The sequence below is a fragment of the Macaca nemestrina genome, chromosome 5 (genome assembly GCF_043159975.1).
Source record: "Macaca nemestrina isolate mMacNem1 chromosome 5, mMacNem.hap1, whole genome shotgun sequence".
NCBI classification, from domain to species: domain Eukaryota; kingdom Metazoa; phylum Chordata; class Mammalia; order Primates; family Cercopithecidae; genus Macaca; species Macaca nemestrina.
This window is the reverse complement of record NC_092129.1, coordinates 135,722,423-135,841,703: the sequence shown is the minus strand read 5'-3', so window position 1 is coordinate 135,841,703 and position 119,281 is coordinate 135,722,423. Positions and strand designations below refer to the sequence as shown.

The 119,281-nt window shown below is 42.1% G+C and overlaps 1 protein-coding gene and 1 long non-coding RNA gene across 6 annotated transcripts; one reads left to right on the top strand and one right to left on the bottom strand.

Moving 5' to 3' along the window:
- Nucleotides 1-11,664: 11,664 nt before the first annotated feature.
- On the bottom strand, nt 11,665-114,274 carry LOC105490916 (adhesion G protein-coupled receptor F5). Of its 5 annotated transcripts, XM_011756893.2 has the most exons (23): nt 80,444-80,732; nt 65,511-65,636; nt 58,827-58,881; nt 47,789-47,950; nt 43,198-43,374; nt 42,659-42,765; nt 41,180-41,238; nt 40,593-40,735; nt 38,940-39,161; nt 37,346-37,549; nt 31,170-31,340; nt 27,979-28,098; nt 27,608-27,817; nt 25,657-25,869; nt 23,773-23,928; nt 21,479-21,687; nt 19,317-19,496; nt 16,742-18,136; nt 15,484-15,525; nt 15,335-15,394; nt 14,595-14,679; nt 13,584-13,650; nt 11,665-12,938 (listed from the first exon to the last, which is right to left on the bottom strand). In XM_011756893.2, exons 2-22 carry the CDS (start codon nt 65,610-65,612, stop codon nt 13,586-13,588), a joined length of 4,137 nt encoding a protein of 1,378 aa, XP_011755195.2. In that variant the 5' UTR covers nt 65,613-65,636; nt 80,444-80,732; the 3' UTR covers nt 11,665-12,938; nt 13,584-13,585. The 5 variants fall into 5 exon arrangements, with proteins under 5 accessions (XP_011755195.2, XP_011755194.2, XP_011755196.2 ...); XM_011756892.2 differs by lacking the exons at nt 13,584-13,650; nt 80,444-80,732 and adding an exon at nt 114,038-114,274; XM_011756894.2 differs by lacking the exon at nt 13,584-13,650 and having other exon boundaries at nt 25,657-25,788; nt 80,444-80,731.
- On the top strand, nt 80,840-93,035 carry LOC139363395 (uncharacterized). The gene is made up of 4 exons (XR_011623687.1): nt 80,840-81,175; nt 81,370-81,510; nt 91,455-91,587; nt 92,708-93,035. It is a non-coding gene; the product is annotated as an uncharacterized lncRNA (long non-coding RNA).
- Nucleotides 114,275-119,281: the final 5,007 nt, after the last annotated feature.

Below are 119,281 nucleotides of genomic sequence, written 5' to 3'. Positions count from 1 at the left end.
ATTAACAAGAGTTTCTTTAATGCAAAGGTATAAGAACAGTTTCTAGCAAGTGAAAACAGCACCCCTGAGGGCAATAACTCTCAAACTTGAGGTACATCCATATCCCAGGGAGGGCTGAGTAAAACAGATTACAGGGCCCCATCCCCAGAGTTTCTGGGTCAGTAGATCTAGGGTGGGATCTAATAATGCGCATTCTTAAATGTGCCAGGATCTAACAAGATATAAGAATGTGCCAGAATCTAATAAGTTCCTGGGCCATGCTGCTACTGCTACTGACTGCCCCACAACCCCCACCTCACAGACACCTTGAAAACCACTGCTCTAATGGATAGAAAACAGGTCTAGAAGCCAAGCGTCCTGGCTGCAGGCTTGGATTGCCCATCCAGCTAGCTGGGTAATTTTAGTAAGAAATCATTTAAGCTCTTGGTCTTAGTTTACTAACTTGTCAAATGGAAATAATAGCTGACTATCTCCTTCCACATGACTTTACCACCTACAGAGTAGCAGAGTAATACAATGGGATAATGAATATGAACCTATCTCAGAGTTCAATATGCATGAAAATATTACTATTCAATGTTCAGACTAGATAGGAAGCTATCCTGTCACCAGCCCAATTGTATTATCTCCAAAGACCAGCTTGGAAATGGATTCCAGCTTTGTTTCTTGCTGTGCTTCACATTCCTGCAAACCCTCCACTAACCTCACAGTTAGGCCTAAAGAAAGCCGTGCCTTTAACACTCTGCTCAGTATCTGACCTCAGAAGTGAACTCTAGGCTTTGTTGCTGCTGCTGCTGTTATTTTCCTTTTGTTTTATTAAAAGGAGCATGCTGTGGTCCATCTCATGTGGAAAGGCCCCAAACCCAAACCAACGACAACATTTCTTAAATACATGAGTTTCTCTCTGGAGGTAGCAGAAGCTCAAATTTCAAAGACAACGTAGTATTTTCATCTAGTACTGCAAATTAAAACCGCTAGGTCAAAATAATGATAAGGAGGTACCAGAATGGGGGGAAAGCATTTTGATATTTATTTCTCTCTAGATTCTCATCCAGCACCATGCCTACTATCTATGTTCATCAGTTTTGGTGATTAATGGTCACCTCTGTTGATTGATTAATGATCTGGCTCACCATAAATCTGATATGGTATTCAGCTTTTCTTTGAGCCCAAAGCCGTCAGTCATTCCAGAAGGACTAGCAGATACTTTATTCTTTTAAGGTGTTGGCATGGTGATGGCAGAGTGGGCATGTAGGATGTGGAGTGGGTAGAAATTAAGCATTTCATAATCTGTAGGCAGTGTGGAATTCGGGATTTAGATGAGCAACATGAAACATGTGGGAAATCCTCCCTGCATCTGAGTTCTGACTTCTATAACCTTACATAGTGAGAATAAGTCATAGTGGCTTCAAATTTTGAAAATGTCTCATGCTTCCACCACGATATCCTTAATACATCCCTATCTGTATCTTTTCCTCCTGTGAACTGACTTGAGCCAATCTGGCCATTCACAAATGTCAGGTTCTTTCAGTAATATCTGGAGCCTCTGATAATTAGAAGTGGGTGGGAACTCTAACCCCCTCTCTAATGATGTTAAAATGAATCAAGATTTGAACTAAATTCTGCTACACATTCATATTTGTTAACCATCAAGCACACAAATAGCCATCCAATCTGTTTCATATGTGTAGGGAAGCCTCTGCTCTGTCCTTTTAAGTGCTCCACCACCAAGCCTCTTGGTTTAAAGATTCATTCTAGACACATGCAGCCAAATAATCTGAAGACCAGGATCAGTCAACTCTCTACCTTAGGGTTTCCAAACCTCAGCCCTGGTGATATTTTGAGCTGGATATTCTTTTCTGTGAGGGCTGTTCTGTGCATTGTGATCTGTTTAGCGGCATCCCTGGCCTCTACTTACTGGATGCTTGTAGCACACTTCCCCAGTAGTGACAACCCCAAATCTCTAAGACATTGACATATGTCCACCTGAGGGGCAAAATCATTACTGATTGGGAGTCACTGGTCTAGTTGGGTCAGCCAATGAAACCTTGTATTAAGTAAGGGAAAACTAGGACCAAATAGAGTTCTAGTCTAAGGTTCTACCCCAAAAGTTAGTTCACTGGGGCCCTGCCAGAGTATTGTACCTATAGCTATCTTGATAATTGTATTTAACCAATGCAAAAATTATTTCAAGCGTCCTTTATACTAATAACAAACCCTCTGGTATGGCTTGCTATATAAATATTTAAAGTTTTGCAACAGATATTTCTCCAGTAGAGACTTTTGATTAGGATCTTTCAAATACTAACTAACTGCTCTTGGAGTGTGTGTTCCTTTTCAGAATACTTTGCATAGTATTTAACCTCCCCAGGGTATGGATTGTAGTCCCCCTGCATGCTGTATACAGTGTAATACCTATATGGAGGCATTTACAAGCAAATTACAGATGATCTTACACCTTCCCTTCTTGATCTCCTCCTTTCTCATGAATTATATCATTTGTTTTATGGCTTGATGAAATTTTTGAGATTCTGTATTTGAGTAATCTTGTATTTGGGTAAACTGAGGCAATTCTGGAGAGGCTAAGTTGCAGAGCCACTTAATAGCAGAATATATTATTCTTGTTTGACTACAGAAAAGCTTAATAAGATCAGAGGTTTGGAAGGTGCTATAAAATATAGGCTAAACTATATCGAACACTATGTAAAAGTCTTTTTTACTTGGTTTTCCTTATTAGAGATATCAGTTTTATGGATGATTGGTCACCTACTCAAATTTCTATGGGTTTATAAATATGGCTAAAACACCTTTCTTATGTCAGTTTTAATATAAATATGTTTTTCAAAAGTCTCTAAGCAAAGAAAAGTTTGAAAGGATTTATAGTTATCCTGTTGCTGTGACTATCATTTAGAAAACTCTTGAAAACCCTCATGCATGGGGGATAGGAGATAATGGAGTCAGGTGCCAGTGACCTCTAATGAGTACTGATGTGAAAAAATTCGATAGGAAAGATTTTATATGGGTAGGGCAGCCCAATAGGATGTATGTGTGGATGTGTGTGTGTGTTTGTGTGTGTTTGTACGTGTGTAAGAGCTGCAGCTAACAGTGATATCAGAGTAAAGACAGGACCCATCTCTCTTTGCCTTCCACAGTTTTGCCAAGGACTAGTCCTGGAATCCCAGAATGGATTGAGACATGGGCCTCATCTGGGTCACAGCATCCCTTAGGGCCTAGACAAATTTAGGACAAATTGACCCCATGTGTGGCTCACCAACTCAATGAAAATCATTAAAAGCATTTAAAGATCCTATCTGGTCAAGAGAATAAAAGGAGAATACAAAAATGGGGTCTTAAGAAAGGTATGAGAAGAGAGCAGGAGGTACAGGAGATGTTCAGATGATTAGCCCCCAACAAAAATGGTCACCAACATCCATTCTTCTTTTCTCAGTAGTAGAATCTCCAAACTCCAACTGGTCAAATGGCTACTCAGAGTCTGGTTTACATTCTCCTGCTTCCTTTGCAAGTAGATGGGTGATATGGTTTGTCACTGTGTCCCCACCCAAGTCTCATCTTGAATTGTAATCCCCATATGTGGAGGGAGGGAACTGGTGAGAGGTGATTGGATCATGGGGGTGGTTTCACCTATGCTATTCTTGCGATGGTAAGCGAGTTCTCATGAGAGCCGATGGTTTTAAAGTGTGGCACACCTCCTTGCTCTCTCACTTTCAAGTCTTGCTGCCATGTAAGATGTGCCTTGCTTCCCCTTTGCCTTCCACTATGATTGTAAGTTTCTTGAGGCTTCCGCCGCTTTGTGGAACTGCTAGTCAATTAAACCTCTTTCCTTTACAAATTACCCAGTCTCAGGTAGTTCTTTATAGTAGTGTGAAAATGGACTGATACAGTGAGGTAGTGTGACCAAATTCATGCCAATGGAATGGAAGCAGGAATGTTGCATGTGAGCTTCTGGGAACCTTTCCTAAAGGAGTCTTGGTGCACACCTGCAGTCCCTTCCTCTATCCTAATGACTGATAAGGTGACGTAATGGCCAGAGTGAGAGCTGCCAAATGGGGCCATGCTGTGACCTTGGGAAAAGCAGATTAAAATATAGAAAGTATCTGGATTTCTGAGAACTGCATTGGGCCAGGCTGCCACACTAGTCTTGGGCTGCTTATCTGTGTTAGCGAAATAAACTTCTACTTTAAGTTACTGTTATTTTGAATGTCTGGTACTCATAGAAAACATTATCCTAATGGATATAATTATTTCTATGGGGCCAGCATATGGCTCAGACTACGCCAATCATGATACCCTGTACTGCCATATATACATGCACATTTGGAGAAGAAAAGGGTTGGTCTTCTTTTTAAACTTCAATCTATGGGTCTAAGGACCTCATAAATTTCTCTCCCTGAAGATCTACCTTGGAATGAAATAAATACACAAAGAGAGACAACAACCCAAAAGGAAGAGCCAGAACTCTGAGAACACTGTTTGGGCACCTGAATTTAGCTGTACCTGAAGGTATACTAATCTAGTATCTTTCCCTATTATATGGTAAGTGCCTACTTTTGCTTAAATGAGTTTGAGTGTGGTTCTATTACCTGTAACTGAGAAAGCCTTAATTAGTACCACTGCTATAGAGCATAATTGGTTCATCTGTAAAGAAAAGAAATAACAAAATTAGTTTGAGGATTAAATAAAATTATGTAATATGTAAGATCACCAAACCTGATTTGAAATGCAGACATGAGGAAGTTAACCAGGCTCACACACTTGTTATGTGAATTATTCACCAATTCTGGCTTCATAATGAGCAAGATTTAAACTCAAACTTTGGTAAAGTTATGATTGAGGATATCATATACCTTTGACGTTATTCTCAAAAGCTCTTAACCATGAATTAAATGTGACAATGTGAAAGGCATATGTAGTTTGATTCTGAATAGAGCTGGTGTCTAAATCTGAGTTCTATCAAGATCTATCATGTATTCTGAGTGTTGGATATTATTTAGACACATAGGAAGAAAATATGACTTCTCAGAAATGAAATGTGATTCTGAGACTGTCTTTAAACATATCAAGTGGAGAATGGAGATATTTGCCCTAATAAATTTGGCCAAGTTGTGATGCATGTTTTATATATGTGTGTATGATGCATATCTACTGTAATGTTTATGCATACACAGTATGATGTAAAATAATAAAGACTAAGTTTATTCATCAATAATTGCATGCCAGATATGATTTTGTAGGCTTTATAAGAATTTTATAACAACCCATGGAGCCTGTGCCATTATTATCTCCTTTCACATAGTGCAAATTGAGGCAGAAAGAGTTATTTTACCAAAAGTCAAACTAAGAAGTGGTGAACCTACAATTGAAAAGCACACAGTTTGGCTCTAGAACCAATGCTCTTAACCACCATACCACATTTGCCGAACTGGCTGTCAATCAATGCTGAAGAACAGCCCAATACACCTGTCCATGCAAACTGAAGCAAAGAATGCAAAGCATTCAAGTAGCAAATCAGCTGCTGTTTCAGTCTGCATGTCATAAGGAAAATTATGACTTAGCTAAACGTAATAGGGCAAATGCTCCAATTCTCCACTTGATATGTTTAAACGTAGCCTCAGAATCACTCTTCATTTCTGGGAAGCCATATTTTCTTCCTACGTATCTAAATGCCATCCAACACTCCCAGAATTCTTGATAGATCCGAGACGTAAATAAAAACAACAACACTGGTGATTGAGACCTTACAGGAAGCTCACTTAAATGAAGACTGAAGCTGGGGGGTCCACTAGATAGCTAAGTTGATATCTACCTTTAATAAAGCAGCACAGCAGGAATTCTTTGATGCTTCATCAGAGACTTAAAAAGGAAGTAGGCGCACTCTGAAGTTTGCTCAGAGCATTGGTCATTATGTCCTGGGCTGACCCAAGGTAGAATTATAAAGCGAGATGAAGCCTTAACTCCTCCACCCTCTCTGTCACTGTTGTCTTCCCTCTCATTTTGTGCATTTGAAACTCTTCCTGCTATGGAAGCCTACTTTTAAGAAAGTAACTGGCATCAGGTTGCACAGAGAAGCAGTATAAGGTGGTGGATACATGTCCATGTTCTAGGTCAGACACTGCATTTAGATCCTGGTTCTACTGGTCCTCAGCTGTGTGACTGTGGGCAAGTTATTTACCTCTCTGTGCTCAATTTTTTTCCTCTAAAAATGCGAAGAAAAAGAATCTTTAGTTACTTTTGGTTTGGTATACTGTTTAAATGAGATTATATGCATAAAAATCTTAGAACAGCATCAGGTACACAGCAAGAGCTCAAAAAATGTTGGTTAACATAGTTACATAGTTACCAGTCATTTTCATTCGATGGTAAATTTAAGTTACTGTGTTTCTCACCCAGAAGTATATTTGCGTACATTTTCTCTCTTTGAGATTAACCTGAGATTAACCTTGTTAATCTTATCTGTCCTTCAGATTTCGGTTTTTGTAAAAGGAATGTCCAACATGAGGGAGAAGGTGTGAGAGCTATTTCGAGGGGATGGGAGCAACAGGCCAAGGTGTGTGACATCCCCCTCAAACTGGGAAGCTGTCTGCCTCATTACTTAAGGCCAGTTCAGTTTGTCCCTCTACTCCAAGGACCAACCCTGCTGGCAGTTGGCCCTGTTGACTTCTCCTGGGTCTTCTCGGATCACATGTTAGCAATGTGTGCTCAGAGGCTAGGGTAGGAACTTGCCATCCAGCCTCAGCTGCCGGCTGGACTGTCAGATAGCCCTGGGATAGCTGCAGATTCATCTGCAGATTCTTCATAGATTGAAAATGAAAATCCAGGCCAGCAGTGGCTTTCAATGGATGAATTAGGAAAGGGAATAGGAGACCACCTATGTTAATCCTTTTGCAGCTGCCTTGATGGAAAAAGTATTAGGTTCCCATGAAACATGGAAGGCACCCATTTTTCTTCCTCAAACGACCTTCCAGCAGCCTATCTGGAATGGGTGAACTAGATCATTTTCGGGGCTTTCAGCTTTGCTGTTAGTGCCATAAATGAGAGTCAATCAGTGAGGGGGGACAGAGAAAGGAAGGAGCTATCCCAGTGAGTATGCCTCAGAAATGTATGCCTGCCTGTGGATGTGCTAGGCACACTTGTAAACCAGTCTCTGAGACAGGTCTCAATCAACTTAGAAGTTTATTTTGCCAAAGTTAAGAACAAGCCTGGAAGAAAGGAACACAGAATCACAGAGACAGTCTGTGGTCTGTGTCTTTCTGCAAAGATATTTTGAGGGATTCAGTATTTAAGGGGGAAAAGTGGAGACGAAAGAGGGAGGGTATGGTCACATCGCTGAATCTATGCCTTGTAGGAGAAAAGGAGCAGCTAGGGGAACAGCCAGTGATCTATGCATCTCAGTAAACTGGCACTTTACATAAAAGGTGAACCTACTGTAGCCATCTGTGGAGATATCTGGCCTTTCATCTAATAGCTATTTGCTTAGCAACAGAAGGAAAAAGCTGTTTCTTGCTTGACTCAGCTTCCATCTTAATTTTTTTCCTTTTTGCATAGTGAATTGGGGGCCCTAAATTTCCTTCGCCTTTCACACACTGAAACTACGTGTGTGAAACTCCCTCCACATTCCTACGTGGCTTTCTGACTACCCTTTCCTCTGCAAGGATCATAATATAAAAGTATTAGGAGGCGGGAGTGAAAGAGATTTTTTTCATTCCTGGTTTCTGTTATCCACTATGCCTTGACCTTCGCTCTGTCCATGTGATCATACTACTTCCTGAACGTAGCTCATTGGGCGCGTCATCCGCGGGACTGATTCGGCCTCCCACGCGCTTCCTGAGGCCGGACCGCAGCGGGGACACCTCCTTTCAAGCCCACCAGGGGGCGCGCGAGCCTCAGGAGACGCAGGCGGTGGTTGTGGAGCTGCAGTGCTGGAGGCCAGCTGTTACTCCCGCCCAGCTGGAGATTCCTGTCGGGAATGCTTGGGATAGGACAGCTGTGAGGGAGCCCCTGGGGCATGGGAAAACCCTCACAGTTCCAGGAAAAAATAAATAAATAAAACAGAAAACGCGTGCACAGTTTTTCTCGGTTAATCAAAGTCAAATTCCTCTTCCCACAACTGCTGCGGTGCCGGCTGGCTGGCAGGATGGAAGACTCAGGATAGCACCAATCAAAATCCGAAAAAGGCAGGGCCCAAAGTCATTCCTGGGTTTTGTTGTTTAATGTCATCAGAAGTGGGCCGTGACAGCAATTTGCCCACCACTTGCCCAATCAGGTCCTCTTGCCTTTCATGCTGAGAATAAAGCCATTTCCCCCTGTCCAGGATCCTGGGTTTGTTCTGTTTAGGCTTCAATAGTCACTGGCATCCTTCACTTGGCTCTGCATGAGAGAATAAAAACCCTGGGGTGGGAACAGGCTCATGTATCTCCTAACCATGCCCGATGTGTGCGGAGGGACCTGTTGTGGACACTGGTGGCTTTTCAATGTCGTCTCAAAGTTTACAGGTTAAAAGAGAAGGATGCGTGTGTATAAAATCATTTAAGAATAGACAGGACGGCTGTGTCTGAATCGTAGGACACCACGACCAAGGCCCCCACGCCCACCCCTAACACATACAGATGGTATTTGGAGATAAGAACTGGTGTCTGGCACAGAGCGGGCTTCGGGAGTTGTCCCATCTCCCTTCTCTTCTTCTTCTGTCCACTCCATATTCACTAAGAGTGGGAAACTTGGTTTCCATCGAGAATGTGCTAGAGGATAAATAGAGCCCTCACATCCTGTATATTCATCTGTAGGAAATGAGGGCTCTATTTTCAGCTGTCAATGAAAATTCCAAGCCATCCACACACAAATGTTGGAACAGGCATCTCTTTGTTTGCCAGACAATTTGTTTCTGAAAACTTTACTTCAAGGACCCTTGTTTAAACCTTCTATAACGTGATGGATCTTTGCACACGGCTTGGAAGTGCAGATGGCGTGAGGGAAGCCATCAGCCCTGCCAGCCAGTTGAGTTCAGCAGTGAGCTGCTGGCCTCCTCCATGCCTGGAAGATGGAAAGGATAGTTTGCTGTTTGGAAAATGGAGCTGCATTCTGGGTGACATGCAGAAGACTGAGCAGGGCAGCACCACATTGCAAGAAGACACACAATTACTACAAAGATAGCTCAAGAGATCTCATTAGATATTTCATTGTTATAGTATGGAAAGGAAGCATAGCTGTGTGCTGGCATACATGATGCAATTTTAAATCCCAAGTCATAATTTTAGAAACCAATAGAACCTAATATTAACGCTAAACTACCGGGCTCTTGAAATGATGAAACACTATTCTGATTGCCCTTTTAAAAACACAATCAGAAGGTATGTGCCCGGTAAGTTCCACCTTCATTTTGGACACTTGAAGAATCACACTTTTACTGGCCTGGGTCACTGGGTTTCCTCTTTGAGATGAGGAGGCCTTATTTGACTTCACCATCACATGACACAAAATAAATGCATTCCACCTACCTGGCATTTCTAGGACCACCTATTTCTTTTTGTCTTCAAATGATTGTGATTTCCTGCTCCATTCACCTCAATAACTCGCCCACACCTCCTTTCTATATGTACTAATTGCTGTAATCTTTCTCATCTCCATATAACTTTTTTTTTCGGAAACATTCCAACATGGATCTTTTTGAAATTCTCTATACAAACCACAAAAGGCTGTGACTTCCCACAGTCTTTCTTAATTTCTGACCTTAGCAACCTACATCCTGAAAACCCCACAGACATTTATTTAACTGTTTCCCCATGTAAACAATAAGAAATGGGGGAGGAGGATGGCAGACATCTGGCTTACTCAAGAAATGATGTGTTAGTCTGGACTTAGAATATTCCCAGAGAATATTCCTGTAATCTGTATTAACTGCTCATTTGTGAATGTTCTAACCTCACAGACTCTGACGCATTAGGACAGAGCCCTTTGCAAGAAACTGACTTAATGGAAAGCTCCTAATGCAAGAAAGTTTAGGCCCAGGGAATGGACTTTATACACTGAGAGATGTCAGAAACACAGGGAAGCACTGGGCACCTTACAAACAAAGTAGATCGCACAACTCAATGTGCCTTCATTCTCAGAAATCTGCTACTAATAGCCTTGTAATCATTGCTGATTGAGAGATGGCAACCTCAGGGCCGAGCAAGGTTCCTGCATTCATAAAATTCTCAGCTTCATAGCTGCTCTTCTACAATTTTGAATTCTACTGTTCATTTTAGGGTGTTCTTGGGAAAGGGTAGTGGCTGGGCTAATGCGTATTGCAGTGGGCAGAAAACCAGCAAGTGTTTCTCCAATTATTTGCTTTCATAGCTTTTCTGGAATTTGGACCCAGTGCTGTGGCTTGAAAGGGTGAAAGCACATGCATGTATGTATGTGCACATGTGCGCATGTGTGTATTTGTGTGTGCTGGGGATAAGGGAATATGCCCCAGTTAACGAGTGGAGCAGTGGGGCAGATCCACATCCTGTGTAACTCCCACAGGCTCCTGCTATAATGAAAGTTCCCTTCAGAGGGTTGAACACAGTGATTCCCCGAGGGATCTTGGCTGAAGTGGGTGGAAGTTCAGCGTTTCTTGTCCCACTGAATTTTTGAGCATGACAACCACATCCTGCTCCCAATACTGTGTGCTTTCCTTGATTGATCATGTCAAGATAGCCCTGCTAACACTGCGCTCCAAGCCTGGCTCGATTCTTCTTGATATAACTCCAGGAACCAAATCAGTCAAAGGCCTTCTTTCTCTAATTCTAATTCTAATTCTAATTCTAATTCTAATTCTAATTCTAATTCAAGGGATTTCTCCCAACCCAACCTCTGTCTCCATCTTCTTAGTACCAAGCTCTGCCCAAAGTTGATCATTCCTGAAGAATGTGGCATGCACTTACAGCATAACAATGATTTCCTTTAGGGACTTTTGGTAATGCACCATTCATTTGGGACAGGGATGTGACAATTCTCAGGCAAATGTGGGAGTAGATGTCTATGTCATTTGTGAATATGTAGAAATAAAGAATTCATTTACGTTAACTGTCCCACCTCTGCCCCATGCCTCTCCTTCTCTATGAAGAAAAGAGAGGCAGAAGCAGAATTTAAGTAGAATTTAAAATTAAAAATAAAAAGAAGATATGTTAAAGGATTAAAATATTAAAAGAAAACTCCTTTGAACCTCAATAAAGAAATGGCTGTTGAATCTCAGCCTCTGTTGCCCCATCTTCCTAATGGCTGTGCCCATTTATGTTGCCACACAGCCCACATATCCTGAGTAGTCCCACATCTCTATTTTTGTCTCATTTTCCTTTTGGGATAGGACTTCTATTTGCAATGTAGGGTTGCTGTATCAATAGCACATGGTTATTCACTCTAATATGGATGCTATTAATTCTAATATGAGTTAACTCTAATATGGATGCTATTTTCATAAATATTTATATTTTTTAATGAAATACATACACACCAAAAAAAAAAAAAAAGCACACATGCAGATAATTCACAATCAAATCCTTGGGAAAGGTTCTGCCATTTGTTCAACAAGGTCAAGTGTCATTAGGAGCACAGAACAGCCAAATGTAAAATTTCTTTCCAGAAGCTTTCTGAGTGGTTGGAATAAACACAACTTAGACCATGCAAAGCTCTTAATATATATTGGTCTGGGAACTTAAAGATGGAAACAGAGAATACATAGGGAGCTATACAACACACCAAGGGCCATTATCCACAGTAACAATAACAGTGACAACAGCAATAATAATGTACAATGCTATAAGATTATTAAAATCTATACTGCACAGAGAAGTACCTGCTTAAAGCCATTAACTATATGACAGGGTCTGTCTTCAGTGCAATATATCAAATTTGGCAATTGAAGGGTATATAAAAAATATATTTTTTGCTTTCAAAATGTGGAACAAATATATAAGGCTTTTCTGATAAACTATAAAAATTTAATCTGCACTTGGATCTAATGACGTATCTTTATAATACTTCCTCTGCAGATACATTCACTTAGTTCAAACTTTAACATACAAAGTATATATGCATGTGTTTAGCCTCAGGAGAATCATATTTCCTTCCATTCATTTCTTATAAATATTATTATCCACTTGAAGTGGTTCTGATGAAGGAATTTCCTCCCTATTTTTTCAGCCTTTTTTCCCTCCTCTTAGCTAAGAAGACATCAGGAAGACACCGCCCAAAGCATTCATTCCCTGTGGCTGACTTTCAGTTTCCATTTTTGGGCCATTAAAAAAATTCTCAATGTTGCACTACCTGAGTGATTATATTAGATCATTAACATGGAAATCTTAAAATGTGGCCCTTAATGTTGTCTTTATTTGTTCCTATTTTCATCTTTCTCTTTTTCTTCTTTTTCCCTTTCTCCCTCTTTCCCTCCCTTCCTTCCTTCCTTTCTTCCTTCCTTCCTTCTTAGAATTCACTGAAGTATTTTCTAGGTAGCCTTTTACTTACTACGTTCATCAAAGCTTATCTTTGTGCCCAATGTGTAAAAAGTGAAAATGTCTCTTTGAAATTCTATATTACAATATAGACAGAGAAGTTGGGCCTTGGGGGGCTTGAGTTTCACTTAAATACTATACACATGTGGTATCACACAAGGGGGAGGGGGAGGGAACAAACATAAACATAACAATTACTTTTAGTCTGTCTTTACAAAAGAAAGCCTCTTCTCTCTGAAAAAGTCTTTTTGGCATCTGCTCCCGGAAACCTGCCCCAAGAACACGTTCCCCATTGCTTTGCAAGGATCTCTTTTTAAAAGCACATCCACTGTCCCCAGGAGGTCACGTAGGTTGGATTATCCTGTTCTTAGTTGAGCAACGAATAAGCACTGGATGAGTTTTCCAGGGATGAGCTGGTTGTTTCTGGGGTGGAAACATTATACGTTCCTGAAAAACAGAGCAGCAACTCAGCCTTGAAGACAAGCTGTCATGAACTTTGGGCTGTGAACATCTCCTAAGGGACCCAGGGGAGCAGTGGTCCAGGCACCAGGTAAGCTCGGCCATACCTGGAAACCAACCCATACCTGCCCTCCTCCCATGACCCAGAAATGCCAGAGAACTAACAGAGCTGTCGTTCTCATGCATGCGTGGCAGCCAACAAGCAGTCACTACTTCACATCACACCAGCAGCCAGGTTTCTACAGAGGACAGGAAGATCTCAAGGTGGGAAGCCCTCCACATGCCATCACATGCATGGTCTGGGAACATCTGCATGATGGAATCTCCCTGGTCCACTTGGGTTGTGGTGACTTGGGGAAGCTCTTGGGAGGGACCTGGACGCTCTACCAAAGGTGGAGGTTTGTATAGAGAGTAAAGGGAAAGAAAAGAGAAAATTATAGCGGGAGAAAAGGCAGGACCAGAAAAGAAGCAGGAGTCAGGAATGTCAACAGAACTGCTGAGAGTCAGTGCAGCAAGGAAGGCAGCCCCGGAGCAAGTGCACAGGCTTGTGTCTGCTGGGCGGTGGGGACTGTGCACGGGGAGTGGGTGGAGAGTGGGTGTCGGGCGAGAGAAGGGTTGAAGTGCCCACCCTACCATCAGATTGCTGAACTGCCACCGCTAACAAGGTTTCCATCATGGCCTGGGGGGATCTTAGAGGCTGCTGACAACATAAACCAAAGTGACAGTGCTTACAGAGCCCCCAGACAGGCCCCATTGGGACTTTCATAATCAGAAGTGAAGGTCCACTAGTTTCATGAGTAATTCATCAAACTGAAGCGGAAAAAAACTCAAGTCCTCTGGAGTTTTAACAGTTATAGGCATTCACAAAATTTGCTTGCATATGAAAAGCCTTCATCTGGAATATTGACACATTTCTCAACTCTGCATTTGTGAAATCTATTCAGTTTCAAAAAGCTAGAAGAAATCCTGGGGCTTATTTTCCTGCGGGGGAGGGATGGTGGCCTGGGACAGGGGTTTCAATTTCCTAGAATAACTGAGATCTGTTGCCCAAAGTTATTAGTTCATTCATTTCATATCTCCAAGGTAGAAATTTAACCATGAATATTTCTAATAGAATAGCTAACTTGGGTGATCCCTTACGTAACACATGCACAGTTCTATGCTTCAATGTTTAACATAAGCCCACTTTATAAAAAGAACAAAAAAGGAAAACAAACCTACATAGTGAGATCCTGTAGTAAGATTTTCTAAATATATTATTTGCTGCCCTATAACCCTGAAACATGACCTATCTACTCTTATTTAACATAATTTGAGAAGAACTCTGTGTTTGACAAGGTCAGCAATTTACAGTTCTTATTTTGATGGATGAAATTTTGACAGACAGCTCTCCAAATCATTGTCTAGATTCTCCAAATCTTATTCCTTATGAGTTATTAAAAGTTGCCCAACAAAGGCAGCTGCCCTCTACACCCACTTTTTGGTGATTTGTGAAAAGGTAAGTTCCTCTATTTAACTTCTACCCCAAAAGAGGACATTTCAGGTAAATGCCATGAGCTGGGTGAAGGAGTAGGGGTGTTGAGGCTCCCCATTTGAGCAAATGTGTTCTGGGTGAGCAGGGAGAACCTAGAGGCCACTACTCACCTGTTTTACCAAACAAATTGTTAAATCTCCTTGATATTGGAGAACTCATAGAAAACACAGGTGTGGATGAACCCAAGGATGTTGACTAGAAGAGAGAAAAAGAGGGACAATCACAAGGCAAATTTGTGGGACTAAAGTTGTTTCTATCTCTAGGAGGATTGATTTTCCACCCTCTATGGTCACTGGCGGCATCTCTAGTCCCACTCCCAGAGGTCACATTAAAATACTGGAATCTTATCATCTGTATTAGAACAATAACTGTCAAATACAAGTTTTATTGTTTGTTAGGCTTCTAGTATTTTCTGACATGTGAAAGACAGTCAAATATTCCAAAGGCAATAGTTGTGTTGGAAAATGAACTATAGAAAATTCTATCCATTATTATTCTTCAATTTGTTTTCTCTAATACCTTGAATCCCCCCAGAAGATTGCTTCTCATTGAACATTTGATTTCAACCTTAAGTTTAGATCATATATTATTTTAAACCCTATTTAAATATGTGGAGTAGCATCTCAACGACAGTTCTGTGGCTCTGTTTAATAGGCAGAATGACTTGAGAAGCAAAAACAATGGAATGATCTATGCCTAACATAGCTGTTGAGGGAGACGGGTTTGAGGATGCAATATATTTAGCCTAATTGATCAAAATCCCAAAGAAATAATTTAGTACTCTATACTTCATACTGCTAGTGGAATACATGAGGTTACAAAATGAAAAGTCTGCAGAGAAAAGGTATACCTTTGAGTGCTGTGAAGACCATCGTGACAATGAAAACTTATTCAGCAAAGCTTCCTGTACCTGCAATGTTTAAAAGAAGCTATCGTAACTTCAACATGCCACAAGCACTTCAGGCTTTTCTAGAAACAAGAAACTGTCATTGCTCTTACCTTCAGATCCCAGAGGCATCCAAAGAGTAAAATGAATAATCCCTGAGAAAAAAAGATTAAAAAGAAGTACATTTTAATTATAGTCTATTGTCCAGCAAAAGAGAAAGTACTGTTAACCTAGTGCTAAATTTGTATGACTTCTTTTTCCATCTGAGTTCATGGAATGAGTCCAGTAGATGATACTGTTCAAAGAGGCAGTTGGTTCACACCAAAGGACTCTAAATGTTATGATGTTAGGAGGATATTTTCTATTTTCCCATTTTCCTTTAGTTGAGAACTGGAGGTCCTGTTGGTTATGCTATTAGTACACCTCTTGTGTCTACAATATTCCTCACATAGTTATGATAAGAATCTGGGCTGTGGGGTGGGATAACTAGTTCCTTCCAAATGAGGCATATCATGAAGGTCATTACATATGAACTTTATAGCTTGGAGACACAGGCCCAGTAGCAGAAATCAAGGTTCATATGTTCTTGGCACAAGCATCCTGAAAGCAGTATCTCAAATGCACCTCCAGCCTCGGCCTCTTCACAAGCTCACAGTGGCCTCAATCCTTGGGCAGGTTTTTTCCTATGCTTACCACTTCTCCAATGGGTGAAACAGAATTAATCACTTCTTTCCTTGTCCTTTAAAGGCTTGCTAACTATACCTCTGTTATAGTTCTTCTATCAAACTGGCCTGTATTATAATTAGTTGTGTGCTGCATGAGAGCGAAGAAGATTTTTTTCATTATAGTATAATAAAGCAGATTGTCTGGCATTCAAAGGACATTCATTCTTTGATTTTTGATGTTTCCAGAGAAGCTGCTATGTGATACATAGGATTTATTTCATTCAAACGATTATTGAGAACTTACTCTGTACCAAGGTCTCTATCAGGCATAGGGGTATAGTGATGAATAAGAAAGGGGCAATCCCTGTCCTCACAAAGACAGGATTTTCATCTAGGAGATAATAGACTGCATCAAGATAATCTTAGACAAATGGGGATTTTCCTTTTACTAGTGTAATCAGGGTATCTAGCAGAGACTGGCAAATGACACTAGGTTATAATGTAGGAGATAAAAAGTATGAGGTTCCATAGGATCAGAAGAATGTGTCCTTTCCAACTCATTGAGTTCTCATTATTACTGCTCTTTAGGGCTGAGGCTTCCTCTGGACTGAAATCCTTCCCCATTCCTACTCTTGTTTGTGTTTATATCATTAATTTGTCCTACAGGAATAGAATCTTCCTGAAAGCCCTGCACTGTAAAACTCACCTGGAAGACATTGAGGACGGCAAATATGATATGGAACACAAGGTTGGTCCCTGGGAACACAGTGGTGAGACCAAAACCCCAAGTAAGGCCCAAGAGTGGCGTGAGAACCCCAATGCTCTTGCTGATCTGAAACAAGCTGCTCTTCTCCTGCTTGCATGGCTTGTCTCCAATGGAAGGCCTCAGGATCTTGGTGATGACCACAATAGTGATGGTTATGTTCACCACCACGATGATTAGTGCTGGGATGGCGAAAGCCAGCAGGGCCTTGGTGTCCTCCCAGTTGAGCCAACAGACATTCTTCCTCGTGTAGACTTCTCGGGGCTGGGTGGCTCCCAGCGTGATGACCGAGATGGCAAGCGGGCAACCATAGCCAAGACAGAAGGCAATGGCTTTCTGAGTGGACCTGCTTGTTTCGTGCAGAATGAAAACCAGGCGATAGAACAGCATGAGGCCCAGTGTCAGCATCCAGAAGAAGACGCTGAGGTAGAAGAAGTGGATGAAGAAGGTGGCAGCCACACAGGCTGTCTTGCAGAGTATGTAGTGATTGCCCTGGATGGCAGCGACCACAATGAACCAGGTGTTGGCGATCAGAAGGGAGGCAGCAATATTCACTATGCAGGTGTGGCGCATATAGGAAGTCCGGTTCTTGGTCACTGACTTCCACACCACAGCTTCCACAACTAGACAGGCCGCCAAGCTCAAGATGGAAAAGCCCACCCCGACATAAGAAATAATATCCAGTAGTATTCCCAGGAGAGAACTAGGGTCTGGGGAGTCAGGAGACATGAGGATGGAGAATGACGTTAGGTGGTCACAGATACAGGTGACATTGTCCCCATCACCTTCTTCAACATAGCACCCATTGCTGTCCCACCCTCCTGTGTTGTCGGCAAGCCGGAAGTTCCAGAAGACACACTGTGTTTTGCCACCTGAAGGGCTGTTGTTCTTAAAAGTCATTGAAATCCTGAATGGCATAGTTATATTGTGGTTGACAGTGGTCGTCATCACTAAGCTATCTGCAAAGTTATTTTCCTGGATATCCTGGGCAAGGATGGCTTGGAGAGTTGGGAAAGCCATGGTGACAATAGATGAATCCGACTGCAACTTTTCTAGATAGCTCTTGTCAATGACCACATTGCCCCAGAGGTCAAAGTGTGGGAAAACAAACCTCTGTTGATAGGTTTTTGGGTGGCTGGACTTGATCACCATGCTGCTCATCTGCACATTAGTTCGGAAGAAGGACAAAGGAGGGCTATCTCCTGACTGCAATGCCTGGGAAAATCTTTCCACTGAATGTAGTAGCTGTGAACTCTGATTGGTCCATCGCTGTTGTAAAACCTTCCATGTGTTCAAGACAGGCTTTCCAAGGATGACATTAACCGTAGAGAGCACGTGCTGAAAGTGAAATGGTATAGGGTCAAACTAATCAAATTCTTTCAGTCATAAAAAAGAAAAAAACAACACCTTCCTAGAAACTGACTGTATAAAGGTAAGAGGAAAAGAGAAGACAAAAATGAGACATCACAGGTGGTGGGGATTTATGACCTTCTTACGACAGACTTTAGCAGAGGATGGGTCCCCAAGACTGAAAGATGTCAGTAAATGTTTAGCAATGGTGACAGTGAGAGTCACACCCACTACACACCCTACTCTGTAAGGTCAATTCAGCAGGCTGGCAGGGATATTTACTATTGTATTTTATTTTAAATCTTAAGTTTGTATTTTTAGTAGAGATGGGGTTTCATCATGTTGGCCAGGCTGGTCTTGAACTCCTGACCTCAGGTGATCCATCAGCTTCGGCCTCCCAAAGTGCCTGTAATCCCAGCTACTTGGGAGGCTGTAGCAGGAGAATCGCTTGAACCTGGGAGGCAGAGATACATTTTTCCTGGTGCTCACTGCTCTCCCCGCTCCAGTCCCCTTTGTCCTCAGCACATGTCTGGTTATAGCTCTGGCCTTCCAAGACTAAAGCTCCTGCTGACTGGTCCCACCTCTAAGGCTTCAGTTCTCACTGGGCTCTGTTTGCACTATTTCCTCTTTTACCTAAGGGGTGATAATGGCTTCTAAATGTTGCTGGTCTCTGAGTGCTTCACCACCCCTTGTTTATTTGTTTGTTTGTTAACCCTGTCTTTACCTCTGTAGGTATCCCTTCATTAAAGCCTCTACATTTGAACTCTTGCGGGTGAATTCTCTATTCTCCCAGAACTGCTACGCTTCCAGAACCTATCCTCCCACGATTGCTTTAAAGTTCACATTTAGTGCTAGACCTTCGAGAATCTCATCTTGTATATTCTGAAAACATTTAATTCCTAGTTTTTCTGGAAAGCAAGTACAAATTTATTCCATTTTAATGAAGAAAATAAAGCAGAGATTCACTAAGAAATATTCCTAAGGTCGCAAAATGAATACTGGAAACATTTCCTAATATCCTAAAAGCTGTAGCTGGCAGAACTATCCTAAGCATTGCTCTGGAAAAGACAGAGAAGCTGCAATGGGGAGGAATTATGTTTCTTGAACACAAATTCTGAGGGGTGAAAAGGTAAGACCCAAAACTCCTGCAAAGGTTAGGCAAACTCACCATCATCGTTTCTGAATTTACTTCGGTTGGAACTGTCGAGAGCAGATCAAGGATGTTAATAATCGCTCCCAGACTCCCAGGAGAAGAGCTGATTTCATGTTCCACTTTGTCTATGCTAATAGAAAGATCCTTCAGGTATGTAGGGAGCTTCTCATCCTGAGAGGGGCTCTTGATCAAAGCCTAGCAAAACAAAAGTCAACACAAAAAAATTTACCAGTCAGTTCAGCTATCGAATCCCGCTGATCCACCCCTGGCAAAATCTCTCACATCTGTAGTTTCCTTTTTGCTCCATTTCCATCAATATGTCCCGTAAGATGATGCGCTTATCTCTTAAGCACTCCATGCACGCTCTTCAGAACAGAATATGACATAAAGCCACACAGAGAAGGGGAACAAACCTATGTCAACCTGATAGCTAACTAAAACAAAAAAGGGAAGCTAGATGTGATTGCTAGAGAAGTAGGTTAAGGTTGAGTGCAACGGTCACTTGGATAGTTGGCATGGAAGCACAGTTGCCACTCTTTGGTTTTCCTCATATCGGTTACCCTGCCAGCCATTAAAGTGACTGACCCTTCCAATTTTCCAGGGACTGGTCTGGTTTATACCTTTTCTGCTAGTGTAATTATTAAGAGTGCCCTCTTATATTCTCAAAATGTGTCCCGACTTGGATGATAGATTATATGGTCACCCTACCTATAATGATTACACTTCTGCTTTCTAACTCTCTCTTCCTTATATGCATAGAATAGCTCAAATTCTGTCTTTTATGAAAAGCATTTGTTGAAAGTTCCAACCCAGGAAAGTTCCTTCCTCTGAATGCATAAGTATTGGTTTTATATAACATACTTTCATTTGTGGCATCTCTAGTAGTGTCATCTTGTGTTCTAATTTCAATATTGCTCCAATTAAATTATAAGCTCCTTAACAACATGAACCATGTGCTACATTTCTTTGCATGCTTCTCATTCCCATAATTCCTAACATAGTACAAGTCATATATCTCAGCACACAGTAAGTACCCAGCAAGTATATGCTGAATGGATAAATCAAAAGAAGCATGATAGAGCAGCATGATCCTTTTCCATTGAAAATGTGTGTAGGTATCTAGAATTGGGACTTGGGCCGACATCGAGTTCAGATTACAATTTCTATCTTTCTTTATTGGGATAATTTATAGCCCTCATGCCTCATCCATCAAGGTCCAGCTCTGATGCCTTTTTTTCTTTTCAAGCAGATCTTCTTAATGTATCTTAGCCAAATTAATGTGTATGTAACTACCCAATTCGATTATATTCTTTATCAAATCAGAGACCAAGATCTGATTTGGCCCATTTACCTTGACAGCACCTATAATCATGCTTTGCACATAGTAGATATTTTAATAAATTTGGTGTGAGATAAGAGGCGAGATAGAAGTTAATTAGACAAAACACAAATAAGTATTACCCTTTTTTTTCCAATTATTTTCCTAGTGGTGAGAGGATTTGGAATTGGTTGTCTGAAGATGTCATCATTGGCTATAACATCACCAGTTGTATCACCAGAATTTTTTAAATGTAATTCATGGAATTTTAGAAGTCTAACAGCAAATCAAGTGTGGAGGTACCATTTATTTATGTTGACGGAAAGAAAGTAACTTCTCCCCTGTTACATAGCGGTAACCTCTATAGTAGGTAAGAGAGGCAGGGTAGTTGCTTCTTCAAAAGTACAAGTTATTTCCAAGTAGTGAGAAAATCTCATACCTGTAAGAGCATCAAGTCCAGCTATTTTTTTTTTTAAGAAATTGATGAAGTTTGTTTTTTTATATTGCTCCTTTTCCTGAAAGGATTATAGCAATTTTCTTGATACCAAAACTACCCAAAGGAGAGCAATAAGAGAGAGGATAATACTGCTGCCCCCTGGAGGTATGGAACACGTGGTACTGAGAAGTCAAGGTTAAGGTATCTAGCAGGTCTGAGAGCAGAACACATACTTAGTTGTCTTAGTATTTGAATCGAGGCATTTTGTCGTGTTTGTGTGCGTTTTATTTGGAAATACACAAATAAACGTAGTTTCGGAGCAACACAAAGCAGCACCAAACCCATTTTCCTAAGTGCTGAGAAATATGATCAGCCAGACAGATTGCCCCACCAAGAGCTCAGAGTAGAAGCTTTAAGGATCACCTTAGCCATCTGGAGCAGACTGTTTACTGGGGCAAAGATGCAGTCATTTCTCTTCTCCTCCCACTGGGAGCCTACACATTTGTAAGTGATGATCCCACCAACAGGACTGTCAGGGCTGCTGGGAATGTTCGAGAACCGGCATAGCTTCTGGATGACTTTCCCGGGCTCTCCGACACCTATTATGGGATCTTGGCATGTGATGTTTTCCCCTGTGTTGGAAACATTGAAATAAAAGGGATAATTGCAAGGAAGAGACAAGATAGTAGAAATACGGTCAGGCCAAGGTCAAATTTTGATGTTTGAATTCATATTTCTCTTTACTTTCAGTCACCTTTTCAGAGCCACCCAATTTCTTAATTTTGCCCCTGATTTTCCAAAGCCCCTCTCTGCTTTCCACGTGAACCTGACTTCTCTAATCTGAATTTGCTTTTCCTAATAGAATTTTATACCTTAATCTGGAGATTCTCAACTGTGTCATATTAGAATCAGTGGGGGAGCTTTTGAAAACACCAGTGTCCGGGCTAAGTAAATCAGAATTGTCAAGGCTGGGATTTAGGCATCAGCAGGTTTTTAAGCCTCCCTGGTGATTCCAGTGTGCTGTCAAAGTTGAGAATCACTGCCATAATCCAAAGACATAATTGGTGGTAGGAACACCAGGTACCCATAACCTGAATATTCTAATCTATATGTTTAAGCATTTGTTCCTTCTGGTTTCCCTTAAAGGTGATTCTATTTCATCTCTTCTTATGACCAGGCAAGGATGGGGAAATGACACTTGCTGTGGAATCTCTCACGTCCAGTGGACCCCATGTGGAATCTCTCATGTCCAGTGGACCCTGACACTGATGAGACCCCTCCCTCACCAACTTTTTTTTTTTAACATTAATTAAGATCTTAACCACTCTATACAAATCTTAAATAAGTAATGTTCTACAAGGAAAAAGAAGCAAAACCATATCTGGTATATAGAAAGAGGAGAAGAACAAAGATAAGTGAGTAAAATGTGTTGGCTAAGATGAGTGAGGGGGAAAAGAAGAGGTGACATTTGTTGCACCCTGGAGGGGCTGTACTTGTGCGAGGCAAGGTCGGGGGATAGTGACTCTAAATGGTTTCCTGTTTTGGTGTCCAGGGGATAGTTGCCAACATATGAGAATGACCACAAACCATTCAGTAAACTCAAACAAACTTGGTGATAATGATCCTTTGTCTATCACAAGTCCTATTACTGGGATGATTTAGGAGCATGAGGAGTTGCTTATGGTAGAAGCCCAGGAACATCATTTATCCCTTGCCTTAACATAAGATCCTCCCTGAAGATGACCTTATATTAGGATGATCTATCCCTCTCTGCTGCTGTGGGGAGCTCCCCAGCATGGGCTAGCATAGCAATGACTCCATAAATCATGACCTTTCACCTCAAAGATACTATGCGATGTCAAGTTGACACAGTGGTGGCAAAGGATGGGAAAGGCAGTCGCCTATTCTTGAGATCAATTGGTTTTATGTAGCCCTGTCTCAGAAATAAAAGAAAAGAAAATAAGCCATGTCCCCTGACCTCAAGGGGACACCTTCCCTTTACTGAAACTTCAGAGGATCTCAACCATGTCCAGATACTGTCCACTGCTATCTGCCTGGTGAACTCCTTAGCCTCCTGACTCAGCTGAAGTCTCATTTCACCTGCAATGCTTTCCTGATCCCTTTTTCCCCACCTGCCTTCAGCAGAGTTAAGCCACCCACAACATTTATATTTAGCTTTTACCATATTACATGTAAGAATATATATATATATATAGAGAGAGAGAGACAAAATCTCTCTGTCGCCCAGGCTGGAGTGCAGTGGCACGATCTTGGCTCACTGTAACCTCCACCTCTTGGGTTCAAGCGATTCTCCTGCCTCAGCCTCCTGAGCAGCTGGGACCACAGATGCATGCTACCATGCCTGGCTAATTTTTTGTAGTTTTAGTAGAGACGAGGTTTCACCATATTAGCCAGGATGGTCTTGATCTCCTGACCTCGTGATCTGCCCATCTTGGCCTCCCAAAGTGCTGGGATTATAGGCGTGAGCCACAGCACCCAGCCAATAACATTTTTTATCACATAGATTTCTCCCCCAGGCTTGAGGTCAGGGGACATGGCTTATTTCTTTTCTTTTAAATACCCCCATGGTGAGCCTAGGGCCTACCACAGTGAGGGTATTTAACATGTTTATTGAATGGGGATGAATGAGGGAGTGAATAAATAAATAAATCCCTGCCCTGACTATAACATCTTAAAGTAATTTAAAACGTTCTTACCAGGAACCAGATTCAGCTTCATAGATGGGCTCCAGACTGAATTATTAGCAGCATTGGTAAAGTGACAATACACATCAACAGTTTTTGAACACCAGGAAACTGAGTTTGCGCTGAAATTGTGTTTGTAGCACACTTGTTTTTTGTTAACTTCTTTTTCTAAAGACAGAATTATTGAAAGAATTAAGTCACAACATGAGTCTCTAATGCACAAATTGTGTTAAGATAACCTAATATGAATAAACCTGTCCAAGCTTTCCCCAGGAATGTGCCACATTCATTTTTAACAGGTTTTACCTCTGACTCTTAGAAGTATGTAAGCCCACCTTTGCATGTGTGCTAGCCAAAACTTCTCTACTCTTCATGACTCCAAGTCACACATTTTTGACATTCAGAATGACTTTTCAGCATCCCACAAATCCTTCTTTCTATCTAAATTTCATCATGCTCTGAGTATTTATCCTATTCTGCCTTTACCATATTGGTACATAGTCACCTATTCGTGAGTTTGTCTTCTCTACTAGACCACAAGCTCCTGGAGAGAAAATACCTTGTCATATTTATCTTTCCATCTCCTGGTGCTCAGCTCAGTATCTGACACATAGAAAGCACTGAATGTATGCATATTAAACACAGAATGTTGAAATGTTGCATATGTCAAAATCCAGATTGATTATATCCCTCTACCATGCAGCCTTCTTTAAAGACTACAGTGTTTATTGAGTCCCCACTTTTCTGAACTTCCACTGTTTTTTCAGTCTGTATTATTCTGTTTGGATATTTTATATTATATGCATTGCCTTTTATGGCATGGGCCCTTCTAGATATTAAAATATGTGCCCCACTTCTTTTTTCTCCCTTTCATTGCCTACTATGGTGTCTTGCGTTGAGTAACTCCTCCAGAATAGTTATTGAAAGAATGAATGAGCTTGTAAATCCCTCATGAAGTTGTCTGTGTTTTGAGATTTTGGGTTGTGAGCTCATACTGGTTGACCTTAATCTCTGGGAATCCCTGGGGATCTGGATTAAGGTCTCCATCTACCAGAGAGACTTTGATTTTTTTTTTCTTCTTTAGCTAGTTGACATAGGGTGCTACCAATGGACAACTTTAAACTTAGGTTGGCACTCATGAACCACATAGGAAATATAAATTCAAAGCCCAAACCCGGGTGATGGCAGGACAACTATATTTCTGGGGGGAAACCTTTTGTCCACCCAGAGATGAGGCCAAGGTCTCAACTCTGGCAGATGAATTTTGTTTTCCTAGCTTAGTCTTTTACTGAACATGTCATTTTTGAAGGTCTTGACATTGTGTCAATGGGGTGGGAGTGCCCAGGTGCAGTTTAGGGAGCACAGTCTTTATTTTTATGCCCTCTGGAGCCTTAAAATCCAAGGTTCTGGGTTTCTGACATTGGCAAATGCCCACAGGGAAGCTCCAGCATTAAAGCATCATTTCTATTTTATTTTCCTTTACTTTTTTGGCACTTGGTTATTTCTCATACTTTCTTACATGCTCAATTATGCCTTTAAAAGGATTTTCATGGCAGTTTTGTGGCATGCAACTTTACAGCATGGAGGAAAAGACTGTCAGAATGTCTAGTCTGCCATATTCCTTAGAAGGTATCTCAATACTTTTTTCAACTTCTCCCAGTTAAAAAAAAAAGGGGGGGGGGCTCCACCATTGCAAACTCCCAAGACTGTACTACAAACCAATGAACCACCAGCCACATAGCAAAATAGAAGATAACAAAGACTCATGGGATTCTACTCTGTTAATTCTATCTCTGATACAGTCATATGTCTCTTGATCCCTATTTTAAGAGTAAATTTTTAGACTCCACATATGTGAAATAATATACTCTAACAATTCAGCAATCAGCATCTTACCAGCAGGAAGGGACAAGGAACCCATATGGAAAGTAACTTTGTAGTCTCCATCCTCCTCTATGCAGCACTTGATGTGATGGGAACCACTGCATAAAACTGTAGCTTCCAAAGGATCAACCATGATGTTCAGCTCTAGAGGCAGCGGGTGAACAACGACGTCTTTGGTTGCAATACTGTATGAATTCTTATATCTAAATATGCAGTGATAGGTTCCTGAGTAGAAGACAGCAAAAATGAGACGGAATGAAATAATCGCCCTTCAGGCGATCTGCTGGGAAGGTTAAGAAGAGCCTTAATTTTCCCTCTCAAGCTTTAGTAAAGGAATACCATACCTTCCTGGACACTGGAGGAAAAAATGCTTGATTGACTCCTCTCCTGGATTCTCCATGCATTTGAAGGACTAACCAATGACCACATAAATATGCACTTACTTTCAAATAAAATTAAGCAGCTTATTCAAGGCCAAACAGCCTGTTAGCGGCAAAATTGGATTTCAAACCAGGTTTTCAATTACTACTCTAAGGCTTTTCTACCAACCGAAGGAATAAATGGGAGCTTTGGCGTGTGCAGGGGTGGGGACTTTTTTGAAAATAATTGTTAATCTGATGGAACACTGTGGTGTTATGACGCCCCTGTCTCCCATCTCTAAGTGAGCAGGCCCCTGCTCATCATGGCCCCAGAGGACAAGTCATCATTTGGGCAGCTGCCATGGAGACACACAGCAAGATTACAGGGCACCTACAGTGAAGTAAGGCCCTTCAATTTTCTTTACATTGCTTCCCTTTGCCCCAGCTCTGGAAAAGTCAGAAGCAGCAGCTAACCAGAAGGCGAACAAGGAAAGAAAGGAAACTCCTTTTAATTTCTGCTGGAGGGAAGAGGGAATTTCAATTGAATATAAAATGACAGTATAGTAGATTTAGGAGAGAATATGACTTTTCAGTAACTGATTGTGGGATTGTTTGATAGATCAATGTGACTGGAAAAACTAAAATTATTCGTGGGTTATTGGCTTTTAGTAGGAAAGAGTAATTGGACAGAGCAGGATTGAGTCAGTCTGGAAGAAAAGTACTTCCATTTCCTGACTGTATACTATCAAGTCCAGCCCAAACAATAACTAGCTATTTCTACAATGTTGCCTCGGCCTTATATGAAAATATGAAGAAGACACAGGACTCACGGAATCTAGACTGATTAATCTCATAGTTAATGAAAGGCTTCAGAGTGGAGTGGCTAAGAGTTGGCCACTAGAGCTAGTCAATCTGAGTTTGCATCCTGGCTCTGCCACTTGCCAGATGTATAACCTTGGGTAATTTACTTAACTTTACTGAATCTCAGTTTCCTCATCTGTAAAATGGGGTTAATAATAACAGTATCCTCTAGGTTTATTTTTCCACATGAATTAACACATTTAAATACTTTGCATAGTGCCTATCACATAGTTAAGTGCTCAATAAATATGACCTATTATTGTAGCAGTTTTGTCTACCAATTTCTCTTTGCTTTCAAAGATTTGCAGTTCCTCACAAAACAAACAATGGATAGAGGTAAACAGGAAATTAAAATGTGTTCCTTTTTTGGGAACCAGACTTATAAAATCTTTACCTAGCCATCCTAAAGCACAGTTGGGTCAAACACTCACAAGTGTCTAGTGAAAGTACTTTTAAAAACAATCCTCATAACTTCATGGCAAGAGCCCAGGGTCTGGAATTAGAGACACTAGTTCCATTCCTGGCTCTACAACTTAAGTTGTTTGATCATATTTACTTCATCTGTAAATATGGAAATAATGGCATCTTCCCTCAAAGGACAGTTGCATTAAGTGTGAAGACATATTGAATTTAAAGTGACTGGCATAGGCATGTCTCAGAGCAGACCCCACACAGATAGTAACTATTATTGCGTGTTTCCAAGAGCCCAGGCAGCACAATACGGTTTCCGGCCTTCCACTCACCATTCCACTCCCTGGTCGAGGTCTTGACTGTCAGTACTGATTCTGCTCCATCAGGATACCTCCTCGTGGTATAAAATCTTTGGTATATTTTAATTCCAGCAGAAGTATTCCAATAAACCTCATCATAGTTACTCACATCACTGATGCATTTTATAGAAAAGTTTTGTCCCTCAGAAACAGAAATTGTGTCCGGGGTCATTGTTAGATTGGCTAAAAAAAGGCAAACAATACAGACAAAAGAACACTGACAACAAGTTCAATGTGTAGTATCTCTGGGGACATTAACACATGAGTGAAACTTCAGAGAGGGACAGAAAAAAAAAAAAAAATGAACCATCCTGACTCTACTCATGTCAAGGTAGGATTGGTACCTTGCTGCTCCTGGGCTTTACTTGTTTCTAGGCTGTTCCTGGTGGTGCTCTGCACTGTACTCATTTCCATCACATGCCTTAGGACCTCGTGCACTTCACTTTTGTGGCTGGAATTATCTCCTGATGATTAGCAGGGTAAAAGGTTGCAAACTTAGGAGTGTCGCCTTATCCCAAGCTTCCCTCCAACCTCCTCTGTAACATCTCAAGGGAGAACAAATGGCCGGGTTCCTCTAATAATCTCAACCTCTACTCTTTTAAAATACTTTTTAATAATGCCACATTGTGTATTATTTTCTCTCTTTTAATATCTCTCCTCCATAAAAATGTGAGCCCTCAAGGGCAGACCTGTAGCCTCTGTGTCTTTGCATCTCCAGTACTCAATACTGGGTCTAGTACACAGTCAGTGCTTAATAAGTGAAAGAGTGGGCCGGGCGCCGTGGCTCACGCCTGTAATCCCAGCACTTTGGGAGGCTGAGGTGGGCGGATCACGAGGTCAGGAGATCGAGACCATCCTGGCTAACACGGTGAAATCCCGTCTCTACTCAAAACAAAAAATTAGCCGGGCGTGTGGCGGACGCCTGTAGTCCCAGCTACTTGGGAGACTGAGGCAGGAGAATGGCGTGAATCCGGGAGGTGGAGCTTGCAGTGAGCGGAGATCGGAGATCACGCCACTGGACTCCAGCCTGGGCGACAGGGCAAGACTCCGTCTCAAAAAAAAAAAAAAAAAAAAAAGTGAAAGTGAATTCTGGAACTACATTTTAAGTACAAGAATCATAGAGCGTATTGCCCAAATATAAGTTGGCTGAAAAGTAATGGCTAAGAACACAATTACTTTTGCACTAACCTAATAATTACACCTGCACTGTCTCAGGTAAACTGGGATGTATGGGTACGTTAATTATAACTATAACTACAGTAATATAAGTCTTTATATGTAATTAATTTCACTATATATATACTCCTCTAAGAAGCTTCTCACAGGTTCATGGAAAATTACTAATCAAAAATATTAATAAGACTATTACAAACATAAAACCTTGTATGAACCTCCCACTATTTTAGTCTAACTGTCCACTTCTCTTTGAGTATATCTTTACATGGTTGATATTTCAAAACACCATTCACTTCAGTCTTCTGTAAGTCAAAAGCTTCATTTTGTGAGCCCACTGCTGCTGGCCTACTTTCCCAGTCAGTGTGAAATCTTATTATTAATATTATTATTATTATTTTCTTTTTTGAGACAGGGTCTCATTCTGTCACCCAGGTTGGCACAATCATGGCTCACTGTAGCCTCAACCTTCTGGGCTTAATTGATCCTCCTGCTTCAGCCTTCCAAGAAGCTGGGACTACAGGCACACACCACCATGCCTGGCTAATTTTATTTTTATTTTTCATTGGTAGAGACAGGGCTTTGCCATGTTGCTAGGGCTAATCTCAAACTCCTAGGCTTAAGTCATCTGCTCACCTTGGCCTCCCAAAGTGCTGGGATTACAGGCACGAGCCACCATGACTGGCCTAAAAATCTTATTCTTAATCATAATCCAATGACATCAGGGCTTTTCACAGTTACCATCAGAAGCTGGGATTCAAATGTTCAGACACAGCCCAAAGCCACTCAAGGAAGGCGTAATGTGTCCCTGCATTGCCTTTCCCAGCCATAGGCATCTTGAGATGGCTCTCTAAGGCTTAGCTATTTCTGTGAGTAAAAAGAAGAAGGCTCATGGAACCATGAATTTGGTCCTCTTGACTCTCTGATGAGATTCCAAAGGACCAGACCAGTGATTTTCAGTAAAGGCTTAACACGTCCCTAAGACAGGCCCCAGTTTTGCGGATAGAGGTAAAGTTATGTTAAATAATTTGGAGAAAGATTAGTTTTATCTGAAAGCATTATTTCCCTAGAAGAGCTCATGAGTATTTTGAGCAATTTGCAGTTTTCTATAGTGAGAACAGTTTTGATTATTTGAACATAACACAACTCTTTGTGTTAAAACTAGGAATGCAAAACTGCTCTACCTGTAGATATATGATTATTATATAGCTATATATTATATATCATAGATATATATTAGATAGATAGATAGATTATGCCCACATAAACATAATCTTGATCTTTGTAAAAATGCTAAGTCACAATAGCAGAAAACATTTAAGTATTGCTTATATCAGTCCTTTCTCTAAACTTGTTCAAAAAGGGCCTAATGATTAATCTAAATTGTTGATTTTTTGTAAGACAGGTGGAAAAACAAGTCTGAATGTCCTCTTTTTACACGTGGGGTGAAATCATAATGCTTTGATATAAGGAGAAATGACAATTTTAAGAAGCCTACCTAAACAATTAATTTAGAGACTAACAAATCATTCATTCCAACCACAAAATAACCAGAAAGAATCAGATTACTATCCCAGCACTTTGGGAGGCCGAGGAGGGTGGATCACGAGGTGAGGAGATCGAGACCATCTTGGCTAACACGGTGAAACCCCGTCTCTACTAAAAATACAAAAAAAAAAAATTAGCCGGGCGAGGTGGCGGGCGCTTGTAGTCCCAGCTACTCGGGAGGCTGAGGCAAGAGAATGGCGTGAACCTTGGAGGCGGAGCTTGCAGTGAGCCGAGATCGCGCCACTGCACTCCAGCCTGGGCGACAGAGTGAGACTCCATCTCAAAAAAAAAAAAAAAAAAAAAAAAAAAAAAAGAATCAGATTACTAAGGCTTTCTGCAGCATTGTCTCTGGAACAGGTGAAATGGGAGAGGAGGAATGAGGGAGGGTGTTGAGGGGTAGCGGGGAGTAAGCCAGGATGTTGGAATTCAAGAATGGGAGAACCAGGTAATGAGGGAAAAGGGGAAAATTAGAGACATTATCCTCATTACACATTCAATGATAATAGGGATAACCTGAGTGAGAAACCCTACTTCCCACTCCACCTCCTGCCTTACTCAGAGAATGCCCTGGGGTTCCTTCCTGGGAACCACTGTGTCCTACCACAACCATCCCCAATTGTTAAAACACTCCCTCTGAATTTAAATGGCAGAGAGGGAAATCCTTTTCTATCTCCCATTGTGTGATTTGCCCTAACCACACTACCTCTCTGTCCATTATTTTACTCATAGATATTTCCATAGCTCATAGTTCAGTGGCAGCACTTATTTAAGGTGGGACTTATTCGTGGCTAAAAATTCTAGGGAGAGTCCTTACCCACAGAGATGAATGTCACTTTTATGTTTGCACTGCCTCTGGCTCCGTAGGCACTGATGAACTCGCAAGTGTAGACGACTGTTGTTCCAGAAGACCCGCTTGGGCACTGGGTTCCATCAGCCTTGAGAGTGTATCTGCTGCAGCTAGAATCTATGTCTGTCTCAGGGGTTCCTGTAATGAGAAGCAAATTGTTGCCATCCCAGCGGGCTAACTCCTTTATTTAGTAGCAAAGAGGTCAAATCATTTTTTTCACAAAAGGAGTTACTATTTAAATAGATTTCTTCTCTGAATGGAGAGGAGGGGTTTATGGTGATTAGGTCTGCAGACTGTATCCAGGTTGCCTGGCTTCAGATCCCAAACTCCATCACTTACTAGCAAGATATTGTTGAGACAGTCACTTAACCACCTTGTGCTTCAGTTCTCCAGATATAAAATGAGGATTAATAATATCACTTACTTCCCAGGACCACCGTAAGGTTAAATGAGATAATATACATAAACTCTTAGAAAAGTACCTGACTGAGTCCTGCTCTAACAAAGACCATGAGCGATGGTTTTTAGAATGTGAACAATGAAAAAGAGAAGCAAGCTGTTTGGGTGTGATTTAACTGGAAGAACACATGACAGATTATTTAGAGTACTATGATCATTAAAAAGAGGAAGAAGCAATACTGGGGCACCTGATATTCATATTATTTGAGCTTTTTTCACAGCATGTTCCCTGTTTAAATCTCTATGTTTTAGTGAAATCTTCAACTTCAACTTCATGCATTCTCAGTTACCAGCAGTTTCTCCTTCAAAATAGCTCCCTTTCCATACCCTTCTTTCCTTTCGCAGAAATACCATGCCCTCCATGCCATCTTTCCTCTTGCCTCAGGTTCTACAACACCTTGTGGCTGATTTTTCCTACTCTAGTCCCTTTACTCTCCCTCCTCCCACCTTGCCTGCAGTCATGCACTCCTAAGGCAATCTTCAAACACTATCAATTCTTCTGAAAATGAAGGAAAAAGAATAAGCCTTTTGATTAGTTCCAACCTAAATGTGTCTTTTTCAGCCCTGGCTGATCAATTATATTTGACATATTTTGATCAACATGTAACTAGATTTTCTCCCTAGACCCCAGAAAGGTTGTTTGAAACACCAAACTGATTTCCCTCTTTATCTATCTTGACTAAAGTACCTCCTAGCTCACAGACACGAGTGTCTGTGCCCATCTCTAAGGCTCACCCCTCCACTTATCTTTTGAAAATCCACTTCTTCCAATTCTTCCAGGACATCCCTTCATCCTTTGCCCTTCCTCACCCCGTGTCTTTAATCTTTCCTCCCAGATTTCCTCCACTTCAACCCCCAGATACACGCAAGTCTCCCTTCCTGAAATGTTCTTTCCCCAGTCTGAATGCTCCCTAGCCACCACTGCATTTCTTCCTCTCTTCATACCACGATGCTTCTGCATTTTCCACCTCCAATTTTTCACTCCCATTTCTCATCAAGTCTTTGCAATTGGCCTTCTTCACCCTCTCCTCTACCAAAAGTGTTCCTTTAAGGCCAACAGTGGCCTCCCCTCATGCTACTTTGACTGCAGCATCCCATTCTGCTGACCCCTTCTCTCTGATTTGGCGTGCTTGAGTCCTAGATGTCTCCTGCCCCTCTTTTCTCCTCATCCCTCCTTCTGGGTCTCCCTCTCAGGCTCTTTTCCTTCATCCCCTTCTTAACGTTGCCCCTTTCCTCATCTTTTTCTCTACCGTCTCTCCAGGCAATCTCATCTATACCTATTGCTTCTAGAATAGCCCAAATTTGGATGACTCCTACTCTATTTCTAAGAGCAGCACTCTTGTTGGAAACTTTAGAAGCAAATTCCCAAGTGTTGCTCTGACATCTTAGGTACCTTCAACTCAATTGGTCCATTTAAGAACTCATCTTTTTTCTCCCCAGATAAAACCTGTACATCTCCCAACGTGTCCTTTCTTTGCTCTTGGCATTTCCCCAAATAAAAATTTTAAATTACTTGCATGCACTCACCTTTTACCCCTACTCAATTGTAAGAAACTTTTAGATTACTCTTCTGAAATATTTCACTATTGTCTTACCCACTCCTACCCACGGTAACTTGCTCAGGCCCCATTATCTGTTGTCTGCCTATTGCACATGATTGTAGCTGGGTCTCTATTTTCAGTTATTTGCCCCTGCAATCTATTGGCTATAAGACCTTAAAACTTATTTTTCCTAAGTTCGGCTCTCACCATCTGATGTCCTCTACTTTTGAAACCTTACCATTGCCTACGGAATACAGTAAAATCCCTCTTCGCCTGGTATATTCAATTATTCACAGTGTGATTCCAATCTGCTTCTCTTCTCTTTATCTTCTTCTATAGCTCTCTCTGAAAAATTAGATCATCTCCTGGGCCTTGAACACGCCCTGTAGCTTTGTGCCTCTATACCTGTATTCACACCTGAAATATTCTCCTTCCCTCTCCCTCCTGCTGACTCTTACTGATCCTTAAAAACCCATCTATCTCACCAAACTAATGTGCAGGACAATGATCTGTGCAAGAAGGAGTGTATAAAGAGATGTACAGAAATAATGATAGTGTGCAGTGGGTAGGTTCCATGAGAGAGAAGTCAATATATTATGTGGATTAAAGGAGGGATGTTTTAGTTGAGAGATTAGGGAAGATTTCAGAGAAGAGGAAGATTTGCTCTAGGCCTTAACAGACATTTAGGATTTTAATAGATAGAAATGGGGGCTGTAGTTCTGGTATGTGGTTGTATGTGGGTTGTGTGTGAGTAAATCCGTACTCCTTGGAAAACTTGGCATTCCATCAAGCTGCTTCAGGGGCTGGTACTGTGTTGGGTGGTGGAAGGATAATAAACTGTGTAGGCTCCAATCCCTTCACCCTTCTTCTAACGAGAGCAGCTCCACTTTGGTCTGCTCTACACATTAGATGTGCTGTCAACGACGGGCAATTTTGCCTCCCTGGAGGACATTCGGCAAGGTGTGGAGACATTTTTGGTTGTTGCAACTGAAGATGTTACTGGCATCTTGTAGGTACAGGCCGGGGATACTGCTAAATATCCTACAATGCACAGAACAGTTCCACCAGCAAAGAATTGTCTGACCCAAAATGTCAATAGTGCTGAGTTGAGAAGACTTGCATTAGACAGCCATGCAAGATTCTGCTTGAAAAATGGATTCTATTGTTAACTCAGAAAACCACTGCTATAAGCAAAAACACAGAAGCAGCAGCATGCAGGTCTTGTTCAGAGAACAGTAACTACTTCTGTTATGCTGAGATTCAGAGAAAGAGTGAAGAAAGGCTCCAAAGAGATGGTAAACTCAGAAAACACAACCAGGACTTCCAAATTGGCATCACTCACATCGTGTTTCCTACAACACCCTGGGGCTCTGCAACCAGGGGCCCTGCATGGGAGGTACTGAATATAGCTAATAAGTTGGCACTTTGCTTTCTGGAGAAGAGAAGGTATGCAATTACAATTTTGTTATTCAAAGTTAGATGACATCCCAGACCTTCCTCTATAACATGGTGGTGATGGTACCTACTTTGCAAGACTTTGGGTGGGGAGTGGAGAAAAACCAAGATGATAAATGTAAACATTGAAAACAGAGTTGAGGCCAGGTGTGGGGGCTCACACCTGTAATCCCAGCACTTTAGGAGGCCAAGATGGGCGGAGGTCAGGGGTTCGAGACCAGCTGGGCCAACATGGTGAAACCCCATCTCTACTAAAAATATAAAAATTAGCCGGGTATGGTGGCAGGCACCTATAATCCCAGCTACTCAGGAGGCTGAGGCCGAGAATCTCCTGAACCCCGGGAGTGGAGGTTGCAGTGAGTCGAGATCGTGCCACTGCACTCCAGCCTGGGTGACAAAAGCAAGGCTCTGTCTCAAAAAACAAACACACAAACAAAAAACAAAACAAAACAAAATAAAAAACAGAGTTTAATACATTGAATCTGCCACAATAACTATTTTGTGATCATGGTGATACCCTTAAAGAATACTCCTTCGCTTTTTTCCCATGTGGGAGGAAATCTTCACTGAATTTTAGTCTCTTAAAGTTAGAAATTCTGCCATTGTTGATTATTTCCTTTCTGTGTCATCCTTTTCCAGAGTGCTTTGAATATGCAACGATTTCTGAGAGGTCACTCATTCAGTTCCAAATGCTTTGGGTAAATTCTTTTGCTTGATTGTGTTCTGCAGACCTGGAAGAATGGTTGTTAGTAGAACTTGTGGAATTTGGAGAAGATAGTTGCAGAGAGGAAGCAGCAAGGGCAGGAGAAAGAAGGGCAGGGTGCCAGGGCAGAGGCTAAATTCATCAGAGAAGCCAGGTCCCTAGGCGGCCAGCCCTGAGGCAGGAAATCCATTGTTCTGCAGTCATTCATCCCGCTCTAAGCATCTGCGCCACAGACTTCCTGGTTCCTTTGCCAGAAGGCCAGGTTTTTCACCTTTCGGGGTTGAAAGCTTCTGAGCCAGTACCACAGGAATTGTGCAAGGTCTTTCTTCCATCTGGCAGTTCCTTCAGGATACCTACACCTCCTCTTCCTTAGAAATCAGGGAAGTGACTGCATGTATCATGGGTTAATATTTTCAACAGTTACCACGTGCCTTTCTTCTGAGTACTTTAAAGTCTAATACAAATGCTTGCAGGTGAAACTCCTTTGGAAATTACATGTGCTTAGGAAAATTTGCCTGTAAATTGATAGTTTCGTTGTTGTTGTTGTTGCTATTGTTGTTTGAGACAGTCTCACTCTGTCACCCAGGCTGTAGTGCAGTGGCATGATCTCCACTCACTGCAACGTCGGCTTCTCGGGTTCAAGTGATTCTCCTGCCTCAGCCTCCCGAGTAGCTGGGACTACAGGTGCACACCACCACACCTAGCTAATTTTTTGTATTTTTAGTAGAGATGGGGTTTCACCGTGTTAGCCAGGCTCATCTCGAATGCTCAACCTCAGATGATCCATCTGCTTTGGCCTCTGAAAGTGCTGGGATTACAGGCGTGAGCCACCACCCCTGTTCTGATAATTTTTTAAAAATAATTTAATCTATTTAAATAGCTAAGGCTTTGTAAAATGAAGGTTCCCCACACTAACGTATTTCATGGGTAAAGCTACATTTTACATTAAAGACTTTTTCTTTACAGATAAGCACATTATACTGTTGCTTCTTAAGAGAAGAGTTGGATCTTGCTCTATGCAGTTTCTAGGTAGAATACTGTGCAAACTCTGCTGACTAGCTCATTCCAGTGCTGGCCCACCAGGCATGCACAATATAGTTTGGCCAAGACGACACTGGTTTTGTGAAACAAGACCTTTGGTGAGTCCTAATTCTTTCTTTCTTCTTCTTCTTCTTTTTTTTTTTTTTTTTCATATTTTGACAACCTTGGATAAGTCATATAATCTGAACCTCAATTTCCTTATTTGAAAATTGGAAGTAAAATGTTTCAAATTTGTGGTCAAGCATTTAAAAAGCAGTAACATATTTTTTAAAGGGTTAATCATAAACTGTTATACAAAACAGAGTGAGTATTGCTGTTTTAATTTATTACTATTATTATTATTCATCAATATAAACTGGAGGGTAGGGAACTTTAGGTAAAATTTCAGGTTGAAAACAAAAGCTAATAGGATCAGAATTCATATGAAATGACTGAGAGACAAACAGATCTGCAGAGAGAAAGGGATAAAGCTGGAGGCACAGAGATAGAAAATATTGAGGCATGTATAGATACAAAGGCAGAGAAGTGAGAAGGACCAGACACCAGGAGAAGACACACAGAAAGGAGAAGCTCCAAGTCAGACCTCAATGACAAGTGACCTCATCCTTAGCTCTTTGCTGAAGATGAAAGGAAGGTGAGCACAAGCTTTTCTTGTCTTTTTTTTTTTTTTTAGATCCAAAAATGCCAGGATCCTTCTGTCTTGGGTCTTCTGCTGCTGGGATCTCATCTACAACCAAAGCATGACACTTGTGTGCATATGTTTTTGGAGTCTTGCTCTAGAGTGGCTAAGCTGGAGCTGGCATCAAACCTAATGCCTTTTCACAGTCTGAAATCCAGAAAATAGCAGCCATCTGACGTTTCCCGTTCCACACACCACATCTCCCATTTCTACTTGGCCAAGAGGCAAAAACCTATTTACAAAAGGGCTTATCTAACATTCTCACCTGGAATACTTATTTTTCCTTCCTGCTTCCATTCTACTTTGCTCCAATTAACATTACTCTGACTGCAGCAGTTCAAAGATACAGGATTGTTGTCACACATCACCTTCATTTCTTCATTTGCCAAAATTTGGATGGGCATAACATCTATTTTCTTCTTGCCCTCATATTCAAAAATATCTAGTATCAGTTTGCAAACATATTCACCTGCATAAAATACATGAAATCATGCATTATTACAACATATGTGTATTTTCTTAGAGGAATGGTACCCTAATTTCATGGATCATGACAGTAATGACAGTCCTTGATGAAGCATCATTTTCAAAAGCATCTGAGACTTAGTCTAAAAATGCCTAAATAACCATTCAGGAATTCAGGAAGTGCAGATATTTTTGATGCCACAAAGTGGAGTACAGAGATGTTCTAAGGAAATAGTAGAAATCTTAGGGACTTTGCTAATAAGGAAGTAGGAAAGAAAAATTGAAAAGCCTTGGAGAATTAGAAGAAGATAGATAATATTGCCATAGTATTTAACCATGTGGTAAATCAAAATCAACAACTATGTGATAGGAGCCATATGTCTATAGCCCACCTCATCATGTAGAGAAAAGGAGATGGCCCCGTTGGCATCTGAGTTACAATGCAGTTATTACATTCCAGAATATGTCAGGTACACCACTAGTCTTAGGGAAGAATTAAGCTTTATGCTTGCTTTTGTAGTTGCTTGGGGTGGGCAAGAGGACAGGAGAAAGCTGAAGGGAGGGATAATAGTGGAGAACCAGAAAATTTGGTGAGGGCAGGGAGAATGGTGGATATGTTCACTCTCCTGACTGTAGTAATGATTTCACAGCTGTACATGGGTCAAGACGTTTTAAATATGTACAGTTTATTATATATCAGTTCCTTCCTCAACAAAGCTATTTTAAATTTTTTTTAAATCAGTTGAAAATTAAATTAATAATAAAGTAATATTATATACTAAAACAAAATAATGACAATAATTATATATGATGATAAAACAATGAAAATAATTAACTTTAAAATTAATTAACAATTAATACCATGGTGATATGGTTTGGCTCTGTGTCCCCTCCCAAATCTCATGTCGAATTGTAATCCCCACGTGTTCAGGGAGGGCCCTGGTGGTAGGTGATTCTCTCATGGGGGCAGTTCCCCCATGCTGTTCTCATGATAGGGAGTGAGTTCTCATGAGATCCGATGGTTTAAAATCAGATGTTTGACAATTCCCTAGACCCTCTCTCCCTCTCCTGCTGCCATGTAAGATGTGCCTTGCTTCCCCTTTGCCTTCTGCCATGATTGTAAGTTTCCTAAGGCCTCCCCAACCATGCAGAACTGTGAGTCAATTAAATCTTTTTTCTTCATAAATTACTCAATCTCAGGTAGTTCTTTATAGCAGTATAAAAATAGACTAATATACATGGGATTAATTTTCGGTTTTGAAAGGCTGAAGCAGGAGACTTCTTTGGGAAGAGAAAAACACTATCTACACGTCTACATAAAACACTATTACATATTTGCTTCTTTACAAGCTCTTCATTCCATTCCTCACACAAGTTATTGAATGGAGACCTACCTGCATCACCCGGAGTGATGTTGCGGATGGTGAGCTTGGACACCGAAGTCATGTTGTTGAACACGGCAGTGTAAATCGAGAATTTACTGCTGTTCTGGATTTCCAACTGCTGTTCTTCATAGCGCCAAGACACATTGGAGGACAAAAGTTCGTTTTCACACACCAGACTGACTGTGTCCCCTTCAAAGATGATTTCTGGTGTGACAGAGAACTTAGTTTCATCTGGAAACCCGAAGAAAAGGTAATAAGATCCCAAAGCGAATAAATGTCATTGTCATTGATGCTACTCACCAGACACAACCACCACAGAGCTCTCGGAGGTCTTGATAGCATCTGTGGTGCTGAACTGGCTGAGGCAATGTGTCTCCTCACTCAATCCCCATGCAGCTGGCATCTGAGCCCTGAGGAAGTGTGTCCTGCCACATACCAGGGACAGGGTTTCCTGATTGGGGTCTTTGCCCTGTGGCTCCTTAATGGCAGTAATGGAAATTTTAAAGCTATTTTCAATATTTCAAACAGTGTGGTGGAAAATTGCACATTTACTTATGAAAAAAAAAAACACAAACTAACTTAAATACAAAGTTTCTGTGCTACAGACTGGAATCATATCAACTGCTTCTTATCAATAACTGATATCTCATGCTTATTGAAAGCTCTGACCTAAGTCTTGAATGATTTAGAAAAGTAAAAACAAATTAATTAATTATAATAAAGTCTGCTTGAGAAATAAGAATTTCCTAATACTCATGGACCTCTGTAGGAGTGGGAGCTTCATAGATAGTAAGTTTGGATTTGAATCCTGGTTCTGTCCCAACTGTAACTGTGTGGCCCTGAGGAACTTGCTTAGACTGGCTGGGCCCTTAGTTCCCCTGTCTGGAAAACAGGAGCAGTGAGAGTTACATTTGGGAGGTAACTTGGAGAAACTGTAGCTATTATTATTGTTTTGGCAGTAAAAATCCATGGGATCACTGCCTTATCATTTCACAAATAAAAATAAAAACACAGCCAGGCATGGTGACTCATGCCTGTAATCCCAACACTTTGGAAGGCTAGGTGGGAGGATTGCTTGGGGCCAGGAGTATGAGACCAGCCTGGGCGATGTAGTGAAATCCCATCTCTAAAAAAAAAGATAAATAAAAAGTAAAAAATGTTAGCCGAGTATGGAGGTGTGCACCTGTGGCTCCAGCTACCCCAGAGGCTGAAGCAGGAGGATCACTTGAGCAAGGAAAATAGAGGCTGCAGAGAGCCATGATTATACTACTGCACTCCAGCCTGGATGACAGAGGGCTACACTCTGAGGCCTACTGCTCTAAAGTGATGGCCCTCTATTTCTTATTGGTGCATTTTATGAATATTTAAACCTCCACTGCAATATTGGTTTTACTTTTTTAACTTAGTTTTGGATCTGTTAATTTAGAAAATACACAAACCCAGATGGCTCTGTGACCCCCTTGTGCCCCTCTTCCACAGACCCCAGGTACAGTGGCATTAGTCAGATTGGGAGGCGCTGGCATAAGAGGAGGAGGTGGTACAGAACCCCTGTGTCAGGAAGTGGAGTGTCTAGCTTCCCAGAGGACATTGTAACATAAGCTAATTTCCTAGGTTTACGCATAACCGTAAATAACATGACCATATCTAAACAATTTCACTTACTGCTAGTAAGTGCTTGAAAGGAGTTGTAGTCCATTTTGTAGGTCTGATTGAGGCTCTGTACAACTTGTTCATTGGCTTTATCTATTAACTCAAGTGATGGTGCTGTAGTCTTGACTTCATATGTCACAACCACACTTCCAGACCTGGACGGAGAACACTCAGTTCAGTAAAACAATAACTGACCTGGAAGAGTCTAGATATTTATGGCTTATTTGCTTAGGAAACAAAATGGCACAAACTGCCTGTTGCAGCATGAAAATCTATGGTCCTCATTGGCCAGCAGGATCTTCCAGTAGAAAGACATCATTGCATGGCATTATTTCATTTCTGTATTTCTGAACTATTTGGACTACAAACTTATCCCTTATCTTTGCTTCCAAAATTTTTGCACATGTATAGAATGAACACAAGTCTTTTTCTCTTTTAAACAGGTGCATCTGTAAGGGGTGAGATACTTTTTTCTCCTCTACCAAACTGCTCCTGCTGAGAATTCCACATGAACAATGCCTCTCTAGGGGGTTTACCTCCTTCACTACCATATGGATCCCAGCCACAAAGTAGAAATGACCAAATTAAAGTATTCTTACTTGAACCCTGTCACAGTCACGCCCTTGAAGCCTGGTAAAATTCCGTAACCCTTCCGGAACTGAAAAATAAAGCAAGATGAGTGTCATATATCAAAGTCTAGAAATAGGTGTATCAAAAGATCTGAAGCAGAGTAAAAACCACATATTCCCAATCACAGTAGGTAAAATTATCTTCCATTTTGTTAACTGTAGGCATTAGATTTCTGAAGAAATAATTCCTATCTATGTCAGTCTGGGTCCTCCAAGAAGTAGACACTAGATGAAATGGGCAAAAAATTTACTCAGGAAAATGCCTAGGAAAGAAAACGTGGAGGGAGCAGGGAAGATAGAGAGAGCCATCAGACCCCCAAATGAAAGAGAGGGAAGGAAGGTTGGATAAAAGCACCCTAGCCCGAACCTGGAAAGGTTCAATAAAGCCTTCCAAGGAGTCCCAGTATCTGCCAGACACAGATGTGCTGTGCCCCTTCATTGGTAGGGAGCAGCAGTGATGGTCGTGGATTTCAGAAGCAGCAGCTGCAACCCTTGCTCCATTACATGACCTGTACTTGGAGGTCTTGGAGGGGCATCCTCATGGCTGCCATACTGCAGGATTGGTTGGTGTGCCAGGTACCTAGGTGGTTGCTATGTAACTCTCTCTTTCAAAGCATATAATTTAGTGTAGTGTGTGTGTGAGGAGGTTCTCCTGCTGTGCAGACATATTAAATGCCAGAAATGTAAATCAAATATCCAAGAGCTCTTCTGAAGCGGCACTTCATCAAGGCACTCATGGGAGATGACAATATTTGGGTGACATGTTGGGATGAGCAGGAGGCTGCTAACAGCCTAAGGCAGGGCTCAGCTGCCAGGAGAAGGGAAGTCATTATCTCAGCCCACCTGTAATAATCTGTGACACATCCATTGGGAAGCTCTGTTCCAAATATGATAACTCCAGCAAAGTGTTTAGGTTTAGATGAATCAATTCAATGTGAAGCACTTAAGACAGTGACTGGCAGTTAACACTGGTGGAATAGTCTCTATTTTTATGTGAATAAATTTATATCTGTCTTAGGTATGAATGCCTAGCAACCTCTGGTGTAGAGTGGTTTGAAACCCTCTGCGCTCAGCCACAGGTTTGTCTGCCCAAAAGTTAGGAGTTTCATTCATGTGGTATGTGAAGAATAGAAATGCACCAACTGGTGCTTGTAGGCTATAGGTTCTTGGGGCTTTGAATAAGTTTTAGTGAATTGATGCCACCAAATCTTATCTGAAACAGTTCCACACTGGGAAAAATTTATACTTATAGGTCAAGGTGATGCCACACTGTCCCCTAAACATGATTTGATTTGAGCACATATTAATTCACCATCTCAGAGGTAAAAGAATAATAAATCCACATCCGTAAGTTCTGACAGATCCAAGCCACTGTTCACTGTGAATGCTATAGACTCAGTTCAGTCCAAACACTTTGTTGGTTAAGAGGCTCTCGGGGCCAAAACCTACCGCTGTTTCCAAGTCGGTCTTGTAGGACCTATAGAGGGCAGAGGAAGTGTTCATGAGGTCTTCTTGAAAGCCGACATTTAGTCTGACTCTCATGTTCAGGGTAACATCTGTTGAAAAACACAGGGCAATATTTACAAATATTATGTTAGTGTCTGAGTATATACAAACCAGAAACATTTGTAAGTTGTTTTTGTGTGTTCGTTTGAGATGGAGTCTCCCTCTGTCTCCCAGGCTGGTGTGCAACAGTGCGATCTCAGCTCACTGCAACCTCTGCCTCCCAGGTTCAAGTGATCCTCCTGCCTCAACCTCCCGAGTAGCTGAGACTACAGGTGTGCACCACCACACCCAGCTAATTTTTGCATTTTTAGTAGAGGCAGGGTTTCACTGTGCTAGCCAGGCTGCTCTCAAACTCCTGACCTCAGGTGATCCACCCACATCGGACTCTCAAAGTGCTGGGATTACAGGCATGAGCCACTGCACCCAGTTGTAAACTGATGTTGAATAACCACTGAACGCGCATTTAATGAACAGTTACTTACCTTCCTGAAGCAGGCAAAAAGGTCCCTTGGTAGGCAGTTCTTTAAGGCAACTGCAATGGTGCCCCGGGAGGAAGACGTCATGCTCTTGACAAGTGAGACTGTGAAGACACCTTTCCCGAGGCCACCCATAGCCTGTCTCGCAGGAGCACCAGATTTCATTCCCAGCGGGTCTGCAGACTATCATTAACCAGAATAGCAAGGAGAGACAAGGTGGAGAAGGCAGTCACCACATTTGTATTTATAGCCTGCAGGTATTCATTCTTGAAGAAAATCCTAATCTGACTTTCTGTTACCTTTCTGAGAACTTCAATAGCATAAAATTGATGTTTGCATGTATGCATCACCATGCTATTAGCCATGACAATCTGAAAGATGACTGCTGTGACAGTTGAGTGATGAATGGCTAAGTCATCTTTTAGATACTCATGTCTAATAGCTAATAGTCACCAGATGTCTATGATGATAAGTATAAGGTAGCCAGCCTCCAAGATGGCCTTTGCCCACCCCTACCACTAGGTATTCAAACCCTTTTGTAGTACCTTCTTATGTTGTACTAGGATTGGTCTATGTAATCAATAGAGTATGGCAGAAGTGATGGTATGGCACTTCTGAGATTAGGTTATTACAAACACTATAGCTTTCCTCTTGGTTAATCTCTCTCTTTCTCTCTCTCCTCTCACTCCGGGGGTAGTTGACTGCCATGGCATGAAGGCACATCATGGAGAGGTCCACATGGCAAGGAACTGAGGTCTGCAGCCAATAGCTAGTGAGGAACTGGAGCCTGCCAACAACCACATGAGTGAGCTTAGAAATAAATTTTCCAGGCCAGGTACAGTGGCTCACTCCTGTAATCCCAGCACTTGAGAGGCCGAGGCGGGTGGATCACTTGAGCCCAGGAGTTTGAGACCAGCCTGGGCAACATAGTAAAACCCTATCCTACAAAAAATACAAAGACATTAGCTGGGCATGGTAGTGTGTCCCAGCTACTCAGGATGCTGAGGTGGGAGGACTGCTTGAGCCTGGGAGGAAGAGGTTGCAGTGAGCTGAGAATGCAACCACTGCACTCCAGCCTGGGCAACAAAGTGAGACCCTGTCTCAAAAAGAAAAGAAGAGAAAAGAAAAGAAAAGAAAAGAAAAGAATTTTTTTTCTCATATGCCAGTTGAACTTTCATATGATGACAGCACTAGTTGATAGATTACTTACAACCTTACAAGAGACCTTGAGCCAGAACCACCCATCTAAGCTTCTCTAAGATTTCTGAGCCTCAGAAACTGGGTCTATCTTCTAGTAAGAGAACTAAACTTTTTTTCCCATTACCATAAAAACCCTACTTGGGACACAAAGATAAAAAGGAAGAAGTGTCTTTTTACATCACTCTCGTGGAGAAAAACAAGAGGTCTTGTCTTGATGGAAACCCCAGTGAGGAAGAATAAGCATTCTCAAATTTCAGTGAGAGCCTCTGGCCTGGGGCTGGTTCATCTCTGGGCCTATGTACCACGTAAAAAGAAGGGTCAACCTTGGCATGGCAGTGAGTGACTTTCATGGCTTTAGTGCATTTTCATCTCGCAGAGTGAGCAAAAAGGACCAATGCTTCCTTTCTATGTTAAATGCAGCAGGATGTATGTTAGAGCATACCTCTATTTGTAGACTATTGTAGATATAGTTTATAGGGCAAATAAGTTTATACCTGTATGGAAGTTTATTTTTACGTTACTGTTAGTACCAATACTTGTCAATACTTCCACCTTCTACATCTTAATTCTTAACAAATATAAATACAATGATTAAAAAATCTCTCAGATAATAAATGTTTGTTATTTTATGATGCTAGGTTTTAGACTTTGTTATGCATCAATAGATAACAAATACAGAGTGCAAGTAAATTTGTGCCTTTTACATATCAAGTCAGGTGTGAACAGCCTACATGAACACTGCTCTCATGGGAGACAGTAAGAAATGTTCTGAAATCAGAGTGCTTTGAATCAGTTTCCAAAGCTGGACCAAAGTCACATCTTTGAGAGCTGTTTTTTCTGCAGATGGGTGCCCAGGAAAAGTCCCACAGAGTGACTACCCAAAGGGAAGTTATCAAATAGTTATTTCAGAAATAGGAGGGACAACACGTTCCAGTTAATTCCTTGGATACTGATGCAGTCTGTGTCCCAGCAGTGGGTGGCAGTGGGGCAGGAGAATTAGGAACAGAAGAAACTGGAGTTGCTAACAAAGAAGCTGAGTGCCCACTAGAGGTAATTTGAGGATAGCCAACAGGATCCCAGTTGTTGAAATCTCTCTCTTACTGACATGAAATTCCAGTGCTAAAGCAATTTTGTTGTTGTCTTCTGTTTTGTGAGGGAGCATTATGGGAGCAGTGGTTGAAGAACTTTTGAGTCCCACATAAATACAAACATGCCTTAGGAGAATGGAAAAAGTTACCACCTCCAGACCACCTGCCATATCCCAGGTATTGTCCGGTGCTTTATGCACATTGTCCGGTTTTAAATATCCTCAGTTTCATTTGCCATTACTAAAAAGGGATCATAAGGCAGACTGCTGGAAAAATGAGGTGAGGGAAGGATGGAAAAAGGAAGATGGTGAAAGTTTGGATGCTTAGTCATTAGTGCCATGGTCAGTAGGCCTAACCTTCATTGCCCTGCTGCATTTAACATAGAACATACATCCTGCTGCATTTAACATAGAAAGGAAGCATTGGTCCTGTTTGCTCACTCTGCGAGATGAAAATGCACTAAAGCCATGAAAGTCACTCACTGCCATGCCAAGGTTGACCCTTCTTTTTACGTGGTACATAGGCCCAGAGACGAACCAGCCCCAGGTCAGAGGCTCTCACCAAAATTTTAGAATGCTTATTCTTCCTCACTGGGGTTTCCATCAAGACAAGGCCTCTTCTTTTTCTCCACGAGAGTGGTGTGAAAGGACACTTTTTTCTTTTTGTCTCTGTGTCCTTTGGGTTTTTATGGTAATGGAAAAAAAAAGTTTAGTTCTCTAATTAGAAGATAGACTCAGTTTTTGAGGGTCACCCACCCCATTCACTTCCTCTTTTAGGCCAACTCCTCTTAGCTCTTCCCTGCTGGTCCTGAGGTCCATGAGCCTCAGGCTTTCTCTGCCACACTGAAATATTCACTTTTGTCAAACCTGTTTCATAGTTCACTAGCAGGAAAGATTCACCCCCTCTATGTGTGAATGACCAGTCTTTCTGGAAGGATAAATTAAACTTTCCAAGGTCAATTGCATTTAATTGAGAAGCTTGTTAACCCAAGTTTTTAAGATGGTGAAGCCTCTTGAAGTCATCCCATCTCTAGTAGAAAAAATTAGAGAGAGTGTGTTTATATTCAACATATGGAAGGTAAACTCACAACTAAAGCTCAAGGGTCTATAATCATTAGTTGTTCAACAAAAAACTATTTTTGATACTTGGTCAGTTTTGTTTACTGGATTCATTTACTAGCACCTACAAAGACACCAAAAGGTTTCTGTTAAAAAATTTGGGAAGAAAAATTGACTAAAATCTATGCAATAATTTATTCTAAAGGCAAAAGATCTGTGCTGGGTGGGAACATAGAAGGGTATTTCCTATGTATTTTCCAAAGTACCCTAGTTTGGTGAGATGTTCTATGGATAAAGAGTGGGAAACACAGAAGAAGCTCACTGTTCCTGAAGGACTTATAATGGACATTGGCATCCAACTGGAAAATCACTAACTCAAGAAAATTAGTACTAATGGTAGGAATCAGTGGGAAATGGCATCCAAAAGGAGTGGTAAGGGAGCTATGACTTCGAGTAGCATATATTAAGAATCAAAAATTAAAATGCATGTACCGACATCAGGATGGACTATTTGAAATATGAGAATTCAAAAAGAATTTCAAAAACAAGAATTTTTTCTTGCTCTCATTTTAGAATAATAAAACCCAACATCTATTAGTGCTTTCCAGTTTAAAAAGCAATTCCCTTTTATCAGATAACTGGGAGCCTTATCTCACAACTTCTACTGTATACCAGCTCTTGGGTGATGGTCTCTGGAGACATAGGGAAGCTAGCATGACATTGAAAAAGAGTTTGCAACCAGAAAGTCCAATCTATGGCCTGAAAGGTTCTACTTAATGCCTTGCTTCTGATGCAGGCATGTACCTCATTCCCGTTTCCTGACCTATAATGCCAAAGAGAAGGGTATCTGGTACTTACTAATATCTTGAACCAGTCCTTTCTATGTTCATTGATATACCAAGGGAAGAGGACACAGGGAAGAGGATCCAGTAGTTTATCTGCCCAAGGGAAGAGGACCCAGTAGTTTATCATGAAGGACCCGGCCATATCTTGGGACCACTTTATGATAAGCATCACATAAACCACCAAGCAAACCTCTGGTCACCATCTAAAATAAGAAACCTCTGACTGTAGAGTTTACTGATAAAGGCTTCATTCAGGAAGGCTATGAAGTCATAGAATCACACATCAGTCTCGGTGAGTCATTTCACTTGCCTACTAAGTAAAAGATTGCTCTGATAGTCAGGAGCTCAGACAGTCTTTCTCAAGACATCCGATCATTTATTCTGAAGCAATGGGTCTCTTACTCACCTGTTGTCACATTTATGCTCAAAATTTGGTCAGTGTTATTCCCATGAATTGGAAAACTGAGGCTGTTCAAGTAGGCTTTGATAGGATCCAGGAAGGATGCATTTTCAAAACTGATCTCAATATTAACAGTGTATTCTTCAGCTGTAGGACTTTTCGTGGCAACTGCAATGAAAGCACATGAAGGCTGAGAAAACTTACCATGGGAGATGGAGCAAGATCATGATGGATTTTTCAGCAGTTAAAGGTAATGACAGGTACATGTGAATGGTTGGTCTATCAACCCTTGGGAATTTCTAGTGAAACCTTTCAGAGAAAAAGAAGAGTTTATCTACTCACCACCTTGGTGTCCAAGGCCAAGCACTGCTGTGTGAAGTATGGACTGTAATGAGGCAAGAGTAGAAGCAGAGAGAATAGCAGGGAGGGTCTGGAAACCATTCGGGCAAAATATGTCACAGTCAGCACTCAAAGGAGTGAGTCAGTGTTTCATCTGCAGTATGCATCAGTCAATAGATGCATACTCTAAAGGCTGAACCAAGCATGGCTTGAAGACATCCGGGAAAGGTCACCCAGTTAATTCCCTTTGCCCTTAGCCTATGGAAAGAGCATATATTCTTTGCTCTTCCTCTGAATTTCCAGTGTTCAGAACATGACAGGTGCTCAACAAAATTTGGCAAATTGGAAAGTAAAATAAAATAGATTTTCAGCTCTTCATTGTTTTTCCAAATTGTCTCCAGGTGGTTAACTGGCTGGCATTCAAGATGGATCTGTTCCCCAACACACAGCTACATCAGGCAGGCTAATATATATGTATATGTGTGTGTGTATGTGTGTATATATTATATATAGAGTACATATATAGTATATACAGTCTATATATAGAACTATATATAGACTACTATATATGCTATATACAGTATATATAGCACATATAGTCTATATACAGTAGTCTATGTAGAGTAGTCTATATACAGTCTATATATAGAGACTATATAGTCCCTGTATATAGTCTATATAGAGTAGTTTGTGTATAGTCTATATACAGTACTGTATATAGTAGTCTATATAGTCTATATAGTATATCTAGCATAGCATATATCCTATATATAGTCTATATATAGTATGCTATATATAGTCTAATCTATGTTTATATATAGACTATATAGTCTACTCTATGTTTACATGGAGACTATATATAGATAGATAGATAGATAAAGTCTAGCCTGCCTGATGTAGGTGTGTGTTGAGGAACAGATCCATCTTGACTATAGTAGTCTATATTGACTACTATATATATAGAGAGACTATATATATATATATACACACACACACACACACACACACACATTCTGGGAATTGTTCTTTCATAGTTTTCTATAACACACTGTGTCTGGGCCACTAATTTTAAGCTTCCCAAGAGCAGGAACTGTTTCTTTTATGCTTCTTTCACTTCTCGTAGCCTTACTTACTCCATCTGGCAAAGAGCTTACCATATTATAAATATGTGACCAATCAATTCTTGTTAAACCTGAAACTCTCCGAGTCAAGTCACAAATTCACCTCTCTGTCACTGACAGAACCTTTGGCCTAATCTTGGCTAGAATATATAACCGAAGCCATGGGCACAGTTAATACTTAATAAAGAACCTTCAAGGAATAAGAAGGTTTTACACAGATAGATTGAGAATATTTTTCTTTTTCTTGGGACAGGGTGTCTCTCTGTCGCCCAGGCTGGAGTGTAGTGGCATGATCTTGGCTCACTGTGACCTCCACTTCCTGGGACCAAGTGATCCTCTGGCTTCAGCCTCCTGAGTAGCTGGGACCACAAGCTCATACCATCATGCCCAGCTAATTTCTGTGCTTTTTGTACAGATGGGGTTTCGCCATGTTGCCCAGGCTTGTTTTGAACTCCTAGGCTCAAGCGATCTGCCTGCCTCGGCCTCCCAAAGTGCTGAGATTACAGTCATGAGCTGCTGTGCCCAGCCATTGAAAATATTTTATCTTGTCAGTCAGATAAGGAAAAAATTAGTGAATACTTATAAAATTATTACTTTAAAATTTACCTTGTATCTGAGAAGATGAAGTTTATTATACCATAAAGTTAACATTCTATGTTAAAAGGGCAAAAAATTTCCCCATAATATTGTAAGATCTAAATATTCCAAGGACTCTTGGTGTGAAATACTAAAGTAGAGTAAGTTTATGCTGGGAAACTCTAACTGTTGAATGTTTATTTCGGAAAGCTGTAACATTTGTCCATTGAGCTTGGTAAACTGTTTGTCTTAGGTCTTTGGTTTTACCCATCAACCTTATTGAGAAGAATTTCATCCTGGCATCATTCAGCTTCTGCAATTAACTCAGCCTATAAAAAAGGTCTGTGCAGATTTTCCTAAAATTAAGAATGGATATTAAGGTATATTTCTTATTTATAAAAATCTACTTAACAAATACAATAAAGTGACTTTTATAAGAATGCAGAAACTCAGTCTGTCACGATAGTATGGCATTGCCTAAAATTTCCTATTGACTTTTGATTCTCAAATGGTTCTGTGATGAAAACAAGCTTCCTGGAAGAATGGTGAATCTCATTTGATGTAATTCTAACTATGGACACACTATGCTGTCCGCTGGGAATATTTACGAGGAGAAAGGCTGCATGATATTTACAAGTTCTGCCTTAGTGCACATTCTTTTTCCTGAAAAGCAATGCAGCAATGTTTATATCCTCCAGAGGGTTCACTACCTCCAGGATCCTCTTTGCCATGCCAGTCTACTCTCCTCCCATAAATAAAAACAGGATTTCCTGGATGGTAGCTTCCTTTTGGATGGGTGAGGTCAGTAACAAATTCATATCATATCCACTTCATTACTGGCTTTGTTGCATCCCAGGATCTGATCTCGCAAAATATCAATGCCTGCCTGAGGGTCATGTCTGGCCCTGAGCCTACTCCCTGTGCTCTTTTCAGTCACAACTGAAGAACAAGTGTGTGCATAGAAAGCACATGGTGATTCATGGACATCATCACTCCCCATTGAAACCGAGGCAGTTCTGTTCAGATTTTACACCAAAGACCATTTGCTTTTCATCATGCCCTGCCACACCTCAGATGGAAGGAGATAATGAATGAGACCACTTTTTTTTTTTTTTTTTTAATAATTTAAGTTCTGGGATACATGTGCAGAACATGCAGGTTTGTTACATAGGTAAACACGTGCCATGGTGGTTTGCTGCCCCCCTCAGCCTGTCATCTACATTAGGTATTTCTCCTAATGCTAACCCTCCCCTAGCCCCGACCCCCCGACAGGCCCCAGTGGGTGATGTTCCCCTCCCTGTGTCTATGTGTTCTCATTGTTCAACTTCCACTTATAAGTGAGAACATGTGGTGTTTGGTTTTCTGTTTCTGTGTTAGTTTGCTGAGAATGATGGTTTCCAGCTTCATCCACGTCCCTGCAAAGTACACGAACTCATTCTTTTTTATGACTGCATAGTATTCCACGGTGTATATGTGCCACATTTTCTTTATCCAGTCTATCATTGCCAAATGGGACCACTTTGTAAACTTTAAAGTACTATTAAAAATATGAGTTATTATTGTTAAATGTGTCTTTAGAGCTTGATGTACAATTCCTAAAGTAAATTCTAAAATAGAAATCAAGTTCAAAGGCAATATGATTAATAATGAATCAAAGAATTATGTAAACCATTGTTTAATTCTATTCAACATAATAAATGTCTTAAAAATTTACATTCAGGGCCAGGCACGGTGGCTCATGCTTGTAATTCCAGCACTTTGGGAGGAAGAGGTGGATGGATCACAAAGTCAGGAGTTTGAGACCTGCCTGGCCAACACAGTGAAACCCCATCTCTACTAAAAATACAAAAATTAGCTGGGTGTGGTGGCAGGCATCTGTAATCCCAGCTACTTGGGAGGCTGAGGCAAGAGAATCACATGAACCCGGGAGGTGGAGGTTGCAGTGAGCCGAGATCACGCCACTGCACTCCAGCCTGAGAGACAGAGCTAGACTCAGTCTCACGGAAAAAAAAAAAAAAAAAAAAAAAAGTTCACATTCAGGAAAAATGCATTGTGATCCATTGTCATTGATACTCATGTATTTTGATATTAAGCTTTGCTCTGCTCATTTGTTAGTTCCTTGATTTAATGATTTACCTGGAATTTTACTATTTATTGAATGCCTGTTTTCGAGGCACTGCACTAGGAGCTGGAGACACAGGGTGAATAAAAGGAGCAAAGCCCTGTCTTTGAGGATCTTTCATCCTTATACTGGAGGCAAAAGATAAGTTTACATTTTAATTTAATAAAGGAAGGCAAGGAAACAGAGTGATTGGGACAACAGGGATGGCTTTTTGTTTGCTTTTATTTATTTATTTATTTATTTATTTAGATAGAATGGTTACAAAAGACCTTTCTCAAGCAGTGAACTTTGAGCAGAGACTCAAATGAAGTAAGGGGCGAACCAGGAAGCTATCTGGAAAATGTCACTCTAGGAAGAGTAAACAGGTGTGAAAGCTGTAGATAGCAACGCTCTTGGCTTGGTTTAGGAATAGCAAGAAGACGCCCTCAATCCCCCAGTACGCACTTGAAATTGGGTCATTTCTTCTCATCTGAAGCCCAGAACAGTATCATGCTCCTCTAGGCAAACAGAACATAGAGGCTGTGGGTGACCTTTCTTCCCCTGTAATGCCCCGGGGCAACAGGATAAGCACCTGAGGAGCAGCTTAGATGCTCAGGGATCAGCATGACCCACATAGCAGTGGGGTCAGAGGCTCACTCACCTCACTCCCTCAGAAGGCCCAGTTTAGGGTTAGAAATGCCAAACCCACTTGTCCCGCTCAAGCTGAGGACTTCAGAGCCTGGGAAGTGACATTTCTTGTCCTTCCCCAGACTCCCAGGGACCAGGAGGAATGAGGACAGTTCATCAACTTCTGTGTGTGTGTTTTGGATGCACTCCCGTCCTCCTCTGCTCCTCAGGATGTCTGACTCCTGGGAGTTTAATGTGTTTTCTTTGCCCCTGGCATTGTTTGTCTGGATTTTTCTGGCTCGCTGATGCCTTGTGTGGAAGGTAGCCAATTCCAGGTGTCATCAGTGTCACAGACAGAGGCCTATCAGCAGGCCCAGGAGGCACAAGACAACCAGGATTTCCCCTCTCCTTTCCCATAAATCACTGCCAGCCACACAGCACTTATCTTACAGGGACATTTCTGGAAAGTTGGCCACAAACTGCAACCAAGATATTTGGGTCTTAATCACAGCTGTTTAAGCAAACAATTCTACTTTTGCCTGGAAACACTAATGGGAACTATGGTTTGTCAGAGTCAGAGCTTAAGTAGATGCATAAATTAACCTCTTGCCTGATAACTTCACCCAGGAAAAAAGAGATTGGTTGGTGTGGCTTCCTCTTGACTAAACAGACCAATACAATTTTACCATTGATGGTTTGGCTCTCCTGCTTCTCCCTGTTGGTCTTAGTAAGTAAATATCAAAAGATACCTACTATTTTGCTTGTTTCTTGACATATTCTAGAAGGTGGCAATTTGGCAGCATTGTCTGCATGCTACTGTGTGATTGCTCTGCAGATGTGGTGAAGGGATCTTATTCTCTCTTCAGGTTTCAGAAAGAGTTGTTTACAAAAGAAAATCATCAGAATCCAAGGCTGTGGGCTACCCGGCAGGTGTAGATGGAGGGGAAAGTGGGCAGCACTGTGTCATCAAACACCAGACTGTGCCCCTAACAAAGTGTCTGGCATACAGTTGCCAGTAAAATAGTAATTCTGATTATCATAAATATAATGATTATATTCTACGCAGATGTGTGCTGATAGGTCAAGACATGCTAACATTAAGGGTGCGGCGCGGTGGCTCACGCCTGGAATCCCAGCACTTTGGGAGGCCAACGTGGGTGGATCACGAGATCAGGAGATCAAGACCATCCTGGCTAACACAGTGAAACCCTGTCTCTACTAAAACTACGAAAAATTAGCTGGGCAGGGTGGCGGGCGCCTGTAGTCCCAGCTACCTGGGAGGCTGAGGCAGGAGAATCGCTTGAACCTGGGAGGTGGAGGTTGCAGTGAGCCGAGATCGTACCACTACACTCCAGCCTGGGCAACAGAGTGAGACTCCATCTCAAAAAAAAAAAAAAAAAAAGAAAAAGAAATGCTAACATTATTCCTATCAGGCTTCACCTTTGGGATAGTTAAACAAACAAACAAAAAAGAAAAACATTAACCAGAAAAATGTTAAAAAAGCAAAACACTCCCAATATTAAATGTCAAGCTTAAAACCAACCCCACACACCAGCCGGAGAGCGCCAGGTCTTTTATCTCACTCTACCACCACCACTGCGGCTCAGAGCACTCAGGGCCGCATGTCATCACCAGAAAGGCTACAACCATGACAACCCAAAAGTCTGTTCCTCAACCTGGGGAGTGTCCGGCATTTCCCGAACCCAGATCTAAAAGGGCCAGCACACCCAGGTTGCTAGGCCTGCAGAAAGGGCAGGATTTCCATGCTAGCAGCCAGAGACCCAGTCTGGGAGGAACCTTACTCTGACTAAATAGATGTGAAAATGTGAACGCATCCAGGGCAGGGCTTGGACATCCTGAATCCCCCTCTCTCACTGTTTTGCCTCTCATCGGTTATTCCTTTAAAGCCAAAGAATAATCATTGGGGCTCTTCAGCACCAGGCTCCAAGTCATACCCCCTTCCCAATTACTGTCAGAAACCTGGAATGGAGAACTTGGCCAGTTGATATTTGTATTACTGCCAACCAGTAAGTAACAGCCACTTTCACTCCCCCATGAAGAGTCCCCGTAAGACTAAATTTGGAGCTTAGCTGCAAACCTCCAGAACAAGCTTTTCCTTCCAACTCTGGTCTCTACCTGTGACCTCCCCAAAGCACCATCTCCCAGGTTTGTACACTCCTGCAGAGTCACAGGGATTATTGCTGCCCTTCATCCCCAAGTCACATCTGTCCAAGACCTTTTGCTGTGGTTTTCAAAATGTCTTTGGCGAGCATTTCCTCTGCTTCTTTCCTATCTTACTCCATGGCAGGGTTGCATGTCTAGACTGCCGAGCTTCCTGGCCGGTCTCCCAGGCACTAATTTCTTCATGTAATTTATTTAGCCATAACCATCGGGATACTTTTCATTTAAGCGCATTAACCAGTCACCTCTCTGTGCCAGCCACTCAGCTGATCCAGAATCCACTTCCTGATGGAATTGTGACATGACTCGGGATCTTTCCCCCATTCTTACTTCTCTCTGCTCCCTTATAGCCACTCATTGTCCTAACAGGCAGATCCATGCTTTTTCTTACCTCTAGGTTTCATGCAGGCTTCTTTTTCCTGAGAGAATTTTGAAAGAGTTTTCCTAAAATGCTAACTCCTGTGTCACAGCCTCTGTGCCCCTGCCTTCAAGTGGTACAGAATACCTTCTCTGGACCGGAGGTAGATCAGGTCCTTTCAAATGCAACACTATTTTATCAATAAATCGATTTTCTTTGTTTTAAATTTCTTTAAAAAACTATTAAAAGAAAAAATAAACACCAGATAATTCAATTAACATTTTAAAAGTAATATTAACATAACATTATTTAATCTTTCTAACAACCCTATAAGGTACTAACTCTGAGATATATGTGTGTGTGTGTGTAAATGTGACATACATATGTGATACATACAAATGTAATACATATATATATGTACTATAATACAGTCAGCCCTCTGTGTCTATGGTTCTGCATCCATGGATTCAACCAATCTCAGAGGGAAAATATTTTTTAAAAATTGTGTCTATACTGAACATGTACAGCCTTTCTTTCTTGTCACTATGACTTAAAAAGTACAGTACAACAATTATTCATATAGCATTTACATTGTACTAGGTATTATAAATAATCTAGAGATAATTTAAAATATATGCAAGGATGTACGTAGGTGATATGCAAATTTATACAATTTAATATCAGGGACTTCAGCATATACACATTTTGGTATCTGAGGGGTTCCTGGAACGAATCCCCCATGGATACTAAGGGAAGGACAACAGTATACACACACACACACACACGTATACACATATACACACATATGTATGCATATATATATATATATATATACACACCCAGACATACACATACAAATTCAAGGGGCCAGTTAGGTTGTATAATTGACCAGTCACTTGGGTAGAAATTCATGGTGTGCTGAGAATAAATGTAAGTATTGATCCTATCTTTAAAGATGATTCTATTCCAAATGCTAAAGATTTTGCCCAATGACTCAAAAAAGAAAATTCCTGACCTAATTGTCTTTCTCTTAGAACCTTTGTCTCCTTCTGGCAACCAGGCTTCAGAAAGGGAGAAGTATGTGTATGTGAAAGGGAATAGCACTCTGAAAATCCGAGCCCAGTTCTAACACCTCACTTAACTAACACACCCACCAAGCGGAGCACAGACACCTCCAGGTGGCATCCTGCTGAACGTAACATTTTCTGTTGCTTCCTTTCATCATTTTCCGGACAGTTGTGTTCTTTTCTCTTTTTTTTTTTTTTGAGATGGAGTCTTGCTGTGTCACCCAGGCTGGAGTGCAGTGGTGCGATCTCAGCTCACTGCAAGCTCCGCCTCCCAGGTTCGAGCGATCCTCCTGCCTCAGCCTCCTAAGTAGCTGGGACTACAGGCGCCCACCACCACACCCAGCTAATTTTTGTAGTTTTAGTAGAGACAGGTTTTCACCATGCTGGTCAGACTGGTCTCAAACTCCTGACCTCGTGATCTGCCCACCTCGGCCTCCCAAAGTGCTGGGATTACAGGTGTGAGCCACCACGCTGAGTCATATTCTTAATTGCAACTTACATTCTGGATATCTGGGGTCTAGTGCCTAGGTTTTTCTATGGCCATTTCTTACTTCAGCGGTTTTGTAAAAGTACCAAGGTCAATCCGTCTTCTGCAGACGATAGGTTGATTCATTAACACTTCCCAAATGACTCTAGAAGCCCAAGAACACAGAGGACCATGTATAATAAATGGAAAACATCTTTTCATGGTGATTTAACATTGTCATGGTTGTTTTTAATGAAGGCACACCTGGAAAAATTTTGGCATGTCAAATCCTTAGATATAGAAACGGTTTCCTCCCCAGGGGCTATCCCTTCAAACTGTCACCACGGGTCATAAACAGCCTGGCTCAGAAGTGCAGGAAGACATTCCTTTTACAGCTGTAATCACCCACTGCTCCGGAGGAAGCCAGCAGCCTGAGCCCTACAAGAACTTGACAGAAGCCTGGAGCTGGAACTCACTGATTCATCGTTTGAATTTAAAAAGCCAGTCTTTCAAAATCCCAGATGAGCACATCTCTGGCTCTGCTCCCGTCATAGGGTGCAGAAAAGTTTAAAGGGTTGTTGGGATGGGTAGAGGTAATGATACCCATTTTAGAGCACAGAACGTACAGACTGTGCTATAGGCCACTTTGGGGAAGGAGGGAGAAAGGGAGAGTGGGATCCCACAGGGCTAAGAAAACGAAGGCTGAAACAGAAAAGAAAAGAAAGGGAAGAGAAAAGAAGAGAGGGAAAACCAACAGTGGTATGATCTTCCAATCAGCATTTTAAGAGCTTAATAAAATGTGGTCAGATTCTCATTTCAAGCGCTGGACAACAGTTGAGTCTGGCCACTGCACCGTGAAAGGCTCGAACAGATGCCACCACTCTGACCTTAGGGTAAGCCTGCCCTCTTTGGCAGCCTACTGTCTCTTTTAGAATCATTAGATGAAGTCGCACATGCCTGAAAAAATGATTCCATCATAATGTGATAGGGTGAAAACTTTTTCCTTCTAGATATTTGGTACAGTCACTCAGCCAGCAGGCCCGTCCTGATAGGAATTCAGAAGGGCGCCGTAATGTGAACGTGCAAGTGCTTCATCTGTTTGCTCACTGGTTGAGAAAGAAACGGGGCCTGATGCCAGGTTAGAGATGAGGAGAACTCACGAGAGCTCTCCTCTACTGGGGGTGGCAAACAGGAGGTAAAATAATCACAGTGCTTTGGGACAAATGTTGTGAATGGAAATGTGTCAAGGGGAACAGGAACGCAGGAAAAGCAGTCTCTGATGCTCTGGGAAATGGATGGAAGGCCTAGCAGGGCAGGAGTTCATAGGACTTGAGACTTCAGTGGGAGTCTCCCAGATAAACAAAGGGGGATGACGGGCAGGGCGTTGATGACGTGAAAGGGAACAGAAGGAGATCAGGTGGGAAAGGCACGGAAGGCCTGATGAGTCACGAGCAGAGGATTGGCTTTTAGTTCCAAGGCCAAGGGAGCCCATGAAGAGTTCTATGGAGGGAAATGACAAGATCCAATTTGTGCTTTTGAAGGGCTGCTATGCTGGCAGTGGGAGCACCAGGTCCTGGGAACACCCAGCCTGCGGCCCTGCCCTGACACCTGCGCAGGGTCCACTCAGGATGGGATTTGAGGGTCGGTACGTCAGAATTTGCAACTCTTTACCCACCCCTAACCCTCCAAAGGGCTGAGTCTTGTATTTTCCAGATCACTGCTTTAGAGGTGAGTGGGAAAACTGGAGTGAGAAACACAAGAGGAGGACTTGAGCCTCTTGGTCAGACTGCTTCACAAGATAAAGTCCAGAGTGAAAGATGTTCTTCTTTTTTCTTCTTCTTCTTCTTTTTTTTTTTTTTTTTTTTTTTAAGGCAAAAAGAAAGGTTTCTGGATGGTGGGCAGAGAAGTAGGCCATTTGGTGGTGTGGGAGGGCAGCTGAGGAGAGAGCCACAGAAAAATCCTAGGAATGTGAGGAGCAGTGATGGCATTGGGGAGGGAAGGCAGGTTCTTACGTGTTGTTATGATCCAGTTACCGTCATTTGGTAGAGAATGGAGTTTCCTAGTAATTACTTTTGGAAATCACACTGCACTATATGACCCTGATGTGACTGGAGACTGAATTATGTGGACTACAGTGTTTTAAAAAGTTGCAACACATATCGTTTGGGTAGACTTACAAAAGAGATTGCCAAGCAAGAGTTTACATACCGGCTCGTTTTTGCCTCAGTGCCTCTTCACCAGCTGGTTCATATTCATGAAGACTCTGAAAAGAACATTTGAGAAAGTTGTCAATTAAGGTTAGAGAAGTCTTTTCACTGTGGCTCCCCACTTAGATACCCCTAAATGTTGGAGCTGAGCTTAAGGCCACAGCCTTAATGGATACTGGGCACACAGCAATGAAATGGTTTGGAAAATGAAGTGGAGTTGTTACTGCAGTGTGACCTAAGAATTCACTTTTTTTGACCAGTCTCTAGACCAGGAACAGAAGAAATCACCATATCTGACTTTCTCAGAGTTCCTGCAGTTTGAATCCTGTCAAGAAATATAAATTATTATCATGTTCTAAACTTGTACTCTCTGCCTGACTTGAACTGAGTCATCCCAGCGACCTTCGAGACAAGTCTCACGACCTCCTTCTCAACACTCAGCCTGCCCCAACCCCAGTCTTCCTGCTGTATTAGGGCTCTTTAACCACTGTGCATGCTTAGAAATTATTTTTCCTGAGTCTGATCCTTTTTCTCCTGGATGGTTCTATTGCTGGTTGCTGTAGTAGGAACTAAGAGAGTCTGCTCTAGAGTCAGACTGCCTGGGTACAAGACTGTGCCACTCACTTTGTGGCTTTGTGACCTTGGGGAAGTTACTTATCCTTGCTGAGCTTTAGGGTTTTTTTCCTGTACAATGGGAATAATAACAGTATCAACTTCATAGAATTGTTATGAAAACTAAGCAAACTACAGTATGGCATGTAGTAAGTTCTTAATACATTTTACCTATTATTATACTGGGTGGTGATTAAAAGTAAGGACTCTGAAGACATGGAGTTCAAATCCTAGCTCCATCATTAAATGAATGTATGACCTTGGGCAAGTCATTTAACCTTTCTGTGCCTCTGTCCTTACCTATAGAATGGAGATGAATATAGCTTATCTCAGAATGTTGTTACAAGGATCAAATGATTAGTAAGTGTAAGGCACTGAAAGTAGTTTTGGTTACATGGTAAATATTATTCAGGGAGGGGGCACTAAGATGTTCTGGGGGCATCATGCTGCAACTGCCATCTGCCACCTGGTGCATTTCTGTGAAGTTCATCTCCTTCATCGTGTAGCTTCTTTGTTAAAGAATAGGCATTGATCAGTTTCACTCATGGGCTCTTCACCAGTTCCGCAGCTGGTAACAGAGCCTACCTCGTACCTTGACCTGACACGGATTTCCTAGCTGGTCCCTGCCTGCCTGTAGGTTTTCCTGTGATGTGTTTTCCACCCCCAAACTCCCTTCACACTCAATAGAAAAGCCCCACCTCTCTGAAGCCTCCCAGATAACCCCGCCCACAGAGATCTGTGCTTTACCCTGACCTGCATGCATCCATGACCGCCACCTGGGGCAGAGCTCATTCTGCCATGGAGGTTGTCTACCACTGTTTTCTAGTTATCTCACATCATCACGATGACAAACATAATACTTCCTAAGATGTATTTAACACCCTGTGCCAGGACAAGGGTAGATGCTGTTATTATCCACATTTCACTAATAAGAAAGCACAGGCACAGAGAGGTCCAGTAACTTGCCTAGGATCATACAGACTTTAATGGCAGAGCAGGATTCAAACCCAGCCGGCTCCAGAGTCTGCACTTGCCCACACAGGCACTGCATCATCTTATCAGCAGAGACCTGGGAAACTGCCTTTGTCGCAGGGAGTTCGTCTCTCTTCACTCAGAGCCATTTCTCTTTGTCTGTATAACCTCTTCCAATTCCCTCCTCCTTTCCAGTGAACCGTTCCCTTGGCTGGTCTCCCTCCTCTTACTAAGTTACATTTTTAGGAAAAGACCAGATGTCAGCAATTTACCACTCCATGTGAGGTTTACCTGTTCCCCTCACTGATGCCCTTAGGAGGTACTGGTTGAAGAACGTATTAAAGTCAGTAGGAAATGAAACAATGAAAGAACCAAAAATGGAAAGAGGAAGAAAGTACATGAAGTCGTGAAACAAGTATCAAGTACTATCCTGTGTACTTGAGAGTTCATAAATATTCTTGAAGAAATAAAGAGAGGAATGATGAAGGATGACTGGAACTTCAAAAGCCCAGTTGCTGCTTTATTTGCAGTGCAGTTATTTTAGATGTAATTGAATATGCAGGAATGGAAGGTGCAAAGTCAATGTATAGGACTGGTTCTGGCCCAGCTTCCCCTGGAGAATGCTTTGGCTTTCTGCCCAGGCAAAAGGAAGATTCTTCATGCTTTCTGGCCTCCATCCTCTCTGGGGTCTGGTGGGGAGGAGGGAGTGGCCACTGGGAGCTTTCTCTGTCCACACTTCAAGGCAGCAGTTAGGGGACCCAGACAGCACACGAGAACTTGACCACCAGTGGTCACCTTTGGGCAGTTCTCCCAGGTCGAGTTTTCGTTCTCTCTGCTTTCCACTAGGACTAAAGCATTGAGGTCTTGCCTCTTTGTCTTGTCAGTTACATGTTAAAATCAAGGTATATTTCAATTATCTAATGCAACATATTTCAACTCTTTGTGAGAATCAGGATCACTGGTCTCCCCTGCCCCCAATGTGATTCAGTAGGTTGGGGGTGAGGTGCAGAAAACTGCCTTTTCAACCAGCACATCCATTGACATGAGGCAATCTTTTAGAAACACTATTTTCTGAAGATTTTCTGAATCTTTATGGTGACCATCTGGAACTTTCAGGGCACGTCTTTGCAAGTGCTGCTTCCACAGCTCTGTCACCTGCAGCCTCTTTGTTGTCCAGTGAGAGCAACCTACTTCCTATTTTAAGCCCTGCAATCATTGGAAATAATGGAGGAAAAAGCACACTGATGGCAATGAAGCCTCTCAGGAGGTGGGGTGGAGATGGTAAATGCCCTTGACCATCCCCAGATTCAAAGAGGTACAAAGATCTGGCTGCCAAGTCACGGGACCTGGATGTGAATAGAGCAAATGGTCGCACCAAGAAGTGAATCCCACAGTTTCAGAATTTTAGGAGATGTCATTCACTCCCTCGAATCCTCTGTTTCTTACATTATGAAAAATAGTAAGAGCTGAGGCACATCAGATGCTCAGTACAGTCTCTGGTAGTGGCGTGTGCCGTGTATTCTGCTGGCCTGGGGCTCATTGTGGACCAGCCTTACCGTCCTGATTCCTCATGTCATCCCAGTTTGGGGAACTGTGGGACTCCAGCACTTGCCTTTCCTCTTACCCTTTGGGTGCTGAGTAGAACTCACAAGGGAGCATAGGTTTGCCAGGGCTCCCAGTGCTAGGCAGTGTATTTACTTCAGACAAGAAAACAGATCTTCCAACTGGACCTCCCTCTGCCAGCTCTATCTGTGTAGAGGTCCCCAAGGGACTGTCTGAGCCACAGTGGACAGCGCTGTCCAGAGGGAATTTCCTGAAGGCCAAGCTTCAGCCGGAAAAGACAAGGTCACCAATTCCAGGAAGTGCCCCACCTATCGGACCTGATGACTTCACAAATAATTGTAGTGGGGGCAGAGTGGCCTGGAGTGGGGGTGGGTAGTCAGTCAGGAATGAGAGGTGGCTTTTTATTCATGAAGAAGAAAATTCCCAGGGAACAGGATGGCAAACGAGGAGGTAAGCAAAGGCTCCTGCTTTCCCAAATCTTACGCCTACTCGCCCGAGCCCTGCCACACACGCCTCTTTTTCTTGACCTGAAACCTCCAATTTAACATCTTTGCTTCTTTGAAAACTGTCTGAGCAAGAATCCTCTAGCAAAGTCTGCTCACATAAGCATATTCAGAAGGGTTTATTTGTATCAAAAGTAATCACAAAAGCTGCAATGACTTTTGCACCAACCTAATACTAGAATATTAAAAATAACTGCAAATGCATAGGCACTTGGGCTCTGTGCTAGTCACCGTGCTGTGGGTTGCATGTAGAACATTGAAGCCTCACAACAAACAGATGAAGGAGATGTGATTTATTCTCATGTAGAGGAAACAGACTCAGGGAAATGAAGAAAGTTGACAAAGTTTCCAAAGCTAATGAGAGTCAGAGCTGGGCTTCCATTCAGACGTGACATCAAAGTGGAGCATGTACAGCCTGTAACTCTAAGATGGTTACTGGAGCAGGATCCAGGGCAGCATGTCTGAAAGCCAACATCCTGAGCCCCACCCAGGCATCCTGAGCTAAAATCTGCATTTGAAGAAGGTCTCTGGGCAGATCCGTGCCCACATGAAAGCTTGAGAAGCACTGGGCTACATCATCACCCTTTAAAAGCCTTTCACCCCACGTGTGTATATTCATGTTCATAGGAACATTATTTACAATAGCCAAGAGGTGGAAGCAACTCATGTCCATGGATGGATAAATGGACATACAAAATATAGTACATATGTACAACAGGACATTAAAGCCTTAAAAAGGGGGAAGTGCTGACACAGGCTACAACATAGATAAACCATGAGGACAATATGCTAAGTGAAGTAAGCCACCCGCAAAAAAACAAATACTATATGATTCTACCTACATGAGGTATCTAGAATCACCAAATTAATAGACAGAAATTAAAACAGTAGTAACCAGCAGCTGTCAGTAGAGAAGGAAATGAGGAGTTATTGTCAAGTGGGTATAGAGTTTGAGTTTTGCAAAATGAAAAAATTATGAAAATTAGTTGTACAATAATGTGGATACACTTAATACTACTGAACTGTATGACTAAAAATGGTTTCAAGATGTTAAATTTTATGTTAGGCATAATTACCACAATTCCAAAAACCAAGGCCATCATCAGATGTTGCATACATGTGACATTTAAGATGGTAGAAGGTCAGTCATGGGAACTGGGTGGCAGCTTAGGGCAGTATAAACTGATCAGGCAGGCTCAAGTGCACTTTTCCAATGGAAGTCCTCAGCCTTTGGGTTGCATGAAGACATTATAACTTGAAGGGTGGATCTACCAAGGAAAAGTGGGGTCCTTTGAGGTGAGTGGTAGGAGCTTCCAAGGAGATGGAGTTCACATTCCACCAAGAGCCCTAGGTCAACTTATCCCCTGACCAGCCTTCGCCACCAGGCAGATGAAGGGGCTTTGCCAGGCCATCACTAGGAGGGCAGATGTGGCATAGAGAGAAGGCACTGCTGCAGCCAGAAACACTAAGAAATGCTGGAACAGAGGCAAAGCTAACACTACTGCTGAGATCGTCTCAGGCCCTGGCTTTTACCCCACCTGCCTTACATAGCCAGAGCTCTGCACTGACTATGTGAATTCACAAGAAGCTTAAATGTTTCCCTCCTCTATTTAAATGGGCAGGCTATTGTGTATGAGTGTACAGGTTATACCCTGCACACTGGGGTTTGGAAGAGGAGACACACCATATATGTCCCCCTAGTCATGAGAGAAATAAAGAAAAGACAAAGATAACCTAGGTCAGAAAATGAAAGAACCAAAAATGGAAAGAGGAGGAAAGTACGTGAAGTCTTGAAACAAAATCCTGAAGGTAAGATCAAGCATTTTGAAAATGATATCAAATGGGAGCAAAGTATACAAATTTACTTGGTCAAGTTTGGTTTAAAAGAAAAAAAATCAAACACATTGTTTACAAGAGAGTCATAAAACAAAGTGGTATATAAAGACTTAAAACAAAAGGACAAAAATCAGGCAAACACACAAACAAAAGCAGACATGACAATTGGAATAGCAGACAAATAATTAAATTAAAACATACAAAGTAGGACAAAGAGGGACATTTCATAATGCTAAAAATGTACCAGTGAATGTCTCACAACAGTGACTGACAAAAAAAAAAGAACTGAAATATGCAAAACAAAAAAGTGGAAAATACTATTACAATAAGAGAAACAATAACAGCAAACAGTTACATAACATTTATTATGTGCCAGACACTGTTCTAGGGCATCTTATAGATATGAACTAATTTAATTTTCATAAGAATAAAAGGAAATCAGTACTACTATTAGCATCGTTATACAGATGAAGAAATTGAGACAGAGAGAATTACATCAGTCTCCAAAGATTCCCAACCAGTAGCATGCCCTGTCTCCGGTGTAGGGAGAAGCCTAAGTAAGGAATAACCTGAAAATTCCCATAAAGAATAAGGGGGTACTTATCCCTCCCTTTACTTAAGTTAAACTCTCCTTGACTTTCCAAAGACAAAACCACCTGAATAATTTGTCAGCAAAGGTCTTATATGATGTCTATGGTCCCTTCAGCTATATCAGTCCGTGATCATCACACACGCACAGATTAATGTCTTTTGGAATGTGTTCTAGCCTGATGTCCCAGTTAAAACAAATCCTCTAAGAACATACATTCTGCTCAATCCTCCAAATCTGCTTTGTTGTTATTGTTGTCAGTTTAACAGAGTGGAAGCCTTAGGCCTAGTGGTTGCAATTTAGAGAAGGAAGGAACCCTGGGAGGTCTCTCTTGAAGCTACATTGATGTTCTCTTGACACCACCACTTATTTCAGAATATAGCAAGTGGTAGCCCAGCAAATACACTGACCTACTGTTTATATTCACCCCTTTTCCTTATATTTACCCTAAGTTTATATTCACCCCTTCTCCTCATTTGCAACATTTTTTCTTATGTGGCAATTATGGGAGGAAGTTTTTTCTCCCTAAACTGTTTGTAGGAACTATTGTCAGTCAGGAAATCATAAAAATGTTGACAAGAAAAATTACAGCACATATGGATATACTCACCAAAGGATGAATAGTAGACTCTAAATTCCAGTTCAGTGTAGCTTTGGAAGAATAAATCACAATAAACATGAGGCACAAAGTGGTTCTCTTTGGTGATTTCATGTCTTAAAGTTTGAGTTGGTTGGCCTGAAATGGAAATATGATAGTTTATTTCTGTATTTCATGCTGTATTTTAAATACAGCAATTTATTTCTTAAACAAGAAAAGAACTCGCAAGCCCTGTCTTGAAGGTCATCCTACACAAGAACCTTTTCAATAGAGACAGAAAACGAAGAAGAAGCATGAAGGAATCAACTTAGCATTCTCTGCCCAGACCTTCGGGTGAAGAAATGGTCACAGTAGGGGAATGGGGGTTGAGAGGCTGAGAATGGTGCCTGAAAATAGGACAAAGGTAGCAGATGTCTGAGTAAGAAATACTTACACATAATTTATGAACAAAAAGACTCAGAGAATACTATTCAGTTTTGCTACATGCAATATACTTCGGTATTTTCAATTCTATCATAGAGTATCTTACCCCATTTTTAATTTAATTCTGGTAGTAACCCATTTAATGGACATCATAACCCATATTAATGGACTATGACCCATTAGTATGAAAACTGCTGGACTTGGTTATAAAAATATAAGTTGTATCTTATAGTATTGTTTCATATTATAGTGCATAATATAGAATATTAGCATCATTATACATCCCATCTTATTTATTTATTTATTTATTATATTTTGAGATAGGGTTTCACTCTATTGCCTAGGCTGGTCTTGAATTCCTGGCCTCAAGCAATCCTCCTGCCTCAGCCTCCCAAAGTGCCAGGATTACAGAGGTAAGTCGTCATGCCTGGCCTTATGTATTGATTTTTTAAAATTCCCTTTATAATGCTGATGATGAAAATAGCTTTTTGGTGATGAGATGAATAATTTTTGCATTTAAAAAGCAGGGTGTCACGTGGAATAATCTCCACCCTAGAAGGTCTGGAGACCAAGACAATCTACTTTGTGCACACTCCTCTCCTTATGGCTTTTCTATGCCCATGTGTTGCTGTGAAAAGAATGCTAGACTAAGAGACACAAGATATGAGTTAGGATCCAGGATTACTAGAAACTAACTATGTCCTGTGTAAGTAATTTGTCTTCTCTGAGTCCAAGTTTTCCCGTCTGTAAAATGGGAATAATTGTACCTCTCCTAATTCTCTCACAGAGTTTTCCGAGATTCAAATGAGATTAAAAGGCATGAAGAACTCCAGAAATACAGGCTGCAATAATTATTACTCTGATTGTCAACAGAATCCAGAATGCAACCATCCAGAAGGGCAGGCTTTTGGCTGGAGTGTTGCAGGGAGCGCCAGGGAAGCAATGGCCAGGATAACACACTGATGACAGGCAAGATTTACACGCCAGGGAAAATTGTATTTCAATCGCCAGCTGACAACTGCCACCTTTTCCTCTTCCTCAGTGGAAAACTGGAAAACTGAACCAATTTGCAAATTTGGCAATCAAACACATTTTTTAAATTCTGCAACTCAATGGTTTGGGGGAAATGCTTTGCAATTTAGGTTATAGCAGCTGTTTAACACCAGATGCATCTGCTGTGGGGAAATCATAGCAATGTACTGCTTAATTTTCTATTGGAAGTTTTATCTTCCTTTTTGAAAGACAGTGTGCCCTTGTGGGTATTGAACAGGCTAATATAGAATGAGTCAGGTATTTAGGAAGCAAAGTAGTCTTTTCAGGCCCCAACCTCTGTTGGTTCCCTACTGAGGCAGTTAATCAAGGAGATGAGACTTAGTAACTGAATAGTTAATGAGCCTCCCTTCAAATCTGATAACCAAGGAAGAACTCACATACTAGAAGGACTAGAGCTGGCTCCATATCTTTCTACGATTTCCCAATATTGGCAGTGCATCCTTTTCTTTGGTCAGAGTTATCAAGAATTACAATGTTCTCAAATAGTCATGTCTGGCCCATTTGTATAGGCCATTGAACAATACTGTCCCCATCTTCCCCCGCTCCCTGCCTCTGCTGAGATAATTTTTGATAAAGTAACATTCTTATCTATGTTGACTCATTTGTTGACAACAAGATCGCAAGCCAAAAGAAATGGAGATGTAGGAAGGACCCCACCATGGAGAGGCGGGTGTTCTCTGGATGCAGAAGATGATATACAGTCATCAGTTACACAGCAAATATCAGGGATTCTTCACTCAAAAGAAAGGAGAAAGCCACCACTTTGAAAGAAAGGAAACAGTCAACATATTTGACAACCAGTATGGCATGGACCTGACCAATGGGAACAGGGATACGAGCTGAAATTCACTTCAGCTTTCGGGGTTGCTGTCACACTTGGGTAGAGACCTAAAGACAAACTTTTATTTAACCTGCATCATTAATCGTATAAACCTTCCAGCTCACAGGTGTCCGTACCTGTGAGGAAGCAAGCAAAAGCTGCTTAACTTGGCCAATGCGGGGAAAAGTCTACATTCATCCAGTTAAAAACACAGAGCAATGTCCCACATTCAAGGCAATTTGTCTTCAGTAGGGCCCCTTTAATCCTAAATTCCCTAAAAGTTCATATTTCTTCTAAAATTCCTGGAGTAAAGGGCAAACAAAGGCTGAGAGACAAAGAGAGAAACAGAGGCAGAGAGAGAAAGAACATTATCAGATGTCATTCCCAATCTCCTTCTCTTTTTAAATTAAAATCCAGGACACTCTCTACTAAAACTCACCAAAGCTGGGAAATATGACCTAGCCTTGTGGCTCTGAGCAACTTCCTGTTCTCCTCTGACTCTATTTTCCTGTCTGTGAAGTTAGAAGACAGGGAGAGGGAAATAAAGCACAGCCTGACATCATATGCCAGGAATAAGCCATCAAGATTCTCAGCAACCCTGCATCTGGAGAATGAATGGTCTGGGTTCCCTGAAGCCACCATTAATGGCGTTCTCTTGCAAAGTGATTATGCACCGGGAATCTTCACTATGGAACTGGCCTGTTCTCACAACTCTTAGAAATAACCAGTGCTGGCTGGATGTGGTAACATATGCCTGCAATCCCAGCATTTTCAGAGGGCAAGGAGAAAGGATCACTTGAAGCCAGGAGTTCAAGACCAGCCTGAGCAAAAAAGTGAGACTCTGTATTGTATCAAAAAAAAAAAAAAAAAAAAGTATTTTTTGTAATTAGCCAGGTGCAGTGGCACGCACCCATAGTCCTAGCTACTCAGGGGGCTGAGGTGGGGAGATGGCTTGAGTCCATGAGCCCTGGAGTTCAAGGCTGCAGTGAGCTATGATTTCATCATTCTAGTCCAACCTCTAACAGAGCAAGACCCTATCTCTCAAAAAAAAAAAAAAAAAAAAAAAAGAAAGAAAGAAATAATAAAGAAACAATCAGTGCTTAAGATCAGCTCTTCTCTTAGAAATCCTTCATCAGCCCTGAGATCAGAAAACTAGGCCTAGAAAGAGTTGAATGTCTCAGAGCTAAGAGATGGCTAGGAGCTGAGTCAGTCAGAACTCCAAGAGATCTACCAATGATTCTCAAAATTTTCGCCAATGACATCCTCCAACAGTTGGAGCAACCATATATGATAGGATTGTGGGTAATAATTGCTGGTGGTTATTAATTATAATTGGTGGGTAATAATTGCTGGTGACACTGACTATAGGAGTCCTGTCTTACTGGGTGCTCACTATGTTCTAGGCCTGCTGCTGAGTTCTCTGCAAGGGTTATGCCCTCTAACCTCTCAAGGAGCCTCTGACACTGCTAAATTACTCCTACTTTTCAGATATGGAAACAGAAGCTTAGAAAGAAGACTAATTCACTGAGGCCACAAAGCTGATAGACAGTAGTGGCAAAATTATAAACACAGCAGTCTATTCTCCTGAGAACAAGATGTCATGTGAGCTAAGAGATCTTCTTGGTGGGAAATCAATGAACCAACCAACCAAACAAACAAACAAAAATGGAAAACTTTATAGACACCTGACCAGGCAACTGGAAACAAACTTCTAGCCTCATTTTGCCACTAATTAGCTGTGTGATGGGGGGCAAGTCACTTTATCTCTCTGAGCCTGTTTTCTTATCAGTAAATCCAGGGATTTGACTGCACTCAATAATTTCAAAATCCGGATGCAAGAGTTGGTCTCTTGAAGTCCTGTTACTATTCTAAGAGTCTAAAATGCTTCACAGTTATTTCAACTCAAATGCAGGCTCACCCAGGTTAACTTCTGAGAATAATCATAACTATCTTGCATTTATCCCCCCACCTCTGACTTACTACACAGTCTAGGCCTTCTCTGCCCCTCATGTACACCATGGCAATGGCTTCCTTTCTTTACTTCTCTGCTCCCTCTCTACAGAGATGCAAGATGGATTTTCCTAAAGCACTCTTCTCACAACATTCCCTGTTCAATTTTCCCCTGCTTTCAGAATAAAGGAAATCACTTTCACTGATCCTCAAGGCTCTCCACAACCTGGACTTAAGAGTAAGCATATGTAATAAGCATCTATAATATTTTCACTACCAAAGTCAGTTGCTTTTTCATAAGTTAAAATAGTGCAAAAGATTTTCCAGTGCTCATGCAAAAGTAAAAATGCCAAGTCAATCTCTGAGAATTAATTTTGGGGGTGGACAGGAGTAATTACTGCCAAACAATTTTTCTGTGTTTGGTGAAACCAAAATAACCCTGTCATTTATTTGGTTTATTAATCTCCATCTTTTCCTGTCCCTTAACCCCACACAATCACTGCATATTCAGATTCTACCCATCCTTCAATGCCCAGGCAGTAGGACTCCCTCACAGATGAAGGTTTCCTGATCTGTCCAGTTATAAATAGTCTATTTCCCCTGAACACCTACACACACTTAGACTAGGCCCTTAGCCTTCCTGCTTGTATTATATGTATTGTTATAACTATTGCACAAAGTAAATCTATTTATTCCCTTATCTATTCATTTGTGTATTCCTTTACTGGAAAAAGATTTATTAAGTCCTGTTATATGTTAAGAGTTCTACTGAGTGAAGGGGAAGTAGCAGTAAACAAGACAATGGTCCCTGTCTCCATGAAGCTTAAAGTCTAATGGAGTAGATGAACATTATTAAAGAATAAATTACTCAATTCATTGTTTAACTATGTGAAAGTGCTACTGAGAAAAATAATCATAATATTAATATTTGTTGAGGACTTACTATGTGTTAGGAACTAAACTCAGCATTGACAATATTAAATCACTTGATCTTTATGATCCTAATGGGGTGGTTCCAGTATGATATCTAATTAAAGGGTACAGATCTAGTATGATATAAAATTAACTGAGCCACTGAGTGGTTAAATAACTTGCCTGAGATCACACAGCTAGTAAGTGACAGAGCCAGGATTTGAACCTAGAAAGTCTAACTCGAGAGCCCATCCCTTTAACCATTGCGTTGAACTGTTTACAAAAGGCTATACCAGAAGGACATGACCTAGTCTTAGGGATTTGTGGAAGATATTCCAGGGGAAGTATTTAATTGAGCTGAAACCTAAAGCCTAAGTTGGAGTTAGCTAAAAACAACAGGGCACTTTGGAAGAAGGGGAGGAAGACGGTTCTAGGTGGAAAAAAAAGATCATGTGAAAAGGCCCTGAGGTAAAGAAAGAGCATGACGCATCTGAGGAGCTGCAAGCAGTCCAGAGTGGCTGGAACATGAAAAGAGAGCAGGTGAAGGGTACGAGGCAGAGCTGGTGAGGTGAGCAGAGGCCAGGCTGGGGAGGACTTGTCATTGCAACAATAGGATTAGGTAAGATTGATTAGGGAGGCAATAAAGAGTAGAGAAGGAGGCCTAGGTACAAGTCCCACAGAATTCTAACAATCAAAGATCCAGTTAAGAAAGATGACAAAGCCGAGATGATTGGAAACTGGGAAGTACTAATTAGGGAAAAAGAATCAGGCTGGCAGGACCAGGGGACAGCAAAAATAAAAAGCAGATAAGCTATAAGTCTGCCCTTCTTCATGGTCCATGAACACATAGCTTTCCTGTGCAAATAACTCACAATCTTCCTGTGCCCGACTTATGACCAGACCCTTGGCTAATTAAAAAAAATGCAAGTTAGCTCACTGCAACCTTGGCATTATCAGTACTACACAAAGCCCTGTTCAGCACACAATAGAAGCAACATTCTATAAAATCCCCGGCAAGACTGTCTTGTTACAGTCAGCTCCTTTTTGCTGGCCTGTCGATGGCATCCTTACAACGTATTTTCATACTTTTTCTAAGAAATTTGCCTTTCTTTACCTACAACTGTCTCAGTAAATTCTTCTTAGTGCTCCCATCACCAGCTCTACATAGTCGCTAACCACCAAAGACAGGAATGAAACCAGAGAGGCAGGAACAGGAGGGAAACAAGGCTAGTGGAATCAAGAGAACCAGGGAAAGTCAAGTTTTAAGAAGGGGGCCGGGCACGGTGTCTCACATCTATAATCCCAGCACTTTGGAAGGCCAAGAGGGGTGGATCACCAGACGTCTGGAGTGTGAGACCAGCCTTGCCTAACATGGTGAAACCCCGTCTCTACTAAAAATACAAAAATCAGCCGGGCATGGTGGTAGACACCTGTAATCTCAGCTACTCAGGAGGCTGAGGCAAGAGAATTGCTTGAACTCAGGAGGTGGAGATTGAAGTGAACCGAGATCACTCCATTGCCCTCTAGCCTGGGCAACAAGAGTGAAACTCCATCTCAAAAAAAAAAAAAAAAAAAAAAGAAGAAGAAGAAGAAGAAGAAGAAGAAGGTGGGGGGTGGTCAACTATATCCAGTGGTGCCAAGAAGTCCATTAAGAAGGAGACTGATATTGCTCATTGGATTTGGAGACATGGTATGCTCTTAGCAAAGGAAATCCCATTGGGATGGTTGGATGGAAATTGTATTGGGAAGAGTTATAGAGTGTTTGTGGGGTGAGGACTTGGAGATGGTGAGTACATGAAACCCACGAAATCTGTTTGTAAACTGAAGTAGAGGGTGAAGGTTCTTCGCACATGTAAGCTGCTTAGCTTTCACATCCACGCAGTAGGTGATGTTATACACATAGCTTTCTCTTTAAGAAAGGAACTAAGTGTATTGGTACAATATCAAGGGAAATCATACCTCTTACTAAACCTTGGCCTGTAGCTGGCTAACTAGACACAACATCGTAACTTTTGAAAAAAGCCAAGGGCATATACCCTAATGTCCCCCAATCCTTGTGTTCTGGGATACAGACTATGATCAGGCAGCCCTTTTGCAAACATATACTTATCAAAATAGAGACTAAATGAACCTGAAAATAGATGAGCACATATAAGCATTCTACTACTAAAGAACAGAGTTACTCTTAATGGTGTATGATAGATGGCAATGCCAACTTTCAGGAGGACTATCATAGCAAATTTTATTGTGATTATTACTCTCCTCATCTCCATGAGATACAAAGTTGCAATAACGATAGAATGTCATCAGTAACCTACTCCCTGAACTGTAGAAGTACAGATTAAAAACCCTTAAGTGTAACTTTAAGAGCCTGCCTTCATAAATCTGTATTTTCAATTGTAGAGGTGGTAAGACTTATCTTTGCTGACCTTATTTGATTAGATGATTCATCTCTTGCACAAGCAAAAATATAAGCTAAATATTTATTTAACACAAACATGGGACACAATACCAATTAAAGAACTGCCTTGAAGATATTTTTTTTCCTATTTAATTTTCCATTGCCTTGAAATCAGGCCCTGCAGCAGCATTGTGTCAGGGCAGTTCAGTACTATCAGATTACAGGGGAACATTTGTTTGTACACAATGGGATCAAGTTTTCCAAAACACACTGCACATGTGGGCGGCGTTGATAACCTTTTATCCTCTTTTCTTGTTGTTAAGTCACTGTGGGTCTTAGCCTTTAAGCAAAAGATTGCCATCTGTATGAAAACACTGAGTTCCTAACTGCTCTTATCTAGTCTGTCTTGCATTAATTCACCATGTGGAGGGGTTTCCCTGAGCCCTGGCAAAACAATGCCAGGGGTGCATTCCAATTGCAGCCAGAGGGAAGCCCTGTGGAATGAGTCAGTTTTGTTGTTGCTTTTTTTTTTTTTTTTTTTTTTTTTTGAGACGGAATCTCACTGCAACACCCAGGCTGGAGTGCAATGGCATGATCTTGGCTCACTGCAACCTCTGCCTCCGGGTTTCAAGCGATTCTCCTGCCTCAGCCTCCTGAGTAGCTGGGACTACAGGCACATGCCACCATGCCCGGCTGATTTTTGTATTTTTAGTAGAGATCGGGTTTCACCATATTGGCCAGGCTGGTCTCGAACTCCTGACCTCAAGTGATACACCCGCCTCGGCCTCCCAAAATGCTGGGGTTACAGGCGTGAACCACTGCACCCAGCCCAGTTTGTTGTATACTCAAATGTTATGGGAGAAAAATTGGCAAAGCTCATTTTACAATATGTTGTTCTCAAGCCTCACAGTTCTGTGGTTCTACCATGTATCAGGTAAGATCCAAAATAATACTTGACTATTTTAATAATAATAACAATTATGGACCAATCAGAACAATCTCTGTCCACTGTGCAGGAGCAGGGCCTGGGGGTCTCCTGCTGGGCCAGACTTTAGCAGTGTTGTTGCTGGATCATAGGGAAGTCTGTGGAGGATCCCAGGAAAGTGGGTGGATGGCTAAGGCAGAGGTGGGGAGGCAATCCAGGGGCTGGAGGAAGCAGTTATTTGCAATGTGGCTTAAAATATTCCAACATTACAGTAATTGGCAGGGCCACCTTAGGCTTCTGCACTTCCTCCCTTTATGACCCCCATCCATTCCATCTCTCTGAGAAATGGCTTTGCTGTCCTTAGCCTGTGACTTCTCTTCTAAATCTTCATTTCCTTCTCTAGGGATTTTGTTAAATTTTGACCATATAATTTGTGTACTACTTAGAATGAAAAAAAAAAACCAAGTATTACTTTATCCCCCCACCCTCAACCCCAAGAAATACAGTACCCTGAGAAGTCCTTGCTAGTTCAACATTTCCTTACTCTGGACAGTTTGACTTTAGTCCTCACCTCATTATGAAAAGCATCCTGTAGAAGCAAACCCATAACATTTGCCCTAGTCCTCACTCTCCCTGGCCTGTGGTGTGTAACTGCTCCATTTGTGCATGGCCTCCTCCTCTGCAGGGCTCCCTTTCCCTTTCCTGGTTCTCAAGGCTCCTGAACTTATGCCTTTTCTCCTTCTATGCTCCCATCCTCATCATCCTGCAGCTGCCTCACTGTGCGCCCTGCCAGATACCTCTCCTGGGACTACAGCTCTTCTCTCTTGACACCTTCTCATAGTGAGCTCATCCACTTCCATAGTTTTAATTATCAGTTTATGTGAGAACTCCCAGAACTGTATTTCCAGGCTCTGACCTTTATGGCATATTGCCTCTTTTCTTGTCCCCAAAGATATCTATTTCCTCTGCATTCCTATTTCCCCTCTTTGCTAGATATTAGGCAAGCCTTTTCGACTATACTATTTCCACTTGAGTGTAAATTCAGATCATCGAAAACTGAACTTGTCTCCTCTCCCACTGCTCTCTCCTAAGTCATCCCTTCCCAGATTTGCCAACTGCTAGCTTCATTCTCCAGTTTCCTAGGCTCACAGCTTCACAGGTGTCCTTGGACAAAAGAAGCGGGGCAGGAGTAGAAGCAGCAATTCGACCAGGCACTAAGTCATGTTACCTGCTGCTGATGTGCTCAAAGCCCCTCGTTGGTTTGGATATTGTCATCTCACCACACTGGTTTGGACATTGGGTCACCACATTGGTTCGGACATTATCATCTTACATCTAGATGGTTGTAATAATCTCCTGAATGGGCCCCTCCCTCCTTTCTTCCCTGATCAATAATCCAACACAACAGCAGGGAATTTATTTGCCCAGAACACTATTCTTCCTAAATTGTGACTGTGTCATATTTAAATACTTTAAATGTTTGCAAATGCCCAGAGAATATTTAAGCTAATTCACCAGGCAAGCATGATCACCACGACCTAATGTAAAATGAGCTCTATCAATTTTTCTCCCATAACACTTGGGTATAGAACAAACTGACCCACTCCCAGCTTTTATTGTACCTTCTTTCGTCATAAATATTAACAGAAAATACTGGTGGAATGCATTGCTACCTTGAAGCTTCTTCTTACACTATTCTTGGCAGCTGAAATAATCTGTTTCTCCTTTCTAAGCTTTATCATCATTTCAGGTCTTGCTTATTCATTCGGTAACAACAATTGCTATCATTTATCAAGCACTTGCTGTGTGCCAGACACTTGCCATATGGCAAGCATTAGGTTAAGCACTACACATGCACTAGACTCATTTAGTCCTTATAATCCTGTGTTATGAGAAGTATCATCATCTTCATTTTACAGATGAAGAAACTGAGCTGTTGCTAAACAAACGCTGAGCTTTGGCTAAATAAACACACTTGGCAAGTGGCCAAGTTTGTCTCCAAAGTCTGAACTCTGACCTTGATGGCATATTGTCTCTTATCTTGTCTTCCCCAGAGATATATCTTTCCACTGCATGCACTGCATTTCTCTCCTCAGCTCCTCATCTGGTCCTGCCATGTGGATCACTTTTCAGCACTGTGTGTTTTTGTGCCTAGCACAGTAATTAGGCATATGGACTCTGAAGTCAGACTGCCTGAGGTGGAATCCTAACGTGCCTCTATTTGCTAGCTTTTTGTCTCAGGTAATTTACTTAACTTTTCTGGATTCCCCCATCTGTAAAATGGGGAGTATGATTTTATCTGAGGCATAGGATTATTGGAACAACTAAATGGGTTAACAATCGTCTTTATAAAATACTGAGTATGGTGCCTGGCACATAGCAAGTACTCGATAAATATTGTTTGTTATTTCTCCTAATGCTATCCCTCCACTAACCCCCACACACAGGCCCCTGTGTGTGATGCTCCCCACCTCGTGTCCATGTGTTCTCATTGTTCAACTCCCACTTATGAGTGAGAACATGCAGTGTTTGGGTTTTTCTTAGAAATACCTAATGTAAATGACGAATTCATGGGCGCATCAAAACAACATGGCACATATATGCCTATGTAACAAATCTGCACGTTGTGCACATGTACCCCAGAACTTAAAGTATAACAATTTAAAAAAAAATCAGTCAAAAAAAGTGTTTGTTATTAAAATTCTCAATGCCTGTAACCTGCTTTCCACTAAGAGTCTAAGCTGATTAAGAAGAGAGGTTCTCTGCCTTTGCAATTCCACGGCACTTAGCAAGTCACTCCAGAGTAGGTGATTCCACGAGGCTGTAATTTTAAAGATTTCACGTTGGCGATTATCTTTTAGGACATAGGGAAGATTCCAATTATTTTAACCATCATGACCAGAGTCACATCATGTGATCTGAAGTGTTGAGCTGATAAGTAACTTGTGAATCATGGTGTGCCCTTAGCTAATATGTATATTTAACTCAACCATCCTTATTAGAGCACCTACTCTGTGCAGAAACTCGTAGGTCCTGGGGAAACTGACAGAAATACTGAACAGGCCCTGTAGCCCTCTCTATCAAGGAGACAAACATTGCACTGACGAGAGATACTAACTTGAACTCTATCAAGAAATGTCAGTGGGGAAAAGGCTGTAGGGGAACATGTTATAATTAAAAAACAGCTGCGACTTATTGTCTATTCATATTTAGTGCAATCCAGAAAGCGGCAGCTCATGCAAACGATAATTAGTATTTCTTTTTTCCCCCTTTCTCTTGGGATTGGGATACAACATGGCAAAATGACCTTGAATAAAAACTATGATCCGATAGTCATCTGGCATTAGAAAAGCACATCCTGTTTATCTAGAACATTTAATCTGCCTTTGTAAAATCTGCAAGTCTCAGGGAGCCTACGTATCTACAGTGAAGTCAGCAGGGTTGTTCCAATTAAAACTGGAAAGTCAGTGCCATTGTTGGAGGTGTCGGAAATCTCTTCACTCTGACGTGCAGATGTGTCTGCTCCTCCAAAAAACAGCAGCAGCCAGAATTCTAATGATCTGCACTGCTGCTGACACTTTTGACCCTAATTTCTTGGCTTCATAAACAGCCATTGCTTCTGCTTCTCAGTTTAGCCACTGTATCTCACACAGCCAAGACTCAGTGAATCTCAACCCCAGCTGCCTTATAGAATCACTTTGGAGATTAAAAACAACAAACAAACAAAAAATCTAACCATGCCCTGGCCCCGTCCTCAGAGATTCTGATTCAGTTTCTCTGGCAAAGTGTCTAGACATTGTTTTCTTTTTGTTAAGTTCCTAGGGTGACGCCGACGGACAGCAGGTGATAGAACCTGCTAATATCTGGACAAGGCAATAGTTTAGTCTAACTTCAGATTCCCAGCAAAACATCTACCATGTGGCTACAAAGCTGACAGAATCCAGTCAATCACATTAATTCTCTATTCCACGTGACTTTTATCCTCATAGTACTGACAAAAACAATGGGACTGCAAAGACAGCAATCTGAGTTTCTTCTCATCTCAGTCCTCCACAAAAATTCATTGTGCCATGTGAGGCAAATAAATTAACCTCTGAACCTCTTGTTTCTGTATTCCATTAGATGAGAATAACTTGCCTGCTTTACCTGTGACATGGAGAAAGAAGAGGCATAAAAGTCTTTTGATAGCTAAAAAGTTGCATATAAATACAAGAGATTGAATGCATAATATTTAGGAGGAGACAGATCAGCCTCATTAACCCAGGGAAGTGGTACCCCATGGGATATTTTTTAACTGCTCCAAAATGCCCCCAAGTATCCCATAGCACAGTAAGTGAGGTTACTATATCACAGTCAATAAACCCACACTCAGTGAGTGAGGCAGTGTTAGTCTACAGGGCCTCAGTGGAGGTCTCTCATGTGGCTAACACCGTGCACTACGAAGTAATGATTCATCAGAGTAGCCAGAGATCTGGAGAAGGGACAAAGGCAGGCAAATTTTACAGAATGTCCAAAATCAGCAAGGCCTAGTGGCCCTATAGTTTGGGGTGGAGAAATCCTGTAAAGAACAAGAAAATATGAAATAGCTACGGAAAGTGTTTGTAATTATTCTTGGATTTGACATTGCTTATTTATACCTTTCTCCCAAAGACTCTCTCCATAAGCTGTGCCAACTTGTTCATAGTGATGTTTTCTTTATTTGCCTGTCTCTTAACATTGTTGGTGGGGAAGGGAAGGCCACCCTTTTACAGAAGACTAAAAGAGATGGAAAATGAACCCATCTCTTAAATGCATTTATTATCCACTGAATAAAAGGGCAGTCTCTCCTATCTTTACCTTCTCTGGGCCACTAGTTATTATCTATCTAGTTAATTTCCTGTTATTTTATTTTTTCCCCTTTCATTTCTAGAGTAAGAAACCTCTGATGGCCTTCAAGGGAAAACCCCAAACCACTAATTGGCAAATCTAGAATTTAATCCTTAGGAGGTTGTTATTAACATTATTAATTGTCAAAGCCAAAACCAACACAAAATAGTAATGGTAAACATGAGTAAAACTCTTTTAGACTTTTCTAAGAGTTAAAAGCGCTATTCATGTTTCCCATGCATCATTTTATCCTTTCACTGAGAGGAAGGAGTTTAGGATCATCACATGAACTTGACAATGAGAATTTACTGTACTCCTGTGCCCCGGCTTGTCCTAAGAGCTCAGAAGAACAGAAAATAAAGCCCTTAACTGGTAACACAGAAAACAATTGATAGAGTAATGTTTGGGGAGGGGAAAAGATTGTATATTGGGGGTGCAATTGAGAACTGTTAAGAGAAGACCCGTTGCAGTGGCTCATGCCTGTAATTCCAGCATTTCGGGAGGCCGAGGCAGGTGGATAATCTGAGGTCAGGAGTTCGAGACCAACCTGGCTAACATGGTAAAACCTCATCTCTACTAAAAATACAAAAATTAGCGGGGTGTGGTGGCAGGTGCCTGTAATCCCAGTTACTCAGGAGGCTGAGGCAGGATGATCACTTGAACCCAGGAGGCAGAAATTGTAGTGAACCAAGATTGTGCCACTGCACTCCAACCTGGGTGACAGAGTGAGACTCCATCTCAAAAAAAATAAAAAATAAAACCTACTTAGAGTTATTCTTTTATGATAAGAATATAGTCAAGTATTATTTGTGTAATTCAAAAATAACCTTCATTGAAAAACCAACTACATTAGCCCTTTATGAAAGAAAAAATGCTATAGTGAAGTGGCGTGGCTCGGCTTTCTGAAGTATGAGAAAACATGGTGTAAGCAAACTGCACATCATAGAGTTGCTCCTTTCAAAACGAGTCGGCCTGGCCCTGAAGCCCCCGCACTTTTACTGACCTCCTTCCTAACGCTGACTACAAACTCCTTTCCCCTCAGTCCTCGGTGGGAGGCTGCAGCCTACATTTTACATTTTTAAGGTCATCCCTTGCCCTTTGGAACGACTCTCTGGGAGCTGAGCGAATACCCGGGGCTCCTACTGCAACTTCCTTCTTCAGCCCGACCTTCTTCAGCCCGACCACAGCAATGGCCGCCTGGCCCTGAAATGCTCTTGGCAAGAGCAGCAGCTCAGTAGCTCATGAATGCATTGGTTTTTATAGTATTTTCTGGTTTAAGGATGAGAGAACTTGTTTGGAAAAAAAAAAAAAAAAAAAAAAGTCTGTTATAAAGAAAATCCTAAAGGATCCCAGCTAGTTGCTCAGTACTCCATCTCCTTTAACATAGTCTCATTAACTGGACCAACAGTGTGCACAACAGTCTTGACTGGACGTACTTTACCTTCCCAACATACATATCATAGCTACGCAAAAGAAAAGCAGGCAAAGAGGATCGTAAGTGGAAGATGTCTTAAGAGAAGTGATTTAGGAGCCCCTGAGCTCTTGCTACAAAGGGAGACAGAGTGACAGACCGTAGTAGGAGAAATGTCTGTTACCTGTCCAGCACTGCGGTCCCCCGGCTGGCTCCTGCTCTGATCAGATGCCTAAAAGCTTCCCAGTTTCCACTATGGGGCCATTTGTCTTGCGGCCTCCTGGGCAGGGGGCCTCACGCCCAGTGGAGGGAGAACCAAGCAAGACTCATTTCGCGTTTTCAGACAGGACTAGCAGCTCCGCTCCCACGCTCAGCCTCACTGAGGCCTCCCCCAGCTATGATCCTCCCAGCCTCACAGAGTCATCCCTGAGAGCCGCGCTGCTGTTTTAAAAACAAAAAGTGATTTCCTGGTCCTCTTCCCCGGATGGCGTGTGCGATTTCCCTCACGCCCATGGGAAGTCCTTCAGATCCTTCTTATCTGGAAACCTCTCCACAAAGTGGACAGACTTGTTTAGTCAATGCCCCTAGTTCTCACTTTCCTTTCTCCAAAGAAAAAAATCAGAAAAGCAAAACCAGAGCAAACCAAACATAGGTTAGAGCTAATGAGAGGTACAAGATGCCTGGTTTCAACTTAAAAGATGACCACTAAATTAGATTGTAATTTCAGAGTGAAGGAAAATGAAGACCAGCGATGAATTCTTTGTCTTTAGCAGTGCCAAGAAAGCAGAGAATAAAAGAATCCGCAGAAGAGAAGAGATCTAAAGAAGTTGTTCAGTCCTCCCCCGCGGGAGGGCTATACCTCAAAAATGCCACATTGGAGGGATGTCCAGTTCTCCTAGGTTTCCAGGGAAACTCCGTGAGTATTTGTGTATCAAACTATAAATTTAGTGGTACTTAAAATACCACTCAGTAACACGGATATTTAAAGATAACGAGATATATGGTAAAGGCCTGGTTGGCAGGCTGCATTCAGGTTGTTGGGTTTAAAGATGAATTATAGTCAGCTCATTTTTGAACTGGAAGTGACCCCTCTGATCCTCATTTTACAAGAGAGGAAACTGAGGCCCAAGGAGAAACCTTCCCAAGGTCAGAACGCAGATGGAAAATGCTATTTGACTCTCTACTCTGGAGCTCTGCCCACAGAAAATTTGATGAATGGCCTGGAATCGGCATTGGAAATAAATGCTTCAGGTGAGTCCCATGCAGGTAGTCCCAAGAGTATCTTCAGAGAATTCTTCATAGTGTCAAAGAAGGGACTCTGGAGTCAGACTGTAGGAATTGACGCTTTAGTCCCACCGATTTTATGTGGCCACGTACACATTACTTGACCCTATTGAGATTCAATATTGTTTTGTTTTTAGACAGAGTCTCACTCTGTCGCCCAGGCTAGAGTCCAGTGGTGCGATCTTGGCACACTGCAACCTCTTCCTCCTGGGTTCAAGCGATTCTTACACATTACTTGACCCTATTGAGATTCAACGTTGTTTTGTTTTTAGATGGAGTCTCGCTCTGTCGCCCAGGCTAGAGTCCAGTGGCGTGATCTTGGCTCACTTCAACCTCTTCCTCCTGGGTTCAAGCAATTCTCTTGCCTCAGCCTTCCAAGTAGCTGGGACTATAGGTGCCTACCAGCACATCTGGCTAATTTCTGTATTTTTAATAGAGATGGGGTCTTTCCATGTTGGCCAGGCTGGTCTCAAACTCCTGACCTCAGGTAATCCCCTGACTCAGCCTCCCAAAGTGCTGGGATTACAGGCATGAGCCACTGCTCCTGGCCCTGAGATTCAGTTTTATAATGTGTGAAAGTGGGATGATAATCGTACTGAGTTTACAGACTCTGCTGAAACTGAAGAGGAAGAGTTTAGTAACTGTTCATTGTTCTCTGGAGCCCTGGGCTCCAGTGCCTCCAAGTTCATCCTCTCTCCCCTCCAGCTGCCTTCCCTTCTTGTCATGCTATCAGACTGGGGCAAGTCAGCAACCACCAGCGGGACTTAGGCTTGAGACCAGAGTATTTGGGCAAGAAGAGGATGAACTTCAAAATGTTATGATTCCACTTCTAGATACTGATTCTCAGCTGTAGTCTACAGCTTGGATTGGACACACCCTGACTTAAGAAACAGCCTGCTGAGGGACACAGTTCCTGGGCAAATGCTGCCTGTTTTGCTGCTTGTGTTTTGGTTGCTGGGTGCAGCAGGTTCTCTAATATGGAATGGGCGTTGTCAAAGTGACTGTCCCTTTCCTTCTCTGAGGAGCAATTCTTCTCGTCCACGGGTCCCTGCTTGTTGTTAGGAACACTGTGTGCTTGCTGCGCACACATTACAACGAAAACAAAAGCAAATAAAAAAGGGAACCACCATATGGCCTCAGCGGCAACCCAGAATGAACTGTGGATGGAGAGACCCTGCCCCGTCGTAGCTACGGCTGGAATTGACTGTCACAGAGGCCGTTTTCCCGAATCCTAAAACGTTGGTGTTGGTGGCTGAACCCAAACTTCTTCAACCAAACTGCAAATGTAGTCAGAATAATTCACCAGTCAGGTTATCTATGTTTCTTAATATGAAATATCTCTCATGACTGTAAGGTACAGTCTCATTAGAGACAAAGCTCCTACTTTCTCATGAAGAAATTTCAGCACCAAATAAATACGTATTTTCCAGCATGTTCCCAGCTGTTTCACTCCTGCCCTTCTTTCACTCTGCCCTTCTCCTTTCTTCACACAGGTAACATTTAGTCTCCTTTTAAGTTCCAAGTGTCATTTCTTCCAAGGACCCTCCTATTTCTCCCAGCCTGAGCCAAGTATTTCTTTTCCCTGATCCCACACTGCCAGATGCATGTCTTTTTGAAGTTACCACACTGCATTCAAACAAAATCCATTTGTTTGAATGCAGCACCTTGAAGGCAGACACTGGTCTCATTTATGTTATGCCCAGCTCCTATTATAGTGCTGGTATATAGTGGGTTATCAGTAAAAGCAAGTGAAATTAAACTCTCCATTTCATTTTCCATTGCTGGTCCTTCCTCTTAACATAAGAATGTCTCATAGCTCAGTCTTTGAAATGCTTCTCTGTTGACACTTATTTCCCAGGTAATCTCTACTAATTTTGGCTTAAATCTTTTTGCTGATGACTTCCAAATGTCTATCTCTATCCCAGACCTCTCACCTGAATTCCTGACTCATGTATTCAACTGCCTACTTGATATCTCCATTCAGTTGTTCAGTAGGCCCTCCAACAGAACATGTCCCAAACTAAACTCCCGATCATCCTTCCCAAACTAGCTATACCATCAGTCTCTCGCATATTAGCAAAGGGCATCTCCATCCTTCCAGTTACCCAGATCAAAACCCTGAGAGTCATCTTTGAGTCCTCCCTTGCACACTTTACATTTAATTTGCCATCAAATCTTGTTAGCTCTATTTTCAAAATACATGCATAATCTGGCACTTCTTACCCCTTCTGCTGCTGTCATTCTCATCCAAGCCATCACTATCTCTTGACTGGATAATTACCAGTGTCTTCCCTGTCTCTGTGCATCTCCTCTTGCCCCTTATAGTCTGTTCTGAAAACTGCAGCTAGAATGGTCTTTATAAAATACAAGTTATATAAAGTCCACCTGTGCTCAACTCAACTCCTGCAGTCAGAGCACAAGTCCTTTCAACAGCCAGAGAGACCTACATGATCTGCACCACCTTCTGTCTGTCCCCATTGTTCATGCTGCTCCGGGCACACTGGCCTCCTTGCAGACCAGGCAGTCTGCATTTCAGGGTCTTCATACTTGCTGTTCTCTCTGCCTTCCAGGGATGTTCTTTGTACAGATTTCCTCAAGACTCACTCCGTCGCCTCATTCTCACTTTTGCCCCAACATTGCTGTCTTAGTGAGGCCTTCATTGACAGCCATATCTTACATTTCATCCCTCCACATCCCCCCCACTTGCTTTAGTTTTCCATATCATCTCTGGTACACTATATTACACTTGTAAATTTTGCTGGATGTATCCATCTTGCATCCCTGCACTAGAAGGTAAGCTCCCAAGTCGAGTGCAGGGGCTCATGCCTGTAATCCCAGCACTTTGGGAGGCTGAGGCGGGTGGATCACTTGAGGTCGGGAGGTCGAAACCAGCCTGGCCAACATGGTGAAACCCTATCTCTACTAAAAAATACAAAAATTAGCAGGGAGTGTTTGCTGGTGCCCGTAATCTCAGCTACTCAGGAGGCTGAGGCAGAAGAATCGCTTGAATCTGAGAGGCAGAGGTTGCAGTGAGCCAAGATTGCGCCATTGCACTCCAGCCTGAGTGACAAGAGCAAAACTCTGTTGCCTGCTTAACTGATTCATTGCAGAGGAGTATTTGAAAGTGTAATGCACAAGTGAAGTTATTAATGCCACAGCCCTGGCCAGCATAGCTAAAGTACATATTAGTTCAACTTGCGAAATTCTCCTACCTCCACATCTTGACGGGGTAAGCCCTGCTTTTATAAATTTTCTCTTATTTTTTAATCCATAACCAGATGTTGGCAACCCTTTTGACCCAAGGTCAGCTCTCTTTTGGTCTTTCTACATTGAGGCCAAGAAAGTTCTCCTTTGGCACTGACCTGTCCTTATGCAAGGAAGGAACCGGCAAATAACTGGGCAGTTTCATAGTATACAAATGGTCTTATTCTTATCTCGGGTGTGTGTATTTTGGCAGAGCCTCCACTAATGGAATTGGTCATATTTGTGCTTAGCTGCAGCCACTCAGATTTTATTTGCACTGAATGCTACTGTACCCATTCCACCAATAGACGGTGTTATTACACCTTCTTTGTGTATGCGTCTCTCAGACATTAATGTTGTTTTGCTATGGAAGATTGCAAAGTTTCCATCTTTTGAGCCAACTGGACACAGTTGACAGCTGCCTTCCAGCACTTCTTATGACTCCAGTGATGGCCCCAGCTTCTGCCAGAAATCCAAGTGGGACCGTTTTCTGGACTCTATTCCTAGCACTACCCCCTCTGCCATCTCCTGCCATCTCCTGGGAGAGGGAGAGACAGCACCTCGGGTGAGGGGGGACAGTGCAGATTTGAGGTATGGTTCATTGAGGTGTCATCCACACTTCTCTCTTGACCCTTATTGATCTATTCTTGGAGAGTGCTGACCACCAATGGCCTGTGAGCCATCCACAGCCTTCACATTCCACTTTCACTTCTTAGAGATGACATGCTGTCTATGTAGCAGGAAGTCATTTCTGATCCCCATGGCGTGACATATGTCACCCACATGCCTCAGCTGTGATGCACAGAATTTCAGAGTCATCGACTTGTCATTGACTCTTCCTCCCTCAGTCCCCTCCAACCCAGTCCCATGGAGAAGAGCAGGTATTTGAGGACATGGCATTCCTTCTTGTCTTGGCCTAGGAGGGAATCTATTTAGAAGGAAGCAACACTTTTCCTCTCAATGTACACATGTCATTTTGTCCATGCACACTGGGCAGTCACTCCTGTTTTAACCTCTGCTTCTTTACCGTGCATCCTGGGTGCGGGTGCTCTGCACTGGTGGATACCGTATACTGCAGTAACAGCGAGGTTGATCTGCAAACATCAGGCAGAATCCTGGCTTGGGACTGCAAAGTCCTGTCCTCACAACACCATCTCCCATCCAAATTCCATCATTCTATGCTATTTTCAGTGCTTCAGCTTTTCCTTTGACTCCCAAAAAAGTTTCCCTCATTTTTACCTCTGATTGTAGAGATAATTTCCTCAGAATTTATTAAGGCGATTAGTGAACAGTCATAATGCCAAAACCACTAGACAAATACGTACTAAGAGTAATCCACGCCAGGAGAAAATCAGAATCAAATAATGTTAGAGCAAAGGGTGGGCGGGGGGTATAGCTGGTGATCATTTGTTCCAAATATCTAGTATTAAAGTTGAAAGGCTTAACCAAGGTCACAAGCAGCATTAGTGTCAGAGACAGACTTAGAATTTAGATCTTCTGTCTCTGCATCCCATGCTGTTACCTTATGCTCTGGTGACCCCCAGTCCCCACCAACACATGCATTCCCATCCCCAGTTTTCTGGTAGGAGAAATAATGGTTCTAAGTAGAATAAGGACACATGGAGGTAAAGTCCTGTTACACCTCTGTAACGACGAGAACAATAAAAAAATCTGTCAGCATTTATCTCCTCTTTATTTAGTTAACACAAATAACACTTCTGATGCAAGCCAGCAAGAGAATTTCCTTGTTAACATTATTATCACAGAAGTAGACCAGCAACAGTTAAGCAGTCTCTTTTCCATCCACAACCCCCAAGTCCCACCCACTGACCTAGGTCCCAGCTTTCATAGAGTACTCAGAACAACATCATAACAGGTGATAAAGGCCTGAAACCTCCTTCTCAGACAATACCCATAAACAAAGCTTTGTCATCAATAAGTCAACAAGCAAGTTTTATTGAAGAAGTTTCTCCACGTTGTACCTCCCTAGGCCAGAATTAAGCTCACATCATGCCAAATAGCTGTATTGCCCTCCTGAGACAGAAGTGTAGTCTATGCTCTGGCTAAAATGCTTCAATTTGATTTTTACCTAATTTTACCCAGGGAGATACTGAAAAGTGGGGTGAAAACCACAGGAACATTTGAGGGGACAGAAGAACTGACCCAAGTCAGATGAGGGTTTCAGAAGGAAGCATAAACCAAATACCTGCTGTGAATCCTGGTCTATCAAAATTCTAGATAAAATTGCTTTACCCCAGCTTGTGGAAGTTCAGAGCCCACCTCAGGGCGCCTGGGAATTCCTAAGGATGTTTATATTCTCCTGGCCCGGTCAACCTATAGAACTGCCTCACTCCTAGTGTGTTGTGTCTGTGTGGCTCTAGGTTGGTACGAAAGAAAAACAGCCCCTTTTTTGAATTTCACCACACACCCAGTAAATGTGAACCTAAAGTTTGGGAGTAAAGGAGTGACTAAAGTCATATTTACAACCAGAAAAATAACCAAGTTGTGATTGGAAGGGTGGATGTTACTATTCTATTGGGATATTTTGACCACCTCTTCGCTGAGCATTCCACAGACTCCCACCTTCTCTAGTGCCAGCTACCTACCATCTCGCTGACCTCTCTTCCCTTCTTCCCTGTATTCTCTACTCTTCTCCCATTGGCTCCTCTATCTATGGGGGTAACAAACACATTCCATCCCTCACTTTATGCATGAGACTTCTACTCTCTTAGAGGTCTGAGTCTCAATTGCTTTCTAGGTGTTTATCACAGTATTTTTCTAAAGACAGTTTCTTCCCAAGGAGCACTATTAAGATACCCCTTTCTCTTACCTCTAAATTGGGACAATTTCACAGGTACAGGTTCGGTAGTTATCCATATACCTAATATCTAAGATGAAGTAGTGATTTCTGAGCAGAGAAAGAGGCAATATTAAACTTGGGTTAAACTTGTAGTCTTTACCTTGCGATGTTTGGCTCATGACTTAGAGCAAGAAATGACACTCTAAATAAATTAGCTCAATGTTTCCAGGGCCTATATTCTTCTTATTGTTTTATTATTATTTACTTATTTATTTTGAGATGGGGTTTCACTCTTGTTGCCTAGGCTGGACTGCAGTAGCACCATTCTGGGTCAGTGCAACCTCTGCTTCCTGGGTTCAAGTGATTCTCCTGTCTCAGCCTGTGGAGTAGCTGGAATTACAGGCACTCACCACCATGCCCAGCTAATTTTTGTATTTTTAGTAGAGATGAGGTTTCACTATGTTGGCCAGGCTGGTCTCGAACTCCTGGCCTCAGGTGATCCACCCACCTCAGCCTCCCAAAGTACCAGGATTACAGGTGTAAGCCACTGCACCCAGCCTCCAGGGCCTATATTCTTTCATGGAAGAATGTTAAGTGGTTCTCTTTAACATATTAGAATGCAGCTTTTAACTGAAAGTGTAGCGAATGGCACCATAGTATGAAAAATAAGATGCCAGGTGACATCAGAAGCATAAACTGTCACTTCTGTAGCAGGATTTGGAAAGCAACAGAAAAACCTGTTTATCTGCACCTCATTCCTTAAAATTACACTTTTAGAGACAAATTGCTTTAACTGGAGAAACTGCCCCTACTCTGACTCAAATATCTTTGAAATGTTGAGATATTGTTCATTTCCATTTCCAGTGAGTTCCATATTAGTGTGAATTAATTTAAACCAGCAGTTAAAGATGTAACATGAACGGCAGTAGAGATAACAGGAGGACAATGAGGGTAGAAAGAAGTGGGAAATGGTGTGGAGGTGGTATTTCAGACAGCAGTTATTTATAGGCTGGCATGCAGCTTGCATGTAAAAATCATTCTGCCCATTATCAGTGGAACTGTTATGGCCACATAACTTGGCAATCCTATTATTTATGTTAGTTTTCTCACTCCTTGAAAGGGCCATTTCACACCTTCTCTTCTCTCCTCAGTCTTAGCAGTACCCTTGCCTCACATTTCGTTGGAAAAACAGTCAATTAAATGAAACATTTGGCTGGGTGCAGCAGCTCACGCCTGTAATCCCAGCAGTTTGGGAGGCTGAGGCAGGCGGATCCTTGAGCCCAGGAGTTTGAAACCAGCCTAGGCAACACGGTGGGACTCCATCTCTATGAAACAATACAAAAATTAGCCGGCCATAGTGGTGCACACCTGTAGTCCCAGCTACCAGAGAGGCTGAGGTGGGAGGATCACTTAAGCCTGGGAAGTCAAGGCTGCAGTGAGTCATGATCACACCACTGCACCCCAGCATGGGCAACAGAGGGAAACGCTATTAAAAATAATAATAATAAACATTCATCTACCTACATAAAAACTTTCAATCTTCTTGCACCTGCCCTACCCATTCTGGCCTTCTTTCCAGTTTGAGAGGATGATAAGGCCTGCCCCTTCTTCCACTGGGCTCTGGGTGCTGTCCCCTGTTACTTCCTCAGCATCATCAGCACACAGACATACAGCATCTCTTTGACGTTATGTCTTTCTCTTTCCCCTCATTTACTGCAACATTTTCTGTTCCCCTTCACAGCTCTTAACTAAAGAGCCAAATACCTAGATTTCATCTCCACCTCTTTAACCTCCCTCTCCAGCCTCAAAGTCAGTCAAATCCATCTCCCCTCCCCACTTCTGCATCCCAGCTGCTCTCAGGGAGCTCCCCCAGTCTCCAGGTTGCTATAACCAACGGTTCATTAGCTGTTCTCATCTCCCTTAACTCGGCAGCACCATTTGACATAGTTGGTCACTTCTACCTTCTTATAAACCACAAGACATATTGTGTGTCTTCTGTGACATTCACTCTCCTCCTGCCCTGGCAGTTCCTCCTCTTGGTCTCCTTACGTAGGTGTGCCTAAGACTTGGCCCAGGGGCCCACTGTCCTCTTTCGCCTGTGCTTTCTTCCAGGGTATCACACTTGAAAGAACCTTCATGATTGAAGGCAAAATAAAAAACATTTTTAGTCACATGAAGACTAGGAGGGTCTGTATCTCACTGACTCTCACTAAAAGAATGACTAACACCTGTAATCCCAGCTACTCGGGAGGCTGAGGCAGGAGAATTGCTTGAACCTGGGAGGCAGAGGTTGCAGTGAGTTGAGGTCGTGCCATTGCACTCCAGCCTGGGTGACAAAGTAAGACTCCGTCTCAAAAAAAAAAAAAAGACTAAAACAGAATCAATTTTTTTTTTTTTTTTTGCCATAAACCTCTTTGTCCATTTGGTGAAGGCTGTGTAAGCCTTCTCAGAATAATGTTTGTAAATGCACGAAACAGAATATATAAGATAATAAATGAAAATAATTGTATTGAAATACAGTTAAAACATAATGTGATTTAGCAGGCATATTTTTTACCACGCAAGTTTCTGGATCCCTCTGAATTTTATTCATGTGCAGTACATGAACCTATTTAAGAAAGATGAAATTGAACACTCAAGAATTGATCATTTAAAAATTATTTTTTGACCATGAGTTTTAAAAATTATTAGTTAGAAGTGACTCATGTGGAGGTGAGGTTATAAAAGAAAAGACAAACTAAAATGCTAGGTAACTGCTAAAAGGAACATAGTAGGTGTTCAATTAGTGCTTTAAAAATAAGTAAGTAAATCAAGGACAGATTTTGTTTTACCTCTTATCTCTTTTCACTTGGTAGGATATATACTGTTAGTGGAATCCAGTATACCCCAAAGCAAAGTCACAGCATGGTTGTGGTTGCTACTATATCCACACAAGGGTTTTCTGTGCACATTAATGCCCCCGAAGCCCCTTGTTTGTTAACAGGGGTACAGGATTCCCCCATGCCACAATCTTAGCTACAGTGAAAGTAATTTCTAAGGAAGAGCTAGAAATTCCCAGTACATAACAGATGCTCAATAATTATAACACCTACAATAGAAGGGTGACATCGCTAGGTCAGTATCACCTTCTGGTCAACCAGAGATGAGTCATCCATGTGGTGAAAATTACCATTCTCAAGCATGCATCCCACCTCCCCACAGAGTCACTACTCCTGGGCTCCTGTTTGATGGCTAATAATCGCGTCCCTATACTAAGACTCCTCGCAATTCCTCTGAGGAATGACACATTCTTTTTAAAATGCCCTTTCAAGAATACATAATATGTCATGCACAATGACAATGTTTGCTTAAGAAAGAAATCTGAAAAAAAGACTGGGCGACGCCAGTGTCTATGAAAAACAACAATGGCTCTGAAATGCATCGCCAAGAAGGGGCCAAAAATAAGATCACTGAGAAGAAGCACAAAGTTGGAGGCAGCAGTGATGGGAATGGAAAACAAAGCATATATGAAAATTAATCAAACTTTCTGAAGTTCAACTCCTTGGGGAGAAGGAAGAATGTGCCTCTTAAAAACGTAGAGATGTGGAATGCTGCAAAACCACAGAGCTTGTGAGTGAGCTTAGGGGAACTAAATATTAACTTGATAGTTAGCAAGGTCTTGGTATCCAAGAGCACCACTTTTATGTTACCTGTAGTGAATCATTTTTAAAGAAAATACAAGGATAAATAATTTCCAGATGCTACACATATCGCTCTGTAAAGTAACTCCTGTTCAAAACAACTTGCTTGTTTTAATACTGGAGAAAAGCACTAGCTATTCACTTCAAGTTGCTTGCCCCTAAATCCACTGAATTCTCTGTCTCCCCAGGTCCAAGTCATGGATATGTCATTACTTTGGTACCCTCTTTATTCACTGGTCTGTTCCGTCTCATACCACAATGGCAAACCCGGAGAGATGGACCAACCTAGTTGGCCTGGTGATCAGGTTGCTACTACTGAAGGTGAGTTGCGCTGCTTTCTAGCCTGAGCTTTCTATTTTAGGAATTTAAAGGGTAAGAGATTGAAGACAAAGGTGTTCGCAGTGGCTGCTACTGCAATTCAAAATGGTCTAGCATTGTACAGATTGTCATCGGGCCTCATGGAAATTGCTCAGCCCTCCACAGCTCCCATGGCCTATCTCAGCACAATGAGGGGGTCCACGTTTCCAAGTTCAAGACCTTTCATAACTACATCACCTTCTATTTATCAGAGTCTGCCTCTCAGGACCACTAAACTATTTTTGGATCTGAAGCACAGTACACAAAACATAGCTACATATCAACAATTACACAATTATTCCAGACCCAGAGCCCTTGATTTTGCCTCGTCTGACCTGGAATACTAAGGGAGGGAAAACCACATCTATTTTTAGTTTCTTCCAGAATTCCTCAAATTGTTCACTTTTCCATTTTGTTGAAAGCCATTAAGATCTAGACTTTGTGTTTTACGCAGCAGTATGTGAACACTTTATGGCACATCTTTGTCTGGGACTCTTCATTTGAACCTTCTGGGCTCTCACTAAATATGGGCAATCTTATGAGTGACCTCTTGCCCCTGAGTCACCTGAATCCACTAATGTCTCTCTCTCTGTCTCTCAAAATCACACATACACACACATGCATGCACACTCTTATGCCACATACACACTCACACTTCTGTACGTAAAATTAGAGAGCAGCCAGCACACACAATTCTGGACCATGGAGATATCTAGCAGAGTTGACACTTGGACTAGATCTTTTATGAACTTTCCCCTTCTTTATATGAGGACATTATTTTCCGCAATAAGCCTTATTTGCTTGACGAATTCTTTCGATTTAAAGCAATTGACTAAAAAAGGAAACATTCTACTTTATGCTACTACTAAAATTCAGTGAAATGTTTAAGTGTGAACTAAAATTCGTACATGCCAAATAATAATAGTATGCCTTGAAGATTGCACTCTGCACTGTTTTAAATTTTAAACAAAAATAAAAACTCTGTAGGGTCCCATAGAATGACAGAATTGAAGCTACACATGTTCAGTTTCTTTACAACCACCATGCTAACATTGCGTGTTTTTAATCTACTGTTCAAATGCAGGGATGTGTTATTCTGCAGAGGCTGGAGAGACTTCAGGCAAACTCAAACAGTCCCAAACCCTTAGAAACTTACTCTTGGAACAAACATGTGTAGCTGAGTTCCTCTGTGTCAGGAGCTGCTATGTAAACGAGAGTTTTCTGAATTACCTTCTCTGTAGAACACTATTTATTAAAAGGTAAGTAATAAAAGTACATTAATTAGCAGCTTATATTACTGAAACTCACCAGTAATGGTAGCAATTGTTAAGAACTTAGACCTTCAATAGATTTTTTAGGAAAAATACTTTATCACTGACATTGTTTGGGATCACCACCATATGGTGATAGTTCTTTTTTTTTTTTTGAGACGGAGTCTTGTTGTGTCGCCCAGGCTGGAATGCAGTAGTGTGATCTCGGCTCACTGCAACCTCTACCTCCCAGGTTCAAGCGATTATTCCGCTTCAGCCTCCTGAGTAGCTGGGACTATGGGCACGTGCCACAATGCCTGGCTAATTTTTTGTATCTTTAGTAGAGACAGGGTTTCACTGTATTAGCCAGGATGGTCTTGATCTCCTGACCTCGTGATCCGCCCGCCTCGACCTCCCAAAGTGCTGAGATTACAGGAGTGAGCCACTGAGCCCGACCGATAATCCTTAAAAATGCTTTAGTCAGTTTTATTGTTGATTTCAAATTCTCTACAGACAATGCACCACCTTATTGCCTGCACTTGAGGGAAACCCCCCACTACTCCACCCTGATGTCACGGATTCCAGAGTGTCTCTTGTGAGCTCTTCATGCAAGCACAGGAGACCTTCATTCAGAGGTGCCTCATTCTCTCTTCATTAGCCTAATTTATTTTATCTGAGAGCAGTACTTTTAGGGGTACAGACCCAAAGAGGGTAGAGGAAGAATTTGCCACTACCAAATAAAAGTGGAGAGAGAGCTCATATTAAAGGAAGGCCACATGAATCTGATTCACTAAGGCATTTCCCAGCTTCTCAGAGGAAGCTAATCTTGCCTTTCTCCTTTTCTCCAAGTCCCTCACCTGCTCCCGAATTCAACTCCATCTGGAAATATCTCCCTGACCCAGAGGAAGGAAGGGCTGCACAGATGTCTGTCAGTGCGGTTCCAAGCCCCCAGGGCCACCTGTAAAAAACAAGTGTGTTGTGTGGTGCTGACCTGGAGTGAGAAGGAAAACAAGCTTTGACTCCACTGACCCTGAAGGAAGGAAGCAGGAAGCCTTGTAGGGGGACGGGGTGAAGCCATCCGGAACGAGGTGTCCTATTACCGCCTGACCCTCTCCCTAATCAGGAATGCAGAATGAATGACTCCAGCCCAGAAAGCAGAGCAACTGCAGCAGTTTCCACACCTATCTCAAAATTAGAGAACTTACCTTGCACAGGAAACAATCCTTATGGCTCCTACTGTTTACACCACCCTAGGTACAGTGTGTTGGGTCCTGCTCAGTCTTCACAACACCGCATTCTGTCCTCATCCCCATTTTACAGATGAGGAAAATCAGTCTCAGAGGGGTTGAGTTGGTCAGGATGGAACCCAGAGCTGTGCCATGCCCAAGGCCTTCCTCCCTGGGATGGGGGCTGGCTGGGGCTTGAACGCTCTCGTGCCTCTATCACCTGTAGATTCTAAAGCATTAACCTTCAGACTTTGTGGTTTTGCTGTTGGTCATATGGTGCTGAGGTCCTTGCTGTATCTTCTGTATCTTTTCTCCCAGATCTGCCTGCCATAGCTGCCTTCCTCAAAATATTCCTCCATGTGAAAGCATTATGAGAAAGGGTAAATCTAACTGTCTGCTATAATAGTGGCAGTAGGTGGGTTTACATCACACACGCTAGGAAACTGCTTTAATCTTTCAACATCTCTCTCTTTCCAAATCATGCACACCTTCATTCCATCATCAAACATTTATTGAAAATCTACATGCCAGACGCTGTTCTAGGCCCTGGGGATAAGAAGTAACGAAAACAACTGTCCCCTAGGAGTCTACACTCTAGTTGCGGGAGGTGCTAGCTAGCCTCTCTTTACCCTCCAGGTCCATCTTCGCCCTTTTCTGTGCCCCAGGAGGCTAACCCCGCGCTCTGCTGTGCCTTGTCTTCTGGGAGGGTGATGGAAGGTAGGGAGAGTGGGAGATCCCAGCGGGATGTTGTAGTATGGAAGCACAGGAGAACCTGGCATTTTCTCCCCCCAACTCCTGGCAGGCAGCAGTTTTGGCAGTGATTGTATTCCTCCCCTCTAGCCACGGATCCTGGGGGATTCCCCTCTCCCACAGTCACAGATCTTGGCAGGTTCCTCTGACACCTCCCTTACCTCCCCACCCTTCTTGACCCTTTTTGCTTAATGAGATGCAACCCATGGCTGCTCGATGCTGCCAGTTCTGTGTTGACTTAACTGCTCTTACCTCTTCTGTTACCCTTTGAAAATGTCACTTCTTTTCTGCCAGGACCTTGACTGATACAGAAATACAGACAATAAACAAACAAGTGAGTTATATGTCTGATGAGCAAAAATGCTATGAAGAACGTGAAGCAAGGTACAGGAAATAAGGACTCTGTGTGTGTGTGTCTGTGTGTCTGTGTGTGTGTGTGTGTGTTGATGGGGTGGCATCAAGCTCATCTTTCTCTCGTGTCACTGAAATTGCCCTTATGATGCTTACCTCATGTTTTCCCAGCCCCTCACTGTCTCAGATTTCATGCTATTGGGTTTTCTACTAAATCTTTTATTTTCTTATCTTAGTAAGCAGAGCAGTTCAGGTCAATTGTGGCTCCTTCCTTAAAATGTGTACCTCAGTTCTCCCAACCATTCATCACCATTCTAGTTGCAAGGCAACACAGTGGTCCCCCATTATCTGAGGGGGATACGTTCCAAGGCCCCCAGTGGATGTCTGAAATCATCGATAGTACTAAACCCCATATATACCATGTTTTTTATATGCATGCATACCTATGATAAAGTTTAATTTATAAATTAGGCACAGTTAAGAGATTAACAACAATAACTAACAATGAAATAGAGCAGTTATATAATATGCTAGCATCACTAATCTTGTGCTTTGGGGTGATTGTTAAGTCAGATAAAAGTCACTTGAACACAGGTGCTGCGATACATACCCTGACAGTAGATTTGATAACTGAGAAAGCTACTAAGTGACTAATGGACAGAAATACGCTGGACAAAGTGATGATTCATGTTCCAGGTAAGGCAGAATGAACAGCGTGAGATTTCATCATGCTATTCAGAATGGCATGTAATTTAAAACTTCTATATTGTTTTTTTCTGGAATGTTCCATTTAATATTTACAGACCCCACTTGGCCATGAGTGGCTGAAACCACAGAAAGCAAGACTGCTAATAAGTTGGGGATTGGGGACTACTGATTCAGAGTTATCAATACCAGAAATGTTTCCTATTACATGTAACTTGTGAATAAACATGATTTATAGTTTAATTTTAGTGTTTGGGGAAAATGTACATTCTTTAATTCTGGAAAGCCTGCAGAACGAATTCCAGTGTTCATTCTGAAAAGTCTTTGCTAGAAAAATAACATTCTGGGCGCCTTCTACAGCAGTATCCTCCCTTTCCCTTCCTTTCTGCTGGCCTCAGACACTATCATCTGCCATCTCATAAGCAGCAAATCAGAGCTGAATGTGGTGTCTTCCTCCTAAACTCTTTAACCCTTGATAAACACTGTTGACTGACAAATAGCACTTGTCTATTTCTGTATTTTTTGGCTCTGACAATCATCTTGGAAGCCAATGAGAAGGAGAAATTTGGGGCTGCTGTGAAAAAGGCAACAGATTCTGGTAGGTGAGGCCACTGGAAGTGAATGGTCTTCTGAGCCAGTGATAAAATCTTGGAGTCCACCCCCTTATCCCACTAGATGAAGGAGCATCTTGGTGGGTGGAGATCAGCACCTTAATGATCACTGCACTAGGTTGCAGTGATCCACATGGGTAGGGTGCTTAATAACCCTTTGGGTGTCCCCTGAGCAGGACTTCTGGGTTCCTCCTGTGAGTTCCCCCACCTAGAGTCTCAAGGTACAGCCCTAAGATCTTCATCATTAACAAACTCTCCAGGTAACTCTTGTGCAAACCAAATTCTGAAAACCGCAAATCTAGAGATGACCACACATGTTCTACCACAGAGTCCTTCACAAAGCCTCTCCCCAAAACTAGCCTTATTTTTCATTCTTTCTACTTTTCTGATTTTTTTTCTTTTTTTAATGAAGTCTCACTCTGTCACCAGGCTGGAGTGCAGTGGCGCAATCTCAGCTCACTGCAACCTCTGCCTCCCAGGTTCAAGTGATTCTCCTGCCTCAGCCTCCCAAATAGCGGGAACTACAGGTGCGTGCCACCACACTCAGCTAATTTTTGTATTTTTAGTAGAGACGGGGTTTCACCATCTTGGCCAGGATGGTCTCAATCTCTAGACCTCGTGATCCCCTCAGCCTCAGCTTCCCAAATTGCTGGGATTACAGGCATGAGCCACCATGCCCAGCCTTTTCTGATTATATAAAAGCAGAAGTCCAGGGGACTCATTGCTTGCTCCTTTAACTAGTGGTTCTCTTCTACCTGTGGGGCAGGACTCTTGCTTTAACATGATTCGCTGAGTGGCCAGTTTCAGGGTATCTTGATTGGGGCCAGGCAGGGTTGAAGCTTAAGGTGGGCTCAAGGTGTGGAGGGGCACAGGAAACAGGAGGGCACTGGTTTGAGAAGAGTGTAGAGACTTGTGAAGACACACAGTAAATAAGTATGTAAACAACTTAGTATATGTGACTTCAACTAAAATCCCTGTGTGAAAATTAAACAAATGAAGAGAAAGAGTAAGTTAATTAAAATGCATTGTCTTGGCCAGGTGCAGTGCCTCACGCCTGTAATTCCAGCACTTTGGGAGACCAAGGCGGGCAGATCACGAGGTCAGGAGATCGAGACCATACTGGCTAACATGGTGAAACCCCATCTCTACCAAAAATACAAAAAATTAGCCGGGTATGGTGGTGGGCGCCTGTAGTCCCAGCTACTCAGGAGGCTGAGGCAGGAGAATTGCTTGAACCTGGGAGGCAGAGGTTGCAGGGAGCCGAGATCATGCCATTGCACTCCAGCCTGGGCGACAGAGGGAGACTCCATCTCACAAAAAAAAAAAAAAAAAAAAAAAAAAAGTATTGTCTCTTGGGTCCAATAGAAGTAATTTTCTGTTTATTTCCTTTACAATCAATATTAATTTCAATTATTTTTAGTAACTTCCCTTTGAACTCATTGTTTCAAAATCCAAAAGTGACTTTCATTAAAGGTTGAATTTTGCTTGTGAGGACGTGGAATGGGAAGCTTCAATTAATTAATTTTACTGACATACTAAAGGTGAAAACTTATGTAGTGCTGAAAAATCTTCAAACACATATTTAGCCCATTTTTTCTGTATGTAATAGAGATTGTCAATGGAATTGAACCCACTTTCGATGAATGAGGATTTCCAGCTACTTCCAGATATTCTCAATGGCATTTACATTTTAGTATTATAGATGAAGGAGTTCAGACTACTAGAATGATTATAAAATGCTCACGAGAACTTATTTCTTATAATTTTAAATTACAGTTGTCCCTTGAATAACAGGAGTTTGAATTTCAAGGACCCAGTTTTATGTGGGTATTTTTTTTCAATACATACAGTTGGTACTTGTAGTTCTGTATCTGAAACCAAACACGGATTGAAAAATATGGTTTTCCTTAGATGCTAAACCAACCATACTAATGGTTGACTTTTACTTTTCCCATATGTGAGGTTCTGCAGGACTTACTTTGGGACTGAGTGTGCACGGATTTTGGTGTAACCTGGGGCGAAGGGGTGCAACTCTTGATTCTTCACTCATGTTAAAGATTAATTCATCCACTTGCTATTATATTTTCCACATCGATCTTTTTCTTCTAAATATTTGTTTTGAGAAATTTAGTTTGTGACCATGACATTAGAGAAGATAGTTGCTTTTTGTTGGATTTTGGTAAGCAAAGGGGAAAATAAGCACATAGGACCTCTTCTTCCCTATCCATCCTTCCAATTCTCCTTCGTTCAAGGGAATTTTTGATTTTCCAGCCTCCTCCTGCCTTATCTACAATGGAGGAAATAAAGACGTTAGGATATATTTCAGCCTTAGCCAGTTGGCCACACTTAGAGACACCGATCTCATATTTCCACCTGTATAACCCATTCTGCAAAGACTCAGATTCACACCATTCTAAAATGTAGAGAAATGTGCTAAGAAGCCACAGCTCTGAAGCCCTCTAACGAGGCAAACGGTTGACTCAAGTGTTTGCTCTCGGCAACAAGTGACTTCCTGCTTTGCAAAGAGAAATTTCAAAGGACTGATTTTTAAAATTCCAAAGAACCCTAAAAGTCCTTATATTTTGAGCTCTTACAGACCAAAATGAATGAAAATATCAGGAATATTTGGGTTGGATTTTCATAAACTACAGAAATAATTAAAAGTTAAAGGAGCACTTACAACAAAGAAGATAAGAGATTTAGTAATTCTTCCTCCCAAGAATTTTCAAATTTTAGTGCAACCTAAGAATCACTCAAATAGCTTTGGCTAAGTTCTTGGCTTCACACTCAGGGTCTGCTCAGTAGACAGAGCAGTGGGTCAAAAATGTGGGCCCCCAACATTCTGGGATCTTGAAGGAAATGCAAATTCTAGGCCTGCTCAGTGACTCACATCTCTAATCCTAGCACTTTGGAAGGTCGAGGTGTGAGGAGCCCTTGAAGCCAGGAATTTCAGACCAGCCTGGGCAACATAGCAAGACCCTGTCTCTACAAATGATAAAAAGCCAGGCATGCTGGCAAGTGCCTGTAATCCTAGCTCCTTGTGGGGCTGAGGTGGGAGGATCACTTGAGCCCAAGAATTTGGGGCTTCAGTGAGCTATGATTGTGACACTGCACTCCAACCTGGGTGACAGAGAGAGACCTTGTCTCGAAGGAAAGAAAGAAAGAAAGAAAGAAAGAAAGAAAGAAAGAAAGAAAGAAAGAAAGAAAGAAAGAAAGAAAGAAAGAAAGAAAGAAAGAAAGGAGAGAGAGAGAGAAAGTTGGGGGGGGAGAAAGGAGGGGAGAGAAAGCAGGGAAGAGAAAGAAAGAAACAAAGAAAGAAAAGAAAAGAAAAGAAAAAAGAAAAGAAAAGAAAGGCAGGCAGGCAAATTCTAGAGCCCACCTCAGACTTCCAGAATCTAATACTCTGGAAGTGAGGCCCAGTAACCAGTGTTTTAACAAGCTATCAAGCTGTCCAGTAGTGATTCTGATGTGCACAAATGTTTAATAACCACTGAGATAGAGCATGGTTATTTTTATTTTATTTTATTTTTACCATTGTGGTTCTCACTTTGAGAAACTATTGATGTCTGGTTCCCAGGCCTGTGTCAGCTGTGTCAGAACCTCTGCATACATTTAGAGAAACACTGGCAGATAGATGGGCTGCTAGGTTCATCTGTGGGCCATCTCTTCTCTCCCCACACATAATGATCTTCAGCCAAGATGCTTCATTGTCAGGACTTCTGCCTAAAGAGCCAGCTTCACCTCTTCCTACTCCTTCCTTTTTCCTCTTCAGCTTTACTGAGGTAAAATTGACAAATAAAAAGTATATCTATGGTGCACTACATGCTTTTTTGCTATATGTATACATTGTGAAATGACCACAGTCAAGCTAATTACTCCTTTTTTCTCATCTTACTTTACCTTTCTGAACCTCCTTAGCACCCTGAAAGCTCTGTGTTCTCTAGTCTGCCAACTCTCACTGTCCTTCACGGCCCAGGTCAAGGTCATTCCCTGCAGGAAGCCTCCCTTTGACTCCCTCTAGTTGTGTGTACACCTCCCATCACCTCCTCCCCTGTCAAAGCACCTACTGAACTGCGTTACAATGCTCTATTTATGGGCTCCTCCACTGTCCTGTGATACTACCACCTCGCACACCACCCCAGGGTAGGATCTCATTTACCTACTGTTCTGTGTCTAGCACTTAGCGCAGTATCTGGCAGAGTAGTCAGGTGCTTAATCCATGTTTGTTATGAATGAATCCCTAAGGCGGCACACTATTAGAGCTGCTTAAGAGGGTAAAGCATGGGCTATGGCACCAGGCTGTTGGGTTGAAGTACTAGTTCTACCACTTCCAGCTATTGAAATTTGGGTAAGTTACTTAATCTCTCTGATCCTCAGTTTTCTTATCTTTAAAACAGAGACAGTGCAATTTTCTCATATTAAATGAAGTATTCCAAATTAAGTACTTAGAGCAGAGCTTGGTGAGTACTAAGTCCCCCATGCTAGGAAGAAAATGGACCAGAAGATCCTAAGATGCTTCTGTCATGAGAAGCCTGCACATAGGACACGTTTTATTCATAGTCACTCTATTTCTCTTTCATCTCCTTTCTTTCTCTAAATATGGTTATCTTATCTCTAGACTGCTAATATTTCTTTCTTCCTTTTCCTCTTTCTTTGACATAATATTTACAAGTCCACAGCTCAGATCCCACATGCATAACCATTAGAGATGTGTGCATGTGTCTGCGTGTGTGCATGCATGCACTCATGCATGTGTGTGCATTTGGTTTGGTGGTTTGAGTAATTGGGTTTAAAAATGGAACTAGGGCATATCAGTAAATAGGCTATAGGCACTGACCAATTCATCAGTTATAACTCTTGTTTTTGAAGGATAATCCATTACAATAAATAAAGTCTGCATGTTCCTGAAAATTGTCACAGGAAATTGTTGACTAAAGGTGAGTCTCAAGTCAAAAGAGGAAAAAAATCCTGAATATAGAAATTTACATCAGATATGAAACTTACACATACAAAAAAAAAAAAGCATAACTGTCTGCTAAAGTAAGTAAGGGGAACTTATAGACTATCTCTGAGAAAATGGATGAATTTTGCAGGAAGCTGCTGTTTTATCAAGAGCAGCTGAGGTTTGATCTATAGTCACACATCAGGTTGTGTTGGCAGTTTGGTTACATATTTTTATTTTTGAAATCCTATCCTTTTCCCAGTATATGTATTCATATTCACAAATAGGATATTCATTCACTGGACAAATGTTTCTGGGTACCTACTTTGTGCAGAATATTATCTTAATGCTGGAAAACTTGTGGATGATTTCTTTCTTACAGCAAGTTTATTGTTGTTGCTGCTGCTGATGATACTATTGCTATTTTTAATTGCTATCTCTTATTGAGAAACACCTCCATCACAGGGTCTCTGCTGAGTGTTTTTTAACAAGCTTTTTTTTTTTTTTTTTTTTTTTTTTTTGAGACGGAGTCTCGCTTTGTCGCCCAGGCTAGAGTGCAGTGGCACGATCTCGGCTCACTGCAAGCTCCGCCTCCTGGGTTCACGCCATTCTCCTGCCTCAGCCTCCCGAGTAGCTGGGACTACAGGCACTCGCCACCACGCCCAGCTAATTTTTTTTTTTTTTTTTTTTTGAGACGGAGTCTCGCTCTGCCGCCCAGGCTGGAGTGCAGTGGCCGGATCTCAGCTCACTGCAAGCTCCGCCTCCCGGGTTCACGCCATTCTCCTGCCTCAGCCTCCCGAGTAGCTGGGACTACAGGCGCCGCCACCTCGCCCGGCTAGTTTTTTGTATTTTTTAAAGTAGAGACGGGGTTTCACCGTGTCAGCCAGGATGGTCTCGATCTCCTGACCTCGTGATCCGCCCGCCTCGGCCTCCCAAAGTGCTAGGATTACAGGCGTGAGCCACCGCGCCTGGCCTTTAACAAGCTTTTTAAATGCACAATGTCATTTAATTTTCATGACACTCCATGAACTAGTTAGCTACTCCCATTTTAGAGAAGGAGGCTCAGAAAGGTTAAACAACTGGCCAAACCTGGTTTAAAATCTACATAGATTGAAAGTCTGGCAAATTGAAGAATTTGAGGCAGACTCTGAATCCCAAACCCAGTTCTTGTCACTATACTATATTATGCTTCAAGATAAGCTGCTGAAACATAAACAAATGAAAGGTTAAACATATGATGGTTCGAAGGATGGTACAAAGTGATACAGAATTCTGTTCCAAACCTGTAGTCCCAACAAAGGGTACAATTCAGCAGGAAGAATGTTCCTGCAAACATGAGCCTGGACTGCAAAATCATTAACCTACCCAGAGAAATACAGGGAGGGATCCTTCTGCCACCAGTGTAAACACTTTTCTAAAAAGCTAGTAGATATTTTCTAAACATTGTTTTTATGCCTGACTAAATGTGCATCATACTTTGGAAGTACTTCTAAGGCAGTGATCTCATCCTCTTTGGCACCAGGGACTGGTTTCATGGAAGACAAGTTTTCTAGAAGACCAGGAGAAGCAAGAACAGGGATGGTTTCAGGATAAAACCATTCAGATTATCAGCCATTAGATTCTCATAAGGAACATGCAACCTAGATCCCTCGCATGCACAGTTCACAATAGGGCTCAAGTTCCCATGAGAATCGAATGCCACCACTGATTCAAAAAGAGGTGGAGCTCAGGCAATAACGCTGGCTCTCCCATGGCTCACATCCTGCTGTGTCGCCAGGTTCCTAACAGGCCATCGACCAGCACTGGTCCATGGCCCACAAGTTGGGGACTCCTGTTCTAAGGTGCTGGTTGAAAAATGCATATTTTGCAGCATTGCTCCCTGTCCTGCTCCTACCCCCATCTTCCTACACAGACAGGTTTCAATTTAGTAGGTTCAGGTAGAACCCAGAGGTATGCATTTTGATCAGCATCCAGCCAGTTTATCAAGTACTGGTCTCTAGACCACACTTGCACAAACTGTGCTTTGCATCTCCATGTAAATAACATATTCTATATGTCATTTACAGTTCTCTTATACTAATATATTATACATCTATTATTACAAAAACCGAAAATAGAGATTTTTAAAGGGATAAGATCTTTCAAAATAAAGAGCAGGGCACATACCTTCTCTTCATAGTCCAACAGAGGGTGTAGCATACCATCTGCCACCCAGAGTTGAGTGAACCTCTGGCCTTGTACCCTAAGATACATCCCTGTCTTATGAACTTCTGGGAGACAGGAGGCTGGGTGGAATCTGTACTGGCTCAGTGCTTAGGCTCATTCTCTGTGGCCACCATTGCTCACCTTCAGACAGGTCAGTAAATCAATCTCCATGGCTTTGAAAGAAGAGTAGACAAGTTCTGCAGGTGAGCTGTGGAAAATTTATGCAACACCAGCATCTGCAGTGAAGAGATGATCTTGAAAAATATTACTTATGCTATACCATGGCAACCCCACCTCAGGTGCACGAATATGCAGTGTCACTCATGACACATTTGGAAATTCTCCCTGAGTGATGATTTAAATAAAATGTGAATGAAGTCCAAGCGTCATTCATTTCTGCTTTTAAACGGGAATTAAAAGCTCATATAGGAAGTATTAATAATTGTGATTTTGATTTTAAGAAAAAGGTAAAAGTTTGTTAGTAGCCTAAATGTGAGCAAAGTTTCAAAAATTATATTAAAATTAAAATTTATGAACAATCCATCCTGAAAGTACAAGATGTTATTTTACTTAAAGAAGAGATAAATCACTTAAGTGACACTTTTGCATTCCTAACTCTACATGAAATGCTGAATGTGCCAGGTACTGTGCTAGGGGAGAGGAGTAAAAAGATGAATAAGATGGCATCCCTATGTCCTAGGAAAGAAGTGCATGTGAACAATTACTGAGATTTCAAACACGAAAGGCACTGTAAAACAGGCTTGGGACAGTGCTGCGAAGCACTTAGCAGGGAGATCAGCTCTGCACAGGGATGCTGTGACCTGTAAAAAAGAAGTAATTTGGTGACACTTAAAATGGACTTAGGAGGATAGTTTACTTGACGGATGTGTTAGTCTGTTATCATGCCACTAATAAAGACATATCCCAGACTGGATAATTTAAAAAGGAAAGAGGTTTAATGGACTCACAGTTCCACATGGCTGGGGAGGCCTCACAATCATGGTGGAAGGTGAGGAGGAGCAAAGTCATGTCTTACTTACATGGTGGCAGGAAAGGGAGCTTGTGCAGAGGAACTCCCATTTATTAAACCATCAGATCTCATGAGATGTATTCACTACCATGAGAACAGTATGAAGGAAGCCGCCCTCACGATTCAATGAGCTCCACCTGGCACCACCCTTGACACGTGGGATTATTGCAACTCAAGGCGAGATTTGGGTGGGGACACAGTCATACTAGATCAACAGAAAAGGCAGGAAAGAGAAATCCAGGCAGAGGAATGAACCACAGCAGGGAGACAGAATGAATGGAGAAGAGGTGGCCCCGGTTATAGCCACTGGGAAGTTGAGGAAATGGCAGAGGGAAAGGAACCTGTAAAAGAAAAACTGAGAAGCTGCACCAGAGAAGAAGGAGTAAGGCCAGGAGCATTGGTGTCCTGGAAGGCAGGGACAAGACTAGAGGAAGTGGAGAGCAGTGTGAAGTCCTGCTGACAGTAGATGAGTTGGATTTGAGGATACAAAGGTCTTAGAGAATTTTGGCAAAAGCATTTGCTGAGGTGCATTGGGGTAGCGTAGACAGAACACAATGTGAATGGTTGGTGATGATATGAAGACATGAATAGCCATAATCCTTTCAAGAATTTTGTGGTGAGGGGAAATGAAGATGGAAGCACAGTTGAGGAAAAATATGGGGTGAGAAGAGCTTCTGTTCCTATTGTTTTAAGATGAGAAGGACCTGAGCATAATTCAATGATAACAGGAAAGGACCAATAAGAGGGGAGCCTAGTGAGGCTATGGGAATAGAGGGCAGGAGTGTGGGAGAGCTGAGCTCTGGATGCAGGGAAGCGTTCCTCTTCTCTTGGGACAAAAAAAGAGGGCAAAAGAGATGAGTATTGAGGCCGATCCTGGCATAGAGTTGGTGGTGAGAAGGCCAATGGCATTATTTCCTCCAAGAAGGCACAGCTGTTTCTTGAGAGCAGGCTGTGTGTGCATGTGTGTACATGTGTATGTGCATGGTGCACACACTTGGCCACGCTGGTGCTTGGAGATTTAAGGACAATGAAGACACCATAAAGATGTCGCTGGGGATAATTGAAGAGTTCCAGGCTGGATGAGGGCCCATGTCCCTCTTCTAATCTTTCCTGGCCTTAGGCCATACAAATATCTGGCTTCTTTGCACTCTCACTTGCAAGACATTGAGTTTGTGTGTTTGTATATATGTATAAATACATGCTTTTGATCGGGCGCGGTGGCTCATGCCTGTAATCCCAGCACTTTGGGAGGCCGAGGCAGGCGGATCACCTGAAGTCAGGAGTTCGAGACCAGCCTGACCAACATGGAGAAACCTCATCTCTACTAAAAATACAAAATTAGCCCCGTGCGGTGGCGGGTGCCTGTAATCCCAGCTACTCGGGAGGCTGAGGCAGGAGAATCACTTTAACCGGGAAGGCGGAGGTTGCAGTGAGCCCAAATCACGCCACTGCCCTCCAGCCTGGGCAACAAGAGTGAAACTCCATCTCAAAAAAAAAAAAAAAAAAAAAATGCATGGTCTTGAATTTTCCCGTAGGCAGAATCTCTGGTTTCTCTTAATACCTAGTAGAGTTCAGACACATAGAATATATTCAATAAATAATTCTTGGTTGGTTGAAATATCTTTCAACTCATTATACGCCAGCTTTCAGCCAATAAGTAGACTCCAAAGGTGAAAAGTAACTATAATTCTAAGACGGCCCTTCCCTAGAGACAGGGAACTGAAATTGAGTTACTATTTTTAGCAGGAATGCATATTACCATAAAGAAAGTTTTCTCTGATCTGACCAATGATGGGTGCATGTCATAATACTGAATGAAAACCTCTTAAAATGCAATACGTTTTGTGCTCTACCTATTTCCTCTCCATTAACACACAAACATATGCACACTCATGCACACAAATGCATACATACGTGCACATCTGCGGGTGCACACCACAACCAAAACCCAAACATCTTTTTGATCCTTAGATGGCTGGTGGCGTGAATTTTCTGTAATGTAAACGAAGAAGCAGTGGACAGGATAAAGGGTTAAGTAAGGATCTCTAGTAATGCTTCAACTTGTTCTTTGAGGAGTAACAAAGAGAGGAAGAAGCACAGGCTTTGTGGAAGGAAATTCCCAGGCCCCACTTCGGACATTCGCAACCTGCCCTGTGAACCCCTGAGGGGTGTCTGATAATAAACACTTGCAAACAAAACAATCCTAAAAGGCATTTTTACTAACATTCTCACATTCTCACCAAAGAGCTACAACACGTTTTCCTGAATCTCCGGACCTCGGGGTCGGGATATCCACCTGCCAGCAGAGGCCAACAACCCAGTCCCTGCTCAGGCTGGTGTTTGTACGTGCAGGTCCCCCTTGCTCCTTGAGCCTTTGATTGGGCAGGGGTGGTGATGGAGCTGTGGAATGCAGATCACAGACTCAACACCGGATAGGATGGGTGTGGACTGCTGTGTGCAGGCCTGAGACCCACCTCTTCATCTTCCCCAGAGACCCCCAGACATAGCCCTGAGCATTGCAGCTTTGAGTAATAATGCAGTGACCTTCCCTAGGAGTAGAAAGAACTTGACAAAGGCATGAAAAGCTCTGCTTGTAAAGTGTGCCAATTAAGTAACAAATTGGTCTTCTTTTCCTGTAGTAGCAAGACAAACAAATAAAACCCCTGGAGACTTGACAGTAAATATTTGTGCAGAAGTTTGTTGTAAGAAGCTCAAAACATGTTAGGATCAAGAAGTGAAAACTTAAGCAAAAGTCTAGTTTGGGTGAGATTGTTTGTAATATTATACCTTATTTATCCCCAAACTAATAGGATGTGAGATCTGTTATGCCCATTTCATCAATGAATACATGAAGGATCAGAAACTGGCCTAGGGTAATAGTAAAGTTCTGGGCGATCCAGGTATCTGATACTTGCTCTAGTGAGTATGTATGTGTGTGTGTGTATGTGTGTGTTTATTGGGGCTGTGTGTACACAGATTTATGACTTTTTTTAACTAAAATATGCTTAAAATACCTTTATTAATTGCAATTCAAGCCAAGATCCTCAAATGGCATCACTGTCTCAGGTCTAGACCAGAATTCACTTCACAGTGTGGGTGAGATTTATATCCTTGACTACAAAAAGAAAGCTGACCCTTTACTTTGAATTGCCGTCACTGGTCTCTGGAATATTTTTGGATGACTACTCATTTGCATCTGTCCAGAGTTGGCAGGCAATCTCCCTCTTGACCCCGGCCCTCAAGACCACATTGATCCAATGAGGTGATGACAGGCTCCAGATTTTACTCTAGGTGGGGTTAACATGAGCCTCTACTCAGGCCTCCTTCTGTCCTTTGTGCTGCAACAATGGGCGGAAACACAGCCTTGTTAGAGGAAATTCCCAGGGCCATGCTTTGGACATTAGACAGTGGCTTTGCTATGCTGGGTAGGCTGATGTGCATCTAAAAATAAATACACTGGTCTGCAAGGGTTTCTATGATTTTGTTCTGCACAGTTGATTGCATTTCAAAGGATTTTTTTTAAATTAGTGTTTTTAAGAAAGCTAATTTAGGTAAGCCTTGAGAATAAAATATATCATGGCTTTGTTTCGGTTTGAAAATATATAGCATTTGCTTATAACTGAAAGGACTGCTGCTTTTTTCCCCCAGAATCTCAAAGTGAGATTGAAGAAAGCAAAGTCATGCTGAGATGCTGCCCAAGCATGGTGAGAAACATGCAAGGGTCCAGAACTGCATGTTCTTTGAGTCCACAAAGGAAAAAGTATTAACAGAAAGCTCTGGGGCTGCCTGGAGTGGTTGGTGATGTGTATAGGGCCTACCTAAGCCTAAGTCTCACTTCTCTAAAAGTTTCCATGTCCTTACTTCGCAGAGAGACTGCTCTTCTGGTGGTTCATGTAGCAGAAAAGGAAAGATGGGTAGAAGGCAGTGGTCAATGAACTTGACTCACAGCAGGCAGACAGTTCCAGCCAGCTCTCTTCTCTCCCCAAAAGTCAAATATTCCATTCACAGTCCTTGCAATTTAGAAGATGGTAGAATCAGTTTCTTTTTCACATTTTAAAATTAGATCTCTGAATGGCTAGGAACCCATATCCATGTAGTCGTGTTTCCGTTTTGGCTAGAGGAGAAATCAGAGCCAAAGCTCTGAGTCTTGCTGTTATTTGCCTGACTCTACTTGAGCTGAAAACGTCCAGAAATGCGGCAGTTTTCCATCAAATAGGAATGTGTTTGCAGCACAAGAAGCAACCCACAATTTAGTTAAAGAGTAACCCAAGAAGAGTGGTTTACAGTGAACTTTTCCCTCCTCATTGTTCTCATTTCTTTTTTGCTCTTTCCTGGAAGTCCAGCCTACTCCATTGTTACTAAGACCCTATTTTAAACTTACTGCAGCAGATAGGTAGGGCTAGCTTATGGAAAGTCAGCTATCCTCACTCTAGCCTGATGACTTATTTTGCAGACCTTCTTGGTGGCTTGGATCACTGCACTGACATCACGAGACTCTTGATAGCTTTGAGCGGGAAGGGACCTTCGAGGTCATCACCCGGACTCCACCCAGTGTGGGCATCCCTTTGGGAACACCCTGGCCACTAGTCCGTCTTCCAGGGTGCTGGAACATTGCCCGGGACAAGGCGTTCACCACACCACAAGGCAGCTCACTCATTTTTAGATGATTCTGATGGTGGGTAAATCCTTCCACATACTGAACTGAAATCTGTTACGCTATAATTTCCACTCATTGATCTTCTGTTGACCTTCCCTTTTCCCACACAGAGCAACCGTTCGATATTTAAAAGCAACCCTCATGTGCTACAAGATGTACTTCTTACTTTTAATTGTCCCGTGAATGTTCCTTCAACTATTCTGTGAATGACAGTTTTCTCATTTTCACAGTCTTGGCCAACCTCCTCTTTTAAGACTTGGTGTTTTTTGTTTTTTGTTTTTTGTTTTGTTTTGTTTTGAGACAGAGTCTTGCTCTGTCGCCAGGCTGCAGTGCAGTGGTACAATCTCAGCTCACTGCAACCTCTGCCTCCCGGGTTCAAGCAATTCTCCTGCCTCAGCCTCCTGAGTAGCTGGGACTACAGGCAAGCACCATCACGCCCAGCTAATTTTTGTATTTTTAGTAGAGACAGGGTTTCTCCAGGTTTGCCAGGAAGGTCTCAATCTCTTGACCTCGTGATCTGCCCACCTCGGCCTCCCAAAGTGCTGGGATTACAGGCAGGAGCCACCGTGCCAGGCCAACCTGGTGTTTTTTTTAAAGGAACCTATTTGGCACTTTAGATAATTAATCTTCTTACAACTTTGCGCACTAAGTATTAGTTCATATTTTCAGAAACAAAACAAAGACTTGGCAAGATACAATTACTTGTTCAACACAGGAGATTAAAAACCAGGTCTGCCTCTTTCTAGCCCACAACATGCCTCTCACTAAAAAAGAAATATTGAGCCAGATATAGTCCAGGCTGATTTCAAATATATCCTGAGATCTGTGGCAGGCCACAGGAAACCTCTCATGCAGGTTAACCTCCCTTTTGTGGTTACAACGTGTGTTTATTGACAGAGACTAAAGTGAACTTGAGTGGGTAAGAAATTACCAACAGAAAACATTCAGCTGTTGAAAGGCAGCTATAGACAAGGTGGGCATGGAGGGGGCCTGGAGGCAGAAAGGCATAGGAGCAACAGTAAGCAAGAAGGGATTCCAGAGGTGCAGGAGCCATGTCATTTGGAAGCGAAGCTCTGGACAATGGAGGAGGAAGAGAAGAAGGCTGGAAGAGAGAAACAGCGGTCCCTTGGGAGCACCTCAGCAGTTTGCTTTAGCCTAAACCTGGTGGTTGTGTCTATTTGCTTTCTCCCAAGGGTCCATGTGCTCTATGGGAGGGCAAAGCGTGGGGGACAATGATACTATGCTCTTCTCCAGCATTTGATTCTAGGTGAAATATGGCTAAGACACAAATCTTTGGGTGGAAAAAGGAGAATACCACATGTAGTCAGAAAGGGAATCTTTTTAGCTGTGCTACAGTGAGGGATGATGTCAGGAACTGGCTATACGTCTACCTGCTTCTAGATTTTTCCTGCACCACTTGGTAGAGCTACTTCCTTCTCTTTTCCTGGCTGCTTTCCTAAAGCACGATTGCTTAATGGAGGCCCTTCCTCCCTCTTCATCTAACCTGCTTCAGAGCAGCACTATACCCAATGATGAATGCCTCATAGATTCCTCTGAGTTGCAGGACACTGCTCCCCAGGAGTCACGGGCAACTGTGCTCTTGGGGAAGTACCAAAGCACAATGTTAATGTCAATGGCTGAACACATGGGCATAGTAATAAAATGGCTCTCTTAAGATCTCTTCGAGCTGGCTTGACTCAGAGAAATATAGAACTCTGTCTTGTTCATCACTTGAAAAACTCAAGGTTCAGAGAAAAGTTGTGGACCCACCCAAGGGTCACATGGCAAGAGAGTTGCAGGTACAGGACTAAATCTGGGGCCCCAAAGCACAGTTCAGCTTTCTTTCTACTGAACCACACTGACTTCAAGCTTCAAGTTCTCAAGGCCTTTACTTGGATGTGCCAGCATTTGTTAGGGATCAGACTTATTTCAGTTTTCCTTAATACTTCCATAAAAGAGAAGTAGCACAGAGGATGACAAAAAGTAAGTCCTCCAGATGAGAGCTGCATGGAGGCAGGACTCACATCTGTATTGTTTGCCATCACATCCCTAGCACATAGCACACTGCCTGCCCTGTGAAAGGGACTGAGTGAGTCCTTGACTTAGAGTGGCAGAGAATGAGGGGCACCGATAGGGAAACACCTAATGAAAGAGGCTGTCACAAAGACATAAAGAAATAGATTCTAAAAGGCATGGCACATGGAAAGTACTCAAAATATTTGGTGAGTAAATGAATCCAGCAACATTTCAGAAAGAAGAGTGTGGGAAAATGCTATAAGGATTAAAAATATTGTTTGGAAGATTCAAACTATAGATCTCTATCTCATAATTAATTAGGGTTTTTCAGACAATGTACACATTCATTTGCTCCTTCATTCATTCATTCATTCATTCATTCAACAAAATTGATTGAGCAGAAGCTATGTGCCCAAAATTGTGCCAAGTGCTATGGGTTTAGGCACAGAAGACCAATAACTCCTCAAGAGTGAAAATAAATATAGCAACTATTATTTAATGTGCTTAGGGATATGTCAAAACATTCCACCAAGTACCAGAAAAATCACAGACCTGAGAATCGCTTAGTAGTAGAGGGATGAAGGGGAATGAAGGTGTACAAACCAGGCCTTAACGGGCAATTGGGTGGGGAAGATGAATAGAGGTATCCCAGGCAGGGAGGACAGCACACACAGAAATAGGAAGGCGTTAGAGTATTCACATATTAGGGAAATGCAAGGTACTTAGTGTAGTTGCAAAGACAGATGCTGAGAGGGTGAGGCTGGCAGGACAATATGGAGCCGACTGATTTTTCTACCCTCCTTAAGTGAATGCTTCTCAAACTTTAATGTGCATATGCATCACCCAGGGATTAAAATGCAGATTCAGCCGGGCGCGGTGGCTCAAGCCTGTAATCCCAGCACTTTGGGAGGCCGAGGCGGGCGGATCACAAGGTCAGGAGATCGAGACCACAGTGAAACCCCGTCGCTACTAAAAATACAAAAAAATTAGCCGGGCGCAGTGGCGGGCGCCTGTAGTCCCAGCTACTCAGGAGGCTGAGGCAGGAGAATGGCGGGAACCCGGGAGGCGGAGCTTGCAGTGAGCCGAGATCGCGCCACTGCACTCCAGCCTGGGCAACAGCGTGAGACTCCGTCTCAAAAAAAAAAAATAAATAAATAAAATGCAGATTCAGAAGTCTGGGGAGGGACTAAAGAATGTGTTCCCAAGTGATCATTTCCAGCTGATGCCTGATGCAGCTGGTCATTGTACTACACTTTAGGTAGCAAGGCTGTAAGCAACAGAGTGCAACAGAAATATTTCACTGAGGTCAGGCACCTTGGCTCCCACCTGTAATCCCAGCACTTTGGGAGGCCAAAGTGGGCGAATCACCTGAGGTCAGGAGTTCGAGACCAGCCTGGGCAACATGGTGAAACCCCATCTCCACTAAAAATACAAAATTTAGCTGGGCATGGGGGTGCGCGCCTGTAGTCCCAGCTACTTGGGAGGCTGAGGCATGAGAATCATTTGAACCTGAGAGGCAGAGGTTGCAGTGAGCCGAGATTGCACCACTGTACTCCAGACTGGGCAACAGAGCAAGACACAATCTCAGAAAAAAAAATTATATATATATCACTGAGAGTGGCATTATTAGAACTGCATATTCCCAAGAGCCCTGTAGCAGGGTATGGAAGATAGAATGGAGGGAGACTGTATTGATGTAAAATACGTAAGTGGTAAGAAATTATGAGCATTAGAGCTAAATAAACTAGAAAAGAATAGTAAATGTTCAATAAATAGGTATGAATTGTTTGATATTCCATGAAGTCTGTATAAATTATTTCTCTTAGAGTAAAGGCTGGTTGTGAAGACAAAATGAAACAATAAAAACATAAGATGCCAAAACAAAATCCAGAGAAATACGTAGTGGTACTTAAATAAGACCTGGCTCTTCTCTGAGTCTCAGTGACGTATCATCTTGAGCCTTAACAGTGACCAATAAGAGCACCCAGCTAAGGAGTGAGTACCATCCCTACAGACAACCACCACCACAGCCTCTGAGCCATCCCTGGATATTCGTTGTCACTGCTTGTATTGAATTTCAGGAAACTTCTGGAATAACAACTGTTTCACCACAAATTCTAGAAAATAATGTGGAAGTCCACCAAGTCCACCAGATCCCTGAGCAAAGTACTCTTTTTTTTTTTTTTTTTTTTTTAACTTACAGCACATAGGCACTCTAAATTAGGAACACCTGTTCCTATTTCTGTTCGCAAATTCTCTGTCAAATCTAGTATTTCTTTAACTGAAAACCTCAGAAAGGAATAACAAAGAAATCATGGTAGAGGTCTATACTATTAAAAAGAAAAGGCAGTTAGTAAAAATTACCCTGTATGCAGAAACCAAAAAAAAAACAAACTACTTCTAATGAGATGTGCACTCCAAAGAAAATAAGAATTGCCGCCATGATCTGTATACTGACTGGCATTCTTTATCCAAAGCTGTACAGATTTGAAAAATCCATATGTCATATCCCCTCTTTAGTCCTCACAGTCTTGTACATCAGTAAATCTCCACACGACACACAGGTTGAGAGCATGCAGCCAACTAGAAAAGCCACGTGGAAATGCACATCTATTCCAGAGCAGCTGGATTCACATTTAACATGACAAATCAAAACGATACAGGTACCTACCTTTCTCTTCTGGGATTTGCAGGCTCCTAAAATTCAATACCTTACTGCTGATCTGCCCCAAAACCTCTCAGGTGAGGTGAACCTTGAGGGTATCCCATTCAATTACACAGCCAGAGGAGGGTGGGGTTTCACAAGACCAGACTTCAAATGCTGGGGATCTTGCGGGTTCCAAGGCTGTCGGGAGCAGAGGTGAACTGCCTTCTGTTCTCTGCTGCAGGAAGAAGCCGGGAGACACTGAGTGACTGGAGGTAGGGGGCGGGGGCTTGGGGGAGGGAAGTAATACGGGGACTGTAATAAATAAGAGATCCTCACCACATGATTTCCTGTATTTGGTGGCTGATGCCTCTCTCCAGGCTCCCTAGAGGAAACAAGAAACTTGTCCTCTGGCCATTGGAAAGAAGAGAATAAACACACTGAGAACTGTGAAAAGAAGCAGCAGGACCCCAGGCAAGGAGCTGATGGGCCAGCCAACTTTACCTTTTACCAAGTGCTTTCTTCCTGAAGTTCCTCTAAGTGTTTAACTCTGCAAAAGTCAATGATGTCCTCATCCTCTCCCACTGTGCTGAAGCATATTCTGGCCTCAGGCCAGATGTCATGTTACAGAGCGGCTGGTGAGAGGCAGGTTAGAATAGTCCCGGGAAGACTCCATTCCCAGCCTCAGGAAAGACCCTCTAAGCTCTGTCTTTGGAAAGTCTGATCTTTCTTAATCTTGGACTGACTCCAAAGCCCTCAGGCCATTTTGCCCTAGAGTTTAAAGAATTATCAGGAGGCCACTATCCATGGATTGCGAGAAGTAGGACCCTCTACATTATTTATGGGGTTCCATGTAAAACAAAAATGTGACACCCGGCGACAACAGAACATTAAAGCAAGTATGGGGACTCTCTGGAGCAACCGTACCAGGTCGCAGACTCCCCAACCCAATTCTGGCTGTAGAAAGAAGGTGGGAACCTCGGGCTATGTGGATTTTCACACGCTGAGCTGTTGAGAGGCCTCGACAACCCCCATTGTGTTCAGTGGGGTGACAGTCAGTCCTCGAACAGCAGTACACTTGGAAGCTGCTGCAAGGTGGCAGACAGGGAGGAGGGTGGATGCTGGGTTGTGGATGTGAGCAGACAAAGACCACAAACATATCACTGACTTAAAAATCACACAGTGGTCTCCTTGCCCATCTTTTCCCTCACTTCCTATCCATTCTCCTCCCAGCAACCAGGGCAATGTCTTTCAAATGCCATCTTCATGATGGGATTCCCATACTTAAAATGTTTCAGGAGCTTAAGGATATAGGCCAAACCCTTAAATGCGCAATGGCCAATCTCTCCTACTTTCCCTCAAAGCCCACTTTCACCTGCACTCTCCTCATGCCCTTTCTCATTCCCTCCTTCCCCACTTCTCTCCACTCAATGAAGCATGTCCCAATTCCTTGAATCTCACATCCTTCAGAATGCATTTTCCAATTTCTGGGCCCCTTTGGTGTTCTTCCAAGCAAACCATGCTTGTCTCTCTCGTAACACTAAAGCAAGGAAGCCTGCCTACTTGTCTCTCTGTCTGCTTCTTGGCTGTCCCTCTGTGAGGTCGAGGACTGTGTCTGCTTCACCGTTATATCCCTAGTATTCAGGATCCAGCAGCGTCTGGTTTGTGTGGGTTTAACGTTAGGAGGAGGAGCGTCATCAACTACAGTTACTGTTGGGTGTGACGGTGCGCACCTGTACAAGTCCCAGGTACTCGCGTGGCTGAGGCAGGAGAACTGCTGGAGCCCAGGAGTTTGAGACCAGCCTGGGTGAGACCCTGTCTTTACAAAATAAAATTAAATAAATTACAGTTATTACATGTTAGGGAAAGGAGAATATATGACTTAGAGGAAAACACAAGACTGTTGTTACAGTTTTAAAAAGTGGAGCAACTTCGTGAGTGGTATTGCAGAGCTAGTGTTGAATATTATTAAAATGCTGCAGTTTGTAATATGCTGTGTATTGCAGCCTCGCAGAGATTATTGTAAGTAGGCAACAACCTCTATTCCATAAGTGAAGTCTTAGATAGGCTCACAAGAAGGAGGACTAAAGCTAGCAAGGGTGAAGGAAATGGGAGTCTGTTGGAGGTGAGGGGAGAGAGAGGAAGAAAGAAGGGGCAGTGGAAAGGAAAGAGGAAAAGAGGACGGAGGGATATGGGAGGAGGGATAAAGACATGAGAAGTGGGAAGAATCACATGAATGGAACAAAGCTTAGAAAACAGTGAGGTGGTGGGGAGGGGAGGAAAACCCTGGTGAAGTCAGCATTTATCTGGAAGCAGTGCACCACGGGCAGGCTCTGTGCACCCTGCCTGACTCCCCTGCACTTTCTCAGGCTCCCTGATGAATCAAGCCTGTTTTTCAACAAGTCAAAAGGCAAAAGGGGGTCTAGGGACATGGCACTACAGCTCTTAAAACACAACAGTTAGCTTCTCCTTTTTGTTTGGACTTTGAAACATTATTAAACCACATAGTCACTTTTATATTTCATGATTTTGAATACTTCCATGACAATATTACATCTGGAATTTCTAAGCATATATTCTGGTTACTTTTCGCTGTTCCTCTGAATCAAGAGGTCACTTTGTGTGATGATGAGGGCTGCACATGAGTGAGAAGCCCCAGATGAGGCTAGATGATTGGAGTACAAGCTAGAGTAACAAGACCCATACTCTAGCATCTATAAAGGTCATCAAAACATAGGTGATTCTGGTTTTGTGCATTTAATTGTCACTTAATATATGCATCTATCTAGAATAGGGCAAAGATATTTATTAAGCCAATCATTTGAACTTTATGAAGTCTTAATTTGGTTCCTAATTAATGAATATTACTTCCATTGGAAATGGAAGTGTCAGAGAAAATAGTGAAAGGCTTTCAAATAGGAAAAGATGACTGGGTGTCCTGTCAACAGAGTGTTGAGAGTTTTCTAGCAAACAACATACCGCTGGGGAGCTGAATCTATAGGGGTCTCTACATTTGATCATCTTTGACTGGATGTTTAATAATTCTGAAGGACGTAGAAACTAATAGTAATACAAATGATTTTTGACCATAGAAATGCACATTAGTTTTGTCCAGTAGAGACATAATTGCCTTCTACCCTATAGAAATGGTTATTTCAAACATTAAATTTTAGTGCATGTTAGGATATTAGCCAGTGTTTGTAGTTATTAGCAAATTCAATTCAGCATTCCTTATTGTCTCTATATAAATATATCTGCTCTTGAGATTTCCCTTTGAACAAGTCCTAATGTTTTACCACTCCTTCATTAGTTAATGAGTTAAATAAAATCTCTTTCCCGTGTTCATTTTATATTTGTTTGAATCAGGATTTCACCTTTTGAAAATGATCTTTTAACAGAAGGGTAGGTGATAGTGCTGACAGCAGGTTGTATCAGGAATTTTCAATGGCAAAACTGTTTTCTTAAATATTTGGCCTAGTTTTATACATTCTTTGAGTATGTAAAATAAAAACAGGGAATAAACTAAGTGTGTTGATTATGAAAGTAAATGACAAAGCTTATCAGCTGAACAATAGGTGGGTACAGAGTTTCAGTTAGGGCAGGAGTACAGGCAAAGCCCAAAGCAGAACTATGTAAAACAATAACTGGATCCGGGTTTACTAAATATGGTGAAAGTGGCCTAGGTTTGGACTCACTAAAACCAGTACCTTGGAGGAAAGAAAACCTTGATAAGCAAAGGGCATACATTTCAGGTGTTCAGTATTTTTTAAGACAGTATTTTTAGGAATTCTTGCCATATAGGCAATTATTCAGAAATGTCCTACTATTAATCAGCTATAGCAAACCCTTCAACATAGGGGACAATGACATTTTGAAAGGAAGAAATCAGAAAACACAAATATATTTGTGTGGTTTGGTTTCTCTTTAATTTTTATATTTGTTGTATTTTTAGTGTATGTGACTTACAATCTATATTTTTAAAATCAAAGATACAAAATAATTTATCTTTAAGGATCAGTCTGACCAATCAGTTTGGTTTGACTCACTAAAGCTCTTAGTGCCAGATCGGCAGCTAAACATGAGGCCTTTTTGTTTTGTTTAATTTTTATTTTCAAAATGAATTTGCCATTAATTTTGTAATTTAGAGTGGGGGAAATGACTTATCAAACAGCTCAGTGTGGAAGTTTGGATATTTTCATGAGAACAGTGATTCTTGATTTTGGAGTAATCATGAGAACTATAAATGATCAATAGCAAGTAATAGAACAAATGTGATCTACTAGATGCTTAAAGATCACTTCCCACAAACACACGACTCTTTCTGCAAGAACCATGAGTAGACTTGTGAAGGGAGACTCCGTCACAGACTGACACACCAGCTTTGTCTTCACCCGCATTAGAGGTGAGGCTCTCTCTCCTTTCATTGTCAGTTTTTCTCTGCCAACTACTAGCATCACATTTGTCATTGAAGACGGAGCTCTTAAGAGGGGACTATTAAGGAGCTCTATAACTTTCATTGTTTCACTGAAAAATAAAAAGGAAGTATGGACACTATAATATTAAACCCGTCAAAGAAGGAATATACATGTAAAACATCAGTAGCATTGTTCTTGAGGAAAAAGGAATGTTGGCCTAAAGAAAGGCAACTGACCACTATCATATGTTTCCCTTAAAAATAAAGGTGTTAGGAAAAGAGAGAGAGAGAGAGAGAGAAGGAAGAAAGAGAGAGGGAGAGAGTGAGGGAGAGGGACAGAGGATGGAGAGAGGAAGGGAGGGAGGAAGGAAGAAGGGAAGGAAGGAAGGAAGGAAGGAAGGAAGGAAGGAAGAAAAGAAGGAAGGAAGGGAGGGAGGGAGGGAAAGAGAGAAAGAAGGGAAAGAAAGAGAGAAAGAGAAAAAGAAAGAAAGAAGAAAGGAAAGAAGGAAGGAAGGAAAGAAGAAAGACAAGGGGAGGGAGGGAGGGAAGAAAGGAGGAAAGAAAGAGGGAGGGAGGAAGGGGAGAGAGAAAAAAGAAAATGAAGGAGGGAGGGAGAGCGGGAAGGGAGGGAGAGCGGGAAGGAAGGAAGAAAGAAAGGAAAGAAGGAAGGAAGGAAAGAAGGAAGGAAGGAAGGAAAGAAGGAAGGAAGGAAGGAGGGAAGGAGAGGGGAGGAGAGGAGAGGAGGGAGTGAAGATGAGGGAGGGAGGGAAGAAAGGAGGGAGGAAAGGAGGAAGGGAAGGAGGGAAGGAGGGAGAGAGGGAAGGAAGAGAGGAAGGGAGGGAGAGAGGGGCCATACA

What these genes read in the sequence shown, in the direction of transcription:
- LOC105490916 (XM_011756892.2), bottom strand. Translation starts at nt 65,612, where the DNA reads ATGAAATCACCAAAGAGAACCACTTTGTGCCTCATGTTTATTGTGATT. An exon ending in CTCGACCAGGGAGTGGAATG is followed by an intron (nt 25,870 to 27,607) that starts GTGAGTGGAAGG and finishes TCTTCTACTCAG; the next exon opens with GAACCTATCACTGCATATTT. An exon ending in TTCCTTGTCCCTTCCTGCTG is followed by an intron (nt 23,929 to 25,656) that starts GTAAGATGCTGA and finishes TTCTGTCTTTAG; the next exon opens with AAAAAGAAGTTAACAAAAAA.